The sequence below is a fragment of the Rutidosis leptorrhynchoides genome, chromosome 3 (assembly GCF_046630445.1).
Source record: "Rutidosis leptorrhynchoides isolate AG116_Rl617_1_P2 chromosome 3, CSIRO_AGI_Rlap_v1, whole genome shotgun sequence".
NCBI classification, from domain to species: domain Eukaryota; kingdom Viridiplantae; phylum Streptophyta; class Magnoliopsida; order Asterales; family Asteraceae; genus Rutidosis; species Rutidosis leptorrhynchoides.
The window spans coordinates 316,690,687-316,834,865 of NC_092335.1; positions in this window are offsets into that span (position 1 = coordinate 316,690,687).

The following is a 144,179-nucleotide window of genomic DNA, read 5'->3' on the forward strand; positions in this document are numbered from 1 at the left end:
CGTAACAATCTAAAAACCTCATTTCTTACCCCAATTACCGACTCCGTCACTTGTGGGAATGTTTTGTTTAATAGTTGTAGCCCGATGTTCTTGTTCTCACTTTGGTGAGAAGCGAACATTACTAATCCGTAAGCATAACATGCTTGTTTATGTTGCATGTTAGCCGCTTTTTCTAAATCACGAAGTCCAATATTCGGATATATTGAGTCAAAATAATTTCTTAACCCATTGCGTAAAATAGCATTTGGGTTCCCCGCAATATATGCGTCAAAGTAAACACATCGTAACTTATGGATTTCCCAATGTGATATCCCCCATCTTTCGAATGACGGCCTTTTATAAACCAAGGCATTCTTGGAGCGTTCTTCGAATGTCTTACAAATTGATCTCGCCTTAAATAGTTGTGCCGAAGAATTCTGACCGACTCTAGACAAGATTTCATCAATCATGTCTCCCGGTAGGTCTCTTAAAATATTGGGTTGTCTATCCATTTTGTGTTTTTATACTGTAAAATAGACAAAAGTTAGATTCATAAAAAAAATACTTATAAATACAAGCAATTTTTACATATATCATAAAGCATAAGCACACTATATTACATATATTACACCACACGAATACAACTATCTTATTCCGACTCGCTTGTTTCTTCTTCTTCGGTTTTGGTTCGTTTTTCCAAGTTTCTAGGGATATATGATGTTCCCCTAATACGAGCCGTCGTTTTTCACATTGGTTTAGAAAAACCTGGTGGTTTAGAGGTTCCCGGGTCATTGTTACAACTTAAGGACTTCGGGGGTTGACGATACATATAAAGTTCATCGGGGTTGAAATTAGATTTCTCTATTTTTATGCCCTTTCCCTTATTATTTTCTTTTGCCTTTTTAAATTCAGTTGGGGTAATTTCTATAACATCATCGGAATTCTCGTCGGAATCCGATTCATCGGAGAATTGGTAATCCTCCCAATATTTTGCTTCCTTGGCGGAAACACCATTGACCATAATTAACCTTGGTCGGTTGGTTGAGGATTTTCTTTTACTTAACCGTTTTATTATTTCCCCCACCGGTTCTATTTCTTCATCCGGTTCCGATTCTTCTTCCAGTTCCGATTCTTCTTCCGGTTCCGACTCTTCTTCCGGTTCCTCTTCGGAAACTTGTGAATCAGTCCACAAATCATTCCAATTTACATTTGACTCTTCATTATTATTAGGCGAGTCAATGGGACTTGTTCTAGAGGTAGACATCTATCACATAATATCAAACGCGTTAAGAGATTAATATATCACATAATATTCACATGTTAAAAATATATAGTTTCCAACAAAATTTGTTAAGCAATCATTTTTCAAGTAAACACGGTCGAAGTCCAGACTCACTAATGCATCCTAACAAACTCGATAAGACACACTAATGCAAAATTCTGGTTCTCTAAGACCAACGCTCGGATACCAACTGAAATGTCCCGTTCTTATTGATTAAAAACGTTCCATATTAATTGATTTCGTTGCGAGGTTTTGACCTCTATATGAGACGTTTTTCAAAGACTGCATTCATTTTAAAACAAACCATAACCTTTATTTCACCAATAAAGGTTTAAAAAGCTTTACGTAGATTATCAAATAATGATAATCTAAAATATCCTGTTTACACACGACCATTACATAATGGTTTACAATACAATATGTTACAACAAAATAAGTTTCTTGAATGCAGTTTTTACACAATATCATACAAGCATGGACTCCAAATCTCGTCCTTATTTAAGTATGCGACATCGGAAGCTCTTAATAATCACCTGAGAATAAACATGCTTAAAACGTCAACAAAAATGTTGGTGAGTTATAGGTTTAACCTATATATATCAAATCATAATAATAGACCACAAGATTTCATATTTCAATACACATCCCATACATAGAGATAAAAATCATTCATATGGTGAACACCTGGTAACCGACATTAACAAGATGCATATATAAGAATATCCCCATCATTCCGGGACACCCTTCGGATATGATATAAATTTCAAAGTACTAAAGCATCCGGTACTTTGGATGGGGTTTGTTAGGCCCAATAGATCTATCTTTAGGATTCGCGTCAATTAGGGTGTCTGTTCCCTAATTCTTAGATTACCAGACTTAATAAAAAGGGGCATATTCGATTTCGATAATTCAACCATAGAATGTAGTTTCACGTACTTGTGTCTATTTTGTAAATCATTTATAAAACCTGCATGTATTCTCATCCCAAAAAATATTAGATTTTAAAAGTGGAACTATAACTCACTTTCACAGATTTTTACTTCGTCGGGAAGACTTGGCCACGGGTTGATTCACGAACCTATAACAATATATACATATATATCAAAGTGTGTTCAAAATATATTTACAACACTTTTAATATATTTTGATGTTTTAAGTTTATTAAGTCAGCTGTCCTCGTTAGTAACCTACAACTAGTTGTCCACAGTTAGATGTACAGAAATAAATCGATAAATATTATCTTGAATCAATCCACGACCCAGTGTATACGTATCTCAGTATTGATCACAACTCAAACTATATATATTTTGGAATCAACCTCAACCCTGTATAGCTAACTCTAACATTCACATATAGAGTGTCTATGGTTGTTCCGAAATATATATATAGATGTGTCGACATGATAGGTCGAAACATTGTATACGTGTCTATGGTATCTCAAGATTACATAATATACAATACAAGTTGATTAAGTTATGGTTGGAATAGATTTGTTACCAATTTTCACGTAGCTAAAATGAGAAAAATTATCCAATCTTGTTTTACCCATAACTTCTTCATTTTAAATCCGTTTTGAGTGAATCAAATTGCTATGGTTTCATATTGAACTCTATTTTATGAATCTAAACAGAAAAATTATAGGTTTATAGTTGGAAAAATAAGTTACAAGTCGTTTTTGTAAAGGTAGTCATTTCGGTCGAAAGAACGACGTCTAGATGACCATTTTAGAAAACATACTTCCACTTTGAGTTTAACCATAATTTTTGGATATAGATTCATGTTCATAATAAAAATCATTTTCTCAGAATAACAACTTTTAAATCAAAGTTTATCATAGTTTTTATTTAACTAACCCAAAACAGCCCGCGGTGTTACTACGACGGCGTAAATCCGGTTTTACGGTGTTTTTCGTGTTTCCAGGTTTTAAATCATTAAGTTAGCATATCATATAGATATAGAACATGTGTTTAGTTGATTTTAAAAGTCAAGTTAGAAGGATTAACTTTTGTTTGCGAACAAGTTTAGAATTAACTAAACTATGTTCTAGTGATTACAAGTTTAAACCTTCGAATAAGATAGCTTTATATGTATGAATTGAATGATGTTATGAACATCATTACTACCTTAAGTTCCTTGGATAAACCTACTGGAAAATATAAAAATGGATCTAGCTTCATCGGATCCTTGGATGGCTCGAAGTTCTTGAAGCAGAATCATGACACGAAAACAAGTTCAAGTAAGATCATCACTTGAAATAAGATTGTTATAGTTATAGAAATTGAACCTAAGTTTGAATATTATTATTACCTTGTATTAGAATGATAACCTACAGTAAGAAACAAAGATTTCTTGAGGTTGGATGATCACCTTACAAGATTGGAAGTGAGCTAGCAAACTTGAAAGTATTCTTGATTTTATGTAACTAGAACTTGTAGAATATATGAAGAACACTTAAAACTTGAAGATAGAACTTGAGAGAGATCAATTAGATGAATAAAATTGAAGAATGAAAGTGTTTGTAGGTGTTTTTGGTCGTTGGTGTATGGATTAGATATAAAGGATATGTAATTTTGTTTTCATGTAAAAAAGTCATGAATGATTACTCATATTTTTGTAATTTTATGAGATATTTCATGCTAGTTGCCAAATGATGGTTCCCACATGTGTTAGGTGACTCAAATGGGCTGCTAAGAGCTGATCATTGGAGTGTATATACCAATAGTACATACATCTAAAAGCTGTGTATTGTACGAGTACGAATACGGGTGCATACGAGTAGAATTGTTGATGAAACTGAACGAGGATGTAATTGTAAGCATTTTTGTTAAGTAGAAGTATTTTGATAAGTGAATTGAAGTCTTTCAAAAGTGTATAAATACATATTAAAACACTACATGTATATACATTTTAACTGAGTCGTTAAGTCATCGTTAGTCGTTACATGTAAGTGTTGTTTTGAAACCTTTAGGTTAACGATCTTGTTAAATGTTGTTAACCCAATGTTTATAATATCAAATGAGATTTTAAATTATTATATTATCATGATATTATCATGTATGAATATCTCTTAATATGATATATATATACATTAAATGTCTTTACAACGATAATCGTTACATATATGTCTCGTTTAAAAATCATTAAGTTAGTAGTCTTGTTTTTACATATGTAGTTCATTGTTAATATACTTAATGATATGTTTAATTATCATAGTATCATGTTAACTATATAAATATCCATATATATGTCATCATATAGTTTTTACAAGTTTTAACGTTCGTGAATCACCGGTCAACTTGGGTGGTCAATTGTCTATATGAAACATATTTCAATTAATCAAGTCTTAACAAGTTTGATTGCTTAACATGTTGGAAACATTTAATCATGTAAATATCAATCTCAATTAATATATAAAAACATGGAAAAGTTCGGGTCACTACATGTTATTCTGCCGACATTATTCGGTAACATCTATCCTTTCTTTTATTAATTTATTATAATATTCGTGTTTGATGTTTGTGATTTATTAATATTAGAAATGCTTCTTGCCATTATGTGTGAGTAATTACTTGATTGTTTGCCATGATTTAATAAGATTAGTTAGGGATGGTTATCGTTTCGTACTCGCTTTCTGTCTATGATATTAAACCTCGTTATTATCGTCCTTCCACCAATAAACGTGATTAAAACCTTTTATAAAGTCGACAATTATAAGGTAATTAATTATATGTGTTTATTCATTGGTCAAGGTATGAACCCATCGAAAATACTATAAAGTACATGGGGAATTATTGTAGGACCAGATCAAGACATTGGTCAAGAGAATAAGACTCGAGAAAATACTGTTGCAACAGTAGAGTACAGTGTTGATGTACTATAGGACCACTTGAACATGGTTAAGGTTAGAAGCTATGGAACCACTATAAGTCTAGTACATGGTGGATAACTAAGGGATTTATTTGGTAGATTTAAATAAGGGTTGGTTTAAATCATATATGGGAATTTAACGTACTGATATACAAACTAAGCTTATAAATCTTTAAGGATGACTGAGAACTATCAGAGGTTCTAATTTGTCTACAAACCCTTAGATTTTACAAAACCATTGACAGAAAGGAATTCGAAACACAATCCTGACCACTCAATTGGGTAATACACTAAGGTGTTAAGAAAGGTTGGATATTCTATATATATGGCTATGCTAGTCTATTCGTGCGCCCAAGGTATGCATTGCATCTAAGATGGGTCGTTTATATCCTTAAACCAGATAAAGCGTCGGGAGTGAGCATAGTCCATCCGATCAGAATAATGATAGCCTAGTTCCTCGTGACATGCTAATCGAGAAATCAATTAGTAGGGAATCTAGTGTTTACACCAAAGTATATCTATCCAATGAGTGTCTCGCAATCATCCCGACACTACATTATCTTAAATCATGGTGAACCACGTCTTCTTTATCCTTAGCTGTTGCATGCTAGCTTGCTTAATTTAATTATATTGCTTTAATAGTTTAAATACAATTATAAATCAAATCAACCCAACTATTGCCTTTACATAATTTGATATTCCGGATAAAGTGGTTTATAGAATAAACCGGTTGGACTTGGTTGTTGGATTTTCTGAACAGTCGCCAATTTATGGGGACAAAAAGGATCCTGCCTCTCCACACAAGGTTTACCTGTCCACTAGTCTTGGATACTAAATTGTGTACAAAACCATTCTTAATTACTAAATTATTCGAATAAGCTCCGTTTCAAATTCGACCGCTCAAGGAACGACCTTAGGTCATATTTTCTCTTGCTAACCCATAGGAAGGAATAATAGATTTAGGCCCAGCATATATAAATTAAACAATCAACTTCTTCAGTTGATATCCTGAATTAACGTTTTGCGACCTAACAACACCGCATAAATAAACCGTCCAATTCGGGCATATCAAGCCTCATTTCTTATCAAACGATTAATTGAAGTTTTTCCAAATTCAACCCAGGAAAGAATACATCAGAATTTCTTTGCAAAAAGAAAGGAAGTATATTCTGAACTCGTGCAAATCCTTGCTATGTCAAAATTTCCATTCATAACTCCGCAAAGAAAGGTTATTCGAGAAATATCTGAAAACTTTAAATTTACTATTGGTGATCTTGACTGCGCGGAAGATCTTTTATTTCAAGAAATGGTGTCAAAACTTCTTTTCGAACTTAATTATCGAGATATTGGACCTAGGAATGGAATTTCGAACATTAAAAAATTTAGAAGGGCTTTGGTTAAACTTATAGACGACATCGGAGTTTTACAAAAGTGTGAGCGTATAATGCTAAGTGATTTTGAAATATTTTCAATACACTCCTCTGATCTACTCTGGATGGTCAAAGAAGCTTTAAATTTATCTTTCTTTCCGCTTCATTTCTGGAACTTAGTTGTGAAACTTGTGTAATTTGTGTTATTAATAAAATAAGAATTTTTATTTTACTCCGTCCATTTGTCTTTTTCTTTTTAGTTTAATTAGTGGAAATAACCGGATTAAATCCGAAGCAAAATTTTATAAATCTTTTATTAATTTAGTGATAAAATTTAAAATATAAAAATATAAAAATTTGCGAGTCGGGTTGGGGAAAATAAGCCCGTGCGCCACAGGGCCTAACTTTTTCTCCTTTTTCTTTCTTCTTTCCTTTCCTTTTTCCTTTTTTTCCTCTTCTTCTTCCTTCTTTCTTTTGGCGGCCGACGAGCAAGATCACCGCCACCATCATCAATTTTGGCCGATTTCAACGATTCAAAGCACTAATCTAAGTCCCTCGTGCCTCCTAAAAACGTTTTCGCTGTCAATTTTGCACAAAAGGTACTCTTTCACGGTTAAAATTCAAGTTTTTACTCAAAGTCAATTTTTTGACTTTTGAGAAAATTCATGTTTTATGTCCAATTTTGATTTCCTATTTGCTTAGTTAGGCAATGTGATTGATATATGTTAGTTTTTAGATTCGATTGAGGCATTTTAGTACACTTTTAGCTTTCGATTCGTGAATTTGAGTTTTAAGATAGAAAGTGGTGAAATTTTGGAAACTTGATATTTTTCTAGCTAATTTAGGCTTAGTGATTCATCTAGTATGCTTAGAAACTAGTTTTGGAACAATTTAGGATTGTTTGATTGAAAATTGAAGTTTTGATAAAAATGTACGAAATACGACTTTCGATCTTCCTAATTTTAAAACGTTTTTGAAATTAGGATTACTTGGAAATTGGCCTAAATTAAGATATCATTGACTTACAAATAAAATTGGAGCATTGTCTTTTACTTTTCTTATTTTGTACATTGTGATCAAAATGAATATTTTTCGATAAAAATGGTCTTAAACCTTGACTTAAAGATGTTATAGGCCAAATTTGATGTTTAAAAATATTTAAGGTAATTAAACATGGTCATTAGAATCATTGTATGCATAAAAATCATCTCATTTTTCTCGAAATTTCTTATTACGATTAACTCACTATAATTATTATTTTTAGCATTATTTGTTGCAATCACGGGTACGCTCCGAATTTTGCTCTGAAATAGATTTGTAGTAAGTTTAGATATTATTTGCGGTAATTTTGGCTATAATTGACAATAACAAGGATATGGAAAATGTCATTTTTAAATCCCTCGTTTCGAATTTTTTTCAAAAAAAATATAAGCATTTTTCATTTCTAAGTGTTATATCAAGTCATAATATTTTGGAACATAACCTACGTGTTTTGACTCTTGCAGATGGCTAATTATCTACCAGAAGAATACGAGTTGCCCTGCTCTATTCACGAGCAAGATAACCCGACAGAATGCGAGCCATTTATGAGAAATTGGATAAATAGGCAAAAGAGCTCCAACAAGTACATCAACTAGGAAATAATGGAGCAGTGTGGGTAGGTTGACGAGCTAAGACAGATCTTGAGTTTTACGGCACATGGAAAGACTAATAACGCTTGGCAAAAGCTATTTGAATTAACGAACGAGTGTATCAGGAACCGTTTGCAGAGTTTATGGCAACATGGAGATTCGAAGCAAACATCGACTCGAAAGAATATAACAGTCATCCTTGCATCCATTTCCACCACCAAAACCAGATGCATCACCTGATCCTCGCACATTTTGCCATTCACATAGAACTGTACAAGAGATCTCACGTTAACCGCTCAGTGTTCAAAAGAGAACACCACATTGAACCAAATCTATCATCAAGCTTTTTGGCAAACCTATGAAGTGACCCGTCCTAATCCATAAGGACGAATACAATAACATATGAATACATCGCGAGGTATTTGACCTCTATATGATACATTTTACAAACATTGCATTCATTTTTAAAAGACAACCTTTCATTACATCGAAAGTTGACGTGCATGTATACTATTTCATAATATCCAACTTATAAATGACCTAATCTGTCATTTACGTAATAATAATCTCTATTGAACTCAATGACTTAAATGCAACATCTTTTGAAATATGCCATGAATAATTCCAAGTAATATCTTTAAAATGAACAAATGCACAGCGGAAGATTTTCTTAATACATGAGAATAAAAATGCTTTAAAATGCCAACCAAAAGGTTGGTGAGTTCATTAGTTTATCGTAATCAATCATTTTCATAATTTTAATAGACCACAAGATTTCATTTCCATTTCTCATAAATATACGTCCCATGCATAGAGACAAAAATCATTCATATGGATTGAATACCTGGTAACCGATATTAACAAAATGCATATAGAATATCCCCATCATTCTGGGACACCCATCAGACATGATAAAATTGAAGTACTAAAGCATTCCAAATTCCAGAATGGGGCTTGTTGGGCCCAATAGATCTATCTTTAGGATTCGCGTCAATTAGGGGGTCTGTTCCCTAATTCTTAGGCTACCAACCTAAAAGGGGCATATTCGGCTTCGATCCATTCAACCATATAATGTAGTTTCAATTACTTATGTCTATTTCGTCAAACCATTATAAAAATAGCCCATGTATTCTCAGTCCCAAAAATATATATTGCAAAAGTATTTAAAAAGGGAGCAAATGAAACTCACTCTACAATATTTTGTAGTAAAAATATTCATACGACGATATTGGACAATGCAGGATTGGCCTCGGATTCACGAACTATATTCAATCATGTATATTAATATATGTAATGGTAATCGAACAAATATATATATTATGAGTAATTTTATTTGTTATTTTATATCATGTGTTTTATTTATAACTTAATTAGATATATTTATCTTTATATAGATAATTAACATTTATTACAAAAGTATTAATATGGTTAGGTTTTATGTCATAAATATATTTTCATATAGAAAATCTTCATTTGATATATTAATAATACTAATAATAATAACGATAAAAATAATACTAATTATGATAAAAATAATGATAATTCTAATAATAATAATAATAATAATGAAAATTTTAATATTAATATTAATGATAAAGATAGTACTAATAATAATAAAGTTTGTAATGATAATACTAATAACGTTTAATGATAATACTAATAACTATGATATAAATTTTATTAATAATAATAAGTAATCTAATAATAATAATAATAATAATAATAATAATAATAATAATAATAATAATAATAATAATAATAACAATAATAATAATAATAATAATAATAATAATAATAATAATAATAATAATAATAATAATAATAATAATAACAACAACAATAAGGATAATAATCTAAATAATATCACTACCTTAAAAGGATTAATAGGCTTCCAAAAAGAAAAACAGTCACTGCCCGGGTTCGAACCCACGACCTCTCTTTCAACAAACACACGTTTAACTATTGATTTATTCGTTATTTCTGATTTAATCCCATGGCTAAATCTATTTGACCCATTTTTCTGTTTCATCTTCCTAACCCAATTATCCTAACTACTATTAATCATCTTCATCAATCTATAATCATCTTCATACCTCACATACGCCATCAACATAATATTCTACGATTATTATCGTCTGTTCCATTTTCATAATTAATCATCATCTTAATCTATTATCATTATCAACCTCAGACGTCTTCCTTCCACTAAACCATTTAAAAGAACCCATTTTGATTCATCACTCATCATAAACATTTATCATTTTCTGTTCGTTTATCATTACCATCATCATTTATGTCATACGATCATATTAACAACATACCATCACTTATCATCGTTATCAAATACATAAAATCTTGATTATCATATTATGTGTCATCTATCTCTACTATCATAATTCATAATATCATCATTAGATCATAACCTAGACTATCACATATCATTATCATATAATCACAACTGTACTCATTTTATTATTAACAATACTATCATCACCATTTAACAACCAATGTTTTGATCCAACATAAGTTACATGGCCAGAAATAAGAACCTGAGATATGGCAGCTCAATAAACACGCTAAGTGAACTTCGGCCTAACTTAACACTTAACCACATCAAAATTCCACAAATTTAAAATGGGTCGTAACATTCAAACATCCTCGGATTAGTCTGTATAATAAAAGACCAAATCACCACCTTAATACACCTAGGATTCGTATAGAAAGAAGAGGGGTCAGTTATATGTATAAAAAAAATCAATGGTGTTACTCCACTAGAACTTGTTGGCTAAAAGGAACAATAGGGCATGCAGGATAATGGAATTAGTGGATTTTAATTGATAAAGTTATTTGAGTGAGAGTTTATATATTTGCATCATTAGTAATGGGATTAGTGGGGGTGGGGTTTGATTGGCACAAAAAACGCATCATCATCAACTTTATTACCTGTCACTTTCATCATCGTCTTATCTAGTCACCATTGATAATTGTTACCTTTTAATCCAAAAGAAAAACAGAAGAGAGCAACGGTGGCAAAAAGTTTTACAGGTTGTGTAGTGGTTGTTCGAGTAGAAGCAATAGTCGAGTAGCAGTAGCCTTAAATGGTGGTTTATGGGTTCGGTTTGATTAAAATAGAAGAACGAGATGGGTATCGTGATTTCGTAGAAGAGAGAAAATAGAGATATAGAGTGGTGGTGAGGATGGTGAAGTGAAGATTAAACAATGTTAAAGATGGTGGTGATTAATTTGTTTTTAATGAAGATGATCATGGTGGGCTTGCAGGTGGGTTTCAAGAGTTGCAGGTTCGTTGAAGGTGGTGTTCCTGGGTGGGTGTGGATTCGGTTGAAACAGAAAAATGAGCATAGCAATAGCCGTAATAAGGAGCTGTTTTTGGTTGTTTTTTGGACAGAAAAACAACAAACGTCATGGCTCTTTTTGGACTGGAAAACGAATAGAAACAGAAGTAAACACGCATTAGCAGTTGTTTCAACAGGAATTGAAGGTTTCAACAAGGTTGGGTATTGGGTTGTGATGTTAACCAAAGTAGAAGTACGAATACGAGTTGCAGAATTTGGCATGTGTGTTGTTAAAGTAGCGGTTGCGATGATAGTGAAGGTTATTTTGTGATTCGAATGAAAACAGAAAGAGAAAAATAAAGGGTGAAGGTGGTTCATGATTATTTGGAAATAAGGGTGGTAGTTTCGGTGATGGAGTGGTGGTCATTGTTGGTGGTGTTGTGCGTTTTCAAAACAGAAACAAAAGAATGATAACGAGGTTGTGATGGATTCGGGTGGTGATCATGTATGAGATGATGGATGTGGTTTTATGATAATGGGTTAGCCGGTGGTGAATAACGATGGTTCATTATGTGGATGATGTACAGTGATGGGTGGTGATGGTTGTCGGTGTTTGATTTAAAACTGAAAGAAAGAAAGGAGGAGGATGGCAGTGGTGTGGTGATGGTTGTTTCATAAAAAAAATTATGCGATCTATATGTATATATAATTATAGATATAGATAGATACATATAAAATATAATTATAAACATAATAAATATAATAATAATAATAATATATAATCAATTGAAAGAATCGTAAGAATCGTGCAAAGGAATAGTAAAGAATCAGTAAATAAGTTTTCATTCGTTGTATGTGTAGATATCAATTAGCTAAAGTGATTGATAATTGAAACATACATCTAACAAACTTTGAAAAAGTTGATTACTCAAAATGCAATAATAATTAATATAATATAATATTACATTGACATTCATTATAGAGAAGGAATGAACGTGCATAATTGGCCAACAGTTTAGCAGCCTCCCATCTTGTAGTATTCTACCGACGTTTTTCACGGATTATTATATCATGGTTCATTGCTAAACAATTAACATCTAAAAGTCAAAAAAAAAAAAATCCAAATTTTTATATTAAGTTCTTTTAATTATTTCAGTCATTAACTGTTTGAAACCTAATCAAAAATGTTCATTAATTATTTATTTTCTGTTCCAATTAATATGCACGGAGTACTAAAATTTAATCTAAAAAGGTAAAAAGAATTTATCAAACCTAAAATCTTCGTAATCGATTTACAGTTCAACTTTTATTTTAAATCTTCTTAAACTCGTATTTAATCTATATGAACATTAATGAGATGTCAACCGAGTGTTACTGACGTTTACTAATTAAGCTCGAAATCATTTATTTTCCATATACTATATGTATATATAAATACATTTTAATATCAGGTTTTATTATATAACTAAATATATATATATATATATATATATATATATATATATATATATATATATATATATATTTTCAAATAAATATGTTTACAATTAACATTCATGTATATATATATATATATGTATGTATCTATTTACAAATAGTTGTTCGTGAATCGTCGAGAACAGTCGAAGGTCAATTGAATATATGAAACAGTTCAAGATTTTTGAGACTCAATATTATAGACTTTGCTTGTCGTGTCGGAAACATTAATTATACAAAGATTAAGTTTAAATTTGGTCGGAAATTTCCGGATCGTCACAGTACCTACCCGTTCAAGAAATTTCGTCCCGAAATTTGATTGGGATCGTCATGGCTGACCATAAGTATGTTTTCATGGCGCATACGAGTTGATAAATAGAGTTTTATCATCATTGAGTAATATAGATAAAACAATTCGTTTATGTGAAGTGTATGAGTGAAGCTATCACAAAAGAGTGAAATGGGTAAATGCAAGTTCGTCTTAACCGGTGAGGTAGTCACGGTTGATTTTCAGAAATCAAGGAATTTAGATGAAATCTTCATAATAAGATTTGGTTCTTGGTAATTAAGGAAATTAGGATCTTCTTTGATTAAATGTAATAATATGTTTCGATTGCTCTGTCGGATATTTCACTATAAATGAACTTCTTTCGTTCCATAATTCTCATCTTTTATACTTCAATTTATATTTCTAAAACATTTTTCAAATTATCAGAAGTCACAGGAAAAGATCGAATTATCAAGAAAATATGTTCTTGATTTGTTTAGAGATTAGATAGAATGTAAGAGTCGTGTAACATGGCACATGATGACGATATGGTCTGTGAGTCATCACGTTCCATTTAGAAACTCGGCATGACTTACTGTAATATAATTACGTTGATCGAGTGTCATTATATTATACTAACTCATGTTTCAGTTCCCAACACTACTTCAATAGCATTCATATTTTACATTCGAATTTTTCAGAATTTAGAAACTAAAATAGTTTCTTTTATGATGTAACACGGATAGCGCGAAGAGATAAATGATTTCGAATAACAATAGTTATGAAGATATCTTCTGAATCATCGAAGATATTTATAATGAAAGATATGATGATATCTTAGAATATCTAAGATCAGAGGATGATGAAGAATATCGTCCGCAAGAGTTTTAGAGTAAGGAGAAAGGTATTCGCTAAAAACTTTAGCAGACACTGAATCATTTGGATTCTTTGAAGGTAGATTTCGTCTTTGTGATTTGTCCACAGCCCCTTTCATAGTTTGCTCAATCCATTTTCCAGTTCCAAACCTTCTCTTTTTCTGAGTTTTTCCAACACCTTATTCTTTATCGTCAAACTCTCGACTGTTAAGGTCGTTTACAGTTTTTTTTCTTTGCTGCTTCATCAGCATTTTTCCAAAATTCGGAGAACTAGTTTGCAGTTTATGGTATTTTTTCAGAAACTTCACATTCGAGGTATGTAAGTCTTGGAGATAGACGTTATATGTATATATAATACTGTTGAAGTGAAAATGCTGCGAGATTTGAGATTGATGATTCCCGATAGTTAGTATGGCAATTATTGTTACAGGATGTAGATGTGTACATGATAGGGTTTCAATGAATAATTATACTGACTTTTCGGAGAGGCTAAAGTCAAAGGGTAATGAAGTTGCTGGTATATCTGCTGATAATGTGGTGGAATGTAAAAGGTTCTCCGGTAACAAAAGGGTAATCGTATATATCTGGTTTATAATAAGGCTACTCCGGATGAAAAATCGAAGTTGTCTTGCTGAAGCTGTGACAGAATTTTCTACTTTGAAAAGGAATTGCAAAGTTATTTTTGCTAATAAATGCCAAAGGATCTGACACGGATATGTGTTAAACTATGACTTTGGTTTCTAGAGTTTTTCAGGTGCATGTCTGTGGTTAACATGTGGTTGGATCATCATCTTAATTGTTCATTGTTTGAAGTGTCTTCAGGAATTTCGAGGAGCTTGAACACAGATTGTAATCATTAATATACATATGATGTTCTAGGATTTTGAATGATACAGATATTTTTCTGGATTCTATGAATAGAAATGATGTTTTAGCACAGTTTTGAAGTCAAAGTATGGCTTTGAAAAATGTAGGAATCTAAGAGTGATGATATCGGTTATATCTTGATTTGGATTATGATCTGTTAAAGTCAGAATACGTAACTGAATCTGAATGAGATTGGTTGTTCTGATTTCTATGTAAGATTGTATATCGTTGTGAAAGTAATGCGTGTAGTTGATGATTTGTGAATCAGAATCGAAGAATGTAACATACTAATTGTGAATTTATATATGTCTCGGGTATTAACTACCCGTTAAAAAAATTTCCCAATTAATGTTTTGTACCAGAGGATTTTATTACAGTCCTTATGAAAATATATATGTATATATATTTTCTTCAGATGTAATACAAATTTAATGACTTAATATCATATTAAACTCATTTGATTTTCAGCTGGAACTAGAAATGAATAATCTCTAAAACTTTAGAAATTTCGTAATCTTCGCGTAAATGAAATTATGAATTAATACTTCATTATTCATTTTTATTGATATTTATTCGGTGAATAATGTTGGTGCTCGTGGAATTCTTGTAAACTTTGCAAGATATGAATAATGTTTTCTAGAAAGTTTTGAGTATATCAAAAGTGTAAAATCAAACATGTAATTGAATAATACACTTGAATTATTATGAAACGAGATTCATTGAGTTGGAACAGAGATTATGGTTAACGATAGTTAAGTCATTAATTGAAGGATTATAGCATATTAGTAATATGAATTTAACTGAGTAGTATTTACACTTTTTCAATTCATACATAATAGCTTAGTACGAAAAGATTTATGATGGTTTCAAAATTTATATATATAAGATATATATATAAACTCTTCAGAGGAATTGAGTTAATATTTCATAATTCGTTGATACAATATAATCGTTGTTGATTCGTAATGATGTCCACAGTGATTCTTGAACTGGCAGAGCTTGTGATGTTATAGATGTTGCTGATTCTGACGATACTGACGGCATTGATTGTGCTGATGATGCTAACGGTACTGTTGATGCTGTTGGTAAAACAAGTCTAGCTTGTAAATCACGCACCATTCTTATCAGGGTTTCTATTCTTCCTTTTATCATTTGGTTCACTCATCTGATTTATGGTTAGGTTAGAATAGATAATCTTTAAGACTTTAGAGATTACATAATCGCAGCAGAGTGCTTCTTCAATGAAGTTATGAATCAATACTTCATCGGTCATTGTTGTTGGTACTCCTTGTTATCTACTGTGCGTATGACGTTGATGTTCGGGGTACAGATTATGATGTTGAGGTGTGGGATGCGGATGTTGTTGTTGGTGGTGATAATGGTACTGTAGGTGTTGCAGATGGTGGTACTGTTGTTGTCGGTGTTGCTGCTGATGTTTGTAACCTTTTCACCATATTCTCTAAAGCCACCACTCGAGCGCGAAGCTCATTAACTTCTTCTATTACACCGAGGTGATTGTCGATTCGGACGAGTGGGTGAATAAGATCTAGAATGTGAGATAATATGTAGTCATGACGAGATACTCTGGAAATGAGAGAGAAAATGGTATTTCGAATAGGTTCGCCGGTAAGTGCTTCAGGTTCTTCGCCAAGAGGGCAATGTGGTGGATGGAAGGGATCACCTTCTTCTTGTCTCCAATGATTGAGGAGGCTACGAACCCATCCCCAATTCATCCAGAATAGATGATGGCTAATTGGTTGATCCATTCCGGTCACACTGCTTTCGAAGCTTGAGTGGAATTCCATATCGGAATTCGAGGGACTTGAACTAATGGAGAGTTCCATTGCGTACGATTGAATAAAGGATTTTTCGATATAAAATGATTTCCGGTTATCGGATGGTATTCTAATTACATAGAATATCTATATACGGAGGGATTTCTGGAATATGTCAGGCAAAGTTTACAGTAACAGATACGCTAAGATATGAATTAGCAGATACGCTAAGATATAAATTTTTGTCTATACACTATTCATGCAGTCAATGCAGTAAGATGTGTCTAGACTAAGAATGATAAGCAAGTAATTTCCGACAAAAATGATAAGAAAAACTTTTTGACATGTAGCTAAGGTCGAAGTCCAGACTCACTAATGCATCTTAATAACTATCCGTTAGACACACTAATGCAAGTCCTGGTTCGCTAAGACCACCGCTCTGATACCACATGAAGCGACCCGTCCTAATCCATAAGGACGAATACAATAACATATGAATACATCGCGAGGTATTTGACCTCTATATGATACATTTTACAAACATTACATTCATTTTTAAAAGACAACCTTTCATTACATTGAAAGTTGACGTGCATGTATATTATTTCATAATATCCAACTTATAAATGACCAAATCTGTCATTTACGTAATAATAATCTTTATTGAACTCAACGACTTGAATGCAACGTCTTTTGAAATATGCCATGAATGATTCTAAGTAATATCTTTAAAATGAGCAAATGTACAGCGGAAGATTTTCTTAATACCTGAGAATAAACATGCTTTAAAGTGTTAACCAAAAGGTTGGTGAGTTCATTAGTTTATCGTAATCAATCATTTTCATAATTTTAATAGACCATAAGATTTCATTTCCATTTCTCATAAATATACGTCCCATGCATAGAGATAAAAATCATTCATATGGATTGAACACCTGGTAACCGACATTAACAAGATACATATAGAATATCCCCATCATTCCAGGACACCCATCGGATATGATAAAATTGAAGTACTAAAGCATTCCAAATTCTAGAATGGGGCTTGTTGGGTCCAATAGATATATCTTTAGGATTCGCGTCAATTAGGGGGTATGTTCCCTAATTCTTAGGCTACCAAGCTAAAAGGGGCATATTCGGATTCGATCCATTCAATCATATAATGTAGTTTCAATTACTTGTGGCTATTTCATAAAATCGTTATAAAAATAGCGCATGTATTCTCAGTCCCAAAAATATATATTGCAAAAGCATTTAAAAGGGAGCAAATGAAACTCACTCTACAATATTTTGTAGTAAAAATATTCATACGACGATATTGAACAATGCAGGGTTGGCCTCGGATTCACGAACCTATATTCAATCATGTATATTAATACATGTAGTGGTAATCGAACAAATATATATATTATTAGTAATTTTATTTGTTATTTTATATTATGTGTCTTATTTATAATTTAATTAGATATATTTATCTTTATATAGATAATTAATATTTATTACAAAAGTATTAATATGGTTAGATTTTATGTCATAAATATATTTTCATATAGAAAATCTTCATTTTATATATTAAAAATACTAATAATAATAACGATAAAAATAATACTAATTATGATAAAAATTATGATAATTCTAATAATAATAATAATGAAAATTTTAATATTAATATTAATGATAAATATAGTATTAATAATAATAAAGTTTGTAATGATAATACTAATAACATTTAATGATAATACTAATAACTATGATATAAATTTTATTAATAATAATAAGTAATCTAACAATAATAATAATAATAATAATAATAATAATAATAATAATAATAATAATAATAATAATAATAATAATAATAATAATAATAATAATAATAATAATAATAATAATAATAATAATAATAATAACAACAACAACAACAATAAGGATAATAATATAAATAATATCACTACCTTAAAAGGATTAATAGGCTTCCAAAAAGAAAAATAGTCTGCTCGGGTTCGAACCCACGACCTCTCTTTCAATAAACACACGCTTAACTATTGATCTATTCGTTATTTCTGATTTAATCCCATGGTTAAATCTATCTGACCCATTTTTCTGTTTCATCTTCCTAACCCAATTATCCTAACTACTATTAATCATCTTCATCGATCTATAATCATCTTCATACCTCACATGCGCCATCAACATAATATTCTACGATTATTATCATCTATTGCATTTTCAAAATTAATCATCATCGTCATCTATTATCATTATCAACCTCAGACGTCTTCCTTCCACTAAACCGTTTAAAAGAACCCGTTTTGATTCATCACTCATCATAAACATTTATCATTTTCTCTTCGTTTATCATTACCATCATCATCTATGTCATACGATCATCTTAACAACATACCATCACTTATCATCATTATCAAATACATAAAATCTTGATTATCATATTATGTGTCATCTGTCTCTACTATCATAATTCATAATATCATCATTAGATCATAACCTAGACTATCACATATCATTATCATATAATCACAACTGTACTCGTTTTATTATTGACAATACTATCATCACCATTTAACATCCAATGTTTTAATCCAACAGAAGTTACATGGCCAGAAATAAGAACCTGAGAAATGGCAGCTCAACAAACACGCTAAGTGAAATTTGGCCCAACTTAACACTTAACCACATCAAAAGTCCACAAATTTAAAATGTGCCGTAACATTCAAACAGCCACGGATTAGTCTGTATAATAAAAGCCCAAATCAACACCTTAATACATCTATGATTCATATAGAAAGAAGAGGGGTTGGTTATATGTAAAAAAAAATAATCAATGGTGCTACTCCACTAGAACTTGTCAGCTAAAAGGAACAATAGGGCATGCGGGATAATGGAATTAGTAGATTTTAATTGATAAAGTTATTTGAGTGAGAGTTTATATATTTGCATCGTTGGTAATGGGATTAGTAGGGGTGGGGTTTGATTGGCACAAAAAATGCATCATCATCAACTTTATTACCCGTCACTTTCATTATCGTCTTATCTAGTCACCATTGATAATTGTTACCTTTTAATCTAAAAGAAAAACAGAAGAGAGCACCGGTGGCAAAAAGTTTTGCAGGTTGTGTAGTGGTTGTTCGAGCAGAAGCAATAGTCGAGTAGCAGTAGCCTTAAATGGTGGTTTATGGTTTCGGTTTGATTAAAATAGAAGAACGAGATGGGTATCATGATTTTGTAGAAGAGAGAAAATAGAGATATAGAGTGGTGGTGAGGATGGTGAAGTGAAGATTAAACAATGTTAAAGATGGTGGTGATTAATTTATTTTTGATGAAGATGATCATGGTGGGCTTGCAGGTGGGTTTCAATAGTTGCAGGTTCTTTGAAGGTGGTGTTCCTGGGTGGGTGCGGATTCGGTTGCAACAGAAAAATGAGCATAGAAGTAGCCGTAATAAGGAGCTGTTTTGGGTCGTTTTCTGGACAGAAAAACAACAAACGTCATGGCTCTTTTTGGACTGGAAAACGAATAGAAACAGAAGTAAACACGCATTAGCAGTTGTTTCAATGGGAATTGAAGGTTTCAACAAGGTTAGGTATTGGGCTGTGATGTTAACAAAAGTAGAAGTACGAATACGAGTTGCTGAATTTTGCATGTGTGTTGTTAAAGTAGCGGTTGCGATGATAGTGAAGGTTATTTTGTGATTCGAATGAAAACAGAAAGAGAAAAATAAAAGGGTGAAGGTGGTTCATGATTATTTAGAAATAAGGGTGGTAGTTTCGGTGATGGAGTGGTGGTCATTGATGGTGGTGTTGTGCATTTTCAAAATAGAAACAAAAGAATGATAACGAGGTTGTGATGGATTCGGGTGGTGATCATGTATGAGATGATGGATGTGGTTTTATGATAATGGGTTAGCCGGTGGTGAATAACGATGGTTCATTTTGTGGATGATGTACAGCGATGGGTGGTGATGGTTGTCAGTGTTTGATTTAAAACTAAAAGAAAGAAAGGAGGAGGATGGTAGTGGTGTGGTGGTGGTTGTTTCATAAAAAAAATTATGCGATCTATATGTATATATAATTATAGATATAAATAGATACATATAGAATATAATTATAAACATAATAAATATAATAATAATAATATATAATCAATTGAAAGAATTGAGAGAATCGTGCAAAGGAATAGTAAAGAATCAGTAAATAAGTTTTCATTCATTGTATGTGTAGATATCAATTAGTTAAAATGATTGATGATTGAAACATACATCTAACAAACTTTGAAAAAGTTGATTACTCAAAATGCAATAATAATTAATATAATATAATATAATATTACATTCACATTCATTATAGAGAAGGAATGAACGTGCATAATTGACCAACAGTTTAGCAGCCTCCCATCTTGTAGTATTCTACCGACGTTTTTCACGGATTATTATATCATGGTTCATTGCTAAACAGTTAACATCTAAAACTCAAAAAAAAAAATCCTAATTTTTATATTAAGTTCTTTTAATTATTTCAATCATTAACTGTTTGAAACCTGATCAAAAATGTTCGTTAATTATTTATTTTCTGTTCCAATTAATATGCACGGAGTACTAAAATTTAATCTAAAAAGGTAAAAAATTTTTATCAAACCTAAAATCTTCGTAATCGATTTACAGTTCAACTTTTATTTTAAATCTTCTTAAACTCGTATTTGATCTATATGAACATTAACGAGATGTCAACCGAGTGTTACTGACGTTTACTAATTAAGCTCGAAATCATTTATTTTCCATATACTATATGTATATATAAATACATTTTAATATCAGGTTTTATTATATAACTAAATATATATATATTTTCAAATAAATATATTTACAATTAACATTCATGTATATATATATATATATATATCTATTTACAAATAGTTGTTCGTGAATCGTCGAGAACAGTCGAAGGTCAATTGAATATATGAAACAGTTCAAGATTTTTGAGACTCAACATTATAGACTTTGCTTGTCGTGTCGGAAACATTAATTATACAAAGATTAAATTTAAATTTGGTCGGAAATTTTCGGGTCGTCACAGTACAAACCTCCGACAATGAAGCCTGGAGGTCAAGTAAAAAGGCCTCCAACTTTATTTACCCAGTTCATCGCATTCTCCACCACCTCATCGTCTAAACTCTTCATCCAAAAACCTAACATGGCGAAGCTGTCACCGTTAATGATATGCGCTTTATGCACGCCATGATCCACAACCAGAATATGCAGGTTGCATATCTCCTAGCTCAGGAATTCACTAACGAAAGGAATGCCCCTAGTTCAGTTGCACCGGTTTTAGGAGCCGTTCTCACCAAACTTCTTCGTCGGATGCATGTTTTGGGTAGTGTTGAAAGATAGGGTTATATAAGGGCAACTGAGTCAGAAGAGATCGGGTATATATTACTGCACATCTGGCAGTACATTCTGTAACATCCCGCATTTTTCCGTAAAATTATTTTAACGCCCGTCATTTTTTTATAGATAATATCTTCCGTTATCTAAATTTGTACCTTTCGTTGACTAACGTTCTAATATTTCCGTTATTTAATTATAACATCACTCGTTTACTCGAGCATTTTTAAAATAATTCGTTTGGTTAATTCCCGCACCCGGCTACAAACTTGAGGACTAAACTTGCCAAGAGGGCAAAGGGATGACTAGGTCAACTAGTCAACCTTCACCCTCCTCCATTCATTTCATCCTCCCCATTTCATTACTTCCATTTTTATTCTCTCAAACCCTCAAACACAAAATCATCATCTAAATTCGATATAGGAAGCTTGCAACAAAACAAATTACATATTTGGAATCCTCTCTTCATCCTCTATAATTTGATACCAACTTCATCTCGTTTGGGTAACATTTCTAAAACTCTAAATTTCTCTAACTTCGTGTTTTTGACTTGAAATGGTGTTAGTTAGTGTCTATGGCTTGTGTCTAGCATGAATATATGATTTATTTGCTCAATTTGTTGTTTTGGGTAACTAGTATGAACATTTGAAATGAGTGTGCTTAATCTTTGATTTTGGATGAGTTAATGTTGTTAAATTGTTAAAGTTCATGTTTTAATTATGTTACTAGTATCACTAGCTTCAATTTGATGTATAGGTTGCTTTAGAAAACTTCATAAACTTGAATATTGATTTTGTGAGTTTTGGTTAGGGTTTGATAACTCTTAAAATAGACTTTTGATAATTTGAATGCCATGAAATGATGTTGGTAAGTGTTTAGTTTTATTGCATGTTTCATTACCTTCAAAACGGCATATCACATGTATAAATTGGATTCCCGAATCATGAAATGCATTTTGCGAACTTGAGACTTTGATTATGAACATCTAACGATCATTTGACGAGGTTTTTGTTGTTGTAAATTATGAACTCGATTCATGATCTGTGGTTAGTTGTACTCCTTGTCAAAATACCTTTCCAACGATATAAGATACAAGCTCTAAGTGTTTTCGGTTCACAAATTGTGTTAGTTTGAGTTTTGGTTCGTGCCCTTGTGTATTTCAACAAACAGGGTCTGTATACTTATCTGGACACCTTCCAGATTCTTGGATGCCGTCCAGTCCTTCATTGTTGGACACCGTCCAGATGAACTGCCAGATTCTGTTTCGCTTGGTCGTTTACCATTTAATTCTAACTATGCTACGCATCTCCGATTAACATGAAACTTGGCCAACATGCTCATATATGATTATATAACTTAGAAAAATTGTCCGAGACCTGACCCGACCGCGTTGACTTTGACTTTGACCAATTTTGACTTTTAGTCAAACTTAACCAAATACTTATGCAATCGTTCTAATCTTTCTTTTATACTTGATTCTTGCATAAAACTTGACAACGTGATTCACATGCTATATATATTCAAGTCGTAACGAGCCATAAGACTAATTGAACACATTTCACCCGACCTTGTGTCATAACCGGTAATTGATACAACTTACTTGTTTAGGTCAAGGCCAAGCAACTTTCATGCACCCGTTTACTTTGTAAAGTACATTTATACTCGTGCACTCTAGGTGAGATCATAGTCCCATCTTTTCAACAACTTTTTATACTTTTAAATTGTGGGCTGAGAAATATATACTTTGTTACATTTTGTACTACTTACTTTTATAATGTGAATACAAGTACGATGAAACAAACATTCCACAGCGAGTTAGAATAAAAATCCTCAATTCGATTATCATTAGTTACACTTGCAGGGTGTAAGCGAGAACTTATATTGTGTGGCCATACAGGTTTGACAAACCCTCATTTCGGACGGTTCGCTACCGTCTACGGATGAAATATATTTTCGAGAAACAGTGTATGTTCTGACACTATTATGATGGGGTTCTATGGAAGGATACGTTAAGTCTTGATAATTGGGTGCTCGCGAACAATACTTTTGGAATGCAAATGATTTTGATAATCAACGTTATGGAAATACTAAATCTTGTGGTTCAAAAACAACGTTTATTACAAACACCTATGATTTTACCAACGTTTTTCGTTGACAGTTTTCTATATGTTTCTCGGGTTCATACTTAGCTACTTGATACATGCTTCCGCATACACTCATACTTGCTTGGGGTCAAGCATACATGCATACACTTTGATTACTTGCTTGGAGTCAAGCATACATGCATACGCTAGTGATAGCACCTTTGGATTCAAACAATTATTTACATACTTACTCTATTTATAGCAACCATGATTTTAAACTAATTATGTCTCAAGTTATTTCATTTATATTTTATAACTCTTGTAAACTTAAACTGGTTGTCGAACCATTTGGTAAACAAAACTTTGTAAGTATTGTACGTTTCAAATGAATGCGACATAATTTTAGTCAAATGTGTCTCATATAGGGACTACGACCGCGTAACGGGACCTAAGTTAACGACGCCGTTAATGAAGATTTTTTTGGGTCGCTACAGATGGTATCAGAGCGTTGGTTGTAGGGATCCAGGATGTGCATTAGTGTGTCTGACAGAGTCGTTAGGATGCATTAGTGAATCTAGACTACAATCGGATAGTTAGCCATTGCATTCTGACATACATTTGCTATAGATAGCACTTACTTGACTACTTGTGCATTTATACTTGAATCATTCTTAGGCAAACTTCTTAATGGTACCAATTTTTCATCATGCGAATCTATAATCTATCGCTTCCCGGTAATACACGTAAACTTAAGATTCATACGCGTAAGGACTACGACGACTTCATTAGTCATACTTGTTCGGGAACTCTGTCTCCCAGATTGTTATTCGCCACCGTTTCAACTTACTATCGGTGTCACACCGGTGTTCCTTACTATCTACCACTTCTTGTTACTACCATCACTACTCTAGGTGAGTATCGTCATCACTATTTATCACTACGGTTGCGTACTATTCGTTATCATGATTCGTTACACTTCTCGTACCGGAATACATTATTGTTTGACTTGAATCGCATTGACGTGAACAATCATTTATACACTTCCCTCGAGGAACGCTTCTTTAGAGTTGCACTAATTCTTTCGATTCAATACGAGTCACGTTAGAGACATCGTTACACTTTGTTCATTTTAAAACTTCACGATTATAAGAACTTGAATCTATGGAGTGATGTGGGAATGGAGGTATGAGTTAGCATAATATAACGACACTCAATCAACGTGGTTATATTACGGTAAGTCATACCAAATTTCTAATGACTCGTGATGGTGATTGGACTCGATCAACCTAATCACCACCATGTGCCATGTACATGACTTCATTTTTCTTGTTTGAACATCCGAAAACTCCGAGAATACTGATAACAACCATACCCGGGACACATCTTCGATTATTGTTAAACCATATTTATGCTACCAAATGAATGGCAAATTCTTTCAACATCAGACGTATGTTACACGTGTATACTATCTCGTTTTCGCACAGTTTTATCGACGAACTACAACATGCTTGATATGCTCACATCGAGGCGGAAACTTCTCTCAAATTACACTCGTACTTCTGTATAAGGAAATCTTTTATCTAAATTCTCAATGGAGAGAGAGACTCATCACATTATGCTAGTATTCGCCACGAGGGTGAATAGTTCTAACGAACGTTTTCAGAAACCGCTAAGAAACTTGCTCTAACAAACGTTTTCGAAAATCGATAAATCTTCCGCGGCGCAAATTCCTTGAGAAACAAAAACTTGTTCATATATACCTTAAAGAAATGTACCTCGTCTCGGATCGAGATTCTCGTTTCACTTCTAGATTTCAGAGTGCCTTACAAAAGCCTCGGGACCACGTTTAGACCTAAGTACAACACATCAACCACAACCTGAAGGACCAAACAAACATACGATTCAAACCTTGGGAACCATAACACGAGTTTGTGTTATCAACTTCAAATTTACTTGAGAAAAGTACTTGCCTTTAGTCAAATTCTCCTACTATAAAATTTTCTTTCGTGTATTAATGCCGCACCTTTTCAAAACTTTATATGACCGCAATTATCGTTCTACAATTTGTTGGGTCGACTTAGGCAATAATCAAACCACCGGAATCGAAATCATTCATGAAATAACAGTTAAGATCGGTCAAATCCAAGAGAGGCCCAAGACGATCCGTAGTCGCCAAAAGAGCCATGCAAATGTTAGATGTAAACCTCTCGACTTCCAAGTAGGAAACCGCGTAACATTAAAAGTCGCACCTTGAGGAGGTGTAATCCGTTTCGGGAAACGTAGGAAGATAAATCCTCGATATTTTAATCATTTTGAAATCTTGTGGCGTTTTGGACCCGTTGCTAGCCATTTAGATTTTCCGACACGTTGAGTCTCCGTTCATCCTACATTCTATGAATCAACTTACAGTGTCTTGCGAAACAAGAACTTGTTATTCCTTTCGATGAGCTTACTATCGATGACAAACTCTACTTCATAGGAGAATCGATTGAAATTATGGATCGTGAAGCCGAACTTTAAGACAACGTAAAATCCCGACTGTCAAGGTTCGTTGAAATGCTCAAGGAAGTACCTTCACTTATTCGTAGAATTTTCAACGCGAGGTTTCGAAGAAGAAACAACAACTACTACTTCCAACTAAATTTCGGGACGAAATTTCTTTTAAGGTGTAGGTAATGTAACATCCCGCATTTTTCCGTTAAATTATTTTAACGCCCGTCTTTTTTTTTTAGATAATATCTTCCTTTATCTAAATCCGTACCTTTCGTTGACTAACGTTCTAATATTTTCGTTATTTAATTATAACATCACTCGTTTACTCGAGCGTTTTTAAAATAATTCGTTTGGTTAATTCTCGCACCCGACTACAAACTTGAGGGACTAAACTTGCGAAGAGGGCAAAGGGATGACTAGGTCAACTAGTCAACCTTCACCCTCCTCCATTCATTTCATCCTCCCCATTTCATTACTTCCACTTTTATTCTCTCAAATCCTCAAACACAAAATCATCATCTAAATTCAATCTAGGAAGCTTGTAACAAAACAAATTACATATTTGGAATCCTCTCTTCATCCTCTACAATTTGATACCAACTTCATCTCGTTTGGGTAACATTTCTAAAACTCTAGATTTCTCTAAATTCATGTTTTTGACTTGAAATGGTGTTAGTTAGTGTCTATGGCTCGTGTCTAGCATGAATATATGATTTATTTGCTCGATTTGTTGTTTTGGTTAACTAGTATGAACATTTGAAATGGGTGTGCTTAATCTTTGATTTTGGATGAGTTAATGTTGTTAAATTGTTAAAGCTCATGTTTTAATTGTGTTACTAGTATCACTAGCTTCAATTTGATGTGTAGGTTGCTTTAGAAAACTTCATAAACTTGAATATTGATTTTGTGAGTTTTGGTTAGGGTTTGATAACTCTTAAAATGGACTTTTGATAATTTGAATGCCATGAAATGATGTTGGTAAGAGTTTAGTTGTATTGCATGTTTCATTACCTTCAAAACGGCATATCACATGTATAAATTGGATTCCCGAATCATGAAATGCATTTTGCGAACTTGAGACTTTGATTATGAACATCTAACGATCATTTGACGAGGTTTTTGTTGTTGTAAATGATGAACTCGATTGATGATATGTGGTTATTTGTACTCCTTATCAAAATACCTTTCCAACGATATAAGATACATGTTCTAAGTGTTTTCGGTTCAAAATTGTGTTAGTTTGAGTTTTGGTTCGTGCACTTGTGTGTTTCAGCAAACAGGGTCTGTATACTGATCTGGACGCCATCCAGGATTCTGTTTCACTTGGTCATTTACTGTTTAATTCTAACTATGCTACGTACCTCCGATTAACATGAAACTTGGCCAACATGCTCATATATGATTATATAACTTAGAAAAATTGTCCGAGACCCGACCCGACCGCGTTGACTTTGACTTTGACCAACTTTGGCTTTTAGTCAAACTTAACCAAATAGTTATGCAATCTTTCTAATCTTTCTTTTATACTTGATTCTTGCATGATACTTGACAACGTGACTCACATACGAGCCATAAGACAAATTGAACACATTTTGCCCGACCTTGTGTCATAACCGGTAATTGATACAACTTACTTTTTTAGGTCAAGGCTAAGCAACTTTCATGCACACGTTTACTTTGTGAAGTACATTTATAGGCGTGCACTCGAGGTGAGATCATAGTCCCATCTTTTCAACAACTTTTTATACTTTTAAATTGTGGGCTGAGAAACATATACTTTGTTACATTTTGTACTACTTACTTTTATTCTTTGAACACAAGTACGATGAAACAAACATTCCACAGTGAGTTAGAACAGAAATCCTCAATTCGATTATCATTAGTTACACTTGCAGGGTGTAAGCGAGAAATTATATTGTGTGGCCATACGGGTTTGACAAACCCTCATTTCGGGCAGTTCGCTACCGTCTACGGATGAAATATATTTTCGAGAAACAGTGTATGTTCTAACACTATTGTGATGGGGTTCTATAGAAGGATACGTTAAGTATTGATAATTGGGTGCTCATGAACAATACTTTTGGAATGCAAACGATTTTGATAATCAACGTTATGGAAATACTAAATCTTGTGGTTCAAAAACAACGTTTATTACAAACACCTATGATTTCACCAACATTTTTCGTTGACAGTTTTCTATATGTTTCTCAGGTTCATACTTTGCTACTTGATACAAGCTTCCACGTACACCCATACTTTCTTGGGGTCAAGCATACATGCATACACTTTGATTACTTGTTTGGAGTCAAGCATACATGCATACGCTAGTAATAGCACCTTTGGATTCAAACAATTGTTTACATACTTACGCTATTTATAACAACCGTGATTTTAAACTAATTATGTCGCAAGTTATTTCATTTATATTTTATAACTCTTGTAAACTTAAACGGGTTGTCGAACCATTTGGTAAACAAAACTTTGTAAGTCTTGTACGTTTCAAATGAATGCGACATAATTTTGGTCAAACGTGTCTCATATAGGGACTACAACCACGTAATGGGACCTAAGTTAACGGCGCCATCAATGACGATTTTGTCGGGTCGTTACACATTCGAATAGAGGATGAGCAGTTGATAGTTGCAGCTAATCGAGCAATCCCAGACTCGGTAGATCGAACAGTGCCTGGGGTGAGAATTAGAGGATTTAGACCTGACACAAGGACGAGGGATGGTAGGAGGCGGCGAGGTTCACAGGAGCCGCAAGATGAGGATGATCCCACAATGCAGGGTAGGCCCACTGACACCCGCCGACACTCATCAGTAGGTCAGGGTGATCGGCCGAGCTTTGAGCCGTATTATTACCATATGGGGGATTTTCCCGGTCAGGAGAGGTAGTTCGCTGAGGCTGCTATCTTTCAGAATCTAGATCATTTCACGCATTATGCAGGCAGATAGCTGAATGTTCCCCCGTATCCTCACGAGTATCTAGTGATGTTCGCCCACTGATATCCTAGAGGTGTAGGGCCTAGCCATCAGTATACACCACCTCCTCCTCCAACTCAGCATCATTACACCCAGTGCACGGTCATTCCATCTCCTTCAAGGGAACAGAGCACAAGGGCCGAGGATTTGTTCAACAACATTTTTGGCCAGAACCGTGTCAGCACACATAGAGATACATCCACCGCTGCTCAAACTTCCGCATGGGATCAGGCTGTGAGCCAGTAGCCAGTATATGGATGAGGATGTTTCACAGGGTATGGGAGGAATGGGTATGAATACCGACTGGGGTAGAGATCTGCAAGAAGGGCAGGGTTGGCGCACAGGGCCTATAATTCACACCAGTACATCATCGCTCACAGGACTGATTGCACGTTTATACAAGGGTCAGTTTAGGATATCTCCGGGCATGAACACTTCGGAATTAGCTCGACAATTAACCACCAACGAGGAGATGACCGATGAGGGGCAATTACCTTTAAGGAACCCAACGCGGCCCCGCATGAGTGTAACATATTCTCTCCCCTACCATCTAAATCAGCCATGACTTTCCCTGTCTCTCTGCTCTATTTTATGATTTCTTGTGATCTTATGACACATTATTACATTATTACATTACGTCTGTACGCCTAATTTTGGGCATAACCACTTTTATGTTTTAGTTTGTATGATAATTGGTAGAATAAATTGCATGAATAAAACGTCACAAACAAACGACGATCGAGACCATACAAGATGGGAACACGACTTGGAGCAAGGACGCACTGAACGAGAATGGCGCCAGAACGAGATTTGAAGAAACCGTAATCGGTAAACCATCCATTACACGCCTTGCGACCATAGGGGAGTACTACGTCTTCACCACTGTTTCAATAGAATATACGCAATAATATTATACCACTTTAAACACTAAGTGTGAGATTAGCAACCCCATCAACATCAACTTTTAATAACAAGACATCTTTTTCAAAACCTAAGTGTGGGATACTCCGTATCCTTAACATTGAGGACAATGTTATTTTAAAGTGTGGGATAGCGAATATTGCACATAATGATTCTCGTAAAATCCTCAAGTGTTTATAAACTAATTTTTTTCACAAAATTCAAAACTTTTCGAGCTATAAAACACCTAGGATTACAAAATTCTATAAATGATCAAAAAGTTTTTGTTACAAAAAAGAAAAAAGAGTAAAATAAGGTAAAAACTTTTTGCGAAAACTAAATCAATTTTTTCAAAAAAGCATTGCATAACGAAAGGCACAATGTGACCCATTATAATTGTTGTGAGGCACCCCATATAAGGCCTGACAAGCACTCATCTTTAGTGCTTCACTATATTTCCGTTGAGTACGCCAATGTTAGCATCTCTGAATCAGAACTTGCTCTTGATCTACATTTCGGAATCATGTCTTTTGACGAGAACTACTAAGTTCGAAACCTCAGCTATTCGTGAAGGCAAAACACCCCCCATCAAATATCTCCCTTTCCCATTTTCACTCCAAACCACAAAATTCCATCCACTACTACCTACTCCATTCACCTCATAAATAAAGAAATAAATCCCATCAAAATCATACTTCTCGGAAATTCTCTATAAAACCGCATTAAAAAAATGCGAGCATCCAAGTCAAATATCAAAGAGACCGCCAATAAAAGGAGACCTCGAAGAGAAAAGCAAAAGATGCTTGCTAAAAAAACAAAATTGATAAATAAAGGTTCTGAGAAAAGGAGCGGAACCATAAAGACTTGAGAAAAGAACTCCTGACAGTCAAAAAGAATGATGTCCGACCTGAATCTCCCAACAAAAAGCTGAAAGGATTATCAAAAATCTATCCTTAAAAAAACTCCTATCTATCCAACCCTTTTTCACCCTTTACACCCCCAAATGCCACCATCTCTTCACGATATAAGCTGAGTCCATAACTAAAAATTCTCTCAAACAAGTGGTGGAGATTTGAATCTTGATCAAGCCTATGACGAAGAATGTAAACATGACTGGTGTTGGTACGATTTTCCGTATAGCGGCTGCAAGGTACCGGTACAAGACAATAGCAGCTCAGCGTGTGGTGTATGATGTTGATTGTTGTTTGCCCTCGAAAAATAATCTCTACAGACCCGGAACACGGATGAGAGATCCGTGGGGTGGCCTCAATCAATCTGGGGATCAATCTGTAATTGATCCGTCTAGCGGATTGCAGCTAAGCGGCTAATGTGCGTTTAGAGTGAGAAAGAACTGTGTGAGAGAGAAAATGTACTTCTCTCTGACTGAAGTTCAGATGTCAAATGTAGTGACCCGGGGGGTCTATTTATAGGCGTAGAATGCCCAAAATTCTCGGAATACACGTGTCAATTAATCAGTGGTTCTGTTACACGAAATATCCGAAAGTTCGGTGGCGTGTACTGACGTGGCTGCGTGCCGTCCACGTGCTGAGTTAAAGGGCTTAAGCATAGAAGCTGCCTGTAGGGCTTACGCTTTACGCTGGACGGCCTGCTGTACGCTAGGCAGCAAATACTGAAAATCGCCAAATTTTATTATCTTTTGTGCTTTTTAATCCATTTTTCTTGTATAAAAATGATGTTGTTATGCGTGTATCCCCTAGGATACACCATTAAGTCCCCCCAGTTTAATGTCTTTATTTTTGTAAAAAAAAATAAAGTCATTAAACTAAAAAATGAAGATTCCCTTTTCTCGAGAACATAAACCTGTCACAGCCGTCCTGTTTCCCTGATATAGCAACTACTTTTCAATCATGACCTGCAAAAAAGTGTCTTTTCGAAATTTTATTTTTATTTTCAATTAAATTTACTTCTCCCGCATATTTGTATACCCGACACATGGCAACATATCAACCATGCGATTAACCATCAACTTTTCATCTTCTACTCGCTATTTATTACCCAACTTTTATTGCGTCGTATTTACTCAATCTGAATTTATTTCCTTCATCTACCTTAAACCTCTGTCAAGAATTCCTTTCTTAACTACCTAATTAATGGCCATCTTTAATGTTGAAGATATTCCAAGCAGAATTTCCTCGATCTATCTCGATCGTGTCAGAGTTGCTATTCCCAAATTTTTTGGTGCCGATGCTGTTCTTCCTAGTCCTCATTATCGGCATCTCATCCTCCCTCTGGAAAAGTAGCTATTTATGGTCGTGCTTTATATTTTCCCCATCTTCGTATTCCTTTTACAAAGTTTTACTAAGACGTTTGCTGCTTTTATGGTGTTAGTGTTGGACCGTTTGAACCGATGTCCATCCGCAAAATTATGCTTTTTGAGATGTATTGTATGGCTCAAAATATTACACCTCCTGTACGTCTTTTTTCTTATCTTGCAACCATAAAACCTTATGATAAATGATGGTTTTATATTACTCTGGATGGGTTTTTGCTTAATTCTGGTGATACAAATGAAAACTGGCAGGGAACTTTCTTCTTTATTAATAGTGAAGTTATTCCCAACGATTATCTGAAAGCTCGTTATTGGCGTACATCACTTGATCCTACCAAAGTTATTCATCCAAGGATAACTCCTGATGAATGAAAATTATTAAATTCAATTAGAAAAGAGAAGATTCCAAACCGTCAATATCCAGAACATATGCTTTCTTTATGCTCCGTTAATGCTGAATGGGATGCAGAAACTCGTGGCTGTGCCATTGTTATTTTAAAAAAACAAAGGTATATTCTGAATAAAATTTGTTTACTTAATGTTATCATCTGTATAGTAATTGTTGTATGCTGTTCTTTTAGTGATTACTCCGCTCCCCGCCTTGCGTTATACCAAATTTAATCAACTGCAATTTGTATCTGAAAAATTGGTTGATGAGACGCTTGAGAAAAGTTTATGTGAAAATGAACTTGAAGATGATGATGATGCTGCTTTAATTCGAGAAAATTCAAGGAAACATCGTGTTGTTGGTAACCTCTCTTTTGAATCAATAGTAGAAGAAAATCTTTATTGCTTTTTCCATATGCCTAGCAATGGTGGTTATTATAATGTTGATCCTGATAAATATCCAATATTGAATTGTTATTCATCCTATCTGGATTGGAAAAACTTTTTGAATAACAATTCTTATGTTAATTCAGCCATAGCATCTGAAGAAGCAGCACAAAGAAAGCTTGCTCTTCCTCCACCCACTCAGCGTAGCAGAATAGGGGAAAGCAGTTCTCAAATTAACCTTCCTAATTTGGATACTGCTGGTTTGACATCTATTTTGGCTGGTCCTCCTGGTAGTTATGAATATTTCATGAAATATCTTGAAGCCATGCTGTCTCCTTCACTCATTAATTTCTTTGAGAGTTTATCTGATGGTGATGCGCGAAAATGTCAAGCACAGTGTATTATCTGGAATATTGCCTCTGAATTTAATAATCTTAAGCGTTTAGAACGTTCTGACCAAGTTCATCGTGACAAATATGAAAATATTGAAAAAGATGCAGAGGCATTGAAAACTACAAAGCTTGAGTTGGAAGCTGCTGTTTCCACAAAAAATGCTGCAGCGGCTCGTTATGTGGAAATGGCAACAAAAGAGAAATGATATCTGCATAAGATTGATACATTAACTCAGTCTGAAACATCATTGAAGGACCAACTGGAACTAAGAAAGGGTGAGACCCAGCGACTTATTGCTGGTGTACCAAAGATTATAAAGAATGCCTTTGCTTCTACGAAATTAACTGAGCCTTTTGATGAATTTATAACCGTTGCGCTGGACGCTGAACGAATAAGGTTTCTGGATACTTTGAAAAAGGATTTGCCTGATTTTCTAAAAGTTTTACCTGAATCACTTATATCTCAGTTGAAACCTGATGCAGAAGATAGACTTAAAGTGATAAGTGATCAAATAGAGCATCTGTCATATCCTGAGTTAGAAAATTTGTGTAATAATGCTACTACATCGGTAGACGATGTAACGACCCTGGATTTTCCAATGTTTATTTATTAATATTTATTATTAATACTTGCGCTTTATTAAATGTATTTATATACATATACTTGGTATCGTATTTGAATCTCCATGGCCCGACTTGTCTTTGTGACGTGCGTACTTTTCTCGAATAATATTTTTGAATATTATTTACATTCATGATTATTCATTATTAATCATTTTTAATTAACTAAGGTTAGTAGTTAATTACTTGGGTTTTTTATTCATTTATTAATTACTTGGGCTTGGACTTTTATTTCTTGGACTAGTAAGCCCACCCTACACTCTTAATGGACTTGTAAGCCCATGTATTAAGCTAGTATTACATTAAGTTTAACTAGGATTAATTAGCTTAATGAAGAGACAAAGTACTACAAGCATGCATGACCATTTCTCCATACACTTTAACTTATTCCGCATTCTATCTAACACCATTATCCCACACAAGAAAGCAAGTTTTGACTCCCCTCTTTTTATCACCAATACCGTCGGCCAAAATGGGAGCATGGGGAGTTCAATTTTCATTTTTACTTGTTACATATTTGATAGTTTACCTCACTTTTACACACACATTCAAACAACACTTCAACTTTCTCTTTTATTCTCTCTAAAACTTAGTAAGTAACAACACTTTTTCTTCCTCTTTTCTTGTTCTAAAAATCGTAACATGAAACTATCATCATCATGATTTCTTGTTTAATTACTTGTTTGTTTGTTGGTTGTTATTCAAGATCAAACTTCCTAGTTTGAATCTTCATGGATCTTGGTTACTTCCATCTCTTGTTTGATGAAGAACCAAGAACAAGAACTTAAAACTTGTTAGTTTATAGTTGTACACTTAAGTGTTTTCAAGATCTAAAGTTCATAAACTTGATGATCTTCTTTATGTTTATGTTTTGTAGACTTGAATTCTTAAGATCTAAACTTTGATTTGAATCTTCTCATGTATGAAATAAACATGAACATAATACTTGTAACCTTACTTTATTTCTTCATTTTAATTATTCAAAGTTATGATGTTGTTGATTTGGTCAAGTATTACTAGTTAATCTTGATCTCATATTTCTTGAAACTACTTTGTAAGTTCAAGAACATGTAAGTAAAGCTTTTGATTATAACTTTGTACACTTATGATAGATCTAGACTTTTGGGTCTAGGATCTTCAAGATCTAACTAAGAATTATGTTCTACAAACTTAAGATCTTGTTCATATAAGTTTACTTTCAAGTTTATAGCTTAATATTACTTTTATAACTCTTGTATGTGTTAGATCTAAGATCTTGATGTAACTTTGGTTCATCAAACTTCATACAACTCTTAAGTGAGTTGTGCTACATATCTTAGACTTACACTAGTGTCATGATAGTCAAAACTTGGTTAATATTACTTTTAGAGTTCATGTATGTGTCGGATATAAGACCTTGATGTAACTTTGGTTCATTAACCTTCATGCAACCCTTAATTGAGTTGTGCTACATATCTTAGATTTGCACTTGTGTTATGATGGTCAAACCTTGGTTAAGATGATGCAAACACATCAACGTGTTGTACACTTGAAGCTATATGCATCAAGGATGAGAACCGTGATGAGCATCGAGCACCAAGAACCCACCGGAACACTTAACCTACTGTTTTATGGGTCTGATCAGAATACCTGGGCTACTGAAAAGTTAATTTTTAGTTAGTTCGGTTCGAGTAGATGATTTTCCGTTTAGACCTTGTCTTAATCCGAGTTATGGCTTAGGATCTATGGCCTCCCGAAAGTCACTACACCCTATTAACGTTGTGCTGAAATTTATGACCTACTCGCACTTAAACCATCACCACGGTCAAAAAAAGACGAGTTTGGTTCTGGAAATTGTTCAGTACCTAGGGGACTCATATACGGAGCCATGGCCACTGTTCTCACCTCATTTCAGTTTGTATAGAGGTCGTGGCGACTGAACGAATTCAGCCTTTGTTTCAAACCCTAGTCTTTACTTGAAACTTACTTTACACTTTTTGTTAAATGATGAGTGATGATGATACTTAAGACCTAATTTACTTACTTATAAACCTATTGGGACGATTTACTGACTTATTAACTTTTGACTTAGGTTGAGGACCTTTTCAGACAAACATACTTGCTTACCTTTCCCGTGTCAACTTTACTACTACTTAACCACTGTGAGTTATAGCATCCCTTTTTATTTTAACTATTTTGGGAATTGAGAATACATGCACATTTTACATTTTATATACTAGGCACGAGTATTTAAACTTTATATATGTGTGGGTTATACAACGGCATAAACTTTCCCCTTAGCTCGGTAACATTTAGTCATTGGTCTTTGAACCGGTGAACGCGAATCTTAGATATGGATCCATAGGGTTTGACATCCCCAATTGGGCTAGTAGCGCTAGCATTTAACGGGTGTTTAATACTTCGTAAACATACGCACTCGCCAAGTGTACTTTTAGGGGGCGATAAACGTTAAGTTAGTTACCAAGTGCCCAAGATTATACATATACTTTTCATACTGTTTTGAAACGCTGTTGAAGCACTGAAATCTCGTAGCCTACCTTACATTACTGTTATACTTAAACTATATCTCACCAATATTCGTGTTGACATTTTTAAGCATGTTTTTCTCAGGTGCTTAAGGTTGCTTGCTCCCGCTGTTGTACTATTCTTGTTGATTAGCCACCCGCTGCCTTATTAGAGATGTTACCGCATGAAACATTTTATCTTGCATTCAAACTTTATTACTTTTGAACAATAATTTGTAACGACCTAAGGGTCACGTACTATTATTAATTGCTTTTTTTTCATAGAAGCATAATTTTTGTTGTAAAACATTTGACGTTGGTTATGACGTCACCTATTATCATGAATGAAAACTTGTTTTGAAAACGCATATAGTGTTTGACCTTGTCATGATCCCGTTGTTGATGATTCGTACACGACGGTTTTGTACGGGGCATTACATTTGGTATCAGAGCATTGGTTGTAGGGAATTAGGTTGCATTAGTAAGTCAAGACCCGACCGAGTAGGATTCACTAATAGGACTAATCTACAACTTGCTAGTTTACTTGTTTCTGCGGAACTTACTGCATGATGCTGCTTACTTTTACCTCTATATGCCATATACTGCTACATGTTTACTCTACTGCATGCTACTATATGCTTCGATAGCATGATACTTCTGTACAATTTGCTATTATTGCCATGCTACTTACTGTTATACATGATCTAGACTGTCTTAGTTACTTTGCCTAATACGTGCTTGCTTTATGACTTACTGACATGGAAAAAGTTATTTTTTCTTGTTCAGATGTAGGATGCCCTACCCATTATCATTCACTTGGAGAGCGACTCGGACTCATCGGCCACCTCACCTACCGTTGTTGCTGACTCGATCCCGTCATCTACACCTTCCAGTGACTCTGGCGCTTCATCCTCCGGAGCTAGTAGCCATGCACCCGGCCCAGTGATTACCTCAGACGGAGCTGAGGACCTATAGGAGATTCCAGCTCCACTTGTCCCAGGACCCTCGGAGACACAGCACCATTCTGGTGGTGCTGTGATTTCCACGGAACTTGGGGAAGGTCCAGTCCGTAATGAGCATAACCATTGGTGCTGACCCCTTCCTGATGGACATCTCGTGCCAATCGGGCCCGCCAGATATCGACAGATGATGGCCGCCCAAGGAGAGCCACCCGTGCAGCCACCCCCAGCCGATTTAGACGACCCATCATCTGTCGATTCTTCATCCGATGACTCATCCTCTGACAACTCTAGTGACGAGGATTCAGATGAGGACCCCGATGATGCACCTGTACAACCACCCTCCACCCCGCCGAAGAAGCGGTACCATTTCGATGGTACCGTCATTCCAGGGATTAATGGAGGTCGACCATTCATTGACGCTCATGGTCGGCGTCGTAAGGTTACCACTCGAAAGCGGCTTGTACCGTACCCTGCTGATCCTTTTGTGCGTAAGCCTTACCGCTTTGCAGCCTCCACTTCTGGAGCCGGACCATCAGCACCACCAGCACCACCCGTATCGACTGCACCCCCTACCCCACCATCTCCCTCTGTCGAGGAACTGACAAGGGAGGTGGAGATCCTCCGTGCTTGGGTAGCTGAGCTCGAGGACCAGATGTCCCACGTAATGGACATCCTATACCCACCATCACCATAGGATATTTGTAGTAGATTTCATTATGAAATCTCATTTGTAGTTTTATGTTTCACTTATGTATTGAACGAACCTATGCGGATGTATGCAACTTATTATTAATGAATGGAACTTTGTGTTGTTAAATTCTTGCACAGTATTCTATTTACATTACTGTGTGATGACTTTGTGGTATCTGAATCTATTTGATACTTAATTAGCATGTGTTGTGTTGATTCCATGCTGGTTACCATATACTATATTATTACTCTTTGAATACTTGATTTTGACTTGAGTCAAAATTTTTGTTTAGAACATCAACGGTCAATGGAAGATCAACACCTACCACAGCCCAAATCGAGGAAATGATCAATGAACGAGTCGTCGCAGCTTTAGCGGAAATGAACCCCCAAACTCCACCGCCACCGGTTATCCAGCCCATTCGTAATGGGTGCACATACAAAGAGTTTCAAAGCTGCAAGTCCCACAACTTTAGTGGAACTGAGGGGCCAGTTGGTCTCACTAGGTGGTTTGAGAAATTAGAATCTGTGTTTCGAGTTAGTAACTGCTCAGAGGTGAACAAAACCAAGTACGCTTCATGTACGCTGTCAGACGGTGCACTAACTTGGTGGAACACATTGGCTTAAGCAAAGGGTATTGATGAGGCGTTTGCTACCCCATGGGAGGAATTCAAAGGGGCCCTGATTGAGGAATATTGCCCTAGGACAGAGATCCATAAAATGGAGATGGAGTTTATGCAGTTGAAGGTTGTGGGAAATGATCTCGATGGTTACAACCGTAGGTATCTGGAATTAGCCCTAATGTGTCCTACCATGGTTACCCCGGAGTTTAAGCTCATGGAAAGGTACTTGTGGGGATTTCCTAAGTCCATTAAGGGAAATGTCACCTCATCTAAGCCACCAAACGTCCCAGAAGCAATGCGCATGGCGCACACTTTAATGAACCAAATCATTATCGATGAACTGGAAAAGGCTAAGTCCAAAGCAGGTAGTAGTGATAAGCATAGGTGGGATAACAACAAGCGGCGAGCCTATGATCAAACCCCCGCTAAGAGGCACAACAACGGTGGGAATCCCAATCCGAACACCAACTCAAACCCCAACTACAAGGGTACTCTACCGCAATACAAAAGGTGCTACAAGCACCATACCGGGTATTGTAACGTTGTTTGTGAAAAGTGCAAAAAGACTGGACATATCGGCAGAGACTGCAAGATCACCACCATGACTGGGAAGCCGAACCCCAATGGACCGAGAAAGTGTTATGAATGTGGGCAGACCACCGCGTGGTAGAGCTTTCAACGTTAATGCAAGGGATGCACGTGAGAACCCCGACTTGGTGACAGGTATATTCACTATCAACAATCTATTAGCTTCTGTCCTATTTGATACTGGTGCCGATAGAAGTTATGTATGTAGACACTTTTATGATAAGATAAATTGGTCGTTAGTTCCTTTAAAGGAGAGTATGCTTGTAGAGGTAGCCAACGGAAAACTTGAGAAAGTTGACCAAATTAGCCGAGGAGCTAGTATCAATATAGCTGGTGTGGATTTTGAGATTGACTTGATACCCATTAAGTTGGGAAGCTTTGATGTTATTGTCGGTATGGATTGGTTGACCAAGATAAGGGCTGACATTATCTGTGGAGATAAAGCTCTTCGTATACCACACGGAGACGGTGAGCCACTTATTATTTACGGAGAGAGATGTAGCTCGAAACTGAATCTCATTAGTTGCATGAAAGCCCAAAAGATCATGAAAAAAGGACGTCTTGCTGTTCTAGCACATGTGAAAACGTTAGAAGCCTAGGTGAAGAGCGTGGATGACGTACGAATTGTGAAAGAATTTTCCGATGACTTTCCGGAAGAATTGCCTGGATTACCGCCACCGAGAGCTGTAGAGTTTCAGATCGATTTAGTGCCAGGAGCTGCACCTGTAGCTCGCGCACCATATCGACTCGCACCTTCCGAGATTCAAGAGTTGCAGAGCCAATTACAAGAACTTCTAGACCGTGGATTTATCCAACCAAGTTTCTCGCCTTGGGGCGCACCTGTTTGGTTTGTGAAGAAGAAGGACGGATCTTTCCGCATGTGTATCGACTACCGCGAACTCAACAAATTGACGATCAAGAATCGGTATCCCCTTCCCAGAATTGACGATCTTTTTGATCAGCTACAAGGATCAAGTGTTTACTCTAAGATCGATTTGCGATCCGGTTATCACCAGTTGAGGGTGAAGGAAAGTGATGTGATGAAAACTGCGTTCAGAACTCGTTATGGTCATTATGAGTTTCTCGTGATGCCATTCAGATTAACCAACGCACCTGCCGTGTTCTTGGACATCATGAATCGTGTCTGCAAACCATACTTGGACAAGTTCATTATCGTCTTCATAGATGATATCATCGTCTACTCTAAGAGCGAAGAAGAACATGAACAACATCTTCGATTAGTGCTTGAACTCTTGAGACAAGAGCAACTTTATGCCAAATTCTCCAAGTGTGAATTTTGGTTGAAGGAAATCCAATTTCTAGGTCATGTTGTGAGCGACCAGGGTATCAAAGTGGATCCCGCCAAGATTGAAGCCATCAGCAAGTGGGAAACCCCCACTACTCTGACTCATATCCGCCAATTTTTAGGTCTCGCCGGTTACTACCGAAGATTTATTGAAGGATTCTTACTGATTGTGCGTCCTTTAACCACACTGACTCACAAATGGAAGAAGTTCATTTGGGAACCCGCACACGAATCCGCATTTCAAACCTTGAAGAAGAAGTTAACCACCGCACCTATCTTATCACTTCCTGAAGGCAGTGAGGATTTCGTCGTTTATTGGATGCTTCGAAAAGTGGTTTTGGTTGTGTACTGATGCAACGAACAAAGGTTATCGCTTACGCCTCTCGTCAACTGAAGATCACGAGCGAAATTACACAACACACGATCTCAAGCTTGGAGCCATTGTCTTTGCATTAAAGCTGTGGAGACACTATCTTTATGGATCTAAGAGCACTATTTTCACCGATCATAAAAGCCTCCAGCACATCTTTGATCAGAAGCAACTAAATATGAGACAGCGTTGATGGATCGAGACACTGAACGACTATGATTGTGAACTTCGTTATCACCCTGGTGTAAGACCTGGATTCTGATTCTGGCTGGTCGCGCGCCGCGCCACTTGGTCTAACTCCGAATTGAGGACTTAACCTCATCCACCCATTTCATTTCCCTATTTCTTTTTCCCTCTCAACAAACTCAAACACCCATTTGATTCAAAGGGATTTTTGGAAAGGAAGAAGCGGGTTTTGATCTTTGGCGTTGTAGACAAGTTTGTTCTCCTCGTTCTTAGCTACACGGTGATACTAGTGGTAAGCTCTAACTCCGAATTTCATTTTGGTGTTCATCATTCAATTTTGGGGCTTTTGATTATATGATTCATAGATGGAACCCATTTAGTTGTTAATTGAAGATTAACACCAAGATTCGGGTTTATAAGTGTTAAGAGGCGGGTTTTGGGTTGGTTAATGATTTAACCATGTTTAAGACTTGAGAATGGTATATAATCACTACTATTAGTGATTATTGATGTATTGGAGACCTTTAGGGTTCTTGTGGTTGACTAATTTTGACTAGAGTCAAAGTTAGGGTTTGTTGATGATTATGACCCGAATGTCGATTCGATGAGGTTTATAAACTTAAAATGGATTAAGTTGAAGTATAAAACAAAGTTAAATATGTTTTGGTGTCAAAACTTGTAATTGGTGAGATTTTGACTTAATGGGTCAAAATTAGGGTTTATGGGCAATTTTGAGAACGATAGGTGTTTAACACTTGTGTTCGGGTTTAATTGGCATATTAGGACCATTATGAAATGTCCCGTTCTTATTGATTAAAAACGTTTCATATTAATTGATTTCGTTGCGAGGTTTTGACCTCTATATGAGACGTTTTTCAAAGACTGCATTCATTTTAAAACAAACCATAACCTTTATTTCATCAATAAAGGTTTAAAAAGCTTTACGTAGATTATCAAATAATGATAATCTAAAATATCCTGTTTACACACGACCATTACATAATGGTTTATAATACAAATATGTTACAACAAAATAAGTTTCTTGAATGCAGTTTTTACACAATATCATACAAGCATGGACTCCAAATCTCGTCCTTATTTAAGTATGCGACAGCGGAAGCTCTTAATAATCACCTGAGAATAAACATGCTTAAAACGTCAACAAAAATGTTGGTGAGTTATAGGTTTAACCTATATATATCAAATCATAATAATAGACCACAAGATTTCATATTTCAATACACATCCCATACATAGAGATAAAAATCATTCATATGGTGAACACCTGGTAACCGACATTAACAAGATGCATATATAAGAATATCCCCATCATTCCGGGACACCCTTCGGATATGATATAAATTTCGAAGTACTAAAGCATCCGGTACTTTGGATGGGGTTTGTTAGGCCCAATAGATCTATCTTTAGGATTCGCGTCAATTAGGGTGTCTGTTCCCTAATTCTTAGATTACCAGACTTAATAAAAAGGGGCATATTCGATTTCGATAATTCAACCATAGAATGTAGTTTCACGTACTTGTGTCTATTTTGTAAATCATTTATAAAACCTGCATGTATTCTCATCCCAAAAATATTAGATTTTAAAAGTGGGACTATAACTCACTTTCACAGATTTTAACTTCGTCGGGGAGTAAGACTTGGCCACTGGTTGATTCACGAACCTATAACAATATATACATATATATCAAAGTATGTTCAAAATATATTTACAACACTTTTAATATATTTTGATGTTTTAAGTTTATTAAGTCAGTTGTCCTCGTTAGTAACCTACAACTAGTTGTCCACAGTTAGATGTACAGAAATAAATCGATAAATATTATCTTGAATCAATCCACGACCCAGTGTATACGTATCTCAGTATTGATCACAACTCAAACTATATATATTTTGGAATCAACCTCAACCCTGTATAGCTAACTCCAACATTCACATATAGAGTGTCTATGGTTGTTCCGAAATATATATAGATGTGTCGACTTGATAGGTCGAAACATTGTATACGTGTATATGGTATCTCAAGATTACATAATATACAATACAAGTTGATTAAGTTATGGTTGAAATAGATTTGTTACCAATTTTCACGTAGCTAAAATGAGAAAAATTATCCAATCTTGTTTTACCCATAACTTCTTCATTTTAAATCCGTTTTGAGTGAATCAAATTGCTATGGTTTCATATTGAACTCTATTTTATGAATATAAACATAAAAATTATAGGTTTATAGTTGAAAAAATAAGTTACAAGTCGTTTTTGTAAAGGTAGTCATTTCAGTCGAAAGAACGACGTCTAGATGACCATTTTAGAAAACATACTTCCACTTTGAGTTTAACCATAATTTTTGGATATAGTTTCATGTTCATAATAAAAATCAATTTCTCAGAATAACAACTTTTAAATCAAAGTTTATCATAGTTTTTAATTAACTAACCCAAAACAGTCCGCAGTGTTACTACGACGGTGTAAATCCGATTTTATGGTGTTTTTTGTGTTTCCAGGTTTTAAATCATTAAGTTATCATATCATATAGATATAGAACATGTGTTTAGTTGATTTTAAAGTCAATTTAGAAGGATTAACTTTTGTTTGCGAACAAGTTTAGAATTAACTAAACTATGTTCTAGTGATTACAAGTTTAAACCTTCGAATAAGATAGGTTTATATGTATGAATCGAATGATGTTATGAACATCATTAATACCTTAAGTTCCTTGGATAAACCTACTGGAAAAGAGAAAAATGGATCTAGCTTTAACGGATCCTTGGATGGCTCGAAGTTCTTGAAGCAGAATCATGACACGAAAACAAGTTCAAGTAAGATCATCACTTGAAATAAGATTGTTATAGTTATAGAAATTGAATCAAAGTTTGAATATGATTATCACCTTGTATTAGAATGATAACCTACTGTAAGAAACAAAGATTTCTTGAGGTTGGATGATCACCTTACAAGATTGGAAGTGAGCTAGCAAACTTGAAAGTATTCTTGATTTTATGTAACTAGAACTTGTAGAATATATGAAGAACACTTAGAACTTGAAGATAGAACTTGAGAGAGATCAATTAGATGAAGAAAATTAAAGAATGAAAGTGTTTATAGGTGTTTTTGTTCGTTGGTGTATGGATTAGATATAAAGGATATGTAATTTTGTTTTCATGTAAATAAGTCATGAATGATTACTCATATTTTTGTAATTTTATGAGATATTTCATGCTAGTTGCCAAATGATGGTTCCCACATGTGTTAGGTGACTCACATGGGCTGCTAAGAGCTGATCATTGGAGTGTATATACCAATAGTACATACATCTAAAAGCTGTGTATTGTACGAGTACGAATACGGGTGCATATGAGTAGAATTATTGATGAAACTGAACGAGGATGTAATTGTAAGCATTTTTGTTAAGTAGAAGTATTTTGATAAGTGTATTGAAGTCTTTCAAAACTGTATAAATACATATTAAAACACTACATGTATATACATTTTAACTGAGTCGTTAAGTCATCGTTAGTCGTTACATGTAAGTGTTGTTTTCAAACCTTTAGGTTAACGATCTTGTTAAATGTTGTTAACCCAATGTTTATAATATCAAATGAGATTTTAAATTATTATATTATCATGATATTATCATGTATGAATATCTATTAATATGATATATATATATATACATTAAATGTCTTTACAACGATAATCGTTACATATATGTCTCGTTTAAAAATCATTAAGTTAGTAGTCTTGTTTTTACATATGTAGTTCATTGTTAATATACTTAATGATATGTTTAATTATCATAGTATCATGTTAACTAAATATATATCCATATATATGTCATCATATAGTTTTTACAAGTTTTAATGTTCGTGAATCACCGGTCAACTTGGGTGGTCAATTGTCTATATGAAACATATTTCAATTAATCAAGTCTTAACAAGTTTGATTGCTTAACATGTTGGAAACATTTAATCACGTAAATATCAATCTAAATTAATATATATAAACATGGAAAAGTTCGGGTCACTACAGTACCTACCCGTTAAATAAATTTCGTCCCGAAATTTTAAGCTGTTGAAGGTGTTGACGAATCTTCTGGAAATAGATGCGGGTATTTCTTCTTCATCTGATATTCATGCTCCCAGGTGAACTCGGGTCCTCTACGAGCATTCCATCGAACCTTAACAATTGGTATCTTGTTTGGCTTAAGTCTTTTAACCTCACGATCCATTATTTCGACGGGTTCTTCGATGAATTGAAGTTTTTCGTTGATTTGGATTTCATCTAACGGAATAGTGAGATCTTCTTTAGCAAAACATTTCTTCAAATTCGAGACGTGGAAAGTGTTATGTACAGCCGCGAGTTGTTGAGGTAACTCAAGTCGGTAAGCTACTGGTCCGACACGATCAATAATCTTGAATGGTCCAATATACCTTGGATTTAATTTCCCTCGTTTACCAAATCGAACAACGCCTTTCCAAGGTGCAACTTTAAGCATGACCATCTCTCCAATTTCAAATTCTATATCTTTTCTTTTAATGTCAGCGTAGCTCTTTTGTCGACTTTGGTCGGTTTTCAACTGTTGTTGAATTTGGATGATCTTCTCGGTAGTTTCTTGTATAATCTCTGGACCCGTAATCTGTCTATCCCCCACTTCACTCCAACAAATCGGAGACCTGCACTTTCTATCATAAAGTGCTTCAAACGGCGCCATCTCAATGCTTGAATGGTAGCTGTTGTTGTAGGAAAATTCTGCTAACGGTAGATGTCGATCCCAACTGTTTCCGAAATCAATAACACATGCTCGTAGCATGTCTTCAAGTGTTTGTATCGTCCTTTTGCTCTGCCCATCAGTTTGTGGATGATAGGCAGTACTCATGTCTAGACGAGTTCCTAATGCTTGCTGTAATGTCTGCCAGAATCTTGAAATAAATCTGCCATCCCTATCAGAGATAATAGAGATTGGTATTCCATGTCTGGAGACGACTTCCTTCAAATACAGTCGTGCTAACTTCTCCATCTTGTCATCTTCTCTTATTGGCAGGAAGTGTGCTGATTTGGTGAGACGATCAACTATTACCCAAATAGTATCAAAACCACTTGCAGTCCTTGGCAATTTAGTGATGAAATCCATGGTAATGTTTTCCCATTTCCATTCCGGGATTTCGGGTTGTTGAAGTAGACCTGATGGTTTCTGATGCTCAGCTCTGACCTTAGAACACGTCAAACATTCTCCTATGTATTTAGCAACATCGGCTTTCATACCCGGCCACCAAAAATGTTTCTTAAGATCCTTGAACATCTTCCCCGTTCCAGGATGTATTGAGTATCTGGTTTTATGAGCTTCTCTAAGTACCATTTCTCTCATATCTCCAAATTTTGGTACCCAAATCCTTTCAGCCCTATACCGGGTTCCTTCTTCCCGAATATTAAGATGCTTCTCCGATCCTTTGGGTATTTCAACCTTTAAATTTCCCTCTTTTAAAACTCCTTGTTGCGCCTCCTTTATTTGAGTAGTAATGTTATTATGAATCATTATATTCATAGATTTTACTCGAATGGGTTCTCTGTCCTTCCTACTCAAGACATTGGCTACCACATTTGCCTTCCCCGGGTGGTAACGAATCTCAAAGTCGTAATCATTCAATAATTCAATCCACCTACGCTGCCTCATATTCAGTTGTTTCTGATTAAATATGTGTTGAAGACTTTTGTGGTCGGTATATATAAAACTTTTGTCCCCATATAAGTAGTGCCTCCAAGTCTTTAACGCAAAAACAACTGCGCCTAATTCCAAATCATGCGTCGTATAATTTTGTTCGTGAATCTTCAATTGTCTAGACGCATAAGCAATCACCTTTGTTCGTTGCATTAATACACAATCGAGACCTTGCTTTGATGCGTCACAATAAATCACAAAATCATCATTCCCTTCAGGCAATGACAATATAGGTGCCGTAGTTAGCTTTTTCTTCAATAACTGAAACGCTTTCTCTTGTTCATCATTCCATTCAAATTTCTTTCCTTTATGCGTTAATGCAGTCAAGGGTTTTGCTATTCTGTAAAAGTCTTGGATGAACCTTCTGTAGTAACCAGCTAGTCCTAAAAACTGGCGTATGTGTTTCGGAGTTTTCGGAGTTTCCCACTTTTCAACAGTTTCTATCTTTGCCGGATCCACCTTAATACCTTCTTTGTTCACTATGTGACCGAGGAATTGAACTTCTTCCAACCAAAATGCACACTTTGAAAACTTAGCGTACAATTCTTCCTTCCTCAATACTTCTAACACCTTTCTCAAATGTTCACCGTGTTCTTGGTCATTCTTTGAGTAAATAAGTATGTCATCAATGAAAACAATGACAAACTTATCAAGGTATGGTCCACACACTCGGTTCATAAGGTCCATGAACACAGCTGGTGCATTAGTTAAACCAAACGGCATGACCATAAACTCGTAATGACCGTAACGTGTTCTGAAAGCAGTCTTTGGAATATCATCTTCTTTCACCCGCATTTGATGATACCCGGAACGTAAGTCAATCTTTGAATAAACAGACGAGCCTTGTAGTTGATAAAATAAGTCGTCGATTCTCGGTAGTGAGTAGCGGTTCTTGATGGTAAGTTTGTTCAACCCTCGGTAGTCGATACACAACCTGAATGTACCATCTTTCTTCTTGACAAACAAAACAGGAGCTCCCCACGGTGATGTTCTTGGTCGAATGAAACCAGGCTCTAAAAGTTCTTGTAATTGGCTTTGCAGTTCTTTCATCTCACTGGGTGCGAGTCTGTAAGGAGCACGAGCTATTGGTGCAGCTCCTGGTACAAGATCTATTTGAAATTCAACGGATCGATGTGGGGGTAATCCCGGTAATTCTTTAGGAAATACATCGGGAAATTCTTTTGCAATGGAAACATCATTGATGCTCTTTTCTTCAGTTTGTACTTTCTCGACGTGTGCTAGAACAGCATAGCAACCTTTGCTTATTAGTTTTTGTGCCTTCAAATTACTAATAAGATGTAGCTTCGTGTTGCCCTTTTCTCCGTACACCATTAAGGGTTTTCCTTTTTCTCGTATAATGCGAATTGCATTTTTGTAACAAACGATCTCTGCTTTCACTTCTTTCAACCAGTCCATACCGATTATCACATCAAAACTCCCTAACTCTACTGGTATCAAATCAATCTTAAATGTTTCGCTAACCTGTTTAATTTCTCGATTCCGACATATATTATCTGCTGAAATTAATTTACCATTTGCAAATTCGAGTAAAAATTTACTATCCAAAGGCGTCAATGGACAACTTAATTTAGTACAAAAATATCTACTCATATAGCTTCTATCCGCACCCGAATCAAATAAAACGTAAGCAGATTTATTGTCAATAAGAAACGTACCCGTAACAAGCTCCGGGTCTTCCTGTGCCTCTGCTGCATTAATATTGAAAACTCTTCCGCGACCTTGTCCATTCATGTTCTCCTGGTTTGGGCAATTTCTAATAATGTGGCCCGGTTTTCCACATTTATAACAAACTACATTGGCATAACTTGCTCCGACACTACTTGCTCCACCATTACTCGTTCCGACGCCATTTGTTCCTTTCGTTCTATTAATCCCTGGTCCGTAGACCTTACACTTCGCCGCACTATGACCATTTCTTTTACACTTGTTGCAAAATTTGGTGCAGAACCCCGAGTGATACTTTTCACACCTTTGGCATAGCTGCTTCTGATTGTTGTTGTTGTTGCGGTTATTATTGTTGTTGGGATGATTGTTGTAGTTGCTGTTGTTGTTGTTGTTGTTGTTGTTGTTGTTGTTGTTGTTGTTGTTGTTGTTGTTGTTGTTGTTGTTGTTGTTGGGCCGTTTGTTGTAGTTGCGATTGATGTTGCGATTGTTGGGATAATTGTTGCGATTATTGTTGTAATTGCTGTTGTTGTTGTATTGGTGATTCTTATCATCGTTTTCCTCCCACTTTCTTTTGACTTGCTTCACATTGGCCTCTTCAGCAGTCTGTTCTTTAATTCTTTCTTCAATCTGGTTTACTAGTTTGTGAGACATTCAACATGCCTGTTGTATGGAGGCGGGCTCGTGTGAACTTATATCTTCTTGGATTCTTTCCGGTAATCCTTTCACAAACGCGTCGATCTTCTCTTCCTCATCTTCGAATGCTCCCGGACACAATAGGCACAATTCTGTGAATCGTCTTTCGTACATTGTAATATCAAATCCTTGGGTTCGTAACCCTCTAAGTTCTGTCTTGAGCTTATTGACCTCGGTTCTGGGACGGTACTTCTCGTTCATCAAGTGCTTGGATGCTGACCACTGTAGTGCGTACGCATCGTCTTGTCCCACTTGCTCTAGATAGGTATTCCACCATGTTAACGCAGAACCTGTGAAGGTATGCGTAGCGTACTTCACTTTGTCCTCTTCAGTACACTTACTTATGGAAAACACCGATTCGACCTTCTCGGTCCACCGTTTCAATCCTATCGGTCCTTCGGTTCCATCAAATTCCAAAGGTTTGCAGGCAGTGAATTCTTTCTAGGTGCATCCTACACGATTTCCTATACTACTAGATCCAAGGTTATTATTGGTATGTAGCGCAGCCTGTACTGTGGCTATGTTTGAAGCTAGAAAAGTACGGAATTCCTCTTCATTCATATTCACGGTATGTCGAGTATTCGGTGCCATTTCCTTCAAAATAGTCAAATGGAACAAGTTAATCATACAGAATATTAAGAGTAGTTAATAGTATTTCGTAGCATAATATGAACTCATTTATAAAAGCTTTTTCTTCATATTAGCGTTTTATAAGTTTAAATTCGGGTAGTACCTACCCGTTAAGTTCATACTTAGTAGCTAATATACAATTCAACTACTACAATTCTATATGAAAAACTGATTATAATAATATTTCGCGTTCAAACTTTTACACAATATTTTACAAACTTACAATACCGCTTATTTTACATATAGCATGAAATATAGCACACAATAAATTTGATACAAGATGGTTGTGAAGATAATTCTAGCTAGTACACAAGTCGTTCAGCGAAGGCAATAAAGATACGTAATTCATACGTCCAGAAACAAGTCATGCATTCTGGTTTTACTAGGATTACTTCCCATCCTTGGTCTTGTGGAACATAACCGTTATGGTCGTTGATAAGACAGCGTGTTGTAACGTCGTCAAAGGGACGAGGGTTACGTAATGTCCAACAGTCCCGTAACAATCTAAAAACCTCATTTCTTACCCCAATTACCGACTCCGTCACTTGTGGGAACGTTTTGTTTAATAGTTGTAGCCCGATGCTCTTGTTCTCAATTTGGTGAGAAGCGAACATTACTAATCCGTAAGCATAACATGCTTCTTTATGTTGCATATTAGCCGCTTTTTCTAAATCACGAAGTCCAATATTCGGATATATTGAGTCAAAATAATTTCTTAACCCATTGCGTAAAATAGCATTTGGGTTCCCCGCAATATATGCGTCAAAGTAAACACATCGTAACTTATGGATTTCCCAATGTGATATCCCCCATCTTTCGAACAAAAGCATTTTATAAACCAAGGCATTCTTGGAACGTTCTTCGAATGTCTTACAAACTGATCTCGCCTTAAATAGTTGTGCCGAAGAATTCTGACCGACTCTAGACAAGATTTCATCAATCATGTCTCCGGGTAGGTCTCTTAAAATATTGGGTTGTCTATCCATTTTGTGTTTTTATACTGTAAAATAGACAAGAGTTAGATTCATAAAAAAAATACTAATTAATACAAGCAATTTTTACATATATAATAAAGCATAAGCACACTATATTACATATATTACACCACACGAATACAACTATCTTATTCCGACTCGCTTGTTTCTTCTTCTTCGGTTTTGGTTCGTTTTGCCAAGTTTCTAGGGATATATGATGTTCCCCTAATACGAGCCGTCGTTTTCCACATTGGTTTAGAAAAACCTGGTGGTTTAGAGGTTTCCGGGTCATTGTTACAACTTAAGGACTTCGGGGGTTGACGATACATATAAAGTTCATCGGGGTTGGAATTAGATTTCTCTATTTTTATGCCCTTTCCCTTATTATTTTCTTTTGCCATTTTAAATTCAGTTGGGGTAATTTCTATAACATCATCGGAATTCTCGTTGGAATCCGATTCATCGGAGAATTGGTAATCCTCCCAATATTTTGCTTCCTTGGCGGAAACACCATTGACCATAATTAACCTTGGTCGGTTGGTTGAGGATTTTCTTTTACTTAACCGTTTTATTATTTCCCCTACCGGTTCTATTTCTTCATCCAGTTCCGATTCTTCTTCCGGTTCCGATTCTTCTTCCAGTTCCGACTCTTCTTCCGGTTCCTCTTCGGGAACTTGTGAATCAGTCCACGTATCATTTCAATTTACATTTGACTCTTCATTATTATTAGGTGAGTCAATGGGACTTGTTCTAGAGGTAGACATCTATCACATAATATCAAACGCGTTAAGAGATTAATATATCACATAATATTCACATGTTAAAAATATATAGTTTCCAACAAAATTTGTTAAGCAATCATTTTTCAAGTAAACACGGTCGAAGTCCAGACTCACTAATGCATCCTAACAAACTCGATAAGACACACTAATGCAAAATTCTGGTTCTCTAAGACCAACGCTCGGATACCAACTGAAATGTCCCGTTCTTATTGATTAAAAACGTTCCATATTAATTGATTTCGTTGCGAGGTTTTGACCTCTATATGAGACTTTTTTCAAAGACTGCATTCATTTTAAAACAAACCATAACCTTTATTTCATCAATAAAGGTTTAAAAAGCTTTACGTAGATTATCAAATAATGATAATCTAAAATATCCTGTTTACACACGACCATTACATAATGGTTTACAATACAAATATGTTACAACAAAATAAGTTTCTTGAATGCAGTTTTTACACAATATCATACAAGCATGGACTCCAAATCTTGTCCTTATTTAAGTATGCGACAGCGGAAGCTCTTAATAATCACCTGAGAATAAACATGCTTAAAACGTCAACAAAAATGTTGGTGAGTTATAGGTTTAACCTATATATATCAAATCATAATAATAGACCACAAGATTTCATATTTCAATACACATCCCATACATAGAGATAAAAATCATTCATATGGTGAACACCTAGTAACCGACATTAACAAGATGCATATATAAGAATATCCCCATCATTCCGGGACACCCTTAGGATATGATATAAATTTCGAAGTACTAAAGCATCCGGTACTTTGGATGGGGTTTGTTATGCCCAATAGATCTATCTTTAGGATTCGCGTCAATTAGGGTGTCTATTCCCTAATTCTTAGATTACCAGACTTAATAAAAAGGGGCATATTCGATTTCGATAATTCAACCATAGAATGTAGTTTCACATACTTGTGTCTATTTTGTAAATCATTTATAAAACCTGCATGTATTCTCATCCCAAAAATATTAGATTTTAAAAGTGGGACTATAACTCACTTTCACAGATTTTTACTTCGTCGGGAAGTAAGGCTTGGCCACTGGTTGATTCACGAACCTATAACAATATATACATATATATCAAAGTATGTTCAAAATATATTTACAACACTTTTAAAATATTTTGATGTTTTAAGTTTATTAAGTCAGTTGTCCTCGTTAGTAACCTACAACTAGTTGTCCACAGTTAGATGTACAGAAATAAATCGATAAATATTATCTTGAATCAATCCACGACCCAGTGTATACGTATCCCAGTATTGATCACAACTCAAACTATATATATTTTGGAATCAACCTCAACCCTGTATAGCTAACTCCAACATTCACATATAGACTGTCTATGGTTGTTCCGAAATATATATAGATGTGTCGACATGATAGGTCGAAACATTGTATACGTGTCTATGGTATCTCAAGATTACATAATATACAATACAAGTTGATTAAGTTATGGTTGGAATAGATTTGTTACCAATTTTCACGTAGCTAAAATGAGAAAAATTATCCAATCTTGTTTTACCCATAACTTCTTCATTTTAAATCCGTTTTGAGTGAATCAAATTGCTATGGTTTCATATTGAACTCTATTTTATGAATCTAAATATAAAAAGTATAGGTTTATAGTCAGAAAAATAAGTTACAAGTCGTTTTTGTAAAGGTAGTCATTTCAGTCGAAAGAACGACGTCTAGATGACCATTTTAGAAAACATACTTCCACTTTGATTTTAACCATAATTTTTGGATATAGTTTCATGTTCATAATAAAAATCATTTTCTCAGAATAACAACTTTTAAATCAAAGTTTATCATAGTTTTTAATTAACTAACCCAAAACAGCCCGCGGTGTTACTACGACGGTGTAAATCCGGTTTTACGGTGTTTTTCGTGTTTCCATGTTTTAAATCATTTAGTTAGCATATCATATAGATATAGAACATGTGTTTAGTTGATTTTAAAAGTCAAGTTAGAAGGATTAACTTTTGTTTGCGAACAAGTTTAGAATTAACTAAACTATGTTCTAGTGATTACAAGTTTAAACCTTCGAATAAGATAGCTTTATATGTATGAATCGAATGATGTTATGAACATCATTACTACCTTAAGTTCCTTGGATAAACCTACTGGAAAATAGAAAAATGGATCTAGCTTCAACGGATCCTTGGATGGCTCGAAGTTCTTGAAGCAGAATCATGACACGAAAACAAGTTCAAGTAAGATCATCACTTGAAATAAGATTGTTATAGTTATAGAAATTGAACCAAAGTTTGAATATGATTATTACCTTGTATTAGAATGATAACCTACTGTAAGAAACAAAGATTTCTTGAGGTTGGATGATCACCTTACAAGATTGGAAGTGAGCTAGCAAACTTGAAAGTATTCTTGATTTTATGTAACTAGAACTTGTAGAATATATGAAGAACACTTAGAACTTGAAGATAGAACTTGAGAAAGATTAATTAGATGAAGAAAATTGAAGAATGAAAGTGTTTGTAGGTGTTTTTGGTCGTTGGTGTATGGATTAGATATAAAGGATATGTAATTTTGTTTTCATGTAAATAAGTCATAAATGATTACTCATATTTTTGTAATTTTATGAGATATTTCATGCTAGTTGCCAAATGATGGTTCCCACATGTGTTAGGTGACTCACATGGGCTGCTAAGAGCTGATCATTGGAGTGTATATACCAATAGTACATACATCTAAAAGCTGTGTATTGTACGAGTACGAATACGGGTGCATACGAGTAGAATTGTTGATGAAACTGAACGAGGATATAATTGTAAGCATTTTTGTTAAGTAGAAGTATTTTGATAAGTGTATTGAAGTCTTTCAAAAGTGTATAAATACATATTAAAACACTACATGTATATACATTTTAACTGAGTCGTTAAGTCATCGTTAGTCGTTACATGTAAGTGTTGTTTTGAAACCTTTAGGTTAACGATCTTGTTAAATGTTGTTAACCCAATGTTTATAATATCAAATGAGATTTTAAATTATTATATTATCATGATATTATCATGTATGAATATCTCTTAATATGATATATATACATTAAATATCTTTACAACGATAATCGTTACATATATGTCTCGTTTAAAAATCATTAAGTTAGTAGTCTTGTTTTTACATATGTAGTTCATTGTTAATATACTTAATGATATGTTTACTTATCATAGTATCATGTTAACTAAATATATATCCATATATATGTCATCATATAGTTTTTACAAGTTTTAACGTTCGTGAATCACCGGTCAACTTGGGTGGTCAATTGTCTATATGAAACATATTTCAATTAATCAAGTCTTAGCAAGTTTAATTGCTTAACATGTTGGAAACATTTAATCAAGTAAATATCAATCTCAATTAATATATATAAACATGGAAAAGTTCGGGTCACTACACATTATCACTTGTGTTAGTGATTATTGGTTAGCTTGGGCACGGTTTATGCTTGGAAGTGCAATTGGGTCGAAATTGCACTAAGTGTCGAATTGGGTTGGTTTGTAAATCCATCCTAATTGTGTTGTGGTATTTGTGATTATGGAATAGGTGCTTTCCATTGATAAGTTGCGGATTATTTGGAAGCGTTTCATCAAGGTGACAAGGTGAGTATTAATATCCTATGTGCATATGTATGTGTAGGATGGGTGCGGGTCGGGTGAAGTGATTCTCGGTTATTGAGCTCACTTCACATATAGTGGATTTGATGGACTTTTGTATGAGCCCAATTGGCACGGTTCTGCATTTTGGTTGACCTTCTTTTGGCGAGGTGTACACTTGTGTGTACGTTATCACATGTATTATGATGTGGTTTTGGATAACCTCGATGTGGTGGACTTTATAATCCCGTGACCGTGGGTTTTGTTATTGAAGAAGTGAATCGCGTGTAGTTCGGATTCACGATGACTCGTGTAGTTCGGTCATCTTATTGAGGTAGTAATCTCGTGTGGTTTCGGATTACTAAGGCTCATGTAGTTCGGCCAACCTCGATGTCGTGAAGATAGTAAACTCGTGTGGTTTCAGATTACTAAGGCTCGGGTAGTTCGGCCAATCTTCGTTGTGGTGTTTGGTATTCGGTAATGGGTTAATGGGTTAACCTTATTTGTTTATATTGTTATATATGTATTATTGTACCGTCGTGATGTAACTAACCCTCCGGGTGTAGTTTCTTGGCGTTGTTCACATCGTCGTTGGTGAACTTATGTTTGTTGATACATATTTAGCTTGTTGCTTAGTGATCGTATGGTATGCTTAGCTTAGCTTGCCTTTATGCTTGGATGCTCCGGTATGCAGTATTTGATTATTGTGTGGCGTGTCCATTTTATGCATATATATGTATGTAGTATATTTTCACTCACTAAGCGTTAGCTTACCCTCTAGTTGTTTACATTTTTATAGATTGCTTGGAGACGGTGGCTCGGGTAAGCGTGGGAACTAGTGACTTGCGTAGTTGCTTTAGAAGGCTTGCTTTTGGATTAACTAGGATTGGGTAGCGTATCCCCAATCGCCATGCTCGGCTTTATTTGTATTAAAAGTCTTGTGGTTGAAAACTTGTATTTTCGTACGAAAGTCGTAAAACGGCCGATGTGGGCCCGGTCTTCGTAAAACTAATTTTATTAATGGAACGTGTTAGTTTTACAAATATGAATGCGTGGTTAAAAGCGTTTTGTCTAATTAGGTCGGGAAGTGGCCAATCTTTTTCGCATTTCAAACTTTTTGGGACAGACCAGTTTGGCGCGCCGCGCGGCCTTATGGCGCGCCGCGCCAGTTGCTGAACAAACAAAATTTTTTTTTTGATATTTAATCACAGGTTGTTCGTGGTTTGGTTTGGGTTGTTACAAGTGATATCAGAGCATGGTCTAAGGGATTTAGGTGACTTGAGATAGGTGCCTAGACTTAGACTTTTGTGTGTGCTTAATTTGTTGCGGGACTTGTAGGATTAAGGGTCAAAATGGGTTATAGTTAGTGCCTTGTTTGTAAGTGGACTAAGGTTTATATTAGTAATGCGAATATTATTAATATATGATTGTGTTGTGATTAAAATTCTCGCGTGTGTTTATATCGCTTAGGATTTTGTTTGTGTTCGTTTATAGCATCGAGCAAGGCGGTCGTTGTACTAATGAGTTGATACGGCGTGTATGCGTAATAAGGACTTACAAACCTTATTACGGGTGCAAATCGGGTCTAGCAAGTGATGTACTATAAGTGTCTAGCAAGATGGGGGCGGTATTGTGTGTGTACTTTATACGTTCGTGATCTAATCGCTTTGCATTCCTTAGAATGGCGACGGGAAATGGGATCGAGACGAACGATGTGGAGTTTAACGCTAAAGTGGCGGCCGCCGTTGCGGAGCAAATGAGTGCGTTTTGAGAAGAAATGGATAGGAAGTATTTCGAACTTCAAGGTAGTAGTGGGATGGATCGTTGTCTTAAGAGCTTCATGAGGACTAAACCCCCGATGTACGACGGAAAACCGGATCCTTTGATAAGCACAACTTGGATCTCGGATGTCGAAGGGTGTTTTCGTACTATTGAATGCCCGCCTGAGAAGAGGACAAGACTCGCTACGAGCTTGTTGCGGGGTAGGGCAAAGGATTGGTTGGATGGTAAGATTGATCTTGTCGGTGGTGAACCGTTTATGGCGTTATCATGGGACGAGTTTTAGAAGGAATTCTTCGAGGAGTTCCGAACTTCAGCCAATTTGTCAGAAATGCGTAATGAGTTGCGAATTTTGCAACAGAGTTCTATGGATTTGAATACTCTCAAGACGACCTTTATGGCGAAGGCTCGTTTTTGCCCGGAGTATTTGGGGAATGATCATTTGTTGATGCAAGATTTCTATCGGACCTTGAATGATGACTTGAAGAGTAAAATTAGCTGGGGTCAAGCGAAATCGTTTGCGGAATTACTTAACTTGGCTAGACGTTTCGAGTCGTATTCACGATCGAAGAGGTGTGAACCTTCAAGTGAGAGAAGAGTTGTTTCGTATGGTGCTCCAAGTAAAAGGACTAAGGGTCCGAGCGTGAGCACGGGTGGTACGCGGACGAGTATATTGGATTCTAGTGCGCCTAGATGTTACAATTGTGGCGTGAGGGGTCACAAGTCTTGGAAATGTTCGGTACCAAAGAGTGATGGCATGGTGTGCTTCAATTACCGAGAAGAAGGACATCGTAAGTCGGAATGTCCGAAGTTAGCGGGGACGGGTGCGGCAAGGAGACGTTAAGGTACATTTCATTTTAAATAAATATGTCCTTTGATTATTTATTATGCGCCGTTGAGTTTGAGTTTATTAAATGCATTGTGTTGTGCATGTTGTTGTTATGGGTGACGTTCCTAATGGAAGTACCCTATGGTGACGTTTGATTGTCGGGCGAAGGGCATAAGACTTGGTGCAACCAAGCATTCCTTAGTATTTGGGAAATGTTTCTACCAAGCCATGGAAATGGGTTTTGGTGTTTGACTGTTAAGCGCGTGTTCGCTTGTTTGTTGGAGTTGATGAACCATGAGGTTCAACGGGTGGGATGAATCCCTTGAAATCAAGTGTTTTGGATCTCGATGTACGTTGGTAAAGGAGTCTACGTGACGCGACATTAGGTGCCTCTTTTATACCTACTAACGTGGTGTTCGACTCCGATTATGTTGTGGTTACATTGTACTTAGGGTACCGAAGTGAAACCCTTAGGTACATGAGTGACAAGGTGGAAGTTGACAAACTAAAGCAATTGGATGATTGTGAGGGATTTGGGTTGTGTAATTGGTAGTACACTTTTCGTTCGAAGTGTTTAAGGATAGGTTAAGATCCTTAGTATGCTCAAGGTTAGAGCAAGATATGATGATGGGTCGTGTGAACCCAATTGTTGTAAAGTCTACCCTTGGTAGCATTATACGGTTGTACGAGTTATGGAGATGGAACGTAGTTCCAAGTGGGGGAGTTACACTCCCGCACAAGGAGGCCTTAGGGTGAGATTTCGGATGACGTTTTAGTAGGTCCGAAAATTGTGTTGGGACCTAGTTTTGGTCGGTTTGTGGTAGAGTACAATTTTGGTTAAATTGTACTTATGATTTTGGATTTGAATTATCACCGATGTGGTAATGTGGTAAATCTCGTTGAGTGATAATGGACGTGTTTGACGAGCAAGGTGAAATCCCTCGGTTAAGGGATGTGCGTATTGGATTCTCTTCTAGAGAACTTTTGTTTTATGCCTAAGTTTGATATAGGTGGTTCTTGCTCGATTGTGTGGATGGTTAGTGGTATCCGTTAGGGTTCACTATAGTGTAGCAGAGCGCGATGTTACGCTACTCGTTGTTCGAGGCCAAAAGGGCGTTGATTGGTGAAGCATGACCTTCAGGGTCCGCTGACTTCATCATGGTTATTGATTGGTGGAGCATGACTTTCGAGTCCGCTGACTTCATCATGGTTATTGATTGGTGGAACATGACTTTCGAGTCCGCTGACTTCATCATGGGAGTACGCGATTGGTGGAGCATGACCTTCGGGGTCCGCTGACTTCATCATGGGAGTACGCGATTGGTGGAGCATAACCTTCGGGGTCCGCTGACTTCGTCATGGGCGTAGTGTTGTATCGGTGAAGCATGACTTTCGGGGTCCGCTGACTTCATCCGGTGTTGAGATTGGTGAAGCATGACCTTCAGGGTCAGCTGACTTCATCATGATAGTGGATCGCGTGTGGTTTCGGATTCACGATGACGCGTGTGGTTTCAGTCATCTTATTGTGGAAGTGAATCTCGTGTAGTTCGGATTCACAAATGACTCGTGTGGTTTCGGTCATTGTATTGAGGAGTGAGTCTCGTGTAGTTCGGATTCACAAATGACTCGTGTAGTTCGGTCATCCCTCTGGGATAGTGACTCTCGTGTAGTTCGGATTCACTAAGGCGCGTGTAGTTCGGCCAATCTCGATTGTTGTTGTGGTGAAGGTTGTGAGTCGCGTGTAGTTCGGATTCACTAAGGCGCGTATGTTTTCGGCCAGCCTTCTTGTTGTGTGATCTGTGGGTTGTTTTATACACCGATGGTGGGGTCGTAAGGACCATGATGTTTGATCTATTGGTTGTTTGATACACCAATGGTGTGGTTGTAAGGACCATGTTGTGGGAACTATCGGTTGTTTTATACACCGATGGTGGGGTTGCGAGGACCATGTTGTACGTTTAGTGATGCGATAGCCGTGTTTCGCTCACATGTTGTTACAGGTGTGACGATAGTCGATTTTGTACACCTTTGGATTAGCGTTGCCATAGTTGTTTCGGGCGCTATCAGTTTTAGCCGTCTGTTATGATGTTACGGTAGTTGCGTATGGGTCGTATTGCGCACTACAAGGGATGTTTAGTGGTAAGTGTTATCCGTAAGGATTTACTTTTTCTCAGTCTTCGTCGGTTTAGATGGTTGACCTTAAGTTTGGTATGTGGTTACTTTAGCATTGTACTTGGCAAGGGTATGCTAGGGGTTGACATCTCGGTTAGAGATTGCATGAGTTTTCCCGATGCGAGGGAATTGAGCAGGTTTTAGTGCTCGGATTGTGGTTTTAATAAATCGCGGGTGACGATCTTAGTTGTTAAAGGTGATGCATTGGGAAGAATTGTCTAGGAAAGTTCGGATTGGGACTTATGATTGAGGACCGTTAACTGGGTCCGGAGTGGTTAAGTGGTGAAGATCACGAGGACGTGATCGATTTTAAGTGGGGGAGAGTTGTAAGACCTGGATTCTGATTCTGGCTGGTCGTGCGCCGCGCCACTTGGTCACGCGCCGCGCCAATTGTCGCTGGCAGACTCCTTTGGTTATTTTAAGAGTTTTAAAAGGGCATTTCGGTCTTTTCGCGTTTGAGCCAGATTTGAGGACTTAACCTCATCCACCCATTTCATTTCCCTATTTCTTTTTCCTTTTCTTTCCATTTTCTCTCAACAAACTCAAACACCCATTTGATTCAAAGGGATTTTTGGAAAGGAAGAAGCGGGTTTTGATCTTTGGCGTAGTAGACAAGTTTGTTCTCCTCGTTCTTAGCTACACGGTGATACTAGTCGTAAGCTCTAACTCTGAATTTCATTTTGGTGTTCATCATTCAATTTTTGGGCTTTTGATTATATGATTCATAGATGGAACCCATTTAGTTGTTAATTGAAGATTAACACCAAGATTCGGGTTTATAAGTGTTAAGAGGCGGGTTTTGGGTTGGTTAATGATTTAACCATGTTTAAGACTTGAGAATGGTGTATAATCACTAGTATTAGTGATTATTGATGTATTGGAGACCTTTAGGGTTCTTGTGGTTGACTAATTTTGACTAGAGTCAAAGTTAGGGTTTGTTGATGATTATGACTCGAATGTCGATTCGATGAGGTTTATAAACTTAAAATGGATTAAGTTGAAGTATAAAACAAAGTTAAATATGTTTTGGTGTCAAAACTTGTAAATTGTGAGATTTTGACTTAATGGGTCAAAATTAGGGTTTATGGGCAATTTTGAGAACGATAGGTGTTTAACACTTGTGTTCGGGTTTAATTGGCATATTAGGACCATTATCACTTGTGTTAGTGATTATTGGTTAGCTTGGGAACGGTTTATGCTTGGAAGTGCAATTGGGTCGAAATTGCACTAAGTGTCGAATTGGGTTGGTTTGTAAATCCATCCTAATTGTGTTGTGGTATTTATGATTATGGAATAGGTGCTTTCCATTGACGAGTTGCAGATTATTTAGAAGTGTTTTATCAAGGCGACAAGGTGAGTGTTAATATCCTATGTGCATATGTATGTGTAGGATGGGTGCGGGTCGGGTGAAGTGGTTCTCGGTTATAGAGCTCACTTCACATATAGGTGGATTTGATGGACTTTTGTATGAGCCCAATTGGCACGGTTGTGCGTTTTGGTTGACCTCCTTTTGGAGAGGTGTACACTTGTGTGTACGTTATCACATGTATTGAGATGTGGTTTTGGATAACCCCGATGTGGTGGACTTTATAATCCCGTGACCGTGGGTTTTGTTATTGAAGAAGTGAATCGCGTGTAGTTCGGATTCACTATGACTCGTGTAGTTCGGTCATCTTATTGAGGTAGTAATCTCGTGTGGTTTCGGATTACTAAGGCTCATGTAGTTCGGCCAACCTCGATGTCGTGAAGATAGTAAACTCGTGTGGTTTCGAATTACTAAGGCTCGGGTAGTTCGGCCAATCTTCGTTGTGGTGTTTGGTATTCGGTAATGGGTTAATGGGTTAACCTTATTTGTTTATATTGTTATATATGTATTGTTGTACCGTCGTGATGTAACTAACCCTCCGGGTGTAGCTTCTTGGCGTTGTTCACATCGTCGTTGGTGAACTTATGTTTGTTGATACATATTTAGCTTGTTGCTTAGTGATCGTATGGTATGCTTAGCTTAGCTTGTCTTTATGCTTGGATGCTCCGGTATGCGGTATTTGATTATTGTGTGGCGTGTCCATTTTATGCATATATATGTATGTAGTATATTTTCACTCACTAAGCGTTAGCTTACCCTCTCGTTGTTTACATTTTTATAGATTGCTTGGAGACGGTGGCTCGGGTAAGCGTGGGAACTAGTGACTCGCGTAGTTTCTTTAGAAGGCTTGCTTTTGGATTGATTAGGATTGGGTAGCGTATCCCCAATCGCCATGCTCGGCTTTATTTGTATTAAAAGTCTTGTGGTTGAAAACTTGTATTTTCGTACGAAAGTCGTAAAATGGCCGATGTGGGCCCGGTCTTCGTAAAACTAATTTTATTAATGGAACGTGTTAGTTTTACAAATATGAATGTGTGGTTAAAAGCGTTTTGTCTAATTAGGTCGGGAAGTGGCTAAACTTTTTCGCATTTCAAACTTTTTGGGACAGACCAGTTTGGCGCGCCGTGCGGCCTTATGGCGCGTCGCGCTAGTTGCTGAACAAACAAATTTTTATTTTTTTATATTTAATCACATGTTGTTCGTGGTTTGGTTTGGGTTGTTACATCTGGCAAGGCCAATGTTGTAGCTGACGCTTTGAGCCGCAAGGAGAGGATGGCACCTCTTCGTGTTCGGGCACTGAACATCACCATTCATTCAAACCTCAATAGCCAGATCCGAGTAGCCCAAGATGAGGCTCTCAAGGAGGAGAATATTGTGACAACCCGGAAATTTCCAACCAAATTTAAACTTTATCTTTATATTATTCCAACACGATAAGCAAAGTTTGTTAAGTTAAATCTCAAGAATTTTAAATTGTGTTCACACATTCATTATAACCTCGACCAAATTCCAACGATTCACGAACCGTTATATATAAATATATATATATATATATATATATATATATATATATATATATATATATATATATATATATATATATATATATATATATATATATATATATATATGTATATATATATATATATATGTATATATATATATATATATGTATATATATATATATATATGTATATATATATATATATATGTATATATATATATATATATGTATATATATATATATATATGTATATATATATATATATATATGTATATATATTATAACTTGAGAATATTAATAAAGTATTAAACGTATAATACTTTACATGAACGTATTTGTTTCAATATGTTTATCGATGGAATTAGAAGATAATATCAAATGATTAATTTATCAGATACATTGTGATATGATTACGGGTCTATGTTATGAGGTCCACTGTGATTTAAGAAATCTATTCTTTTTTACAACATTCGGAAAATGGTAAAGTAATTTATAAGTAAGAACGTGAATTGTAACTAACTTAGATGTTGGATATCGACAAGTAAGTAACTCGACATTTTTCATTAAGATGATTTCATACGTTTATTTAACCTTTGAACTTTATCCCATGCTTCACCAACAGACTGTAATTTAAAAACTTGAAACCTATTACGAATATATATGATTCTACTTTTCAAAAACGTTTTATGATATAACGATTTCCATTATTTTAACCTTTAAACAAAATGATTCTTAAAAATATATTTGGTTTTGGAAAACAAAATTATTATATTTATTTGATTTAGTTTCAAACGTACAAAAACGTTTTTAGTTTAAAAAGAACTTTATTATTAAAACGTATATAACTTTTATAAATATCTAGAACCACTTTTGACAACTCATTACTTAACCAGTATGATAAAGATAATGATATTTATATTTTATTTTATTAAATATATATAACGATTTAAATTAATATTATATATATTTATACGCGTATTATACGTACATAGTTTTATACTTTTACTATACTTAAACTTTACCTTTACTTTATTTTTACTTTACTTTAACTTTAATAATTCACTTTAATAATTCATACTTTAATAATTCACTTCAATAATTCATACTTTAATAATTCACTTTAATAATTCATACTTTAATAATTCACTTTAATAATTCATACTTTAATAATTCACTTTAATAATTCAAAAATCTATTTTAAATAGAATTCAATAGGTTTCATTATTTCATAGAAACTTGAAAATATTTTTCTCTATACTCTCTCAATCGATTTACATATATATATTTACTCCGTATTATTTCAAGATATTATTAGTATACATAAAATATTACGTCGGAGTGCGGTCCGAGTGATTTCGAAATTGTTTTTCGAGTGGGATTGGATTAAGGAAATTATGGGTTATAGGTATGGAGGAGATTGGGTATGGTTCATGGGTATGCTCATGAGGTCAATATAGTGTTTATCATCTCCGTTGCATCTACGTACCTTTCCTGCAATATTGAATCTCAATATTGATAAGTGAGTACTCATAATTTAACTTTTACATACTAATAGTGTATCCCTGACTAGTGCTCGAGTATATAGGATTATGCATGTTTGTACTTTTGATATTGCCTTTAGTTAGATTATGTTGAATCTTAAATTAGTTATATATGCGACTGAGATAAGGTATAAGATATGCATGTCGTTGGAAAGCTAGCGAAAAATTAAGAACTTTTTATTTAGATATCGAATGATTTCGATGAACGGATTTGAAGTTATAGTCCATCGAATTTTTGTATTATTATTAAAAATGATTATTATTATCGTCGTTATTATCGTCGTTCTAGTTTTATTTTATTATTATTATTATTATTATTATCTTTATCAATAAAAGGATTTATCATTAAAAATTGTTTTTTTTATTATTATTACTATCGTTATTATCATTAAAGTTATAATTAGTATTATTATTATTATCTAATTATTATTATTATTATCTAATTATTATTATTATTATTATTATTATTATTATTATTATTATTATTATCATTATTATTATCATTATTAATATATATATCATTATTTAAAAATGGTTATTGTTATTATTATTATTATTATATTATCATTATCGTTAATAATGTCATAGTAATTATCATTATTAGTATTATTGTAATTAAAACTAATATTAGTAACACCTAATTATTTTGATTACTATTATTATCATTATTATATTATGAACACGATATAAAAGACGATTAAAAGCTATTAAACGAAACGATTAGGAAATAATGAGTAAGAGTATCATGATGAAATTAAAATATTATAAGATATTGATTTAGATAAAATTATCGTTCTTATTATTTTTATCATTACTATTATTATTAAAAGTAGCGTTAGTATCAAAACTATCATTTTAACAAAAATTATCATTTTAACAAAAATTATCATTTTAATAGAAATGTCATTGTTACTATAAAATATCATTTTTATTATCATTTTAAATAGAATTATTATTTTAAAGATAATATTAAAAATTATCGTAAATATTAAAGTTATCATAATTAGAATTATCGTTTTATCATAATATCATCTTATTAATTATAAATATTAATATTTTAATAATAATAATTATTATTACAAAATAATACAACTTTTACTTACTAACATTATAGATATTATTTTATCAAATAAATATGTAATACAAACATATTTTACTACGTGTAATAAATTACTTTAATAATACCTATCATATTATCTTTATGATATTAAATGAACCCTATAAATTTTATTACTTAATATATATAAAAGTATATTTTATTATATAAATTTTAATATAAAATTTTATTTATTAATAAATGAATTATATTATTTACTCTAATAAATCTTTTAAAAATATTTAAAAATATAAAACGACGATATTTAAAATATATTATAATCCTGTATAAATTTTGGAAATCATTTTGAGTCAAATTGACTTTTGTTGACTTTTGCATATTAGTCTCGAGCATTAGGATTGTGGTACACTATGACCTGACCTAATTTTTAGACAAATATTGACCAACATATAATTATATATAATTAATTTAGGTTCGTGAATCCGAGGCCAACCTTGCACTAGTTCAATGACGTTATATGTATTTTCACTACGAAATACAGTATGGTGAGTTTCATTTGCCTTTTTACCCTTTATATTTTTGGGCTGAGAATACATGCGAAATTTTTATAAATGTTTTACGAAATAGACACAAGTAATCGAAACTACATTATATGGTTGAATTATCGAAATCGAATATGCCCCTTTTTATTAAGTCTGGTAATCTAAGAATTATGGAACAGACACCCTAATTGACGCGAATCCTAAAGATAGATCTATTGGGCCCAACAAGCCCCATCCAAAGTACCGGATGCTTTAGTACTTCAAAATTTATATCATGTCCGAAGGAGGATCCCGGAATGATGGGGATATTCTTATATGCATATTGTGAATGTCGGTTACCAGGTGTTCAATCCATATGAATGATTTTTATCTCTATGCATGGGACGTATATTTATGAGAACTGGAAATAAAATTCTTGTGGTCTATTAAAATGATGAAAATGAATGATTATGATAAACTAATGAACTCATCAACCTTTTGGTTGACACTTTAAAGCATGTTTATTCTCAGGTATTAAAGAAATCTTCCGCTGTGCATTTGCTCATTTTAAAGATATTAATTGGAGTCTTTCATGGCATATTTCGAAGAACGTTGCATTCAAGTCATTGAGTTCATTAAAGATTATTATTATTAAGTCAATTTATAGTTGAATAGTGGATATTATGAAATGGTATACATGCCTGTCAATTTTTGATGTAAAGAAAGTTTGTCTTTTAAAAACAAATGCAATGTTTGTAAAATGTATCATATAGAGGTCAAATACCTCGCGATGTAATCAACTATTGTGAATCGTTTATAATGTATATGAACGGGTCCTTTCAGTTGGTATCAGAGCGTTGGTCTTAGCGAACCAGGTCTGCATTAGTGTGTCTAACTGATAAGTCATTAGGATGCATTAGTGAGTCTGGACTTCGACCGTGTCTGCATGTCAAAAGTTTTGCTTATCATTTCTAGTCGAAAATCATCTACTTATCATCCATAGGAAATTACCTGCTTATCATTATTAGTCTAGACACCTCTTGCTACATTAATTGCATGAGTAGTGTATAGACAAAATTCATATCTTAGCGTATCTGCTAAATCATATCTTATCGTATCTGTTACTTTAAACTTTGCCTGACATATCCCGCAAATTCCTCCGTAATCTATGAAATCTTTTGATCTCTATATATAGATATCCTATGTAAATAGAATACCACCCGATAGCCGAAAAATCATTTTATATCAAAAAATCCTTTATCCAATCGTACGAAATGGAATTTGTCATCAGTTCAAGTCACTCGGATTCCGAAATAGAATCTCACTCAAGCTCCGAAAGCAGTGTGACCGGAATGGATCAACCAATCAGTCATCACCTATTCTGGATGAATTAGGGATGGGTTCGTAGCCTCCTCAATCATTGGAAACAAGAAGAAGGCGATCCTTTCCATCCACCACATTGCCCTCTTGGCGAAGAACCTGAAGCACTTACCGGCGAACCTGTTCGAGACACCATTTTCTCTCTCATTTCCAGGGTACCTCGTCACGATTATATACTACATCAAATTCTAGATTTTATTTATCCGCTCGTTCCGACCGACAATCATCCTGGAATAATAGAAGAAGTCAACGAACTTCGCGCTCGGGTAGTGGCTTTGGAGAATATGGTGCAGAGATTACAAACACTAGCAGCAGCATCAGCAACATAACCAGTACCACCATCATCAACGCCAACAGTACCATTACCACCTCCAACCACAACCGCGTTGTAAACCTCAACTTCACAATCTGTCCCACGAGCATCGACGTCATACGCACCATAGATACCAAGGAGTACCAACAACAATAACTGACGAAGTATTAATTCATAACTTCATTGGAGAAACATTCCGTGGCGATTATATAATCTCTAAAGTCTTAGAGATTATCTAATCTAGCCCTAACCATAAATCAGTTAAGCGAACCAAAATGATAGAAGGAAGAGTAGAAACCCTGACAAAAATGGTGTGTGATTAACAAGTTAAACTTGTTTTACCAATAGCATCAACAGTACCGTCAGCGTCACCAGCATCGTTAGTACAGTCAACATCAGAATCAACAACACCTATAACATCACAAACTCTGTCAGTTCAAGAATCACTGTTTACATCATTACGAATCAATAACGTGTATATTGTATCAACAAGTTATGAAGAATTAACTCATTCCCTCTGAAGAAATTATATATATATATATATATTATATATATATATATATATATATATATATATATATATATATATATATATATATATATATATATATATATATTTGAAATAAAAAATAAATCTTTCCGTGCTAAGCTATTGTGTGTGAATCTTAACTACTCGGTTAATTCATATTACAAATATGCAATAATGTACGTCCCTCACCCGTGACTTAACCATCGTTAACTACAATCTCTGTCTCAATTCAACAAATTCCAATTCCTAATAAATCAAGTATATATTTGATTTTACACTTCATCATTGATGTAACCGAAACTTTTCAGATAACATCATTCGTACTTTGTGAAGTTCACAAGAATTTAACAAAAACCAGCATCACATCTCAACAAATAACGAAGTATTGATTCATAATTTCAATATTATTGAAGAAATACTTATGTAACCTCTAAAGCCTTAAAGGAATTATTCAATTCTAGTTCCAACCGTAAATTGAATGAGTTTAATTTAGTATTAACTCATTAAAATCTATGTTACATATGAGAAGAATATATACATATATATTTTCATAAAGACTGTAATAAAATTCTTATGTACAAAATATTAATTGTGAATTTTTTTTTAACGGGTAGGTAATACCCGAGAGATATATATAAATTCACAATTAATATGTTACATTCTTCGAATCAGATTAAGCAAATTATCAATTATACTTCCTACTTTCACAATAATATACATTCTTTCATAGAAATCAAAACAACCATACTCATTCAAACCCAATTACATATTCTGATTTTAAAATCTCAGAATTCAATTTGAGATATAACCGGTACCATCACTTTTAGATTCCTACATCTTTTAAAGCTATACTTTGACTTCAAAAGTGTGTTAGAACATCAAATGTATACAAACGATTACAATCTGTGTTCAAACCCTTCGAAAATCTCTGAAGACACTTCAAATAATGAGCAATCGAGATGATGATCCAACCACATATTACCTACAGTTATGTACTTAAAAAGCTCTCGAAACCAAAGTCATAATTCAACACATATCTGTGTCAGATCTTTTGGCATTTATTAGCAAAAATAACCTTGCAATTCCTTTGCAAAGTAGCAAATTATATCACAGCTCCAGCAAGACAACTTCAATTTTTTCATTCGGAGTAGCCTTATCATAATTTTGATATATGTGATTACCCTTTTGTTACCGGAGAACCTTTCATATTCCACCACATTAGCAATAAACTTACCAACAACTTCACTGATCTTGGGCATTTCGAAGAATCATTATATTTATCGAAACCTCATCATTTACTCATCTGCCTCTTGTAACGAGAATTACCATATGAATCATTGGGAATTAGAAATCAGTATTTTGAAATCTCACAGCATGTTGACGCCAACAGTTATACATAACGTCTATTTCCAAGGCTTACATACTTTGAATGTGAAGTTTCTGAAAAACACTCTGAACCGCGAACTAGTTCTCGAAATGCTGATGAAGTAACAAAAACTGTAAACGACCTTAGTAGTAAAAAGTTTGATGATAAAGATTAGTGTATTAGCAAAGCTCAGAAATAAAGAAGTTTAGGAACTGGAAAACGGATTGAGCAAAGTATGAAGGAGGCTGTGGACAAATCACAAAGACTGAACCTGCCTTCAAAGAATCCAAATGATTCAGTGTCTGTTGAAGTCATTAACGAATACCTTGCTCCTGACACTAAACCCTTACAGACAACATACTTCATTCCTCTGATATTAGAAATTCTAAGATATCATCGTATCTTTCATTATAAATATCCTCCATATTTCTGAAGATATTTCCATAACTATTCTTATTTGGAATCATTTATCTCTTTGCGCTATCTGTATTACATCAAAAAGGAAACTGTTTAGTTCCTATACTCTGTAAACCTTTGAGTTTAAAATATGAATATTTTTGAAGTAGTGTTGGAAACTGAAGCATGAGTTAGTATAATATAATGACACTTGATCAACGTGATTATATTACAGTAATTCATGCTGAGTTTCTAAATGAAACGTGATGATTCACAGATCATAACATCATCATGTGCCATGTTATACGACTCTTGTATTCTATTTAACCTCTAAAATATCAAGAAAATATTTCTTGATGATTCGGCTTTTTCTGAGGTATTCTGGTAATTTGACAAGTCAAGATTGTGCCATTACAATTTTCTTCCTAGAACATTAACAATGTTCATTCCAAAATTCACATCTGCAAATTCTGGACCATTACAAGCGGTGCTTAATCGCAAGAAGAAGAAACGAAAGGACAAAACTCCGAAATAGAAATTGGGGTATAAATTATAGCAAATAAAAGAAAGCATTAACTGTGGATGACAATGATTATAGAAGATAGAAACAGAGACTTTGAAATATAAGGGAAGATATAAAGCCCAACGATAAACCAAAAGTTATAAACCATATATATCAATGCATATAGCAATATAAAGACACGGGAGAACTAGAAACACTATAAACCCAAGAGTATAGTAGAAGTAAATAGATTCTTCCGGCGGTAGATGAAAAAGAAGAATGACCAATATGAAAGTTAGAAGTATATCGAGAATCAGAACTGGATGGAGCATATTGATGAATACTTTAAAATATGAGTTGAGGGGGAAAGAATAGAAGGTGATGAAACATGACTAGGAACTTAGAAATCAACAGATTTAACTCACACAATGACGGAATAAGTAAATCAAACCCTCTAGTGAATAGGTTAAGCTTTTTAGGATTAATTTAGTCATACCACAACTAAATCAATTGTGATTAGATCAACACTTAGAGCTATTATTCACCACCTGGGTGATTTGGGTTGAGAGAGAATCGGAGGAGCTCACCAGATCTGAGTGTGTGTAACAAATGAGAGGCTTAACCTAAAATGAAGAACATAAGACTTTATATACCCCTGCTATTGACTCACCCGTACGATTCATCCATCACACATATGAGTTGGCTTCATCAGCCGTACGGGTGATCACTCACTCGTGTCTTCTCATTTAGGTTGTAATTGTGACTTAGCTCAGCATCAACCATGCGTATGAGCCTGTCATCCGTACAAGTGAGGCTTCACTCGGACGTCTGACTAAGTCTAACATAGTCAAACATCCAAATCTCGTTTCTACAGTTCCTGTAACCACATACAAACATGGATAGGATAATAACGAACGATCATGGTGGCCTGTAAACTGTTGTACCTGCAATGGACGTGGGTAGATGTCTTGGGACTTGCATAAAATGCATCAACAGAAGGTGTGAGTTGTAAGAAAATGAAGGAGGTGAATTTATAAGAAAATCTCCGACAGAACAATTAAAATAGACGATCGCATTTAAAGCGGATCCTAATTCCCTTTGTTACCGGAGAATCAAATCTTATTACAAAGATTTTCTTCAAATCCCTTGAAATCTGGAAATCAATCATATCTACGTCAAATGATAAGATGAATCTACACTTACTCATTTCACTCTTCTATGTTAGCTTCATTCGTACTCTTCATATAAATGGATTGTTTATCCAAATTATTCGCTGATGATAAAACTCTAATTTTCAGCCTGTATGTATCATGAAAACATACTTATTATCATTCACGACCTTTCCATTCAAATTTTGGGACGAAATTTCTTTAACGGGTAGGTACTGTGACAACCCGGAAATTTCCAACCAAATTTAAACTTTATCTTTATATTATTCCAACACGATAAGCAAAGTTTGTTAAGTTAAATCTCAAGAATTTTAAATTGTGTTCATACATTCATTATAACCTCGACCAAATTCCAACGATTCACGAACCGTTATATATAAATAAATATATATATATATATATATATATGTATATATATTATAACTTGAGAATATTAATAAAGTATTAAACGTATAATACTTTACATGAACGTATTTGTTCCAATATGTTTATCGATGGAATTAGAAGATAATATCAAATGATTAATTTATCAGATACATTGTGATATGATTACGGGTCTATGTTATGAGGTCCACTGTGATTTAAGAAATCTATTCTTTTTTACAACATTCGGAAAATGGTAAAGTAATTTATAAGTAAGAACGTGAATTGTAACTAACTTAGATGTTGGATATCGACAAGTAAGTAACTCGACATTTTTCATTAAGATGATTTCATACGTTTATTTAACCTTTAAACTTTATCCCATGCTTCACCAACAGACTGTAATTTAAAAACTTGAAACCTATTATGAATATATATGATTCTACTTTTCTAAAATGTTTTATGATATAACGATTTCCATTATTTTAACCTTTAAACAAAATGATTCTTAAAAATATATTTGGTTTTGGAAAACAAAATTATTATATTTATTTGATTTAGTTTCAAACGTACAAAAACGTTTTTAGTTTAAAAAGAACTTTATTATTAAAACGTATATAACTTTTATAAATATCTAGAACCACTTTTGACAACTCATTACTTAACCAGTATGATAAAGATAACGATATTTATATTTTATTTTATTAAATATATATAACGATTTAAATTAATATTATATATATTTATACGCGTATTATACGTACATAGTTTTATACTTTTACTATACTTAAACTTTACCTTTACTTTATTTTTACTTTACTTTAACTTTAATAATTCACTTTAATAATTCATACTTTAATAATTCACTTTAATAATTCATACTTTAATAATTCACTTTAATAATTCATACTTTAATAATTCACTTTAATAATTCATACTTTAATAATTCACTTTAATAATTCAAAAATCTATTATAAATAGAATTCAATAGGTTTCATTATTTCATAGAAACTTGAAAATATTTTTCTCTAAACTCTCTCAATCGATTTACATATATATATTTACTCCGTATTATTTCAAGATATTATTAGTATACATAAAATATTACGTCGGAGTGCGGTCTGAGTGATTTAGAAATTGTTTTTCGAGTGGGATTAGATTAAGGAAATTATGGGTTATAGCTATGGAGGAGATTGGGTATGGTTCTTGGGTATGCTCATGAGGTCAATATAGTGTTTATCATCTCCGTTGCGTCTACGTACCTTTCCTGCAATATTGAATCTCAATATTGATACGTGAGTACTCATAATTTAACTTTTACATACTAATAGTGTATCCCTGACTAGTGCTCGAGTATATAGGATTATGCATGTTTGTACTTTTGATATTGCCTTTAGTTAGATTATGTTGAATCCTGAATTAGTTATATATGTGACTGAGATAAGGTATAAGATATGCATGTCGTTAGAAAGCTAGCGAAAAATTAAGAACTTTTTATTTAGATATCGAATGATTTCGATGAACGGATTTGAAGTTATAGTCCATCGAATTTTTGTATTATTATTAAAAATGATTATTATTATCGTCGTTATTATCGTCGTTCTAGTTTTATTTTATTATTATTATTATTATTATCTTTATCAATAAAAGGATTTATCATTAAAAATTGTTTTTTTATTATTATTACTATCATTATTATCATTAAAGTTATAATTAGTATTATTATTATTATTATCTAATTATTATTATTTTTGTCTAATTATTATTATTATTATTATTATTATTATTATTATTATTATTATTATCATTATTATTATCATTATTATTATTATCATTATTAATATATATATCATTATTTAAAAATGGTTATTGTTATTATTATTATTATTATATTATCATTATCGTTAATAATGTCATAGTAATTATCATTATTAGTATTATTGTAATTAAAACTAATATTAGTAACACCTAATTATTTTGATTACTATTATTATCATTATTTTGAACACGATATAAAAGACGATTAAAAGCTATTAAACGAAACGATTAGGAAATAATGAGTAAGAGTATCATGATGAAATTAAAATATTATAAGATATTGATTTAGATAAAATTATCGTTCTTATTATTTTTATCATTACTATTATTATTAAAAGTAGCGTTAGTATCAAAACTATCATTTTAACAAAAATTATCATTTTAACAAAAATTATCATTTTAATAGAAATGTCATTGTTACTATAAAATATCATTTTTATTATCATTTTAAATAGAATTATTATTTTAAAGATAATATTAAAAATTTTCGTAAATATTAAAGTTATCATAATTAGAATTATCGTTTTATCATAATATCATCTTAGTAATTATAAATATTGATATTTTCATAATAATAATTATTATTACAAAATAATACAACTTTTACTTACTAACATTATAGATATTATTTTATCAAATAAATATGTAATACAAACATATTTTACTACGTTTAATAAATTACTTTAATAATACCTATCATATTATCTTTATGATATTAAATGAACCCTATAAATTTTATTACTTAATATATATAAAAGTATATTTTATTATATAAATTTTAATATAAAATTTTATTTATTAATAAATGAATTATATTATTTACTCTAATAAATCTTTTAAAAATATTTAAAAATATAAAACGACGATATTTAAAATATATTATAATCATGTATAAATTTTGGAAATCATTTTGAGTCAAATTGACTTTTGTTGACTTTTGCATATTAGTCTCGAGCATTAGGATTGTGGTACACTATGACCTGACCTAATTGTTAGACAAATATTGACCAACATATAATTATATATAATTAATTTAGGTTCGTGAATCCGAGGCCAACCTTGCACTAGTTCAATGACGTTATATGTATTTTCACTACGAAATACAGTATGGTGAGTTTCATTTGCCTTTTTACCCTTTATATTTTTGGGCTGAGAATACATGCGAAATTTTTATAAATGTTTTACGAAATAGACACAAGTAATCGAAACTACATTATATGGTTGAATTATCGAAATCGAATATGCCCCTTTTTATTAAGTCTGGTAATCTAAGAATTAGGGAACAGACACCCTAATTGACGCGAATCTTAAAGATAGATCTATTGGGCCCAACAAGCCCCATCCAAAGTACCGGATACTTTAGTACTTCAAAATTTATATCATGTCCGAAGGAGGATCCCGGAATGATGGGGATATTCTTATATGCATATTGTGAATGTCGGTTACCAGGTGTTCAATCCATATGAATGATTTTTGTCTCTATGCATGGGACGTATATTTATGAGAACTGGAAATAAAATTCTTGTGGTCTATTAAAATGATGAAAATGAATGATTATAATAAACTAATGAACTCACCAACCTTTTGGTTGACACTTTAAAGCATGTTTATTCTCAGGTATTAAAGAAATCTTCCGCTGTGCATTTGCTCATTTTAAAGATATTAATTGGAGTCTTTCATGGCATATTTCGAAGAACGTTGCATTCAAGTCATTGAGTTCATTAAAAATTATTATTATTAAGTCAATTTATAGTTGAATAGTGGATATTATGAAATGGTATACATGCCTGTCAATTTTTGATGTAAAGAAAGTTTGTCTTTTAAAAACAAATGCAATGTTTGTAAAATGTATCATATAGAGGTCAAATACCTCGCGATGTAATCAACTATTGTGAATCGTTTATAATGTATATGAACGGGTCCTTTCAAATATATCTCATAAACACCTGAACATTCTCGTCTCTCGATTCGAGGTTAAGGAGACAGGACTTCGGTACTTCGCCGGAAGAATTTGGTACCTTGTTATGGAGATCTACGAAACCTTATACTTGATGAAGCCCACAAGTCTAGATATTCGATTCATCCCGGAGCGGGCAAAATGTACCACGATCTTAAGGAACAGTATTGGTGGCCGAATCTTAAGAAGGACGTTGCAACTTATGTTGGTAAGTGTTTGACTTGCTCAAAAGTTAAGGCCGAACATCAGAGGCCTTCTGGATTACTTCAACAACTGGAAATCCCACAATGGAAGTGGGAGAGGATAGCGATGGACTTCATTACTAAGCTACCAAAGACGGTGGGCGGATACGATACCATCTGGGTTATCGTTGACCGCTTTACCAAATCTGCACACTTCCTAGCTATGAAGGAAACAGATACGATGGAGAGACTCGCTCAACTGTACATCAAAGAGGTTGTATCTCGTCATGGCGTACCTTTATCGATCATCTCAGATCGCGATCCCCGTTTTGCTTCCAGATTTTGGCGTTCTTTACAAGAAGCCATGGGAACCCGCCTCGACATGAGTACTGCATATCACCCACAGACTAACGGGCAAAGCAAATGCACAATCCAGACTTTGGAGGACATGTTGCGTGCATATGTCATTGATTTCGGAAAGGCCTGGGAAAAGCATTTGCCGTTAGCCGAATTCTCGTACAACAACAGTTATCATTCAAGCATTAATGCCGCACCCTTTGAAGCGTTGTATGGCCGTAAATGCCGATCTCCTATTTGTTGGGCCGAAGTAGGCTAAAAGCAAATCACCGGACCCGAGGTAGTCCATGAAACAACGGAGAAGATTGCTCAGATTCAAGCGAGACTCAAGACGGCCCGTAATCATCAAAAGAGTTATGCCGACCTTAAACGTAGGGACTTTGAATTCAACGTCAGTGATCGTGTAATGTTGAAGGTTGCACCTTGGAAAGGTGTGATTCGTTTTGGAAAACATGGAAAGTTAAACCCACGATACATTGATCCTTTTGAAATCTTGGAACGTGTTGGACCCGTTGCTTACCGTTTGGATCTAACAACTCAATTGAGCTTAGTTCATCCTATCTTTCACGTATCAAATTTGAAGAAATGTCTTGCTGCACCAGAACTTGTCATACCACTGGAAGAACTTACAATTGATGACAAACTCCACTTCGTGGAAGAGCCTATTGAAATTATGGATCGTGAGGTCAAAACTTTGAAACGTAACAAGATTCCGATCGTCCGAGTACGATGGAATGCCAAATGAGGACCTGAGTTTACCTGGGAGCGAGAGGATCAAATGATGCAGAAGTATCCTCACCTTTTCCCGACTCCTCCATCTACCTCAGCTTAAAATTTCTGGACGAAATTTTCTTTAACAGGTGGGTAATGTAATGACCCTGGATTTTCCAACGTTTATTTATTAATATTTATTATTAATACTTGCGCTTTATTAAATGTATTTATAAACATTTACTTGTTATCGTATTTGAATCTCCATGGCCTGACTTGTCTTTGTGACGTGCGTACTTTTCTCGAATAATATTTTTGAATATTATTTACATTCATGATTATTTATTATTAATCATTTTTAATTAAATAAGGTTAGTAGTTAATTACTTGGGCTTTTTATTCATTTATTAATTACTTGGGCTTGGACTTTTATTTCATGGACTAGTAAGCCCACCCTACACTCTTAATGGACTTGTAAGCCCATGTATTAAGCTAGTATTACATTAAGTTTAACTAGGATTAATTATCTTAATGAAGAGACAAAGTACTACAAGCATGCATGACCATTTCTCCATACACTTTAACTTATATCTCATTCTAGCTAACACCATTATCCCACACAATAAAGCAAGTTTTGACTCCCTCTTTTTATCACCAATACCGTCGGCCAAAATGGGAGCATGGGGAGTTCAATTTTCATTTTTACTTGTTACATATTTGATAGTTTACCTCAGTTTTACACACACATTCAAACAACACTTCAACTTTCTCTCTTATTGTCTCTAAAACTTAGTAAGTAACAACACTTTTTCTTCCGCTTTTCTTGTTCTAAAAACCGTTACATGTAACTATCATCATCATGATTTCTTGTTTAATTACTTGTTTTTTTGTTGGATGTTATTCAAGATCAAACTTCCTAGTTTGAATCTTCATGGATCTTGTTTACTTCCATCTCTTGTTTGATGAAGAACCAAGAACAAGAACCTAAAACCTGTTAGTTTGTGGTTCTACACTTAAGTGTTTTCAAGATCTAGAGTTCATAAACTTGATGATCTTCTTTATGTTTATGTTTTGTAGACTTGAATTCTTAAGATCTAAACTTTGATTTGAATCTTCTCAAGTATGAAACAAACATGAACATAATACTTGTAACCTTACTTTATTTCTTCATTTTAATTATTCAAAGTTGTGATGTTGTTGATTTGGTCAAGTATTACTAGTTAATCTTGATCTCATATTTCTTGAAACTACTTTGTAAGTTCAAGAACATGTAAGTAAAACTTTTGATTATAACTTTGTACATTTATGATAGATCTAGACTTTTAGGTCTAGGATCTTCAAGATCTAACTAAGAATTATGTTCTACAAACTTAAAATCTTGTTTATATAAGTTTACTTTCAAGTTTATAGCTTAATATTACTTTTATAACTCTTGTATGTGTTGGATCTAAGATCTTGATGTAACTTTGGTTCATCAAACTTCATACAACTCTTAAGTGAGTTGTGCTACATATCTTAGACTTACACTAGTGTCATGATAGTCAAAACTTGGTTAATATTACTTTTAGAGTTCATGTATGTGTCGGATCTAAGACCTTGATGTAACTTTGGTTCATCAACTGTAACACCCTGTTTCTGTTTCAGTTGATCGGGACGCCGTCCAAGAATCGGGACGCCGTCCAGTGTAGAAGAGTGGGACGCCGTCCAATAATCGGGACGCCATCCAGCGTAGAAGATTGGGACGCCGTCCAAAGTGTCTGACAGGCCAGCTGTTTTACTTTAAGATATTTAGAGGGGTATTTCGGTATTTTCACTTGAGGGTCGGTTTGGAAGCCACAAAACTGATCCATGGGCTATCTTATCCCCATTTCACCTCTTTTCACTCACACACTTGCATCTAGAGAGAGAGGAAGGGTTTAGAGAGAGAGAGGTTGATTTGGAGAAGAAGGAGTCGGTTTATCGCCAAAGCTCGGGTTCTAAAGTTGTTCATCTCGCTCCTAGCTACGTTGTGGTGGTATTGGTAAGCTCAAACTCCGAATTTCATTGTTTAGATTTGATATTCAATTTAGGGTTTTGAGCTAGTTTGTTGTACAACTCTTTTAGATGATGAAGTAGGTTCATGGAGACTTGTTAATTTTGTCACTTAGCGGGTTTTGGGTTGGTTGACATTTTAGCGTTGTTTAGGGTTTGATCTTGAGTTTAATCACTAGGTTTAGTGATTATGGAAGTGGTGAAACTCTTTTGGGTGAGTTTGGTTAACTAATTTTGAAATGGGTCAAAATTAGGGTTTTGGTGTCAAAATGGGTATGACGCGTGTTTAACACTTGTGTTCGGGTTTAATTGGTGTGTTAGGACCATTTTCACTCGTGTTAGTGATTATTGGTTAGTTTTGGGCACGGTTTGTACTTGGAAGTGCATTTGGGTCGAAATTCCACTAAGTGTCATATGGGTTGGTATGTAAGTCAACCCTAATCGTGTTATTGTATTTGTGATAATGGAATAGGTACTTTCCATTGGCGTGTTGCAGATTATTTGGAAGCATTCATCAAGGCGACGAGGTGAGTGTTAATATCCTATGTGCATATGTATGTGTAGGATGGGTGCGGGTCGGGTGAAGTGGTTCTCGGTTATAGAGCTCACTTCACATATAGGTGGTTTTGATGGACTTGTGTATAGGTCCAATTGGCACGGTTGTGCATTTTGGTTGTTTACCTTTGGCGAGGTACACGTTGTGTGTACGTTATCACACGTGGTTGTGATTTGGATGTTATAACCCCAAAGGCGAAGGGTTGATATTGTTGTGATGTGGATAACCCCGATGTGGTGGATTTTATAATCCCGTGACCGTGGGTTTGATGTTGAGAAGTGAATCTCGGGTAGTGCGGATTCATTATGACTCGGGTTGTTCGGTCATCTTGTGATGAGGTAGTGAATCTCGGGTTGGTGAACTTATATTTGTTGATGTATCTATAGCTTGTTGCTTAGTGTCTACGGTATGCTTAGCTTAGCTTGCCTTATACTTGGATGCTTTGGTATGCGGTATTTGATATTTGTGTGGCGTGTCTATTTTATACATATATATGTATGTAGTATATTATTATTCACTAAGCGTTAGCTTACCCTCTCGTTGTTTACATTTTTATAGATTGCATGGATGCGGTGGCTCGGGTAAGCGTGGGGACTAGTGGACTTGCGTAGTTGCTTTAGAAGACTTGCTTTTGGATTTGATTAGGATTGGGTAGCGTGTCCCCAATCCCATGCTCGGTCTATGTTTTTGTATAAACTAATGGGTCGAAATAGTCACTTATGGTATTTTGGGTCGATGTGGGCCCGGTGTCGTAAAACTCGGTTTTTATTGTGAAAAACTCTTAGTTTAAACTATTGTAATATATTGTGAAAGTGTTTTGGTTTAAAAGTGTCGAGAAGCGGGTTTTCGCCCGCGTGAGTTCGAAAAACTAATCAGAATGTTTTAGTACATCTGGACGCCGTCCCAGATGTCTGGACGCCATCCCAGTCTTAAGAGCTGGACGCCGTCCAAGCTTTTGGACGCCGTCCAGATTAACTGTTTCAGAAAAAAAAAAAATTGTGGCACGTTTTCGGATGGTTAACGGGTTGGGTCGTTACAAGTGGTATCAGAGCATGGTCTAAGGGATTTAGGTGACTTGAGATAGGTGCCTAGACTTAGACTTTTGTGTGTGCTTATTTGTTGCGGGACTTGTAGGATTACGGGTCGAAATGGGAATTTGGTTAGTGCCTTAATTGATAGGTGGACTAACGTGTATATTAATACGTGGATATTATTAATATACGATTGTGTTATGTTTATGTTTATGTTGCGTTGCGAATATCATCGAGCAAGATGGTCGTTGTACTAACGAGGGGATACGATGTGTGTGCGTAATAAGGACTTGCAAACCTTATTACGGGTGCAAATCGTGTTTAACAAGTGATGTACGACGAGTGTTGAGCAAGATGGGGCGGTGTTATGCGTTGTTTTATACGTAAGTGGACTAATCGTTTTGCATTCTTTAGAATGACGACGCGAAACGAGATCGAGACGAATGACGAGGAGTTTAACTCTAGAGTTGCGGCCGCCGTTGCGGAGCAAATGAGTGCGTTTCGAGAAGAAATGGATAGGAAGTATTCCGAATTTCGGGATAGTAGTGAAATGGAGCGTTGTCTTAAGAGCTTCATGAGGACTAAACCCCCGATGTATGACGGGAAACCGGATCCTTTGGTGAGCACAACTTGGATTTCGGATGTCGAAGGGTGTTTTCGTACTATTGATTGCCCTCCCGAGAAAAAGACGAGACTCGCTACTAGTCTATTGCGGGGCAGGGCGAGGGATTGGTTGGATGGTAAGATCGATCTTGTCGGTGGCGAAACGTTTATGGTCTTATCGTGGAACGAGTTTAAGGAGGAATTCTTTGAGGAGTTCCGGACTTCGGCCGATTTGTGGGAATTACGTAATGACTTGCGAAATTTGCGACAAGGATCTATGCACTTGAATACTCTCAAGACGACCTTTATGTCGAAGGCTCGTTTCTGCCCGGAGTATTTGGGAAACGATCGCTTATTGATGGGGGATTTCTATCGGACCTTGAATGATGACTTGAAAAGTAAAATTAGTCGGGGTCAAGCGAAATCGTTTGCGGAATTATTCAACTTGGCTAGAGGTTTCGAGTCATGTACGCGATCAAAGATGTGTGAACCTTCAAGTAAGAGGAGGGTTGATTCGTACGGCGCCCCGGGTAAGAAAAATAAGGGTGCAAGTGCGAGTACGGGTAATGTGGGAAAAGGCACGGTGGATTCTCGTGCACCTAGATGTTTCAATTGTGGTATTAGGGGCCACAAGTTGTGGGAGTGCACAATGCCGAGAAGTGATGACGGGATGTGCTACTATTGTCATAAGGAGGGGCATCGCAAGCCGGATTGTCCCGAGTTGGCGGCGAATGCCGCAAGGAGACGTTGAGGTACGTTTCATTTTAATAAATATGTCATTTGAATATTTATTTATGTGGCGTTTAAGTTCGGATTTGTTATTGCATTGTGTTGTGCATGTTATTGTTAACGGTGACATTCCTAATGGAAGTACCCTATGGTAATGATTGATTTTTGGACGAAGGGCGTAAGACTTGGTGTAACCAAGCATTCCTTAGTATTTGGGAAATGTTTCTACCAAGCCATGGAAAGGGTTTTGGTGTTCGATTGTTAAGCGCGTGTTCGCTTGTATGTGGAAGTTGATGAACTATGAGGTTCGTCGGGTGGTTGGAACCCTTGAAATCGAGTGTTTTAAATCTCGATGTATGTTGGTAATGGAGTTTATATGACGAGATAGTAGGTGCCTCTTTTATACCTACTAGCGTGGTGTTCAACTCCGATTGTGTTGCGGTTACATTGTACTTAGGGTACCGAAGTGAAACCCTTAGGTACATGAGTGACTAGGTGGAAATTGACAAACTAGAGCAATTGGATGATTGCGTTGGTGTGGTTTGTGTAATTGTAGTACACTTTTCATTGAAGTGTTTAAGGATAGGTTTAAATCCTTCGTATGCTCTAGGTTGGAGCAAGGAATGGTGATGGGTCGTGTGAACCCAATTGTTGGTAAAGTCTACCTTTGGTAGCATTGTACGGTTGTACGGGTTGTGACATTGGAACGTAGTTCCAAGTGGGGGAGTTGCACTTCCGCCCGAGGAAGTTGTAGTGTGAGATTTCGGATGATGCTTTTGGGTAGATCCGGAAATTTGGTCGGTTTGTGGTAGAGTACAATTTCGGATAAATTGTACTTATGGTTTGGATTTGAATTATCACCAAGGTGGTAACGTGGTAAATCTCGTCGAGAGATAATGGACGTGTTTGGTGAGCAAGGTGAAATCCTTCGGTTAAGGGAGGTGTGTGTCGGATTCTCTTCTAGAGAATTATTGTTTTGTGCCTATGTTTGATATAGGTGGTTCTTGCTCGAGTGTGTGAATGGTTAGTGGTATCCGTTAGGATTCACTATGGCGTAGCAGAGCGCGATGTTACGCTACTCGTTGTTTGAGGCCGAAAGTGCGTATGTGATTGATGGAGCATGACTTTCGGGGTCCGCTGACTTCATCATGAGCGAGGTGTTATATCGGTGAAGCATGACTTTCGGAGTCCGCTGACTTCATCCGGTATTGAGATTGGTGAAGCATGACCTTTAGGGTCCGCTGACTTCATCATGGTTGTTGATTGGTGAAGCATGAACTTCGGGTCCGCTAACTTCATCAAGGGAGTAGTGTTATGTCGGTATGGTGTAACATTATCGGGAAATGCGAGTACCGGTGGGAAATGCGAGTACCATTCCTGAGTTGTGTTGTGGGACGTGAATATCGGGTTGTTCGTATTCACAATATTTCGGGTAGTACGATTGTCCCTGTTGGTTGGACTCATAGTTTGAGGTAGTGAATGTCGAGTAGTTCGGATTCACTAAGGCTCGGGTTGTACGGCCATCCTCGGTTATACTATGTGGCGTTGGTGGTGAATATCGGGTTGTGCGTATTCACAATGACTCGGGTTGTGCGGTCATTTCATTGTGAGATATATGGATTGGGTAGGTGAATTTCGGGTTGTACGTATTCACTAAGGTTCGGGTTGTTTCGACCATCCTCCATATGTGTTCAGGCTCGGGTTGTTTCGGCCATGTTGAGTTGTGATCTATCGGTTGTTTTATACACCGATGGTGGGGTCGTAAGGACCGCGTGGTTTGATCTATTGGTTGTTTTATGCACCAATGGTGGGGTTGTTGGGATCATGTTGTGGGAACTATCGGTTGTTTTATACGCCGATGGTGGGGTCGCGCGGACTATGTTGTGTGCTTAGTGATGCGATAGCCGTGTTTCGCTCACGTGTTGTTACGGGTGTGACGATCGTTGATTTTGTACACCTTGGGATCTAGAGTTACCATGATCGTTTTGGGCGCTATCGGTTTTAACCGTTTGTTATGATGTTACGGTAGCTGGGTATTGGTCGTATTGCGCACTACAAGGGATGTTTAGTATTAAGTGTAATCTGTAGGGATTCGTTTGGATCATTCTTCATCGTTTCGGATTGTTGACTTTCGGATTGAGACTTGGTTGCTTCTAGCATTGTACCTGTAATGGTACGCTGAAGGGTTGATATCTCGGTTCGAGATTTGGTTGAGTTTTTCCCGATGTTAGGGAATGAGCATGGTTTAGTGCTCGGGATTGTGAATTGATAAATCGCGTGTGACGATTTAGTTGTTAAAGGCGATTCATTGGGAAGGATTGCTTAGGAAGGTCGGATTGGGACTTATGTTGAGGACCGTGGAGTGTGGTCCGTTTGGTTAGGTGACGAGGAATCACGAGGACGTGATCGATTCTAAGTGGGGGAGAGTTGTAACACCCTGTTTCTGTTTCAGTTGATCGGGACGCCGTCCAAGAATCGGGACGCCGTCCAGCGTAGAAGAGTGGGACGCCGTCCAGCGTAGAAGATTGGGACGCCGTCCAAGGTGTCTGACAGGCCAGCTGTTTTACTTTAAGATATTTAGAGGGGTATTTCGGTATTTTCACTTGAGGGTCGGTTTGAGAGCCACAAAACTGACCCATGGGCTATCTTATCCCCATTTCACCTCTTTTCACTCACACACTTGCATCTAGAGAGAGAGAGGAAGGGTTTAGAGAGAGAGAGGTTGATTTGAAGAAGAAGGAGTCGGTTTATCGCCAAAGCTCGGGTTCTAAAGTTGTTCATCTCGCTCCTAGCTACGTTGTGGTGGTATTGGTAAGCTCAAACTCCGAATTTCATTGTTTAGATTTGATATTCAATTTAGGGTTTTGAGCTAGTTTGTTGTACAACTCTTTTAGATGATGAAATAGGTTCATGGAGACTTGTTAATCTTGTCACTTGGCGGGTTTTAGGTTGGTTGACGTTTTAGCGTTGTTTAGGGTTTGATCTTGAGTTTAATCACTAGGTTTAGTGATTATGGAAGTGGTGAAACTCTTTTGGGTGAGTTTGGTTAACTAATTTTGAAATGGGTCAAAATTAGGGTTTTGGTGTCAAAATGGGTATGATACGTGTTTAACACTTGTGTTCGGGTTTAATTGGTGTGTTAGGACCATTTTCACTCGTGTTAGTGATTATTGGTTAGTTTTGGGCACGGTTTGTACTTGGAAGTGCATTTGGGTCGAAATTGCACTAAGTGTCATATGGGTTGGTTTGTAAGTCAACCCTAATCGTGTTATTGTATTTGTGATAATGGAATAGGTACTTTCCATTGGCTCGTTGCGGATTATTTGGAAGCATTCATCAAGGCGACGAGGTGAGTGTTAATATCCTATGTGCATATGTATGTGTAGGATGGGTGCGGGTCGGGTGAAGTGGTTCTCGGTTATAGAGCTCACTTCACATATAGGTGGTTTTGATGGACTTGTGTATAGGTCCAATTGGCACGGTTGTGCATTTTAGTTGTTTACCTTTGGCCAGGTACACGTTGTGTGTACGTTATCACACGTGGTTTTGATTTGGATGTTATAACCCCAAAGGCGAAGGGTTGATATTGTTGTGATGTGGATAACCCCGATGTGGTGGATTTTATAATCCCGTGACCGTAGGTTTGATGTTGAGAAGTGAATCTCGGGTAGTGCGGATTCATGATGACTCGGGTTGTTCGGTCATCTTGTGATGAGGTAGTGAATCTCGGGTTGTGCGAATTCACTAAGGCTCGGGTAGTTCGGCCAACCTCGGTTGTTGAATTGGTGAAGAAGTGAATATCGGGTTGTGCGAATTCACTAAGGCTCGGGTTGTTCGGCCAATCTTCATTGTGGTGTTTGGTATTCGGTAATGGGTTAAGGGGTTAACCTTATTCGTTTATATATTGTTATATATATATATATATATATATATATATTGTTTTATTGTCGTGATGTAGCTAACCCTCCGGGTGTAGCTTCTTGGCGTTGTTCACATCGTCGTTGGTGAACTTATATTTGTTGATATATCTATAGCTTGTTGCTTAGTGACTACGGTATGCTTAGCTTAGCTTGCCTTATACTTGGATGCTTTGGTATGCGGTATTTGATATTTGTGTGGCGTGTCTATTTTATACATATATATGTATGTAGTATATTATCATTCACTAAGCGTTAGCTTACCCTCTCGTTGTTTACATTTTTATAGATTGCATGGATGCGGTGGCTCGGGTAAGCGTGGGGACTAGTGGACTTGCGTAGTTGCTTTAGAATACTTACTTTTGGATTTGATTAGGATTGGGTAGCGTGTCCCCAATCCCATGCTCGGTCTATGTTTTTGTATAAACTAATGGGTCAAAATAGTCACTTATGGTATTTTGGGTCGATGTGGGCCTGGTGTCGTAAAACTCGGTTTTTATTGTGAAAAACTCTTAGTTTAAACTATTGTAATATATTGTGAAAGTGTTTTGGTTTAAAAGTGTCGGGAAGCGGGTTTTCGCCCGCGTGAGTTCGAAAAACTGATCAGAATGTTTTAGTACATCTGGACGCCGTCCCAGATGTCTGGACGCCATCCCAGTCTTAAGAGCTGGACGCCGTCCAAGCTTTTGGACGCCGTCCAGATTAACTGTTTCAGAAATATTTTTTTTTTTTTTTTGTGGCACGTTTTCGGATGGTTAACGGGTTGGGTCGTTACATCAACCTTCATGCAACCCTTAATTGAGTTGTGCTACATATCTTAGACTTGCACTTGTGTTATGATGGTCAAACCTTGGTTAAGATGATGCAAACACATCAACGAGTTGTACACTTGAAGCTATATGCATCAAGGATGAGAACCGTGATGAGCATCGAGCACCAAGAACCCACTGGAACACTTAACCTACTGTTTTTCGGGTCTGATCAGAATACCTGGGTTACTAGAAAGATGATTTTCAGTTATTTCGGTTCGAGTATATTATTTTCCGTTTAGATCTCATCTTAATCCGAGTTACGTCTTAGGATCTATGGCCTCCCGAAAGTCACTACACCCTATTAACGTTGTGCTGAAATTTCTGACCTACTCGCACTTAAACCGTCACCACGGTCAAACGAAGACAAGTTTGGTTCTGGAAATTGGTCAGTACCTAGGGGACTCATATACGGAGCCATGACCAATGGTCTTACCTCATTTCAGTTTGTATAGATGTCGTGACGACTGAACGAAGTCAGCCTTTGTTTCAAACCCTAGTCTTTACTTGAAACTTACTTTACACTTTTTGTTAAATGATGAATGATGATGATACTTAAGACCTAATTTACATAATTATAAACCTATTGGGACGATTTAATGACTTAATAACTTTTGACTTAGGTTGAGGACCTTTTTGGACAAACATACTTGCTTACCTTTCCCGTGTCAACTTTATACTACTTAACCACTGTCAGTTATAGCATCCCTTTTTATTTTTACTATTTTGGGAACTGAGAATACATGCACATTTTACGTTTTACATACTAGGCACGAGTACTTAAACTTTATATATGTGTGGATTATACAACGACATAAACTTTTCCCTTAGCTCGGTAACGTTTAGTCATTGGTCTTTAAACCGGTGAACGCGAATCTTAGATATGGATCCATAGGGTTTGACATTCCCACTCGGGCTAGTAGCGCTAGCATTTAATGGGTGTTTAATACTTCGTAAACATACGCACTCGCCAAGTGTACTTTTAGGGGGTGATAAACGTTAAGTTAGTTACCAAGTGCCCACGGTTATACATATACTTTTCATACTGTTTTGAAACGCTGTTGAAGCACTGAAATCTCGTGGCCTACCTTACATTACTGTTATACTTAAACTATAGCTCACCAACATTCTTGTTGACATTTTTAAGCATGTTTTTCTCAGGTGCTTAAGGTTGCTTGCTCCCGCTGTTGTACTAGTCTTGCTGATTAGCCACCCGCTGCCTTATTAGAGATGTTACCGCAAGAAACATTTTATCTTATATTCAAACTTTATTACTTTTGAACAATGATTTGTAACGACCTAAGGGTCACATACTATTATTACTTGCTTCCGTTCATAGAAGCATACTTTTGGTTGTAAAACATTTGACGTTGGTTATTACGTTACCTATTATCATGAATGCAAACTTGTTTTGAAAAAGCATATAGTGTTTGACCTTGTAATGATCCTGTTGTTGATGATTTGTACATGACGATTTTGTACGGGGCATTACAGACGATGTTTTAAATTTGAAATTATAATCTGCATTGGCTGTATTATCTGTTGATGTATATTATATATGTTTTTACTTTGTTGTTAATTTTGCTAAAGCTTTATATGTTTGATTTAAACAATCAAAAAATGATGACTAGTCATATACTGTTTGCATTATTTTTACGTCATGACAGTCGTAGACACATTCTATTGTCTGAAAGTTCAGTGGATTTCTACGTTATCCGCTGCCATTTCAATCTTTTGTTTATGATTGAACTTCTGCCACCGAGGAAAAACTTCTCTTTTGCAAGCAGGGATGACACACAGCTTTGTGACATCTGATAAAAAACCTTGGCCGGATAAAAGATTATGAATAGTATGATATAAGAAATTTATCCGAATTCTTATTTCAATAAAGAAATTTCTACATTTATGTTTGCATCTCATATTCTAAATAGTTGATCAGGCTATTTGAACATGCAATACTACGCATAAAATTTCTTTAAGCTCGTTGCATTCCATGTTCTTTGAATTTCTTCACCGCAGGGCGCTGCGAGGGTATATGATCCATTAGGATGTGCCTTTACAACTTTATATGGACCCTCCCAGCGTGGCCCTAACTTCCTTTGTTTTTCCTGTCTACTTGCTTCATTATCTCTCAATACTAAATCTCCTTCCTTGAATTGCACATATCTGACTCGCTTGTTGTAATATTTTGCCATTCGCTGCTTTACATCCGCTTGACAGATGGCGGCCATGATTCTCCTTTCTTCCAATAGATTCAAGTTTTCACGCAAGATGGATGAATTATTTTCAATATCAAATGCCAAAACCCTTTGTGTTGGAACACGGATTTCAGCTGGTATTACTGCCTCAGTGCCATATACCAAACTGAATGGCGTTTCACCCGTGCTCCATTTTGGCATTGTGCGGTGAGCCCACAAAACATATGGCACTTCATCTACCCATTTAGTCTGACTCAAACCCAACCTAGCCTTTATGCCAGCTACAATTTCTTTGTTTGTTACCTCGACTTGCCCATTGGCTTGTGGGTGAGCAACTGAGGTAAATGTTTGTTTAATGTTTAACTCTTTACACCAACTTCTGAACGGATTATCTGCAAACTGCTTACCGTTGTCACTGACAATTTCATTTGGTAACCCATATCTACACACAATATCGTTCCACACAAACTTCTTTATATTTTCTCCAGTTTTCCGAGCCAACACCTTTGCTTCAACCCACTTGCTGAAGAAATCGATTGCAACAACTAAGAACTTTGCATTTCTCACACTTCTTGGAAATGGCCCTACTATATCAATTGCCCATTTACAAAATGGCCATGCAGATGATACTGAGATTAAATCATACTTGGGTAGACGTTGGACGCTTTCATGCCGCTGACAGGCATCACATGTTTTGATTACCTCTGTTGTATCTTTGTAAATTGATTGCCAATAATACCCTTGTCGCATTATCCATCCAACCACAGTTCTATAACCAGAATGTTGTGCACATAAACCTTCATGCATCTCTCTTACGACATCTATTGCTTGTTGTTAAACACCTTAAATTTGGACCACTGAAGGATTTTCTATAAAGCACCCCATTTTTCAGGATGTAAAGCGGAGCACTTACCTTTATCCGTCTTGCTTCTGTGACATCGATTGGCAGTGTTCCGTCCTACAAATATTTCATATAAGGAGTCATCCAACACGGTCCCCCTTCTTCAACTGTTGCCACTACTACTTTTTCATCAATGGATTTGTCTTTTAAAACCTCTACCAAAACCTTCTTGTGCAAATGATCAAATGTTAGCATTGCTAACTTGCTCAAAACATCTGCCTTTTTATTTTTATTTCTCGATATTTGCACAACTTCCAATGTTTCAAAATTTTTTGAAATTTTCTCAATTAATTGAAAATACTGTTTCATAGAGACATTCTTTGCTTCAAATACTCCATTAACTTGTTGTGCTACAATCTGAGAGCCTACATATGCACGCAGATGTTTTATTCCCATCTCAGACGCTATGCGGAGGCCGGATAGCAGTGCCTCATATTCTGCTTCATTGTTGGATGCATAAAAACAAAACTTTCGTGCATATGTATGTTCTTCCCCTTCTGGACTGGTAAGCACTAATCCTACACCAACTCCTTCCTCACTTTATGCACCATCAGTGTGTAATTCTCACACGTAATTACTGTTTTTAACATCTTACAAATAATCTATTTTTTCTGTTGTTTCTAATAGAAAATTTGCTAAAATTTGACCTTTAACTGCATGTCGTGGTGAGAAATTTATTTCATAATCTCCCAATTCAATTGCCCATTTTGCTAGACGTCCTGACGATTCTGGATTTTTCAAAATCTGCTTTGGCTGATCTGTCAGGACGAGAATTAAATGTGCCTGAAAATAACGTCTGAGTCGCCTAGCTGTGTGAGTTAAAGTATACACCAATTTCTCAATTGGCGGATAGTTAACTTCACTTTGTTGCAATATCTTACTGACAAAGTATATTGGCATTTGTACGCCATTCCGTTCTGTGGTTAAAACTGATCTAATGGCTTTTGTAGATGCTGCCAAGTACAAAATTAGCGTTTCCCCTACTATTGGGGCAGTTAAGGTAGGTAATTCCTTTAAAAGTTGCTTAATATCCTGAAAATCTGGCTCAGCTTCTTCTGTCCATATAAAATCCTTTTGTTCAAACAACTTTTTAAGACCTTCATAAATGGTACCGATCGATCTGTTGCTCTAGATAAAAACCTTGTTAGAGCTGCCAGTCTTCCATTCAAACTCTGCACTTCTTTCTTTGTTTTTGGAGATACCATATTTTCAATTGCTTGAATCTTTTTTGGGTTAGCCTTGATTCCTCTCTCTGTAACAATATGACCTAAAAATTTTCCTTCTTCCACACCAAAAGTGCACTTCTTGGGATTCAACTTCATATTGACCCTTCGTAATGACTCAAATGTTTCAAGAGTATCTCTGAGCATACTGTCTTCTGTATGACTCATGATAAAAATATGATCAACATAGGCTTCTACATTCCTGCCTATTTGATCTTTAAACGCTTTATCAATTACACGCTGATAAGTTGCCCCTGCATTCTTTAATCCAAAAGGCATTCTGATGTAGAAAAAATTCCATCTGGTGTGTGGAATGCTGTTTTATCTTGATCCCGTATTTCCATTGGGATTTGATGATATCCCTTGAATGTATCCAAAAAAGATTTAAATTGATATCCGCTGACGGACTCTACTTTCCAATCTATTTCTGGTAAAAGATAGTTCTCTTTTGGACATGCTTTATTTATATCTGTGAAATCGACACACATCCTCCATGAATTATCTAGTTTTCTAACCATCACTAGATTTGCTACCCATGTCTGGTATTTTACTTCCCTTAATATCTCAGCCTCCACTAATTTTTTAACTTCGTCCCTGAGAAATTTTGTTCGATCGGGAGCCATACCTCTTTTCTTTTGACATACTGGTGGGATATTTGGATTTACACCAAGCTTATGTTCAGCTATATGATGTGGTACTCCAGTCATATCAGAATCTCGCCACGCAAAAACATCTAGGTTGCTAAAATTTTATAAAGCTTTTCCTTTGTTTCTTTTGCTATTGTGTTTCCAATAAGGATTTTCTGATCTGGAAACTCTGGATTTGGTGATACTGACTCATCTTCATGAACAATTGGATTAACAGCTGTTTTGTTTATCTGTACACATTCTATTGCTCTTCTCCGTTCAGCGTATAGCGTGGCAATGCCAACCGGTGTGGGAAATTTCATCATTCCGTGTAACGTTGACGTCACAGCTCCAAATGTCATCATAGCTGATCGTCTTAAAATGACATTATACTGTGAATTCGCTTTGACAACTAAAAACTCGATATGAGCAGTTCTTTTAAATGGTGTTTTTCCCAATACTACTTCTAAGACTATGCTTCCCTCTGAACATGACGGATCGTTAGAAAAACTTGCTAAGGGAACAAATGTGTCTTTTAACTTCTCCTTAACTCTGTCCGGTAATTGTACATAACAATGCTCATACATAATATCTGCTCCTGCTCCCGTATCAGTATATATTCCTCCAACAACATAATTTGCTATTCGAGCTTCAATTACGACAGGAGCATCAGATGGATTGGTATTAAACATGGAAGGAAAAGCAATCAATTCCTGTTTCCAATCTTTTAATGCTTCTGCTTTTCTCCGTTTTTCGGCTTGCCATGAGTGTATCATGTTTGCTTCAATAGGTATCATCTTACTATTACGTCTTTTGGTGTTTTTGAGAGTCGAGTGATCCTTTAGAATGGGTGGTGCCATTTGTTGGTACAATTTTCGGTATAGCGGCTGTAAGGTACCAGTACAAGACAATAGCAGCTCAACTTGTGGTGTATGATGTTGATTGTTGTTTTCCCTCGAGAAATAATCTCTGCAGACCCAGAAAATAGATGAGAGATCCGTGGGGTGGCCTCAATCAATCTGGGAATCAATCTGTAATTGATCCGTCTAGCGGATTGTTGCTAAGCGGCTAATGTGCGTTTAGAGTGAGAAAGAACTGTGTGAGAGAGAAAGTGTACTTCTCTCTGACTGAAGTTCAAATGTCAAATGTAGTGACCCAGGGGGTCTATTTATAGGCGAAGAATGCCCGAAATTTTTGGGATACACGTGTCAATTAATGAGTGGTTCTGTTACACGAAATATCATGAAGATCGGTGGCGTGTGCTGCGTGTCGTCCACGCACTGAGTTAAAGGGCTTAAGCATAGAAGCTGCCTACAGGGCTTACGCTTTATGTTGGGTGGCCTGCCGTACGCTGGGCGGCCTGCTGTACGCTGGGTGACAAACACTGAAAACTGTCAAATTTTATTATCTTTTGTGCTCTTTAATCCATTTTTCTTGTATAAAAATGGTGTTGTTATGCGTGTATCCCTGATGTTATGCGAGGGGTATACGAAATAGTTATTATTTTTTATACGAAAAACGATACAAATTACACAAGTTTTAATTATTTACAGATGGGATATACCTAAACTTTGCTACAACACTATAGGTAGTGTACCTAATCGTAGAGTAGTATAGTTTTTAGTAAGTCCGGTTCGTTCCACAGGGAGACGACTTATTTTACACTATATTTTAAACAACTATATTTGTACAAAATATATATTTTTATATATAATAATAATATAAAAGGGGGTTTACCGTTTAATGACCGGTTTGTCGATTTTATATTTTAAGTCACAATTAAAATCTAATGAAAAATATAAATGACGATAATTTAAGTGCGATAATTAAAAGTGCAATAAATAAAATGATAGTAAATAAAAATGCGATAATTAAAAGTGCAATTAAATATGAAATAAAGGAATTATTCATATTTAAACTTCCGTAATCATGATGTTTGACGTGTTGATTTTAGTTTATTCCCACGGGTTAATTGTTCTTTGTCCTGGATTATTTAATATGTCCGTCTTGTTTTTGTCCATAACAGTCCATCAGTCATAAATATAAAGTGCGAGTGTCCTCGTCAAATTATCCTTATATCGGAAGTCAAATATTCCAACTAATTGGGGACTTAAACTGTAACAAGGTTTTAATACTTTGTTTAATAATTACACCAGGATATCAACTGCGTGTAACCTAAGGTTTTAATACTTTGTTAACAATTACACAAAGTGTCCTTGTATATAATTTCACCCCTGTTTTAATAATTCTAGTTACTATTAATTCATTCCCGTGTCCGGTTAAATGAACGATTATTCGTACATTTAAATACCCCGCCCATCGTGTCTAACCGAGTGTATATGGTTATTTATAGGTACGTCTAATTGTAAATCTTTATATTAAAATTAACAAACTATCATTTAGTTAAACAAATATAAAGCCCATTAATAGCCCATAGTCTAATTTCCACAAGTGTCGTTCTTTTGTCCAAACCCCAATTATGGTACAAAACCCAATTACCCAATTTTAGTATTTAGCCCAACATCATGATTACTTCGTCTTAAATAAGCATAATAATAACTTAAGTACGAGACATTAATTTAAAAAGGAGAACATAGCTTACATTGATTATTTATCGCGTAGTGTTACACGGACAGAGCTCCGACTTTAAAACCCGTAAAATAACCTTTGCATAACCCAAAACTACTCTAATATAAAACTATACTATACTATATATATAATATATATATATATATATATATATATATATATATATATATATATATATATATATATATATATATATTATTATTATTACAGAGGAGTATTATTTATTTTTTATGTTTTTGTGTCTAAAACTCGGCAGAAGCTCGTTGAATTTATAGGAAATTTTGATCCTGGTGTGCTCCGCGATCATGGAGGTTTAAGCCTTCAGAGCTCCGCGAGTGCGGAGGCCCGAAATCCAGCTCACAAATTTTTGGCCATTTGCTTGTCGACGTTTTATTTAAATATATATAATATATAAATAATTTATATAATTATTTAAATATTATATTATATTCTTGTGCATAGTTGACTCATAATTTTTAGTCCGTTGCGTCGGGCGTTGATAGTTGTCTCAGGTCCCGGTTCCGGATTTTCGAACGTCCTTTCGTATAATTTAATATCTTGTACTTTGCGTTCCGCAACATGTACTTTTGTCATTTTTAGACGTTTCTCATCAATAAATTGAACCACTAGGATTGTATTTTGTACATTTGAGCTTTTTGGTCATTTGCGTCTTCAAATCGTCGTTTTCACCTTTGTCTTCGCACTTATTTAATATAAACGATTACAACTTAAAATAGAATAATTACAACTAAATAATTTACATATTGGGAGGATATTGCTACAAAATATATATTCATTTGGAGCACTATCAAATATCCCCATACTTGAGCGTTGCTTGTCCTCAAGCAATACAGAACTTGAAATTAAATCACACGAATCACTTCTTTATTCTTCACACTTTATACATTAGTGATTTTGATACGGCGGTATAAACAATGATAGTAACGGTGTGGTTTACAGTCCCACATGACTATAAAAATTTAGATCCTTAAGGAAATTGGATCTTTATGAAAACATTTGATCTTTTGAAAATTTAATCTAGCTTTTACCCTAGATAAGTTTTCCGGAATAACCCTTCGCCGGTGTTTGCAAAATATTTTTGTGGGTTTTGTGGGTATCAGATTTTAAAATTTTAGCTCAAAACTTGCGGTTTTGTGTCACCCACTTGCTAACCTTGTATTAGGAAAGCAACACGTCCAGTATACTTGCTCCGTATATTACCTTTCGGCAAACTATCATCCGGTTGTAAAGGAAAGCGTTAAACAAGCAACTGTTAAGGCAATGTCTAATGACAAGCATTTGATTATGGTCCAAAAACGTGTCGGATGCTATTACTACCCTTTGTAGGAGCAATAGTAAAGATCATCCAATGATTTTTCGGTCTGGCATAAGGTCCTGTCTTCGACCATGCTATGCAACCACCGTTCTTACGGTTGACACCCGATTTGGTTCAGGTGACCTAATGAATTCCAGGTGAATTCCTAGGATTTTACGTTCAATGGTAATGAACGCATTGAAAATAGGTTTTCAGAAAACAAATCGGTTTGTAATTTGATCAAAATATTTTCTCGTTCAAGCTCGAGTTTAGATATCATCGTATTCCATGAGTTTGTAATTCTCAATCTTTAAAGTCAATCTCAAGGATTGAGTAATATCATGCTTAAATGCTGATTTTTTAATCTTTAAGGAGATTATCCTTTCTGGGGGTCTGATTCATTAGTCTTATCAAGCTAATTTACACGGCGCCCTCCCCATTTTACAAGACAGATCCTCTCATGGTTAGGATAAGTCTGACCACATGGCGACCCTGTTTGATGCTGAGGTCAATGGATTTCTTGCTGATTTTAGAGATGACTTTTCTAGATTTTTCGTCAACCTACAGCTGGTCTGGATGACAACTTCTTGACCTAAATCAAGAAGCGCGTGTCTTTTTCGGAAGACTTTAATTCCTTTTAATGATGGAATTGATTCATCGTGTAGATCCATCTTTTCTTTTTTTCATCGGGTAAAAACAGTTAATTTAGTCCAAAACAAAAGCACCTGCAATAACTTTACAGAAACATGTGATAGATAGTTTTTAATTGAATAACTTGGTACATTCTGCCCACATTTGGCTTTTTTCATGCGTCTTTTTATTTCTAATAAATAAATTCAAGCGTTTTAGTTGTTTCTTAATTTATGTCCTCTTTTTAGGGTAACAATAATTTCGGTATTATCACCTAGTTTTATTGTTCATAAATATGTATAAACATGATTTTGAATTCATTTAGTTAAAAAATTTTAAAAATAAGCCAAGTATAAACCCGAGAGAATTTATAACCCTTCCCCACACTTGAGATCATGCAATGCCCTCATTTGTATGAAATCAGACTATTATTATAAATTCATGAGGGTGATTAGTGTAGAAAAGTGATTAAGAATACCCAGTTTGTAATTTCAAAGCTCGTCGAATGATAGATGGTGCACCTCATCGTTCATTCCTTCTTGTTTTATCACACATGTTTTTCTTCAAAAACGGCTACTTTTCTGAACTGTTTACTAATATTTGAAAATGCGTCTTTTACCCTAACTCATCATGCATTTTTATTAACGAGTTATGCACTAACCCGAACCCCTAATTTAACATTAAGTGGGGTTAGACTTCCCCACACTTAGCTGACGACATGTGAAGTCAGTAGAATAAGTTTCACGAATTAAAATAGTGAGCCACTTATTTACATTTCGGGTGGTGTATAATATATCAATGGGTTTAATGTTTAGAACCACCCGATCTTCACTACTTAATTCTTTTTTAAGTTTAGCTTTTAGTAAATGGATATGTCTCTTTTCTGGTTCTTGATCAAATGGATCGTTATATACCGACATACATATTTTTATAGGGTGGACAATTCCTAACATTTCCTTCCGTTTATTCTCTGAATCAAAGTTTTCACCTCTATTACCCAATTGGGTGAAATTTGAGGTGTCAATATCTATTATAGCTTGTAGTTCATCTTTGGTAGATGACTCGTCTATTGAGAATATTGGGTTGGAAGGTTGTGGAATGGTGAATTTCGAGATCGAAGCAAATTCTTCTTCATTAATGGTACTTATCGGTCCCACCATTTTGGTCTCGGGGGTAGAATTTTCAATGTTATCATTTTCCCAAGAGTACCAATTTGTCACCCTTACTTCTTCTTCATCCCTTGATGGATCGATGATTTCGTCGGTAGAGACTAATGTGTCGATATGTTGTGAAATTGGTAAAGCTGAATAAAAAGTATCATCGGGATAATTGGTAATTTCGGAGCTCTCGAATTCATCAAAATTCAATGATATGATATTTTCTTGCACAATACTCCTCAGATCAACAGGTGTGTAATCTGATAGAGTTTCAGCTTGCCGATTTACAAACTCTCTCATTTGTTCATTTTGAGCATCGAGTTCTTCGAGTTTGATTTTCATATTGTCTAAAAGATTTTCAGACACATAATTTTCCTCGTCTTCTGGTTGTTGAGTTTGGAAATATTCTTGGGAATAATCCCAATTTGAATTGTATTCTTCATAATCGTTCCATTCAGGTTCCGTAGGTGCGTAATTTTCCATAGAAACGTAATAATAACATTCCCATGTTGAGTGATAATCTCCACAAATTTCACAACCAATTATTGTTTAGTCATTCGTGATCCAAGATTGCCCGAACGAATTGTCATCAACATCTGTTTGAGAGTATTGATTAATTTGATTTCGGATGTCATAAAGAGTTTCCAAAATATTCTCGAGATTTTCCATAATGCGCTTATTACCAAATTTTAGCTACAATGTGGTGCATTTACTTAATTATCCTATTAGTTATAAAAATAAAAATTATATAAGTTATCAAATTAATAGACTTTTCTGCTTTTGCCCACGTTTCGAATAGCCAATAGATGCAGCAGGGAGCCAGAACCCTTTAAATCGGAAGCTCACAACTCAGCCACTAACAAATCCAACTATTACTACGAAGCAGAAAATTTGGATGTCTATCAATTTAACCGCTTAAAATAAGTTTTCGTTTTAAAATTTTAGAGGAGAAATAGAAAAAATTCTAAGTCCTAAAAACTAGAGCGTCAAGAAATAAGAAAGAAAAAGATTGCGCGTCGAAAAACGTCGAAAAAAAAGGTCGAAAAACAATAAAAATAAGAAAGTAGCGCGTCAAAACTTAAAAGGAACTAAAATTTATAAACAGCGTCGCAAAATTCTGAAGCACCTAAATCTTAATCTAAAGAAAAAGCACTTAAGGGATTTTACGGCAAAGCTTAAAAATCTAGAAATAAAAAAAAAATAACTACGGCAAAAACTAAGTTTAAAACTAATTATGAACGATAAATATACAAATTACGAATTAACGATTAAAAGAAACAAATATTAAAAAGAAATATTTTAAAAAGAAAAAAATAAGATTTTATAAAAAAATTATTTTTATATTATTAATATTAATCTATATATTTAATAATAATATTAAAACTTAAAATTACTAAATAGAACTAAAACTAATTAAATATAAACTAATTAAATATACAAACCCTAATAATAAAAATTAAATTATTAAACCCTAATCCCGTAATTAATGGTTGGATCAGAGCTGTCAGACCAAGCTCCGTGAGTGCGGATTCTTTCTGCCCAAGATGCTCCGCGAGTGCGAAGGTATGCAGATTCAGAATATTTTGCAGGTTTAAACGCATTCGTTTTTTTTTTTTTACTTTTTTTATAGATTTTATATTGTTTTTCTAAAAACTATATATAAAAATATTTACACAAATGTATATTAAAAATATAGCGTTTCGCTTCGGCGTTCCCTGGCAGCGGCGCCAAAAACTTGATGTTATGCGAGGCGTATACGAAATAGTTATTATTTTTGGTACAAAAAGCGATACAAATTACACAAGTTTTAATTATTTACAGATGGGATATACCTAACCTTGCTACAACACTATAGGCAGTGTACCTAATCGTAGAGTAGTATAGTTTTTAGTAAGTCCGGTTCGTTCCACAGGGAGACAACTTATTTTACACTATATTTTAAACAACTATATTTGTACAAAATATATATATTTATATATAATAATAATATAAAAGGGGGTTTACCGTTTAGTGACCGGTTTGTCGATTTTATATTTTAAGTCACAATTAAAACCTAATGAAAAATATACATGACGATAATTTAAGTGCGATAATTAAAAGTGCAATAAATAAAATAATAGTAAATAAAAATGCGATAATTAAAAGTGCAATTAAATATGAAATAAAGGAATTATGCTTATTTAAACTTCCGTAATCATGATGTTTGACGTGTTGATTTTAGTTTATTCCCATGGGTTAATTATTCTTTGTCCTGGATTATTTAATATGTCCGTCTGGTTTTTGTCCATAACAGTCCATCAGTCATAAATATAAAGTGCGAGTGTCCTCGTCAAACTATCCTTATATCGGAAGTCAAATATTCCAACTAATTGGGGACTTAAACTGTAACAAGGTTTTAATACTTTGTTTAATAATTACACCAGGATATCAACTGCGTGTAACCCAAGGTTTTAATACTTTGTTAACAATTACACCAAGTGTCCTTGTATATAAGTTCACCCATGTTTTAATAATTCTAGTGACTATTAATTCATTCCCGTGTCCGGTTAAATGAACGATTATTCGTACATATAAATACCCCGCCCATGGTGTCTGATCGAGTGTATATGGTTATTTATAGGTACGTCCAATTGTAAATCTTTATATTAAAATTAACAAACTATCATTTAGTTAAACAAATATAAAGCCCATTAATAGCCCATAGTCTAATTTCCACAAGTGTCGTTCTTTTGTCCAAACCCCAATTATGGTACAAAACCCAATTACCCAATTTTAGTATTTAGCCCAACATCATGATTACTTCATCTTAAATAAGCATAATAATAACTTAAGTACGAGACATTAATTTAAAAAGGAGAACATAGCTTACATTGATTATTTATCGCGTAGTGTTACACGGACAGAGCTCCGACTTTAAAACCCGTAAAATAACCTTTGCATAACCCAAAACAAATCTAATATAAAACTATACTATACTATATATTATATATATATATATATATATATATATATATATATATATATATATATATATATATATATATATATTATTACAGAGGAGTATTATTTATTTTTTATGTTTTTGTGTCTAAAACTCGGCAGAAGCTCATTGAATTTATAGGAAATTTTGATCCTGGTGTGCTCCGCGATCGTGGAGGTTTAAGCCTTCAGAGCTCCGCGAGTGCGGAGGTCCGAAATCCAGCTCACAAATTTTTGGCCATTTGCTTGTCGACGTTTTATTTAAATATATATAATATATAAATAATTTATATAATTATTTAAATATTATATTATATTCTTGTGCATAGTTGACTCATAATTTTTAGTCAGTTGCGTCGGTCGTTGATAGTTGTCTCAGGTCCCGGTTTCGGATTTTCGAACGTCCTTTCGTATAATTTAATATCTTGTACTTTACGTTCTGCAACTTGTACTTTTGTCATTTTTAGACGTTTCTCATCAATAAATTGAACCACTTGGATTGTATTTTGTACATTTGAGCTTTTTGGTCATTTGCGTCTTCAAATCGTCGTTTCCGCCTTTTGTCTTCGCACTTATTTAATATAAACGATTACAACTTAAAATAGAACAATTACAACTAAATAATTTACATATTGGGAGGATATTGCTACAAAATATATATTCATTTGGAGCACTATCAAATATCCCCACACTTGAGCGTTGCTTGTCCTCAAGCAATACAGAACTTGAAATTAAATCACACGAATCACTTCTTTATTCTTCACACTTTATACATTAGTGATTTTGATACGGCGGTATAAATAATGATAGTAACGATGTGGTTTACAGTCCCATATGACTATAAAAATTTAGATCCTTAAGGAAATTGGATCTTTATGAAAATATTTGATCTTTTGAAAATTCAATCTAGCTTTTACCCTAGATAAGTTTTCCGAAATAACCCTTCACCGATGTTTGCAAAATATTTTTGTGGGTTTTGTGGGTATCAGATTTTAAAATTTTAGCTCAAAACTTGCGGTTTTGTGTCACCCACTTGCTAACCTTGTATTAGGAAAGCAACACGTCAAGTATACTTGCTCCGTATATTACCTTTCTGCAAACTACCGTCCGGTTGTACAGGAAAGCGTTGAACAAGCAACTGTTAGGGCAATGTCTAATGACATGCATTTGATTATGGTCCAAAAACATGTCGGATGCTATTACTATCCTTTGTAGGAGCAATAGTAAAGATCATTCGATGATTTTTCAGTCTGGCACAAGGTCCTGTCTTCGACCATGCTATGCAACCACCGTTCTTACGGTTGACACCCGATTTGGTTCAGGTGACCTAATGAATTCCAGGTGAATTCCTAGGATTTTACGTTCAATGGTAATGAACGCATTGAAAATAGGTTTTCAGAAAACAAATCGGTTTGTAATTTGATCAAAATATTTTCTCGTTCAAGCTCGAGTTTAGATATCATCGAATTCCATGAGTTTGTAATTCTCAATCTTTAAAGTCAATCTCAAGGATTGAGTAATATCAGGCTTAAATGCTGATTTTTTAATCTTTAAGGAGATTATCCTTTCTGGGGGTCTGATTCATTAGTCTTATTAAGCTAATTTGCACGGCGCCCTCCCCATTTTACAAGACAGATCCTCTCATGGTTAGGATAAGTCTGACCACATGGCGACCCTGTTTGATGCTGAGGTCAATGGATTTCCTGCTGATTTTAGAGATGACTTTTCTAGATTTTTCGTCAACCTACAGCTGGTCTGGATGACAACTTCTTGACCTAAATCAAGAAGCGCGTGTCTTTTTCGGAAGACTTTACTTCCTTTTAATGATGGAATTGATTCATCGTGTAGATCCATCTTTTCTTTTTTTTCATCGGGTAAAAACAGTTAATTTAGTCCAAAACAAAAGCACCTACAATAACTTTACAGAAACATGTGATAGATAGTTTTTAATTGAATAACTTGGTACATTCTGCCCACATTTGGCTTTTTTCATGCGTCTTTTTATTTCTAATAAATAAATTCAAGCGTTTTAGTTGTTTCTTAATTTATGTCCACTTTTTAGGGTAACAATAATTTCGGTATTATCACCTAGTTTTATTGTTCATAAATATGTATAAACATGATTTTGAATTCATTTAGTTAAAAAAAATTTAAAATTTTCATAAAATTTTGAAAATAAGCCAAGTATAAACCCGAGAGAATTTATAACCCTTCCCTACACTTGAGATCATGCAATGCCCTCATTTGTATGAAATCAGACTATTATTATAAATTCATGAGGGTGATTAGTGTAGAAAAGTGATTAAGAATACCCAGTTTGTAATTTCAAAGCTCGTCGAATGATAGATGGTGCACCTCATCGTTCATTCCTTCTTGTTTTATCACACATGTTTTTCTTCAAAAACGGCTGCTTTTCTGAACTGTTTACTAATATTTGAAAATGCGTCTTTTACCCTAACTCATCATGCATTTTTATTAACGAGTTATGCACTAACCCGAACCCCTAATTTAACGTTAAGTGGGGTTAAACTTCCCCATACTTAGCTGACGACATGTGAAGTCGGTAGAATAAGTTCCACGAATTAAAATAGTGAGCCACTTATTTACATTTCGGGTGGTGTATAATATATCAATGGGTTTAATGTTTAGAACCACCCGATCGTCACTACTTAATTCTTTTTTAAGTTTATCTTTTAGTAAATGGATATGTCTCTTTTCTGGTTCTTGATCAAATGGATCGTTATATACCGACATACATATTTCTATAGGGTAGACAATTCCTAACATTTCCTTCCGTTTATTCTCTGAATCAAAGTTTTCACCTCTATTACCCAATTGGGTGAAATTTGAGGTGTCAGTATCTATTACAGCTTGTAGTTCATCTTCGGTAGATGACTCGTCTATTGAGAATATTGGGTTGGAAGGTTGTGGAATGGTGAATTTCGGGATCGAAGCAAATTCTTCTTCATTAATGGTACTTATCGGTCCCAACATTTTGGTCTCGGGGGTAGAATTTTCAATGTTATCATTTTCCCAAGAGTACCAATTTGTCACCCTTACTTCTTCTTCATCCCTTGATGGATCGATGATTTCGTCGGTAGAGGCTAATGTGTCGATATGTTGTGAAATTGGTAAAGCTGAATAAAAAGTATCATCGGGATAATTGGTGATTTCGGAGCTCTCGAATTCATCAAAATTCAATGATATGATATTTTCTTGCACAATACTCCTCAGATCAACAGGTGTGTAATCTGATAGAGTTTCAGCTTGCCGATTTACAAACTCTCTCATTTGTTCATTTTGAGCATCGAGTTCTTCGAGTTTGATTTTCATATTGTCTAAAAGATTTTCAGACACATAATTTTCCTCGTCTTCTGGTTGTTGAGTTTGGAAATATTCTTGGGAATAATCCCAATTTGAATTGTATTCTTCATAATCGTTCCATTCAGGTTCCGTGGGTGCGTAATTTTCCATAGGAACGTAATAATAACATTCCCATGTTGAGTGATAATCTCCACAAATTTCACAACCAGTTATTGTTTAGTCATTCGTGATCCAAGATTGACCGAACGAATTGTCATCATCATCCGTTTGAGAGTATTGATTAAATTGATTTCGAATGTCATAAAGAGTTTCCAAAATATTCTCGAGATTTTCCATAATCCGCTTATTACCAAATTTTAGCTACAATGTGGTGCATTTACTTAATTATCCTATTAGTTATAAAAATAAAAATTATATAAGTTATCAAATTAATAGACTTTTCTGCTTTTTCCCACGTTTCGAATAGCCAATAGATGCAGCAGGGAGCCAGAACCCTTTAAATCGGAAGCTCACAACTCAGCCACTAACAAATCCAACTATTACTACGAAGCAGAAAATTTGGATGTCTATCAATTTAACCGCTTAAAATAATTTTTCGTTTTTAAATTTTAGAGGAGAAATAGAAAAAATTCTAAGTCCTAAAAACTAGAGCGTCAAGAAATAAGAAAGAAAAAGATTGCGCATCGAAAAACGTCGAAAAAAAAAGGTCGAAAAAAAATAAAAATAAGAAAGTAGCGCGTCGAAACTTAAAAGGAACTAAAATTTATAAACAGTGTCGCAAAATTCTAAAGCACCTAAATCTTAATCTAAAGAAAAAGCACTTAAGGGATTTTACGGCAAAGCTTAAAAATCTAGAAATAAAAAAAAGTAACTACGACAAAAACTAAGTTTAAAACTAATTATGAACGATAAATATACAAATTACGAATTAACGATTAAAATAAACAAATATTAAAAAGAAATATTTTAAAAAGATAAAAATAAGATTTTATAAAAAAATTATTTTTATATTATTAATATTAATCTATATATTTAATAATAATATTAAAACTTAAAATTACTAAATAAAACTAAAACTAAAAATATAAACTAATTAAATATACGAACCCTAATAATAAAAATTAAATTATTAAACCCTAATCCCGTAATTAATGGTTGGATCAGAGCTGTCAGACCAAGCTCCGCGAGTGCGGATTCTTTCTGCCCAAGATGCTCTGCGAGTGCGAAGGTTTGCAGATTCAGAATATTTTGCAGGTTTAAACGCGTTCGTTTTTTTTTTTTTTTACTTTTTTTATAGATTTTATATTGTTTTTCTAAAAACTATATATAAAAATATTTACACAAATGTATATTAAAAATATAGCGTTTCGCTTCGGAATTCCCAGGCAGCGGCGCCAAAAACTTGATGTTATGCGAGGCGTATACGAAATAATTATTATTTTTGATACGAAAAGCGATACAAATTACACAAGTTTTAATTATTTACAGATGGGATATACCTAAACCTTGCTACAACACTATAGGCAGTGTACCTAATCGTAGAGTAGTATAGTTTTTAGTAAGTCTGGTTCGTTCCACAGGGAGACGACTTATTTTACACTATATTTTAAACAACTATATTTGTACAAAATATATATTTTTATATATAATAATAATATAAAAAGGGGTTTACCGTTTAATGACCGGTTTGTCAATTTTATATTTTAAGTCACAATTAAAACCTAATGAAAAATATAAATGACGATAATTTAAGTGCAATAATTAAAAGTGCAATAAATAAAATGATAGTAAATAAAAATGCGATAATTAAAAGTGCAATTAAATATGAAATAAAGGAATTTTGCTTATTTAAACTTCCGTAATCATGATATTTGACGTGTTGATTTTAGTTTATTCCCATGGGTTAATTGTTCTTTATCCTGGATTATTTAATATGTCCGTCTGGTTTTTGTCCATAACAGTCCATCAGTCATAAATATAAAGTGCGAGTGTCCTCGTCAAATTATCCATATATCGGAAGTCAAATATTCCAACTAATTGGGGACTTCAACTGTAACAAGGTTTTAATACTTTGTTTAATAATTACACCAGGATATCAACTGCGTGTAACCCAAGGTTTTAATACTTTGTTAACAATTACACCAAGTGTCCTTGTATATAATTTCACCCCTGTTTTAATAATTCTAGTGACTATTAATTCATTCCCGTGTCCGGTTAAATGAACGATTATTCGTACATATAAATACCCCGCCTATCGTGTCTGATCGAGTGTATATGGTTATTTATAGGTACGTCCAATTAAAAATATTTATATTAAAATTAACAAACTATCATTTCGTTAAAAAAATATAAAGCTCATTAATAGCCCATAGTCTAATTTCCACAAATGTCGTTCTTTTGTCCAAACCCCAATTATGGTACAAAACCCAATTACCCAATTTTAGTATTTAGCCCAACATCATGATTACTTCGTCTTAAATAAGCATAATAATAACTTAAGTACGAGACATTAATTTAAAAAGGAGAACATAGCTTACATTGATTATTTATCGCGTAGTGTTACACGGACAGAGCTCCGACTTTAAAACCCGTAAAATAACCTTTGCATAACCTAAAACTAATCTAATATAAAACTATACTATACTATATAATATATATATATATATATATATATATATATATATATATATATATATATATATATATATATATATATATTATTACTATTACAGAGGAGTATTATTTATTTTTTATGTTTTTGTGTCTAAAACTCGGCAGAAGCTCGTGTGGGATATTTGATATCGGCTAAAAAGTCACGTTTTTACACTCAATATTGAGTCCCAAAAGCATAAAGTTCCAAACTTTGTCGGCAAAATAATCACTTTTTCGGTTATTTTTGTAGATTAACTAATTACGAAGACGATGCAAAAAAGAATCAAGAGAATCGGAGCTAAAACGAAGATTCTAGAGAAAAAATGGTGAAAGACAAGAAATCAAGTTACGATCCAGGAAACAGGTAGGCCAAATGGCTTGCCAAACGGCATGCCAAATGGAATGCCACTATGGAAAACGGCCTACCAAATGACCCAGATAAACGGGCATCACAAACGGGCAGCCTGGTCAAACGGGCCTTGCAAACGGCCTGCCAAACGGCCTGCCAGCCATTTGCAGGCATTTTTCACTTCTATTTAAAGGCTTTTTGTCATCCATTTTCAACACACCTCTCTACACTCTCTCACTACAATACACTTTCTCTCACTAGAGCTTTCAAGGCCTTCTCACCTCCGAGCGGGAAATTAAGTACCCGGACGCAAACGCCGAAGATTGTAATAGGAGCGGTGTACAGGATGTCAGTACTTGTAATGGTCCAGATCTCGTCTATAAACAGTGAACGCTTTCCTTAATTTAATAAAGTTATCTTGTTACTTTAAGTTGCTTTCATCTTACATGCTTATCTATCTGTTGCAAATGTTTATTACGTGTTGAATACTTTATCTGAATCTTATGCTATTGTTATGCTGAAACCTTGACGGTTTAGAAGTCTAATTTACTGAACACCCTTTCCGCTTATTCACGTGGCTATAACCTAGTATTAGGATCTGATCAACCCTAGGGTACAAGGTAAGTAGTTATGTGTGCTTAACGTCACAACAAGGATATAGCACCTACGTACGAATAATCATTTATTCGTCAGAGAAGAGCTGCCCATTTAGATTGTGATTAGAGTAGGCAATATAGAGTTCAGTGAACACTTGCTTACTCAAAAGCATGATTCGCGTAAGAAGCAACGTTCTTGAGATGTTGTAAGATGATCCGGGGTTGAATGCTTCATACACTTAAAAAATATACTCAAACACAAAGGTGGCCCAAGAGGCACACCCAAGCTATTACGAAGAATTCCAAAGAGGAATACTTCATAGACTTAAAAAATATATGCAAAGGTGGCCCAAGGGGCACACTCAAGCTATTACGAAGATTTTCCAAGAGGAATACTTCACACACTTTAAAAATATGTATGCATAAGTGAACCAAGAGTCACACCCAAGTTGTCAAGAAAGATTCTCAAAAAAGAATACTTAATGACTTTACAAGAGACGCGTCAACGGGATCGCCCCATAAAACACTTGCATTCAAAAAAGCATGATATCAAAATCTACGAAAGTATTGAGCTACTAATAAACTCAAGGGAATGCTTGGACTCTCATAGAATCCAATATCCTCTATCAACACCTGCTATTTCAGTTAATAAAAAGCACACAATAAAATAACTAAAAGATAGCATCATATAGAAGTGCATTAACCTCCCCCCCCCCCCCCAAAAAAGTACGAATTGTTCAACAGGCAACTAGGCCCTTAAACAACACATGCACACAGACCTTGAACTAAGTATGTAGAACGAATAAAAGTTCAACACAACGAGCAAGATCAAAAGACAATCGACTACACCAAAGGCTACTCTTCGGCAACTAAATCAAGGAGTTCAACGGGTTTGGCATCAGGATGAGCAGCAACAGTAGAAACATAATTAAGATCAATGTTAACAAACCTAGCACATGCAACATCCAGAAGAGTAGACGCTTGATCTGTATACTCTGGATAGTCATTCAAATCAAGCTTGCCCTGTTTTTCCAAATCACCCAACAGGTGGCACTTCTCTTCCTACTTACCATCCAACACAACATCACCAATGTAATCGCCCAACTCTTTGCTACGAATAATTTGCCTGCAAACATGGGGAATAACCTGGGTAATAACACTGGAGTAATCGGACTTCAAAACATCAAACCTTTTCTTGTGATCTGCTAAAGCTGAGGTAGCATCCTTTGCTTCCTGATGAAGAACCTTATTCTCCTCCTCTAGATCAGCAATCTTGCTGTAGTCAAGCTTCTGTTTCTCTTGCAAACTCAAGATCTCACTCTTAGCAAACTTAACCTCCTCTTTCCATGAAGTGTTCATCAACAATCGATCATGCAGCTTCTTCACAGACTCTTTGGCAGAAGCATTGGCCTTTTTAAGGTCACCCACCTCCTTCTCCAAATATACAACATCTTGCGAACTCTGTTTCAAACGAGAAAGGACAATGTGATCATTAATTACAGAACGATAACAATGAGAAGTATACACATTAATAAGCTTCATTGTATCTGCTAAAGCATCCTCAAATTCGAGGGGAACCATCTCATCCAGAATGTAATAACATGCAGCTAACGGAGGAATAGCAGGGAGATTTCCTATGAACAAAAGCAATGCATAAGAATAAAACAAGGGGCACTCAAAAGCCTAGATAAGAATATGAAAATATACTTGAGGGGACATTATCACCAGAACCTTCAAGAGGAATGTCATCCTCAGTATCTTCATCCTGAAGAGCAAACTTAGCCTTTTTCAAAGGATATCCCGAAGCAATCTCTTTTCTTTTTCTCGCAGGTTTCTGACGCCTAGACGCCCTGACAAGAATACTCCTGGACACATCAGGTACAGCGTCGACATCGATGGGTTCATGCTCCAATACAACCTTGGCACTAGCTTCAACCCTGAGGATACTTGACTCGACTACTTTATCCAGTTTGCAATCAACCTACATAAACCTAGAGCAAGTGGGAGAACCAAAATCCTTTCTCACAGTCGAAGCTCCAATAGCTTCGGTCATCTGCTTCACTCCAAGAGATTTGATCACATTCCTTAAAGACATCTCTGTAAAAGCCAACAAAATGTTAGATGCAACAAAAAGGCTTAAAGAATACAAAGTAAAGCCTAGGGTAATCAAGACATACCATTTTCCTCATAAAAAAAAACACAGGAATCGCTTTTCCTTTTTCTCATGAAGGTGCCATTCCAAGCTTAAACAATATAGAATCTGGGAGAGTAAAAGGTATGATAGGATGGCGATAAATTCTATCAAAAATAGGATCACTCTTAGCATCTTCGGAAGTAAGATCATTATACTGTTTGGGAAAAAGCAGCCCACTTGCTATCAACAGCATTGGGGAACTTGTCGGGGAAGAACAAAGCTTTCTTAACATAAATAAAAGATGTAAGACCCAAATATTTATGGTGCATAATGTATTTATGGTGTACGATGCGTGTATGAAGTGTACGACGCATGTACGTGTTGCTTGCTCGAACGTCGAGGAAAACTGGACGTTGTCTGAAGTAACAAGGTGTGTACGTATATTTTCAACCCCAAATAAAGTTTGATTTGATGTTTCAAAGCCTTACCATTGGAAATAAAATCTTATTACGTTTCCAACGATATTTGATTCATCGAAAACGGAGCTACGGTCGAAAAGTTATGGCCAAAACAAGTTACTGAAAACTGTTTCTCCTCGACTGCCAACACCTGAAGGTTGGAGCGTCGCTCCACCTTATGAAGCGGCACTCCGATTGCATCTGATGCAATTTTTAGCATTTTTAAAGGGTTTAAATGAGGGGTAATTTGGTCTTTTCACTTGGGGTCAGTTTGGGGTCATCAAAACTGATCCATTGATCATTGTGGATCACATTTCATTCATCAACACTCTCATGTTCAAACCCTAGAGAGAGAGGAGAGATTTAGAGAGAGAGAGCTCTAATTGGAGAAGAAGAAGAGTGTTTCGGGTCAAACCTCAAGTATTAAAGTTGTTCATCTCGTCAACGGCATCATTTTGGCGGTATTGGTAAGTTCAAACTCCGAATTTCATTTGTTAGATTTGATATTCAAGTTAGGGTTTGAGTTTTATTTGTTGTAAAATCCATTTAGTTGATGAAGAGGGTTTATGGAAACTTGCTATTTTGATATTTGGCGGGTTTTGGGTTGGTTAATGATTTAACCATGTTTAAGACTTGTAAATGGTGTATAATCACTAGTATTAGTGATTATTGATGTTTTGGAGACCATTAGGGTTCTTGTGGTTGACTAAGTTTGACTAGAGTCAAAATTAGGGTTTGTTGATGATTATGACTCAGTTATTGAGGTAATAACGTTTATAAACTTAAAATGGATTAAGTTGAAGTATAAAATCGAGTTAAATATGTTTTGGTGTCAAAACTTGCTAATGGCGCGATATTGACTCCTTATGGGTCAAAATTAGGGTTTAAGTGTCATTTTGGGCAAGATAGGTGTTTAACACCTATGATTGGGTCTAATTGGTTTATTAGGACCATTCTCACTTGCGTTAGTGATTATTGGTTAATTTGGGCGCGGTTTGTACTTGGAAGAGCATTTGGGTCAAAATTGCACTAGTGTCAATTTGGGTTGATTTGTAAATCCACCCTAATTGTGTTATTGTATTTGTGATAAATGGAATAGGTACATTCCATCGGCGATTACGGATTTTGGTTTGGCATCCATCAAGGCTTCAAGGTGAGTGTTAATATCCTATATGCATATGTATGTGTAGGATGGGTGCGGGTCGGGTGAAGTGGTTCTCGGTCATAGAGCTCACTTCACATATAGGTGGATTGATGGACTTGTGTATAGGTCCAATTGGCACGATTGTGCATTTTGGTTGACCACCTTTGATGAGGTGCCCACTTTCTGTGTACGTTATCCAATGGGCGTGTGATGTGGATTATATAACCCCAATGGCAAAGGGTTAATATTGTGAGTGGAATAATTATGCATGTATGTATATAATGCATTTATTTGTGAATGTTATGGTATGAACCACGAGCCGGTAGTACCATAGCATCGAGTGTGAACCACGAGCCGGTAGCACTATAAACAAAGATGTGAACCACGAGCCGGTAGCATCGAGTGTGAACCACGAGCCGGTAGCACTATAAACAAGGATGTGAACCACGAGCTGGTAGCATCGAGTGTGAACCACGAGCCGGTAGCACTATAAACAAAGATGTGAACCACGAGCCGGTAGCATCGAGTGTGAACCACGAGCCGGTAGCACTATAAAGGAGTATGACTCAAATGCGTAGTGACGTGAACCACGAGCCGGTAGTGTCATAGGATTACGTATGGTGTGAACCACGAGCCGGTAGCACCATAGTGTTATGGTTAACCATATTGTGTTTGTGATTGTTTAGCATGTTAAATATTGTATACGTATAATGTTGTATTGTTGTGATGTAGCTAACCCTCCGGGTGTAGCTTATTGGCATTTGTTTACATTATCGTTGGTGAACTTACTCATTGTTGATGTTGTTAGCTTGTTGCTTAGTGATCGTACGGTATGCTTAGATTAGCTTGCCTTTATGCTTGGATGTTTCGGTATGCGTTATTTGATTATTTGTGTGGCGTGTCCATTTTATGTATATATATGTATGTAGTATATTCTCACTCACTAAGCATTAGCTTACCCTCTCGTTGTTTACATTTTTATAGATTGCATGGATGCGGTGGCTCGGGTAAGCGTGGGAACTAGTGGACTTGCGTAGTTGCTTAGAAGACTTGCTTTTGGTTTTGATTAGGATTGGGTAGCGTATCCCCAATCTCCATGCTCGGCTTCATTTTGTATTAAAAGTCATGTGGTCGAAGTTTGTATTTTGTACAAAAAGGGCAAATTGGGCATATGTGGGCCTGGTGTCGTAAAACTCGTTTTATTATTGGAACGTGTTAGTTTTAACTATTATTAAATGTTGTTAAAAGCGTTTCGTCTAAAAGTGTCGGGAAGCGAGAGATCTTTTTGCAGGAAAATGACATTTGGGACAGCAGGGATCGGAGCGGCGCGCCCCTATATGGAGCGGCGCTCCATTTGCCTGTAAACTTGAACTTTGTAAAAATAAAAATAAATAAAATATTTTACGTATTTGGTTAGATAACGGGTTGGGTTGTTACAAGTGGTATCAGAGCATGGTCTAAGGGATTTAGGTGACTTGAGATAGGTGCCTAGACTTAGACTTTTGTGTGTGCATAATTGTTGCGGGACTTGTAGGATTACGAGTTGGAATAGGTTATAGTTAGTGCCATGTTTGTAGGTGGACTAACTTTTATATTAGTAATGCGGATATTATTAATATATTATTATGATGTGATAATAATTCTCGCGTGTGTTTGTATCGCGTAGAATTTTGTTTGTGTTTGTTATATCATCGAGCGAGGCGTTCATTGTACTAACGAGTTGATACGGCGTGTGTACGTAATAAGGACTTACAAACCTTCTTACGGGTGCAAATCGTGTCTAGCAAGTGATGTATGATGAGTGTTTAGCAAGATGGGGCGGTGTTGTGTGTATAACTTTATACATTCGTGATCTAATCGCTTTATATTCCTTAGAATGGCGACGGGAAACGGGATCGAGACGAACGACGCAGAGTTTAACGCTAGAGTTGCGGCCGCCGTTGCGGAGCAAATGAGTGCGTTTCGGGAAGAAATGAATATGAAGTATTCCGAATCTCGGAGTAGTGGTGAAATAGAGCGTTGTCTTAAGAGCTTCATGAGGACTAAACCCCGATGTATGACGGGAAACCGGATCCTTTAGTGAGCACAACTTGGATCTCGGATGTCGAAGGGTGTTTTCGCACTATTGAATGCCCTCCCGAGAAGAAGACGAGACTCGCTACTAGCTTGTTACGGGGTAGGGCGAAGGATTGGTTGGATGGTAAGTTTGACCTTGTCGGTAGTGAAACGTTTATGGTGTTATCGTGGGATGAGTTTAAGAAGGAATTCTTCGAGGAGTTTCGAACTTCAGCCGATTTGTCGAAAATGTGTAATGAGTTGCGAAATTTGCAACAAGGTTCTCTGGACTTGAATACTCTCAAGATGACCTTTATAGCGAAGGCTCATTTTTGCCCGAAGTATTTGGGGAATGATCATTTGTTGATGCAAGATTTCTATCGAACCTTGAATGATGACTTGAAGAGTAAGATTAGCAGAGTTCAGGTAAAATCTTTTACGGAGTTATTCGCCGCGGCTAGAGGTTTCGAGTCGTATTCGCGATCGAAGGTTGGTGAACCTTCAAGTGAGAGAAGGGTTATTTCTTATGGTGCTCCAAGTAAGAGGTCTAAGGGTCCGAGCGTGAGCACGGGTGGTATACGGACGGGTATATCGGATTCTAGTGCGTCTAGGCGTTACAATTGTGGCGTGAGGGGTCACAAGTCTTGGGAATGTCCGGTGCCAAAGGGTGATGGCACGGTATGTTTCAATTGCCAAGAAGAAGGACATCGTAAATCAGAATGTCCTGAGTTAGCAGGGACGGGGGCGGCAAGGAGACGTTAAGGTACGTTTCATTTTAATAAATATGTCCATTGATTATTTATTATGTGCCGTGTTGAGTTGGAGTATGTTAAATGCATCGTGTTGTGCATGTTATCGTCATGGGTGACGTTCCTAATGGAAGTACCCTATGGTGACGTTTTGATTGTTGGGCGAAGGGCGTAAGACTTGGTGCAACCAAGCATTCCTTAGTTTTGGAAAATGTTTCTACCAAGCCCTGTGGGTGGGCTTAGGTGTTCGGATGTTAGAGCGTGTTCACCCTCGTGTTAAAGTTGATGAACCGTGAGGTTCGTCGAGTGGTTCGAACCCTTAAGATCGAGTGTTTGGACCTCGATGTATGTTGGTAATGGAGTCTACATGACGCGACATTAGGTGCCTCTCTTATACCTACTAGCATGGTGTTTGACTCCGATTGTGTCACGGTTACATTGTACTTAGGGTACTGAAGCGAAACCCTTAGGTACATGAGTGACTAGGTGAAATTTGACAAACCAAAGCAATTGGATGATTGCGAGAGTATAGTTTGTATAAATTGTGGTACACTTTTCGTTCGAAGTGTTTAAGGATAGGTTAAGATCCTTGGTAGGCTCAAGGTTGGAGCAAGATATGGTGATGGGTCGTGTGAACCCAATTATTAGTAAAGTCTACCCTTGGTAGTGTTGTACGGTTGTACAAATTGTGGTTATGGAACTTAATTCCAAGTGGGGGAGTTACACTCCCGCACGAGAAGGTTTTGGTGGGAGATTTCGGATGACGCTTTTAGTAAATCCGAAACTTGTGTTGGGAGCTAGTTTTGGTCGATTTGTGGTAGAGTACAATTTTGGTTAAATTGTACTTATGATTTTGGATTTGGAAATTATCACCGAGGTGGTAATGTGGTAAATCTCGTTGAGAGATAATGGACATGTCTGGCGAGCAAGGTGAAATCCCTCGGTTAAGGGATGTGTGTGTCGGATTCTCTTTTAGAGAATTATTGTTTCGTACCTATGTTTGATATAGGTGGTTCTTCCTCGATTTTGTGGATGGTTAGTGGTATCCGTTAGGGTTCACTATAGTGTAGCAGAGCGCGATGTTGCACTACTCGTTGTTCGAGGCTAAAAGTGCGTATGTGATTGGTGAAGCATGACCGTTTGGGGTCCGCTAACTTCATCATGAGAGTATGTGATTGGTGAAGCATGATCGTTCGGAGTCCGCTGACTTCATCATGGGAGTATGTGATTGGTGAAGCATGACCGTTCGGGGTCCGCTGACTTCATCATGGAAGTAGTGATATATCGGTGAAGCATGACCGTTGACGGGGTCTGCTGACTTCATCCGATGTTGAGTGATCTATCGGTTATTTTATACACCGATGGTGGGGTCGTAAGGACCGTGTGGTGTGATCTATCGGTTGTTTTATACACCGATGGTGGGATCGTGAGGACCATGTTGTGTGATTAGTGATGCGATAGCCGTGTTTCGCTCACATGATGTTACGGGTGTGACAATAGTCGATTTTGGACACCTTCGGATTAGAATTACCATAGTCGTTTTGGGCACTTTTGGTGTTAGCTGTTGCTTATGATGTTAGGATAGTGGCGTGTTGGTTGTATTGCACACTACAAAGGATGTTTAGTGGTAAGTGTAATCCGTAAGGATTCATGTGGTTCGATCTTCAACGTTCAGATTGTTGACTTCAGGTTGAGACTTGGTCGCTTTTAGCGTTGTCCTTGGTAAAGGTACGCTAAGGAATTGATATCTCGGTACGAGATTGGTTGAGTTTTTCCCGATATGGGGAATTGAGCAGGTTTTAGTGCTCGGATTGTGGTTTTGATAAATCGTGGGTGACGATTTTAGTTGTTAAAGGTGATTCATTGGGAAGAATTGTCTAGGAAAGTTCGGGTTGGGACTTATGATTGAGGACCGTTGAGTAGGTCCGGATTGGTTAAGTGGAGAAGATCATGAGGACGTGATCGAGTTTAAGTGGGGGAGAGTTGTAAGACCCAAATATATATGGTACATAATGTATTTATGGTGTACGATGCGTGTATGAAGTGTACGACGCATGTACGTGTTGCTTGCTCGAACGTCGAGGGAAACTGGACATTGTCTGAAGTGACAAGGTGTGTACGTATCTTTTTAACCCCAAATAAAATTTGAGTTGATGTTTGAAAGCCTTACCATTGGAAAGAAAATCTTATTACGTTTCCAACGATATTTGATTCATCGAAAACGGAGCTACGGTCGAAAAGTTATGGCCAAAACAAGTTACTGAAAACTGTTTTTCCTCGACTGCCAGCACCTGAAGGTTGGAGCGGCGCTCCGATTGCGTCTGATACAATTTTTAGCATTTTTAAAGGGTTTAAATGAGGGGTACTTTGGTCTTTTCACTTGGGGTCGGTTTGGGGTCATCAAAACTGATCCATTGATCATTGTGGATCACATTTCACTCATCAACATTCTCATCTTCAAACCCTAGAGAGAGAGGAGAGATTTAGAGAGAGAGGGCTCCAATTGGAGAAGAAGAAGAGTGTTTCGGGTCAAACCTCAAGTATTAAAGTTGTTCATCTCGTCAACGGCACCATTTTGGCGGTATTGGTAAGCTCAAGCTCCGAATTTCATTTGTTAGATTTGATATTCAAGTTAGGGTTTGAGTTTGATTTGTTGTAAAACCCATTTAGTTGATGAAGAGGGTTTATGGAAATTTGCTATTTTGATATTTGGCGGGTTTTGGGTTGGTTAATGATTTAACCATGTTTAAGACTTGTAAATGGTGTATAATCACTAGTATTAGTGATTATTGATGTTTTGGAGACCATTAGGATTCTTGTGGTTGACTAAGTTTGACTAGAGTCAAAATTAGGGTTTGTTGATGATTATGACTCAGTTGTCGAGGTAATAAGGTTTATAAACTTAAAATAGATTAAGTTGAAGTATAAAACTGAGTTAAATATGTTTTGGTGTCAAAACTTGCTAATGGCGCGATATTGATTCCTTATGGGTCAAAATTAGGGTTTAAGTGTCATTTTGGGCAAGATAGGTGTTTAACACCTATGATTGTATCTAATTGGTGTATTAGGACCATTCTCACTTGCGTTAGTGATTATTGGTTAATTTGGACGCGGTTTATACTTGGAAGTGCATTTGGGTCAAAATTGCACTAGTTGTAAATTTGGGTTAATTTGTAAATCCACCCTAATTGTGTTATTGTATTTGTGATAAATTGTGACGACCCGGAAATTTCTGACTAAATTTAAAGTTTATCTTTATATTATTCTGACACGATAAGCAATGTTTGTTAAGTTAAATCTCAAGGATTTTAAACTATGTTTATACATTCATTTAAACCTCGACCAAATTCCAATGATTCACGAACCATTAAATGAACATATATGAATATGTATGTATATGTGTATATGTTATAAATTTAAAATGTCAACAAAGTATTTAAAAGTATAATGCTTTATATGAACGTATTTGTTTCAATATGATTATCGACGAAATTAAAAAAAAAATATATTAAATGATTGAATTATCAGAAATATTGAATTATGATTATAAGTCTCTGTTGAGAGGTCCACTATGATTTGAGAAATCTATTCCTCTTAACGATATTCTGAATAATTTGTAAAGCTATTTATAAATAAAAATAAAAAGTGTCATTTACGAAAGTTAGACAAAAGCTAGTGGAGAATTGGTTTCCATAATATTCTATTAATCTATTTTCAAACGTACAAAAACGTTTTCAGTTTAAAAAGAACATTATTATTAAAACGTATATAACTTTTATAAATATCTAGAATCACTTTTGACAACTCATTACTTAACCAGTATAATAAATATAACGATATTTATATTTTATTTCATTAAATATATATAACAATTTAAATTAATATTATATATATTTATACGCGTATTATACATACATAGTTTTTATACTTTTACTATACTTTAACTTTACCTTTACTTTACTTTTACTTTACTTTAACTTTAATAATTCATACTTTAATAATTCACTTTAATAATTCATACTTTAATAATTCACTTTAATAATTCATACTTTAATAATTCACTTTAATAATTCACTTTAATAATTCATACTTTAATAATTCACTTTAATAATTCATACTTTAATAATTCACTTTAATAATTCATACTTTAATAATTCACTTTAATAATTCAAAAATCTATTATAAATAGAATTCATTAGGTTTCATTATTTCATAGAAACTTGAAAATATATTTCTCTAAACTCTCTCAATCGATTTACATATATATATATATATATATATATATATATATATATATATATATATATATATATATATATATATATATATATATTTGCTCTGTATTATTTCAAGATATTATTAGTTTACATAAAATATTACGACGGAGTGATGTCCGAGTGATTTCAAAATAGTTTTTTGAATGAGTCGAAGCTAAGGAAATTATGGGTTATAGCTATGGAGGTGATGGGTATGGTTCATGGGTATGCTCGTGAGGTCAATCTTATCATCTCCGTTGCGTCTACGTACTTTCCTGCAATATTGAATCTCAATATTGATACGTGAGCACTCATAACTTAACTTTTATATATCAATAGTGTATCCCTGACTAGTGCTCGAGTATAGAGAATTATGCATGCTTGTACATTCGATATTGTCCTTAGATAGGTTTGTTGAATCCTGAATTAGATACATATGATACTGAGATAGGGTATATGATATGCATGTCATTAGAAAGCTAGCGAAAAATTAAGAACTTTTCATTTAGATATCGAATGGTTTCGATGAACGGATTTGAAGTTATAGTCAACTGAATTTTAGTATTATTGTTAAAGTGATTATTATTACTATCGTCGTTATTATTTTAATAGAAATATCATTGTTATTATAAAATATCATTATTACTATTATGTTAGTATTATCATTTTATCATAATAACATTTTTAGTAAATATAAATATTGTTATTTTTTTATAGAATAATAATAATTATTATTACAAAATAATACAACTTTTACTTATTATTATTATGATCAATATTATTTTATCAAATAAATAGGGGATACAAAGATATTTTTACCACGCGTAATATAATTACATTAATAATACTTACCACTATAGTTTTAAGATATTAAGTGAACTTTATAAATTTTACTACTTAAGATATATAAAAGTATATTTTATCATATATAAACGTTAATATAAATTTTTATTAATAAATGACTTTTATTATTATAAAATCTAATAAATATATTTAAATATATAAAACGACTATAGTTAAGTTATATAATAAACACGTATAAATTTTAGAAGTCATTTTGGGTCAAGTTGACTTTTGTTGACTTTTGCATATTAGTCTCGAGCATTAGGATTGTGGTACACTATGACTTGACCAAAAATTGTTAGACAAATATTGACCAACATATAAATATATATAATTAATATAGGTTCGTGAATCCAAGGCCAACCTTGCACATGTTAAATGACGTTATATGTATTTTTACTACGAAATACAGTATGGTGAGTTTCATTTGCTCCCTTTTTAATTGCTTTTGCAATATATTTTTGGGCTGAGAATACATGCGTTGTTTTATAAATGTTTTACGAAATAGGCACAAGTACTAAAACTAATTCTACGTGGGTTTAAACTAGAAATATACCCTTAGCTTGGTAACATTAAACTACTTGTCTATGTACGGTAGGCGTGAATCCTAAAGATAGATCTATTGGGCCTGACAAACCCCATCCTGACTATGGGATGCTTTAGTACTTTGAAGTTATTTTAAACACACCTGATCTGGTGTACTTTAGAGGGTAAAACATGAACGTTAAGGCTTGTTACCGGGTGCCTACAACTTATAGAATACTTTTATACACTTGCGAGTGTACATATATTTATAAACGGAAATCTTGTGGTCTATTAATATATTGAAATGATTGTTATGATAAACCTATGAACTCACCAACCTTTTGGTTGACACTTTAAAGCATGTTTATTCTCAAGTATTAAAGAAATCTTCCGCTGTGCATTAGCTCATTTTAAGGATATTACTTGGAGTCATTCATGGCATATTTTGAAAGACGTTGCATTCGAGTCATTGAGTTAATCAAGATTATTATTAAGTCAATTATAGTTGGATGTATTATGAAATGGTGTGCATGCCGTCAACTTTTGTTGTAAAGAAAGTTTGTCTTTTAAAAACGAATGCAATGTTTGTAAAATGTATCATATAGAGGTCAAATACCTCGCGATGTAATCAACTATTGTGAATCGTTTATAATGTATATGAACGGGTCCTTTTAGTTGGTATCAGAGCGGTGGTCTTAGCGAACCAGGTCTTGCATTAGTGTGTCTAACTGATAGTTGTTAAGATGCATTAGTGAGTCTGGACTTCGACCGTGCCTGCATGTCAAAAGTTTTATTTATCATTTTTAGTCGGAAATCATCTACTTACCATCCTTAGGAAATTACCTGCTTATCATTCTTAGTCTAGACACGTCTTGCTGCATTGATTGCATGAATAGTGTATAGACAAAATTCATATCTTAGCGTATCTGCTAAATCATATCGTATCTATTACCGTAAACTTTCCCTGACATATTCCTTAAATTCTCCGTAATCTATGAAATCTTTTGATCTATATATATATAGATATTCTATGTAGTTAGAATACCACCCGATAGCCGAAAAATCATTTCGTATCGAAAAATCCTTTATCAAATTGTACGAAATGGAATTCGTCATCAGTTCAAGTTCCTCGGATTTCGAAATGGAATCCCACTCAAGCTCCGAAAGCAGTGTGACTGGAATGGATCAACCAATCAGCCATCATCTATTCTGGATGAATTGGGGATGGGTTCATAGCCTCCTTAATCATTGGAGACAAGAAGAAGGCGATCCTTTCCATCCACCACATTGCCCTCTTGGCAATGAACCTGAAGCACTTACCGGCGAACCTGTCCGAGACACCATTTTCTCTCTCATTTCCCGAGTATCTCATCATGATTATATGCTACACCAAATTCTAGATCTTATTTATCCGCTCGTCCAAATAGACAATCACCCCGGTGTAATAGAAGAAGTCAACGAGCTTCGCGCTCGGGTAGTGGCTTTGGAGAATATGGTGCAAAGGTTACAAACACCAGCAGCAGCACCAGCAACATAACCAGTACCACCATCAACAACATCAATAGTACCATTACCAACACCAACAACAACCGCATCGCAAACCTCAACTTCACAATCTGTCCCATGAGCATCGACGTCATACGCCCTGTAGATACTAAGGAATACCACAACGATGAAGTATTGATTTATAACTTCATTGGAAAAACATTCTACGACGATTATGTAATTTCTAAAGTTTAGAAATTATCTATCCTAACGTTAACCATAAATCAAGTGAGTTTAATTTAATATTAACTCATTAAATTTATATTACATCTGAAGAAATATACACATATATTTCCATAAAGACTGTAATAAAATTCTTTTGTACAAAATATTAATTGTGACATTTTTTTTAACGGGTAGGTAATACCAGAGAGATATATAAATTCACAATTAATATGTTACATTCTTCGAATCTGATTCAGCAAATCATCCATTATACTCCCTACTTTCACAACAATATACAATTTTTTTATAGAAATCAAAACAACCATACTCATTCAAAAATCTAATTACATATTCTGATTTTGAAATCGCCGAATTCAATTCAAGTTATAACCGGTATCATCACTCTTAGATTCTTATATCTTTCAAAGCTATACTTTAACTTCAAAACTGTGTTAGAACATCGTATGTATATTAACGATTATAATCTGTGTTCAAGCCCTTCGAAATACCTGAAGACACTTCAAATAACGAACAATCGAGATGATGATCCAACCACATGTTATCCACAGTTACGTACCTGAAAAACTCTTGAAACCAAAGTCATAATTTAACATGTATCCATGTCAGACCTTTTGGCATTTACTAGCTAAAATAACTTTTCAATCACTTCTAAAAATAGACGGTTTTGTCACAGCTCCAGCAAACCAACTTCAATTGTTCATTCGAATAAGCCATATTATAATGATTACCCCTTCATCATTATTACCGGGGAACCTTTCATATCTCGCCACATTAGCAGTAAACTTATTAACAACTTCATTGATCTTTGACTTTCCGAAAAATCTTTATATTTATCAAAACCCCATCATTTACTCATCTGCATCTTGTAACAAGAATTGCCATACGAATCATCGGAAATTAGCAATCAGTATTTTGAAATCTCGCAGCATGTCTACGCCAACAATTATATGTGTCTATCTTCTGGACTTATATACTTTGAATGTGAAGTTTCTGAAAAACACCCTAAACTGCGAACTAGTTCTCGAAAAACTGATGAAGCAGCAAAAACTATAAACTGCGAACTAGTTCTTGAAATACTGATGAAGCAGCAAAAACTATAAACGACCTTAACAGTAAAACATTTGATGATAAAGAGTAGTGTGTTGGCAAAGCTCAGAAAAGAGAAGATTTGGTACTGAAAAATACGGATTGAGCAAACCATGAAGAAGGCTGTGGATAAATCACAAGGACGAAATCTACCTTCAAAGAATCCAAATGATTCCGTGTCTGCTGAAGTCATTATCGAATACCTTGCTCCTGACTCTAAACCCTTACGGACAATATTCTTCATCATCCTCTGATATTAGAAATTTTAAAATATCATCGTATCTTTCATTATAAATATCCTCCATATTTCTGAAGATATTTCCATAATTATTCTTATCTGAAATCATTTACCTCTTCGTGATGTCTGTGTTACATCATAAAAGAAACTATTTTAGTTTCTAAATTCTGAAACTTTCGAATTTAAAATAGGAATATTTTTGAAGTAGTGTTGGGAACTGAAGCATGAACTAGTATAATATAATGACACTTGATCAACGTGATTATATTACAGTAAGTCATGCTGAGTTTCTAAATGGAACGTGATGATTCACAGATCATAACGTCATCATGTGCTATGTTACACGACTCTTGTATTCTATTTAATCTCTAAAAATATCAAGAATATATTTTCTTGATGATTCGGTCTTTTCAGGGTATTCTGGTAAATTAACAAATCAAGATCGTGCCATTACTATTTCCTTCTTAGAACATTAACTATGTTCATTCTGAAATTCATATCTGCGAATACTGGACCATTACAAACGTTGCTTAATCGCAAGAAGAAGAAACGAAAGGACAAAACTCCAAAATAGAAATTGGAGTATAAATCGCAGCAAATAGAAGGGAGCATTAACTGTGGATGTCAATGATTATAGAAGACAAAAGCAGGGGCTTTGAAATATAAGGGAAGATATAAAACCCAACAACCACCCAAAAATTATAAACCGTATATATCGATGCATATAGCAATATAAAGACACGGAAGAACTAAAAAAACTATAAAATCGAGAGTATAGTAGAAGTAAATAGATTCTTCCGGAGGCAGATGAAAAAGAAGAACGACAGATATGAAAGTGAGGAGTATATCGAGAATCAGTACTGGATAAAGCATATTGACAAATACTTTAAAATATGAGTTGAGGGAGAAAGAATAGAAGGTGTGAGTTGTAAGGAAACGAAGGAGGTGGATTTATAGTGAAATACCAGACAGAGAAATCAAGATGGATTATCATATTAATTCGAAGAGAATCATAATCTCCTTAATCACCGAAGCATCAAATCCAACATAGATTACAAATATTTTCTTTAAATTCGGAGATCAATTGTGATGACGTCAAAAGATATGACGAATCACTATAATCTTATTTCCTTCATTTACGATAACTTCCCTCATACGCTTTGAGTAATCGAATTATTTTATCCATACTTCTTAGACATGATAAAACTTCATAATCGTCATAATAACATTCTCATTGTTAGCCATAACGACCTCTATCAAATTTCGGGGACGAAATTTCTTTAACGGGTAGGTACTGTGACGACCCGGAAATTTCTGACTAAATTTAAACTTTATCTTTATATTATTCTGACACGATAAGCAATGTTTGTTAAGTTAAATCTCAAGGATTTTAAACTATGTTTATACATTCATTTAAACCTCGACCAAATTCCAATGATTCGCGAACCATTAAATGAACATATATGAATATGTATGTATATGTGTATATGTTATAAATTGAAAATGTCAACAAAGTATTTAAAAGTATAATGCTTTATATGAACGTATTTGTTTCAATATGATTATCGACGAAATTAAAAAAAAATATATTAAATGATTGAATTATCAGAAACATTGAATTATGATTGCAAGTCTCTGTTGAGAGGTCCACTATGATTTGAGAAATCTATTCCTCTTAACGATATTCGGAATAATTTGTAAAGCTATTTATAAATAAAAATAAAAAGTGTCATTTACGAAAGTTAGACAAAAGCTAGTGGAGAATTGGTTTCCATAATATTCTATTAATTTATTTTCAAACGTACAAAAACGTTTTCAGTTTAAAAAGAACTTTATTATTAAAACGTATATAACTTTTATAAATATCTAGAATCACTTTTAACAACTCATTACTTAACCAGTATAATAAATATAATGATATTTATATTTTATTTCATTAAATATATATAACAATTTAAATTAATATTATATATATTTAAACGCGTATTATACATACATAGTTTTTATATTTTTACTATACTTTAACTTTACCTTTACTTTACTTTTACTTTACTTTAACTTTAATAATTTATACTTTAATAATTCACTTTAATAATTCATACTTTAATAATTCATTTTAATAATTCATACTTTAATAATTCACTTTAATAATTCATACTTTAATAAGTCACTTTAATAATTCATACTTTAATAAGTCACTTTAATAATTCATACTTTAATAATTCACTTTAATAATTCAAAAATCTATTATAAATAGAATTCAATAGGTTTCATTATTTCATAGAAACTTGAAAATATATTTCTCTAAACTCTCTCAATCGATTTACATATATATATATATATATATATTTGCTCTGTATTATTTCAAGATATTATTAGTATACATAAAATATTACGACGGAGTGATGTCCGAGTGATTTCAAAATAGTTTTTTGAATGAGTCGAAGCTAAGGAAATTATGGGTTATAGCTATGGAGGTGATGGGTATGGTTCATGGGTATGCTCGTGAGGTCAATCTTATCATCTCCGTTGCGTCTACGTACTTTTCTGCAATATTGAATCTCAATATTGATACGTGAGCACTCATAACTTAACTTTTATATATCAATAGTGTATCCCTGACTAGTGCTCGAGTATAGAGGATTATGCATGCTTGTACATTCGATATTGTCCTTAGATAGGTTTGTTGAATCCTGAATTAGATACATATGATACTGAGATAGGGTATATGATATGCATGTCATTGGAAAGCTAGCGAAAAATTAAGAACTTTTCATTTAGATATCGAATGGTTTCAATGAACGGATTTGAAGTTATAGTCAACTGAATTTTAGTATTATTGTTAAAGTGATTATTATTACTATCGTCGTTATTATTTTAATAGAAATATCATGGTTATTATAAAATATCATTATTACTATTATGTTAGTATTATCATTTTATCATAATAACATTTTTAGTAAATATAAATATTGTTATTTTTTTATAGAATAATAATAATTATTATTACAAAATAATACAACTTTTACTTATTATTATTATGATCAATATTATTTTATCAAATAAATAGGGGATACAAAGATATTTTTACCACGCGTAATATAATTACATTAATAATACTTACCACTATAGTTTTAAGATATTAAGTGAACTTTATAAATTTTACTACTTAAGATATATAAAAGTATATTTTATCATATATAAACGTTAATATAAATTTTTATTAATAAATGACTTTTATTATTATAAAATCTAATAAATATATTTAAATATATAAAACGACTATAGTTAAGTTATATAATAAACACGTATAAATTTTAGAAGTCATTTTGGGTCAAGTTGACTTTTGTTGACTTTTGCATATTAGTCTCGAGCATTAGGATTGTGGTACACTATGACTTGACCAAAAATTGTTAGACAAATATTGACCAACATATAAATATATATAATTAATATAGATTCGTGAATCCAAGGCCAACCTTGCACTTGTTAAATGACGTTATATGTATTTTTACTACGAAATACAGTATGGTGAGTTTCATTTGCTCCCTTTTTAATTGCTTTTGCAATATATTTTTGGGCTGAGAATACATGCGCTGTTTTATAAATATTTTACGAAATAGGCACAAGTACTAAAACTAATTCTACGTGGGTTTAAACCAGAAATATACCCTTAGCTTGGTAACATTAAACTACTTGTCTATGTACGGTAGGCGCGAATCCTAAAGATAGATCTATTGGGCCTGACAAACCCCATCCTGACTATGGGATGCTTTAGTACTTCGAAGTTATTTTAAACACACCTGATCTGGTGTACTTCAGAGGGTAAAACATGAACGTTAAGGCTTGTTATCGGGTGCCTACAACTTATAGAATACTTTTATACACTTGCGAGTGTACATATATTTATAAACGGAAATCTTGTGGTCTATTAATATATTGAAATGATTGTTATGATAAACCTATGAACTCACCAACCTTTTGGTTGACACTTTAAAGCATGTTTATTCTCAGGTATTAAAGAAATCTTCCGCTGTGCATTAGCTCATTTTAAGAATATTACTTGGAGTCATTCATGGCATATTTTGAAAGACGTTGCATTCGAGTCATTGAGTTAATCAAGATTATTATTAAGTCAATTATAGTTGGATGTATTATGAAATGGTGTGCATGCCGTCAACTTTCGTTGTAAAGAAAGTTTGTCTTTTAAAAACGAATGCAATGTTTGTAAAATGTATCATATAGAGGTCAAATACCTCGCGATGTAATCAACTATTGTGAATCGTTTATAATGTATATGAACGGGTCCTTAAATAAATGGAATAGGTACATTCCATCGGTGATTGCGGATTTTGGTTTGGCATACATCAAGACTTCAAGGTGAGTGTTAATATCCTATATGCATATGTATGTGTAGGATGGGTGCGGGTTGGCTGAAGTGGTTCTCGGTCATAGAGCTCACTTCACATATAGGTGGATTGATGGACTTTTGTATAGGTCCAATTGGCACGGTTGTGCATTTTAGTTGACCACCTTTGACGAGGTGCCCACTTTGTGTGTACGTTATCACATGGGCGTGTGATGTGGATTATATAACCCCAATGGCGAAGGGTTAATATTGTAAGTGGAATAATTATGCATGTATGTATATAGTGTATTTATTTGTGAATGTTATGGTATGAACCACGAGCCGGTAGTACCATAGCATCGAGTGTGAACCACGAGCCGGTAGCACTATAAACAAAGATGTGAACCACGAGCCGGTAGCATCGAGTGTGAACCACGAGCCGGTAGCACTATAAACAAAGATGTGAACCAAGAGCCGGTAGCATCGAGTGTGAACCACGAGCCGGTAGCACTATAAACAAAGATGTGAACCACGAGCCGGTAGCATCGAGTGTGAACCACGAGCCGGTAGCACTATAAAGGAGTATGACTCAAATGCGTAGTGACGTGAACCACGAGCCGATAGCGTCATAGCATTACGTATGGTGTGAACCACGAGCCGGTAGCACCATAGCGTTATGGTTAACCATATTGTGTTTGTGATTGTTTAGCATGTTAAATATTGTATACGTATAATGTTGTATTATTGTGATGTAGCTAACCCTCCGGGTGTAGCTTATTGGCATTTGTTCACATTGTCGTTGGTGAACTTACTCATTGTTGATGTTGTTAGCTTGTTGCTTAGTGATCGTACGGTATGCTTAGATTAGCTTGCCTTTATGCTTGGATGTTTCGGTATGCATTATTTGATTATTTGTGTGGCGTGTCCATTTTATGTATATATATGTATGTAGTATATTCTCACTCACTAAGCGTTAGCTTACCCTCTCGTTGTTTACATTTTTATAGATTGCATGGATGCGGTGGCTCGGGTAAGCGTGAGAACTAGTGGACTTGCGTAGTTGCTTAGAAGACTTGTTTTTGGTTTTGATTAGGATTGGGTAGCGTATCCCCAATCGCCATGCTCAGCTTCATTTTGTATTAAAAGTCATGTGGTCGAAGTTTGTATTTTGTACAAAAAGGGCAAATTGGGCATATGTGGGCCCGGTGTCGTAAAACTAGTTTTATTATTGGAACGTGTTAGTTTTAACTATTATTAAATGTTGTTAAAAGCGTTTCGTCTAAAAGTATCGGGAAGCGGGAGATCTTTTTGCGGAAAAACGACATTTGGGATAGCAGGGATCGGAGCGGCGCGCCCCTATATGGAGCGGCGCTCCATTTGCCTGTAAACTTGAACTTTGTAAAAAAAAAAAAAAAAAAAAATTGCGTATTCGGTTGGATAACGGGTTGGGTTGTTACAAAAGAGTTTTTCCAATTTCGGACATCAAGGATGGAAGTGGCAAAAAACATGGGGGTATCCACCAAACTCCCCTTTTTCTTACGGTGTTTGGCAATTGTCACCCATGCACCAGCATCACGGTTTGGTAAAAACAGCGAAACAGGTCAACCGTAGGCTGACCACGATACGCTTTGCACATGTATTCAAAAGATATAATCTTTTTAATGGCAAGAGGATGCATAATTGAAACATGAACCTTAAAATAGTCAAGCACACTCAGAAAGAAAGACGAGATGGGAATCCTAAGGTTGCATTATGTGAAAGCTTGAGTATACATTCCGACATAATCTGTCAAAAAATCCGACGTCAACTTATCAGGATCCGGCAAAATCATGTCGTCAGCATCTAAACCTAGGGTTTGCCTAAGATGAGCAAAACGCTCGGGGGTCACAATACTAAAAATAGAACGAAGACCTATTTTGGCCATGGAGGAAACAAAAAGAATCAAGTTTAGAAGAGTACCTCTTAAAGAACAATGGTGGCGATTGGATCTTGAACGAGAGAAAAAAGAAAAAGAAAACGAGAAGAAAAAATGAAAGAGAAAAATGAAAACCCTAGTTTTAATTACCTAGAGCAGGAATTGTCCCATTAAATTCAGAGACACTTTGGTAACCGTACCGTTTATTTACCCTTTCACCCTTCCCGCCAAAATGAATAAAAGGAAACTCACTGGGGTAAAAATGGAAAAGTACCCGGGTAAATGAAAAGCGTGATCAGGGACGTCTAATCAAACATCAAGTGGCGTTTTAAGTTTAATTTTACAAGCTCGGTTTTAACGCTTCGTAAATTTAAACTGGGGGCTTGATAGTGTACCCCCTCATCCACCAAATAGCCGAAGCTAAGATAACAAAGGTATCACGATTATCAAGGGTTGGTGACATAAGGATTGGTCACCAGAATACATATGTCAAAGACAAACCAAAAGCGGGATACCTTCAAATTCAAATATTAGCGTTCAAATGATAAAAAGGGAATACTCCCAGAACATGGTCTTGGTATTCTGACTAAACAAAGAACCATACCTGTTATACGAAGCTATGGTACCGAAGATAACCGGTCACGAAGGGATTACGGTTACCAATGGGCAAAGACTTGTCCTGAAGTCACAAGATCACATATGCTGAAGGAGAGAAGTAAACGGGTTGACCTGCTTACTTCTACTAACGTCCAAATGACAAAAGAGGAATGTAGTAGGCTTGCTTTCTTCCACAACAAAAACCACAGTCAATCGAATGGATAGTTCACTTTGTCTTATCAATGATCGTCTTGGAGACTGAACCTCACCTAGGAAACTAGGGAAGAAGCGATGGATTGGCCCTATAAAAGGAGAGAATCATCTCTGATTGATACATCCATAAAAGTCGTATAAACACATACACAACTTACAATGATTTACCTTCGTATCTTGGTGGCGTAAAGTACATACCTTCGTACTACCTTTGGAGAATTGCCAACAAGCATACAATCATCATCATACCCCTCAATTCCACACATTTAGTGATCAGATCTAGACATCCTTGTTCCTCCAACAAAGATCGCCAAGAATTGTACAAACATAGTATGAAATAAAGTGTGCAGTGTTATTTCTTTTCTTAACTAAATGTGTTACTCTTGTTCCTGTTAAATTTAATCATTATTTGTATAGAGACACTTCTATTTTGCGATGATTTAAAACACTTTCAATTGATTTAACATTGTTCACAATTCATTAAGATTCTGTTGATTAGAATCATACAGAGTAGTTTTTTACAAGTTACTATGCTAATGTTAGGTTTTTCCTATTCGAATTATCCGGATTGCGCGAGTAATCCGACTTCATACTCTACTGTCCAACTCATCAAGAATAATCTCTGACAGTTTTCATTTCTTCCCCGACCACCCTAAAATTCGAACCTGAGATCTTTTGCAAGGATTACCATACTCTAAAAGTAACTATGGTAATCTCTATTTCAGAAAGCATTTTAAATGTAATGACATCGGGTGTTCAAAAGTTTTATTGAAGATAAGGTTCATTGGCTAGATGAGTAGGTGCTTAACCAACGATATCACTTATCGCAACATTTATTTTGAGTGATACCAACTTTATTGCTACTTTTGATTGATGATTCACTTCCAACAAAATTTTCAATATTTTATTGGACTATGTACACATACATGTATTTTAAAACCGTGTGATGACATATTTAGATAACTTTACTAAAATTGTACATTAAGAGCTTGTATATTATCGGAAAGATAAAGATATGACTAGCTATTCTAAAAAGTACATTATTCTTAAACGAAATGAATTGATTAAATACATTACGATTCATAGGTGTACTTGAGGAAAGACATATAAAACGTAGTTAATTGCTTATAATTAACAATTTTATATTTACATATTATTAAATAAAGTAAAAGTAATATTTTTGCACTTAAAGGCCGAGCTCACAAGCAAAGGGGTTGTAGTCTAGCGTTATGGAGGTAACTCATGTATCTTCAGGTTGTCAGAGGTTGTCAGTTCGAGTCCCATTGTAGACAATTTAAAGAGTGTGTGATGGCCGAAAATACGGAGTAATAAAAAATAAATAAAAAAACTTAAAGGCCTCACGTCGTTGTTGATGTATGTGATCGTCGGACTCGAAGTTCTCAAACCTTGTTATTGAAATACGGAGTATTAAATAAACTACATGAATATTTGAAGGGAAAATAAGAATGTAAGATAACAAGACAACGTGAACATCGTAGCTTATAATTTTAATTAAATTAATAAAAACTATTCAGCAACAAATAATTGCTTAATCTTACAAACATAAGGAGTTTCAACCCATACTACTTTAAAAGCTTGCAATGGTTAGAATGCAAGTACGTTGGCTCCTTCCATGTTGTCTATGATGGAGCAGATGCTTGGTCATGGGTCACGGAATTTTCCTTGCTCATTGCCATCATTACTTCAATGTCGTCTAGCCTTGATTTTCCAAGTTATAAGGTAAAGTGTTGGTAGCATAATGATCATTGAAGTGGCTATGATCAAGGTAAAGTGACCAATAACAGAGTTCATGACCTCCATATGTAGCTTTAATCTTGAAATACTAAGAGAAGGAGCGATAATGATAAGAAGGGTTAGTAGGTATGTTGAAAGGGTGAGAGATATTTGAAGAACTCTCATTGTCGAAGCTGGTGATGGTTGGATGAACATTGATATCTTTTGCACAAATATTTAAAGGGTAAAATATACATGTGGTCCAGCCCAATTCAACTAGATAACTTCGGTTGTGAGTACATTTTTTTATTTAAAAAAATGATTACTATAAAACAAAAAACTTTCATCGGAATATAAAAGAACCAAAACAACCGATAAAATCAAATAAACCGAGAAGGCTCGAAGCTAGAAAACTAAACACTAAAAACCAGTGGCGACTCCACACTATAAGCAGTGGGTCTCGTGACCCCGCTAGTCCGGAAATTTTTTAACGAAGTACTTTTCAGATTATACAGGACACCACTAAATTTTACTACAGGACCCCAGATAATATTAGGTTTTGTAAATTTTTGGAGGTAAACAACCGCTAAATTACCCTTCAATTATATTTAGCTGGAAAAAAAAAAATTAGGACCCCATTGCGTTTTAATCCTGGATTCGCCACTGCTAAAAACACAAAACCTATCGCTATCTAAAACCGAGCCAAACCGGAGCATAAATCCGAAACCGAAACTAATACGGACACCAACAATCAAGGAACCTAGCTAACAAAAACCAGGCCCAACAAAAAAGCATACCAAACCAAGACCAATGCTAAACTAAAAAGCAAATTACAAAGCAAATAGGCTAGCATGGACACGATGCCGAACATGCCGAACAAACAGACCAACACAAAGGTCAGACCACCACAATTAAGCTTCTTTGTCGCAAAGGCCCTTCCAAAAAGTACAAAAGCTTTTGTGAGCTCATAGAAACTTGAACTAATGATAAATTTTCAAGTCATAAACTTCGTTTAATAGAGATGTAGTGTAAGCTTACAAGTTTTTAAAAAATAAGTTTTTTCACATCTTTTTTTTTTTTTTTCAAGTAGATTTTATGACATGATAAATTACTAAAGCCCTTCATTATATTATTATGTTACATGTTAAAAAAAATGAATAAACAACAACAACAAAAAAACTCAATCCCACATAAGTGGAGTATTGGGAAGTAAGATATAGATAATCTTACCCCTATCCTGAAATATAGAGAAGTCATTTCTCCACCTAGAGTGAAACACTTTAAGAGTAGAGAAAGTTGTCATACCCCGTCCTAATCCGTCTGGACGAAGTCACCAACATCTGGTTCCATTGCGATGATCGACTCCAAATAATGTCTTTACAATGAGCAAATGCACAGCGGGAGATTTTTTTCATACCTGAGAATAAACATGCTTTCAAGTGTCAACCAAAAGGTTGGTGAGTTCATAGGTTTATCATAAAACAATAAAATTCATCAATTTGATAGACCACAAGATTTAAATGCTGCATGGTACAAATGGGCCCGAATCCTATACCCACCTGTAATGTACATGCGATATCTTTTAAATACAGTACACCTATCTCGTGTACGCAATTATTTTTCATAAATCTTAGTAACCGTACACATATCTCGTGCACAAAAAACTAATACACATAACCTGTGTATAAAAATCATTCTCTCGATACATAACATTCACTTTTCATTTTGTGGCAATTATCATGTCCACATAATTCAATGGTGGCAATTATCATGTCCACATAATTCAATGGTGGCAATTATCATATCCACATAATTCAATGGTGGCAATTATCATGTCCACATAATTCAATAATAATCCGCAGAACTTCTGTCTGCATAATAATTCATTCGAGGAATGTTTTGCTTGTGTCTATCTCGTCAAACATTTATAAAAGCATTTCATGTATTCGCAGTTCAAAATATATTTCAAAAGCATTTAATAAAGCAGTTATAAAAACAGCGCATGTATTCTCAGTCCCAAAAATGTAAAGAGTAAAAGGGAGCAAATGAAACTCACCTACTGTATTTTGTAGTAAAAATACATATGACGATACTGAACAATGTAGGGTTGGCCTCGAATTCACGAACCTATATTATTCATATATTTATTAAAACATATGCTTGTAATCGAACAAGTTTAGATATTATTATTAATTGTTATTTCAGTAACTTGTATGTTTCATTGGTAATTATAATAAATATATTTATTTTATATATTTAGATAAGTAATTATTATTTATTATGAAAATATGAATGTTGTTATGCGATATGTTTTAAATATATTCTTATGTAGCTATTTATTTGGTAAAATAATATCAATAATAATAAATAAAAATTTATATCTTTTTATGATAATAATAATAATACCAAAAGTAATTAGATTTAGTAATGATACTGCTATTAATAGTTTTGATAATAATACTAGTAATAAAAGTAATGTTAGTAATAATAATAATTTTAATGAAAAGATAATAATGATAATAATATTGATTATACTAATAATTTTATTTCTAATATTGATAATAATAGTAATTACTTATTAACAATCAATAATAAATAATAATAATAATAATAATAATAATAATAATAATAATAATAATAATAATAATAATAATAATAATAATAATAATAAAAATAATAATAATAAATGAAATAATAATATTAAGAGTTTTTGTAATAACTACCTCAAAGGAGTAGCCCTTAATTTTTTTTTTTCAAGTCCGGGTTTAAACCCGCGACGTCCCGCTAACTCAATAACATCCTTAACCGTTGAACCGCTCATACTTTCTTATATAATCTCGTCCGCATAATTATTTATTATGTATGAATTCGCTTTCATTATTTATCACCATACACTTAATTATCTAACATCATCATCATCTTATTCCTAATCACTATCATTTCCTTGATCGTGCATCATCATAAACATAACCTTCATCATTATCCTTCAATCATAACATCATCACCTTTATTTAATCATACTCATCACCATTATCATTTAGGATCGTCTAACGTTATCATAATGTAGACACCATCACTATCAACTTTTTTGAATAGAGCCCACTGCTGTCTTTAATTCATTTGTCAAAGACCCCATATTATTTGACATAATTACTATTCTAACATGACCATTATCCTATCTCTTACACTGTCACCATCGAATTCATAATCATGGTCACTAATTTATTTGCTCAATCATCATTATCATCATTTAACATAGCCATAACATCATCCAAGCATCACCATCTTTATGTATAGCGATCGTTTTAACAGAAAAGAAGATGGACACAATCACGATTGTAACAGCAAACTATACTACAACTTTTCGGCCCAAAAAAATAATTAAACGAGCCCAATAAACAACTGAATCGTGGCCCAACAATTTGTACCTACATCACAGTCCAAACACATATACGTACACAGCCGATGAAAGTAAGAATGTTTTGGCATCCAGGTACACACACAAACAGACGACGGCAATTGAAAATAGAATATAATTAGGGTCTTCATTGCCAACATGTCCACTTGCTTCTATAATTTAGGCTCCACTATCCTTACTTTAGCATATAATAATTAACGAATCCTTGCTTTATGTAACGTCACAATAGCATTACTTTTCACATTTCTTTGTTAACAAACAATCAAATTATTTGCGAATAGAAAAAGGGATGCAGCAGTAACCTTTAATCATCATCATTATTCGATCGATACGGTTTTAAAGAACACACGATCATAACAGTAGCTGTAGCAGGAACAACCAACAAAGCAGTATCATCATCTTTATCATTTGAACAGGAAGAAAGTTTTTTTTTTTTTTTTTAAGTGTTGTTTGATGGCGTGAGTGTTCAAGTATTAATAGAAATATGTAAAAGCACAACAAGTTGGTTCGGTTTGTTTTGTGTTTGACAAGATAAGTGGGTTTGATCGAATAGCAGTTGTAGTGGCTTAATTGGGTTGGAAATCGAATAGAAGAAGAAAGATATAAATAAAGGAAAATTGCAGAAATCCTATAGCGACGGTTTGAGCTAAACAAGAACAAGAAAGATAGTAGTTGTAGGTGCGTTGTGATGTTGATTTGGTCTCGAGCTCGACACAGAATCCAATAATAATAGCAACAGTTAGTTGCAACCATTCGAACAGGAAGTGTAACGACAGGATGATTATGGTGGCTGGTTGAGAGTGGTGTAGGGTGATGAGGGTTGAAAAGAAAACCAATGAAGATGGTTTGATGATGGTTGTCGTCTGATAGAACCCAGAATTTGTAACGGTTGTAGTGGCTATTTTCGATGTGTTTTTCTGTAATTCAAATAACAAGCTACAGAAGTGGGTCTTGGCATTAAAGCAAAAAGATGGTGAAACAAAAATGGAAGTAGAAAACAGATAGTATGCAAAAATGGTGGTTTCACGATGGTAATGGTGGCATGTGGTGATTGATGATTGTGATGGTAGTTCACGAAAGAGAAAAACAAGCAAGAAGAAGAATTTAGAAGTCGTAGTGATATAGGTTTCATGCACATATATGTAAACAATATACAGGTTAAATAAGTCAAGAAGTACAAACAGTGGAATCCCCTTTTCAAATTCACGGATCAATTTATTTGATTTATTCTCGACATAAGTCACAAGTGGTACATGAATGACATAAAGTTGATATTGATAGGAGATAGATTTTAATTATTTGTCTAGGTGATTTATATTTAATTAATATTAATAATTAATAAATAAATATATTAATAATAATACAAATAATAGTAATAATTATATTTAGTGATAATAATAAATAATAATATTAACAGTAATAATGTTATTATAATTTATAAAAATGATAATAATAGTTTTAAATAAAATTGATAATTTTTAGTAATAATAATAATAATATTCATAATAATAACTAAAATTAAAATTTTACTACTAATTATAATAATAATATTATTAATAATGATAATAATAATAATATTAGTAATATTAATAATAATATATCAAATTAAACGTTTCAATTTATTATATATATATATATATATATATATATATATATATATATATATATATATAAATTTAAATATATATGCATCTATTTACAAATAGTTGTTCGTGAATCGTCGAAACTGATCGAAGGTCAAATGGTTTCATAAACTAGTTCAAAAATTTTGAAATTCAATTTAATAGATTTTGCTTATCATGTCGAAACCTTATAAAGATTAAGTTTAAATTTGGTCGGAAATTTCCGGGTCATCAAAGTACCTACCCGTTAAAGAAATTTCGTCCCGAAATTTGAGTAAGGGGGTCATGGCTAACAATAAAAATGTTTTCATGACGAATATGAGTTGATAACTAGAGTTTTATCATCGTTAAGTATTTGAATAGAATAATTAAATTACTCAGAGCGTATAAGAGAAGCTATTGTAAAAGATTTGAATAGAGATTCGCCTTAGCTTTTGACGTAGTCAGGGTTGAATTCCGGAATTCAAGGGATTTAGAAAATCTCCGAAATCTAAAAGATTTGATTCTTCGGCGAATAAGGAAATTAAGATTTCTATAATTAAATACGGTGATCTGCCTCGATTTCTCTGTCTGATATTTCCATTATAAATTAAACTCTTCCCGTTCCATAATTTTCACCATTCCTATACTTTCTTTCATGGTTCTTACATCCGCAAGATTGTGAAAATGCTTAATCCAGTTCTGATTCTTGTCCTTATCCTGACTATTACAACAATCATTCTCCTTTTTCAACTTTCCCCGGAGGAATCTGTTTTCTTTTACTTCGCCCTTGGGGTTATAGTGTTTTTAATTCTCCCGTGTCTTTATGTTGCGATAAACATTGATATACACGGTCTGTAATTTCAGTGTTGTTATTGGGCTTTATATCTCCCCTTATATTTCAATGTCCCTATTTCTGTTTCCTATAATCATTGTTATCCACAGTTAATACTCCCTCCTATGCTGCGATTTATACTCCAATTTCTATTTCGGAGCTTTGTCCCTTCGTTTCTTCTTCTTGCGATTGGACCTCTCTTGTAATGGTCCAGAATTCACATATATAAATTTCGGAATGAACACAGTTAATGTTCTAGAAAAGAAATGGTAATAGTACAATCTGACTTGTCAAATTACCAGAATTCAAGGAAAGATAGGACTATCAAGAAAAATATTTTCTTGATATGTTTATAGATTAGACAGAATGTAAGAGTCGTGTAACATGGCACATGATGACGTTATGATCTGTGAATCATCACGTTCCATTAGAAACTCAGCATGAATTACTGTAATATAATCACGTTGATCAAGTGTTATTATATTATACTAACGCACGCATCAGTTCCCAACACTACTTCAAAAATATTCATATTTTAAATTCAAAGGTTCGTAGAATATAAAACTAAGACAGTTTCCTTTTATGATATAATACGGATAGCGCAGAGAGATAATTAATATCGAACGAGAATATTTATGAAGATGTCTTAAGAAATATTGAGGATATTAATAAAGAAAGGTATGATGATATCTTAGGATTTCAGAATCAAATTGTGATGAAGAAATTCATTCACGATGATTTAGAGTGGTTAAGGAGTAAGGTATTCGATAAGAATTTCATCAGAAACAGAATCATCAGGATTCTTTGAAGGCAGGTTTATTCTATGTGATTATCCACGGCCTCCTTCATAGTTTCGCATAATCCGCTTTTCGGTACTAAATTTTCTATCGATCGTTTCCAACAATCCATTCTTTATCATCATACTTTTGACTGTTAAGGTCGTTTACATTTTGCTGCTTCATTCAGCTTTTTCAACATTCCATGTATTGATTCACCGACTGGGTGCTTTTCAGAATTTCACAATGGAAGATCATAGTTCTAAGAGATAAATGTTATATGGATACATATAACTGTGGTTGTAGAAACGTTACGAGACTCACAATACAGATTTTCTGATTTCCGGTAATTGGTATGGCAATTCTTGTTACAAGATGCGGATGAGTACATGATGAGACTTCAATAGATAAATATAGTGATTTGTCAGAGAGATTTAAACCAAGGAGCAATGAGGTTGCGGGTACATCTGCTGGTAATACGATGGAATATAAAAGGTTCCCCGGTAACAATAAAAGAGTACGCATATATATCATGGTTATAATAAGGTTGTTTAGAACGAAAAGTTGAAGTTGACTTGATGGAGCTGTGACAAAATTGACTAATTTGAAAAGAATTGAAATGTTATTTTCGGTAATAACAAGGCCAAAGGAGCTAGCACTGATATGTGTTAAACGTTTACTCAAGTTCCGAGTGTTTTTAGGTGCATAACTATATGCATCAATCTTTTCTTCCGTAGATAAAGTGCGGTTGGTTCATCCTCTCGATTGGGGTGTTTTCAAGAATTATGAAAGTTTAACGTAGATTGGAATCGTCAAGATACAAATGAGGTTTAAGATTAAATGTGGCAAACTTGAAGATTTATTTAGTTTCATATGTTATAATCAATATTTTAATTCATTTTTAATTATCCAATCTTATTCGTCCATAGTCGATAGTCCATAGTCAACAGTCCAATAATTCATATATAATTTAATATATAATATTCGAATTAATTAATACGTATCGTGACCCGTGTACATGTCTCACACTCAATCACAACTTAAACTATATATATTATTGTAGAATCAACCTCAACCCTGTATAGAGAACTCGATCATTACTGCATATAGAGTGTCTATGGTTATTCCAAATAATATATATAGATGCATCGATATGATATGTCAAAACCTTGTATACGTGTCCCGATATTAAAAGTGGTAAAATAAATAACAGAAATTAAATAACAATAAATAAAATTGCAAGAATTAAAATTGCGATAATTAAATTGCGATAATTAAATTGCGATAAATAAATATAATACGGAATTAACAGTTAGCTAGAAACAGTTAGCTAGGATTTTGTTAGCGTGAATTCTTAACAAAATTTCTTATAGTTAATTTATCTGTTTCTAACAAATTTTATTTTGTCAAATGTTTTCTTCATTATGCCACTTGTTGGATTCTGATAGGTCAAAATCCAAATATGAAATTGAATGAAAATGATTATTATGCGGTGAACGGATACGTATATCGATGGTTGTAAGTAGGATAGTAAATGACTGTTGAATCAGATTCGAAGAATGTACACTGTAACTTATTAATGTGAAATCTAAATATTCCTCGGGTATTACCTACCCGTTAAAATATTTTCACCATTAACAGTTTGTACGAAAGAATTTTTAATTACAATCTTTATGAAAATATATATACATATATATTTTCTTCAGATATAATCATAGATTTAATGAATTAATGTGATATTAATCTCATTTGATTTACCATTAGAACTAGAATATATAATCTCTAAAACATTGAAGATTACATAATCGTCATGTCGAACGAAGATAAATGATGTAGAACGATTCGTAGAACGATGATTATGCTCGAGGTACATAATGAGATGTGGTTTGTTGATGGTACTGGTGTTGTTATTGATGGTACTGTTGATACCGGTGATGTTGCTGAAGCCGGTAATTTTTGCACCATGTTTTCTAAATTGATTACTCGAGCGCGAAGCTCGTGACTTCTTTGATTACTCAGGGATGATTGTCGGTCGGAACAAGCGGGTGAATAAGGTTTAGAATTGTAAATATGATATAGTCGTGGCGAGATACTCTGGAAATGAAAATGAAGATGGTGTTTCGAACTAGTTCGCCGGTAAGTGATTCAGGTTCTTCGCCAAGAGGTGAATTCGGTTGGTGGAAGGGATCGCCTTCTTCGCGTCTCCATTGATTAAGTCGACTACGAATCCATATGATGAATTGGGGATGATGGATTGGTTGATTTATTCTGGTGACGCTGCTCTCGGAGCTCGAGTGAAACTCCATATCGGAATAGCTATCAGAATAGCTATCAGAATGGCTATCGGAATCTGAGGACTCGAATTGATTGAGGGATTCATCTCGTACGATCATATGAAGGATTTTCGATAAGAAATAGATTATATGATGTAGATTATTACCCTGCAATACATAATTTACATATGCATATATAATACTAAAATCCCATAAGTTACAGAGGAATCTACGAAAGCTGTCAGGCAAAGATAACAATAACAGATACGCTAAGATATGAATTGTCAGATACGCTAAGATATGAATTTTGTCTATACACTATTCATGCAGTCAATGCAGTAAAACGTGTCTAGACTAAGAATAATGAGCAGGTAATTTCCTAAGGATGATAAGCAGATGATTTCCGACAAAATGATAAGTAAAACTTTTGACATGCAGACACGGTCGAAGTCCAGACTCACTAATGCATCCTAACGACTATCAGTTAGACACACTAATGCAAGACCTGGTTCGCTATGCAAGACCTGGTTCGCTAAGACCACCGCTCTGATACCACATGTCATACCCCGTCCTAATCCGTCTGGACGAAGTCACCAACATCTGGTTCCATTGCGATGATCGACTCCAAATAATGTCTTTACAATGAGCAAATGCACAGCGGAAGATTTTTTTCATACCTGAGAATAAACATGCTTTCAAGTGTCAACCAAAAGGTTGGTGAGTTCATAGGTTTATCATAAAACAATAAAATTCATCAATTTGATAGACCACAAGATTTAAATGCTGCATGGTACAAATGGGCCCGAATCCTATACCCACCTGTAATGTACATGCGATATCTTTTAAATACAGTACACCTATCTCGTGTACGCAATCATTTTTCATAAATCTTAGTAACCGTACACATATCTCGTGCACAAAAACTAATACACATAACCTGTGTATAAAAATCATTCTCTCGATACATAACATTCACTTTTCATTTTGTGGCAATTATCATGTCCACATAATTCAATGGTGGCAATTATCATGTTCACATAATTCAATGGTGGCAATTATTATATCCACATAATTTAATGGTAGCAATTATCATGTCCACATAATTCAATAATAATCCGCAGAACTTCTGTCTGCATAATAATTCATTCGAGGAATGTTTTGCTTGTGTCTATCTCGTCAAACATTTATAAAAGCATTTCATGTATTCGCAGTTCAAAATATATTTTAAAAGCATTTAATAAAGCAGTTATAAAAACAGCGCATGTATTCTCAGTCCCAAAAATGTAAAGAGTAAAAGGGAGCAAATGAAACTCACCTACTGTATTTTGTAGTAAAAATACATATGACGATACTGAACAATGTAGGGTTGGCCTCGAATTTACGAACCTATATTATTCATATATTTATTAAAACATATGCTTGTAATCGAACAAGTTTAGATATTATTATTAATTGTTATTTCAGTAACTTGTATGTTTCATTGGTAATTATATTAAATATATTTATTTTATATATTTAGATAAGTAATTATTATTTATTATGAAAATATGAATGTTGTTATGAGATATGTTTTAAATATATTCTTATGTAGCTATTTATTTGGTAAAATAATATCAATAATAATAAATAAAATTTATATCTTTTTATGATAATAATAATAATACCAAAAGTAATTAGATTTAGTAATGATACTGCTATTAATAGTTTTGATAATAATATTAGTAATAAAACTAATGTAAGTAATAATAATAATTTTAATGAAAAGATAATAATGATAATAATATTGATTATACTAATAATTTTTTTTCTAATATTGATAATAATAGTAATTACTTATTAACAATCAATAATAAATAAATAATAATAATAATAATAATAATAATAATAATAATATTAATAATAATAATAATAATAATAATAAATGAAATAATAATATTAAGAGTTTTTGTAATAACTACCTCAAAGGAGTAGCCCTTAATTTTTTTTTAAGTCCGGGTTTAAACCCGCGACGTCCCGCTAACCCAATAACATCCTTAACCGTTGAACCGCTCATACTTTCTTATATAATCTCGTCCGCATAATTATTTATTATGCATGAATTCGCTTTCATTATTTATCACCATACACTTAATTATCTAACATCATCATCATCTTATTCCTAATCACTATCATTTCCTTGATCGTGCATCATCATAAACATAACCTTCATCATTATCCTTCAATCATAACATCATCACCTTTATTTAATCATACTCATCACCATTATCATTTAGGATCGTCTAACGTTATCATAATGTAGACACCATCACTATCAACTTTTTTGAATAGAGCCCACTGCTGTCTTTAATTCATTTGTCAAAGACCCCATATTATTTGACATAATTACTATTCTAACATGACCATTATCCTATCTCTTACACTGTCACCATCGAATTCATAATCATGTTCACTAATTTATTTGCTCAATCATCATTATCATCATTTAACATAGCCATAACATCATCCAAGCATCACCATCTTTATGTATAGCGATCGTTTTAACAGAAAAGAAGATGGACACAATCACGATTGTAACAGCAAACTATACTACAACTTTTCGGCCCAAAAAAAATAATTAAACGAGCCCAATAAACAACTGAATCGTGGCCCAACAATTTGTACCTACATCACAGTCCAAACACATATACGTACACAGCCGATGAAAGTAAGAATGTTTTGGCATCCAGGTACACACACAAACAGACGACGGCAATTGAAAATAGAATATAATTAGGGTCTTCATTGCCAACATGTCCACTTGCTTCTATAATTTAGGCTCCACTATCCTTACTTTAGCATATAATAATTATCGAATCCTTGCTTTATGTAACGTCACAATAGCATTACTTTCACATTTCTTTGTTTACAAACAATCAAATTATTTGCGAATAGAAAAAGGGATGCAGCAGTAACCTTTAATCATCATCATTATTCGATCGATACGGTTTTAAAGAAAACACGATCATAACAGTAGCTGTAGCAGGAACAACCAACAAAGCAGTATCATCATCTTTATCGTTTGAACAGGAAGAAAGTTTTTTTTTTTTTTTAAGTGTTGTTTGATGGCGTGAGTGTTCAAGTATTAACAGAAATATGTAAAAGCACAACAAGTTGGTTCGGTTTGTTTTGTGTTTGACAAGATAAGTGGGTTTGATCGAATAGCAGTTGTAGTGGCTTAATTGGGTTGGAAATCGAATAGAAG